Source organism: Aotus nancymaae, unplaced genomic scaffold, assembly GCF_030222135.1.
Source record: "Aotus nancymaae isolate 86718 unplaced genomic scaffold, 86718_ANA_hifiasm-v0.15.2.pri h1tg000089l, whole genome shotgun sequence".
NCBI classification, from domain to species: Eukaryota; Metazoa; Chordata; class Mammalia; order Primates; family Aotidae; genus Aotus; species Aotus nancymaae.
The window spans coordinates 2,986,600-3,089,209 of record NW_026988504.1 but is presented as its reverse complement, the minus strand read 5'-3'; the positions used below and the strand labels follow the sequence as shown (position 1 = coordinate 3,089,209).

At 54.3% G+C, this 102,610-nt stretch overlaps 3 protein-coding genes across 8 annotated transcripts; 2 read left to right on the top strand and 1 right to left on the bottom strand.

Annotated features, from left to right (window-relative positions):
• Window positions 1–23,728: 23,728 nt before the first annotated feature.
• On the top strand, window positions 23,729–65,088 carry CARD14 (caspase recruitment domain family member 14). The gene is made up of 22 exons (XM_021666346.2): window positions 23,729–23,763; window positions 28,226–28,467; window positions 34,495–34,725; window positions 36,027–36,164; window positions 37,307–37,632; window positions 42,035–42,202; window positions 43,684–43,803; window positions 44,683–44,808; window positions 45,229–45,378; window positions 48,428–48,544; window positions 49,882–50,024; window positions 50,228–50,322; window positions 52,549–52,612; window positions 52,842–53,034; window positions 56,433–56,559; window positions 56,861–57,101; window positions 58,781–58,844; window positions 59,534–59,648; window positions 60,534–60,704; window positions 61,346–61,467; window positions 62,781–62,896; window positions 64,111–65,088. Exons 3-22 carry the CDS (start codon window positions 34,515–34,517, stop codon window positions 64,316–64,318), a joined length of 3,015 nt encoding a protein of 1,004 aa, XP_021522021.2. The 5' UTR covers window positions 23,729–23,763; window positions 28,226–28,467; window positions 34,495–34,514; the 3' UTR covers window positions 64,319–65,088.
• Window positions 65,089–65,186: 98 nt separating this feature from the next.
• SGSH (N-sulfoglucosamine sulfohydrolase) lies at window positions 65,187–75,777 on the bottom strand. Of its 2 annotated transcripts, XM_012452760.3 has the most exons (8): window positions 75,690–75,777; window positions 72,645–72,805; window positions 70,945–71,050; window positions 70,531–70,681; window positions 70,092–70,248; window positions 69,729–69,810; window positions 67,789–67,992; window positions 65,187–66,664 (listed from the first exon to the last, which is right to left on the bottom strand). In XM_012452760.3, exons 1-8 carry the CDS (start codon window positions 75,775–75,777, stop codon window positions 66,105–66,107), a joined length of 1,509 nt encoding a protein of 502 aa, XP_012308183.2. In that variant the 3' UTR covers window positions 65,187–66,104. The 2 variants fall into 2 exon arrangements, with proteins under 2 accessions (XP_012308183.2, XP_012308181.2); XM_012452758.3 differs by lacking the exons at window positions 72,645–72,805; window positions 75,690–75,777 and having other exon boundaries at window positions 70,945–72,613.
• SLC26A11 (solute carrier family 26 member 11) lies at window positions 72,007–102,346 on the top strand. 5 transcript variants are annotated; one of them, XM_064369574.1, is made up of 17 exons: window positions 72,007–72,413; window positions 76,984–77,225; window positions 78,031–78,223; window positions 78,618–78,703; window positions 81,457–81,536; window positions 83,340–83,482; window positions 88,769–88,944; window positions 89,313–89,385; window positions 92,354–92,404; window positions 96,299–96,359; window positions 97,240–97,295; window positions 97,571–97,711; window positions 98,663–98,790; window positions 99,099–99,198; window positions 99,686–99,819; window positions 100,369–100,441; window positions 101,523–102,346. In XM_064369574.1, the coding sequence occupies exons 2-17, from the start codon at window positions 76,998–77,000 to the stop codon at window positions 101,612–101,614; spliced, it is 1,815 nt and encodes a 604-aa protein (XP_064225644.1). In that variant the 5' UTR covers window positions 72,007–72,413; window positions 76,984–76,997; the 3' UTR covers window positions 101,615–102,346. The 5 variants fall into 5 exon arrangements, with proteins under 5 accessions (XP_064225644.1, XP_064225643.1, XP_064225641.1 ...); XM_064369573.1 differs by lacking the exon at window positions 72,007–72,413 and adding an exon at window positions 75,964–75,985; XM_064369571.1 differs by lacking the exon at window positions 72,007–72,413 and adding an exon at window positions 75,966–75,989.
• Window positions 102,347–102,610: the final 264 nt, after the last annotated feature.

Sequence of the window (102,610 nt, the reverse complement as noted above, 5' to 3'; positions counted from 1 at the left end):
GCCCTTCCGCCTTGAGATTAAGCAGCCAGCAGTCTATGTGACCAGGAGGCCTCTTAGACGCCAAGGGGCCCTGGGATGATAGGGCGGGTAAATCCACTTTTCAGAGTAGGGATCCCCAAACCCAAGGCCACTGATGGTTTCAGCACCTGTTAGGAATCAGGCCACACAGCAGGAGGTGAGCAAGGGAGCAAAGCTGAGCCCCACCTCCTGTCAGCAGCAGCATTCCATTCTCACAGGAGCATGAATCCTATTGTGAACTGCGTGTGTGAGGAATCTGGGTTGTGTGCTCCTCATGAGAATCTAATGCCTGATGATGTAAGGTGGAACAGTTTCATCCCGAAACCACCACCCCACTCACCTCTGGAAAATGTTTTCCACCACCTATGGAAAAGTTACATCAGTAACCATATCAATAGTTAGACTTCGCGTCCTCACCCAGATCTCATCTTGAATTGTAATCTCTATAACCCCCACATGTCAAGGGAGAAACCAGCTAGAGTAATTGGATCATGGGGTCAGGGTCCCCCCGATGTTGTCTTGATAGTGAGTTCTCTCGAGATATGATGGTTTTTTAAGGGGCTCTTCCCCCTTTGCTTGGCACTCCTTCCTGCCACCGGTCAAAAAAGTGCCTTGCTTCCCCTTCACCTTCTGCCATCATTGTAAGTTTCCTGAGGCCTCCCAGCTATGCTGAACTGTCAATCCAACCTCTTCCCTTTATAAATCACCCAGTCTCAGGCAGTTCTTTATAGCAGCGTGAAAATGGGCTGATACAGCTGTCTTCCACAAAACCAGTCCCTGTTGCCAAAAAGGCTTTAGAAGATGCAGAGCGGGAAGGTGGTGAATAGATGGGAGAAGACTCGTTTCTGTCCTGTAGGAGAGAGAGCTATGGTTAATTGCAACAAGAGCTCCCCAGGAGAAGAGGCTTTTGCTGTGAAATATGGTGCGTGCTTTTACATGGCCTATGTAGTGCTCAGCAAACATCCTAGCATCAACGGGATACCAAGCTCCTTGTTCTGTCTTATCACTGGCAGTTAGGATCGAGTCAGCCGCATGTTGAGAACATGATTTATTAGTGTTGGCTCTGTGTAGCTCTGTTGTGCTGTGCATAACATCTTAAAAAATGAGAGCTGACAGCCCAGCTTAGCTTTTTGTCCACAAGTCCCCTGCTTAAACTTCCAGATAAATGTTTCCATTCCTATGGGAAACCTCCATTATCTCCGTAAGTAGAAAATGCAGACAGATATCTTGTCTTTTTTACTGATGGAGACACTAAGACCTAGTGTGATAAGTTCCTGGGCCCTTGGTGTCTAGGAGAAGAGGCTCCCAGTCACCGAGGTGGACAGGCCCCTGTGCCTGGTCTCAGCGCTCTCACTGTCTAACACCTCACTTCCCACATGGTTTACACGTTGGGGAGAAAGACTACTCACCCCATTAAATGTGGCTATGAGGGTCATGTCTGTTTCGGCCCTACTGTTGCCCTAACACTCAGTAGGTGTTCAATAAATACTTGTTGGCTTACTCAAGATGTGTGGATGTCTGGGGCAAGAGGGAGGGAGGGACACAATTCAGTCCCAGCCAGCCAGGAGCACTGTGAGCTCAGGAGGTTGCTGTGGGGGAGATGGTGAGATAGGAATTTGGCAGGACTCACTGATAAAACAGGATGCTGTAAAGAAGTGGACCAGACCCCACGGAAACCAGGATGGCAAGGAAAACAGCCCTCTAGTTGTCCTTGCTCATTATTTGTTAATTATAACTCATTAGCTGCTAAAAGACACAACACCAGCCCCACGACAGTCTACAAATGCCATGGCAACCTCTGAAAGTTATGCTGTGTGCCCTGCAAAAGGGAGGAACCCTCAGTTCTGGGAATTGCCCACCCCTTTCCCAGAAAACTGATGAACAATTCACCCCTTTTTAGCCTGTGATCAATAAATTACCATAAAAATAGCCAACCAGCTGCTCTCGGGCCGCTCTGCCCGTGGAGCACTCACGCTGTTATTCCTTTACTTCATAAACCTGCTTTCGCTTCCTTCCCGCGGGAAGCCAGGAAACCACATGGTCTCACAGGCTGAGTCACAATTTGGGGGTTTGCCCTGTGACAATGGGAGCAGCCCAGTGGTCTGCCCCTCTCCAGACCCGGCCTGTCCCTTTTCCTCTACGTTCATTGGCTCCTGGAGTCAGGTAGAAAAGGGCTGGGTGGCCCATCATGCCCAGGAGGCTTGGGGCAGTGCTGCTCGGCTGGGCTGGGTGCGGGTAACTCATCACTGCAGGAGTTGATGTCCTAGATAGAAGTGACTCGATCTGATCCAAGGGACCATCCCCTAAGAGTGACTTCCTGCCAGAAGTCTCCACCCATCCCTAGGTATTAAAGGGTGAGCACTATTCCTTTCTAGGCTCAGCCCTGCCTAATCCACCTGATCAGGGCCAGGCACATTGCCGAGCACTGCCTGGACTCAGCACACTGCTGTCTTGACTCTGAGACCCCGCACTGGCTGGACGGAGTCTAGCACATGAGCAGTGTTAACAGAAAAATCAAACTCTGTAAAATGTTTTCAAGAGGGTTGTTCTGAACTAATAGAAGTGACTGTGGCCTGGAAAAAGCCCAAAAAGTCTTGAGTGCAGTGGTGCAGTCTTGGCCCACTGCAACCTCTGCTTCCCACGTTCAAGCGATTCTCCTGCCTCAGCCTCCCAAGTAGCTGGGATTACAGGCATGCACCATGTCTGGCTAATTTTTTGTGTTTAGTAGAGACGGGGTTTCACCATGTTGATCACGCTGGTCTCAAACTCCTGACCTCAGGTGATCCACCTGCCTCAGCCTCCCAAAGTGCTGGGATTACAGACATGAGCCACCGCGCCCAGCCAGTAACAGTTTACTTCTATACATTTTAGGGAGACCAGAGTTACAGGCAAAGACATAAGTCAATACATGGAAGGTATACGTTGGTTCAGCCTGAAAGGCAGGATATCTCAGAACAGGGGCTTGCAATCATAGGTGGGTTTTAGGGGTTTAGTTGCCATTTGAAAGAGTTAAGCTATTATTTATATTACATTCTGGGGGAGTCAGAATAAAAAAAGAGGGAAGCTATTGTCTAAAGACCTGAAGTAAGTGGAGAGAAATGCTTGACTTGAGGCAGCTGTGGGGGCAAAGGCCCTTGTTATGGAAATGAAGCCTCATAGGTTTCCAGCAGCCCTCCAAGAAGATAGATGACTAATGTCTCTTTTCAGCCTGTAAAGGTGTCAAGCTGTCAGCAGATCTCTCCTAGATAAGGGCGAGTCCTGGAAAGGGAAGGCCTGGATGTGTTAATGGACATTCTCTACAGATGCAAATTTTCCCCACAAAAGGCAGCTTTCCAGGGCCCTTTCAAAATATGTCAGAGAATTATATTTCACGTAAAATATTTTGATTTCCATTCTTTCAGGTGTGCTCATCCGGAATCAAGTTGGAAAGGAAGCCCCATTGTACCAGGTTAATTTTAAAAAACCACTTGACAAGGGTTTATGGTCAGTAGGGTGTGAATCAGCCTTTGCCTGGCATGACCTTAGGTCCTGTTTTTAATTTGGTGTCTTATGGCCACAAAGAGCCTGTTTGATCCATCTTATTATCTCTGTTTTAACCTGAAAGAAAAGCTTCAGCCAAATAAAATTTAAAGGAGTATAATGAGCAACAGATGATTTGCAAATTGGGCAACTCCCAGAATCGGCAGATTCAGCGACTCCGGGGATGTCTCATGGTCAGAACAAATTAGAGACATTTTTTGAAAAAGTAAAGAGAAATGCAGAAATTCGAAGTGAAGTACAGAAATAGCTGTTAACTCAGTGAGTTACAGAAGCTTGTATACCATCTTGAAGTTACAGAAAGAAGTGGGGCTTGGAGCCTGGTAAAGCAGGTTATGGGAGGGGTGAGAAGAGGAATTCTGTTGAGATTCTGTTAAGGCGGAAGAAGCGATTCCTAGGGAGAATGACTGGATCAGGGACTAGAAATCCACTTGTAAGTAGTTCTCTTTGTTGTTTTTATCTCTTTGTTTGAGACAAGGACTTACTCTGTCACCCAAGCTGGAGTACAGTGTGCAGTGGCATGACCTTGGCTCACTGTAGCCTCAGCAGGCTCAAGTGATCTGGAGAGATGAGGTCTCAATATGTTGCCCAGGCTGGTCTCAAACTTCTGGGCTTGAATAATCCTCTCACTTCAGCCTCCCAAAGTTCTGGGGTTACAGGCATGAATCACTGCACCTAGCAGTAGCTCTCTATGGAATTCAAATGATCCCTGTAGACAGTCTTTATTCTTGCAGAAGAGTCTGTTCAGGTGTGCTTCCATCTTGGTCTTCTTTTCTGCAATAGTTAGTAACAGGGACAAGAGAATAAGCTGTTGTTCTCCTTGGTAGGTCTGGGCCTTAGTAAAGGAACTTCAACTTTTAAGTGAGAGAAGTTGGGGGGAATGCTCAGAGAGACAATGAGACATCTTCATTTCAGCATGTCAGGACACCAAAATGATGCAGAATTTTTTACTCCTTAGCTCAGCTCAGTCCTGTTCCTTGTCTCATGACCAGGAAGAAGTAGGCACATGGACATCAAAGAATGAGTGGAGTAGAATTTATTAAGCGATAAGGAAAGCTCTCAGCAAAAAGAGGGGCCCTGAAAGCAGGCTGAGGGTTGCCCTCTTCACCGTTGAGTACAAGGTCTTTTATAGAGAAGCCAGTGGGGCTGGGTTCCATATTTGTATAAAGCATGATGAATTCCTGGTGGCTCCACCCCCTCCCCCCAGAGCACATGCAGGCCCTTAGTCTGCTGCAGGCACGTTCAGGCAAGCCCCCTGTGCAAGTTCCCTTATCTGCACAAAATATATGGTAATACCTGACTCGTGGCGGGGTGGGGCCAGAGATTCTCCAGGGAGCCTTCCCTTACTCTCTGCCAAAAGCAAGTTGGGTAGCTCCTTTCGACATTTTAAGGTATCGGTTTCTGGGTTTCTGAGCCTCAACATTTTCCTGTCTGAAACTTTCCTAGAAGTTTCATACACTAAAAGCTGAGTTTCTGGCTGTGGAGAGGAAAATTGAGTTAAAATATGAGTGGAAAACTATTAGTAAATAGTAATAATAATATTTTTTTTTTTTTTTGAGACGGAGTTTCGCTCTTGTTAGCCAGGCTGGAGTGCAATGGCGCGATCTCGGCTCACTGCAGCCTCTGCCTCCTGGGTTCAAGCAACTCTCCTGCCTCAGTAGCTGAGACTACAAGCACACGCCACCATGCCCAGCTAATTTTTGTATTTTTAGTAGAGACGGGGTTTCACCTTGTTGACCAGGATGGTCTTGATCTCTTGACCTCATGATCCACCCGCCTCGGCCTCCCAAAGTGCTGGGATTATAGGCTTGAGCCACCGCGCCCGGCCAGTAATAATAATTTTAAAAAATAAAAAAGATGAGTGGGAAAGAATCCTGTTCCACCAGTCTTCCATTTCTGGAAATAGGCGATTCCCACTAAAGAATTACACCTCATTTTAGGAGATGGCATTACAGGTGAGCTGTGACATGATTTGGACATGTGTCTCTTCTAAATCTCGTGTTGACATGTGACATCCAGTGTTGGAGATCGGCTGAGTGGGAGTGTTTGGATCATTGAGGCGGATCCCTCATGAGTGTCTTGGTGCTGTCCTTGTCATCATGAGTGAGTTCTCACTCATCTGAAAGAGCCTGTGGCACCTCACCCCTCTCTCTTACTCCCTCTCTCTCCATGTAAAATGCCTGCTCCCCCTTCACTTTCTGCCACGAGTAAAAGCTTCCCAAGGTCTCACCAAAAACCAAGCAGATGCTGGTGCCTTGCTTGTACAGCCTGTTGTACTGTGAGCCAAATAAGCCTCTTTTCTTTATAAATTACCCATTCTTAGTCAGGCACGGTGTCTCACACCTGTAATCCCAGCATTCAGCCTGGTCCACCCACCTCAGCCTCCCAAAGTGCTGAGATTACAGGCATAAGCCACCACACCTGGCCTTATTTATTTTTGATGCAGGGTCTCACTGTGTTGCCCAGGCTGGAGTGCAGTGACATGATCGTAGCTCATAATGACCTTGAACTCTTGCTCTCAAGCAATTCTCCAACCTAAGTAGCTGGGACAAGAGAAGAAGCACATCACTATATGAGGCTTTTTGTTGTTGTTGTTCTTATTTCTTTTCGAGAGATGGAGTCTCACTATGTTGCACAGTCTGGTCTTGAATTCCTGACTTCAAGCAGTCCTCCTGCCTTGATCTCCCAAAGTACTGGGATTATAGGCTTGAGCCACCACAACTGGCCAAGGTCAGACTTTGTAAAAGCCTCTTGAGCCAAGCCAAGGATTTATCTGTGCCTACACATACCTCTGTGAATTGATGACTTCTTCTATAGGTCCCCAAATATTTTGAGATTCCTGGGCCTAATCAAAAAATGACATTCTTTACTTAACACACATCAGGAACCTTGCACTGGAGCCATTGAGTCAAGGTACCAGGCCAGTCTTTTCAACAGTCTTTTTTTTTTTTCAGCTCTATAAGTTAACTTCAATTCCTCAGAGCAGTCTAGTCATATCTAAACTATACCATTCTAGTCAAAGTCTTGATAAAATAATCAGTGTCTCCAACTGTGTCCTGTTATAAAAGACAACAGATTCTTACTGACCTTATGCAAATAATTATATTGCCATAAATTAGGAATACTCACAAATAGTTTTCAAACTTGGAGAAATCAAGTAGAAAGAAATATGCTTCAAATTTTGCTCACAAGAGTATACTTCACTCAGTTGTTAAAAGGTGTAAACAGGCCAGGGGTGGCTCATGCCTGCAATCCCAGCACTTTGGGAGGCTGAGGTGGGTGGATCACTTGAGGTCAGGAGTTCAAGACCAGCCTGATCAACATGGCAAAACCCCATATCTACAAAAAAATACAAAAATTAGCTGAGCATGGTGGCCCATGCCTGTAATCCCAGCTACTTGGGAAGATGAGGCAGGAGAATCACTTGAACCTGGGAGGTGGAGGTTGCAGTGAGCCGAGATCACACCACTGTACTGCAGCCTGGGTAACAGAGTGAGACTCCATCTCAAAAAAAAAAAAAAAAAAAAAAAAAATCCTAATAAATACAGCATGAGGCTACTGAAATCTGTCTCTTTCCCTCGCCTGCTTTTTGTTTTTTGATGTTTACTCAAAAGGTAAACAAACATCTTGTACTATCTCTTATTATTACATAAAAATGTTGTTCCAAAAAAGAAACCAAATTTTACATTTGCATTAGTGTTTTATTAATGACAGAGCTAATTTTAATAAAATTTTATAAACAAATCCATCCAGTCTTAACCAGGTTGACCACAAGATTTTTATAAATCTTTAATAACGTTTGACAATTTTCCATTTTCTCTTTTTCAACCTTCTGTATACATTTAGAAACATTCTATGTACAAAATTTAATTCCCTCAATGTAAAACTTAACTAGGCGAAATTAATCCCTTTAACAAAAACTATGATGGTATGACTTCCACTTTCCTTATGTGTATTACATATAAAAATGTTCTTCTTATATCTAGTAGTTTTTTAAATTATTTTTGAGAGGGAATCTTGCTCTGTTGCCCAGGCTGGAGTTTTAATTACATATATTAATTATGATGTGACCTCTTAGTAACACATATTTTTAGAGAAAAACCTGGAAGTTCAGAAAGTTTAATTTAATTTAAATTAATATAATTTTTTATTTTATTTTATTTTTTGAGACAAAATCTCGCTCTGTCACCCAGGCTGGAGTGCAGTGGCATGATCTCGGCTCACTGCAACCTCTGCCTCCCGGGTTCAAGTGATTCTCCTGCCTCATCTTCCCAAGTAGCTGAGATTACAGGTATGTGCCACCAGGCCTGGCTAATTTTTGTATTTTTAGTAGAGACGGGAGTTTCACCATGTTGGTAGGCTGGTTCTCAAACTCCTGACCTTTTGATCTGCCTGCTTTGGCCTCCCAAAGTGCTGGGATTACAGGAATGAGCCACCAGTCCAGGCCAGCAATTTTAATAATGTACCAGATGCAGAGCCCAGGACAAAGGACAGTGCCTGCAGCTATGCCTCCCCCAGGCTGAGGTGGAAGGATTGCTTGAGCCCAGGAAACAAAGGTTGCAGTGAACCAAGATCTCACCACTGCACTCTGGCCTGGGTGACAGAAAGACTGTTTTTTTTAAAAAAAAAGAAAGTAAGCAACAGTTTTATGACCTTAAAACATTTAGGTGACAGCTTCTGACCAATAGACCAGTAGCCTTAGACAAAAATGTCTAAGTTAAATTCTGAAGACATTTACTATCCTGTTTACCAATAATTTTAAAACTGTATTTACCAAAGATTACTAGAGTCACCTGAACTAGAAGTCAATTGAGCTAACATTTCCATTTTTCTGATAAAATATTTAAGTGCTTCTCTTTTTCTGAAGCCTACTAATTAGCACTCTTTCATGTGTCTTGGTAGGGAAACATGACATACACATGACATATAAACATGTAGACAAACACAAACAGAAGCAGATCTTATAGAACCATAAGATTCTTCATTTGTCATTTTTCAAATAGTTTCTCTCCCTCATTTTAGACTATCAATCTCTTGATTAACTGTTTCATGCCCTAAACAATTGTTAGGGAACTCTAAATGTGCATCTCCAAAAACGTGACTTTAGTTGAAACAAGGTAGAAAATTTATATCTCAAAGGCACAGAAGTTAGATCTAAGCAAAGTTAAGTCTTACTGTTGCCTAGCCTGGAGTGCAGTGGCACAATCTTGGCTCAGTGCAACCTCTGCCTCCTGGGTTCAAGTGATTCTCCTGCCTCGACCTCCCAAGTACCTGGGATTACAGGCAAATGCCACCATGCCTGGCTTTTTTTTTTTTTTTTTTTTTTTTTTCTTAAGCAGAGACAGAGTTTTGTCATGTGGCCAGGCTGGTCTCAAGCTCCTGACCTCTGGTGTTTTGCCCACCTCAGCCTCCCAAAGTGCTGGGATTACGGGCGTCAGCCACCATGCCCAGCCTAAGCAAAGGTAAGGTTTGTTATGTGAACTGTATGACTTAGTCTGTCCCATCCTAAAAGTTCATCCTGGTTTAGAGAGGAGAGGGAGGTGCCCTTCCAAATGAGGATTGCCTTTATAGTTGGAAACTTCTTTCACAAAGAGTTTCAAAATAACCAGCTAAATGTTAGAATGTTGCATTTTGCCTTTTAAACTTAGCCTGATTCTTAATTAGATGACTAGATACATTAGATTACCCTGAGGAGTAGAGCCCTTTAATGAAAAAGGGAAAGCAAGCATGGAGATTTTAGGGCCTAACCTTTAAATATGCGTAATGCAGGCACAGCTGGAAGGCAGAGCACAGATCCTCCAAATCTCCAAATCAAAGATCCCATTTTTACACCAAATGGTTAAAAAAAAAAAAAAAAAAATCCCATTTTTACACCAAACGGGTTACAGATAGAAGAGAGCTGCGTTGGATTGACCAGTGCAATGCTCCCACGGTGCATTTCATCTCATCAGGGACTGGATGGTGTGATGCCCCACGGTGCATTTCATCTGTCACGGGGCTGGATGGTGTGATGCCCCACGGTTCATTTGATCTCATCATGGGATTGGATGGTGTGATGCCCCACGGTGCATTTCATCTCATCACGGGACTGGACGGTGTGATGCCCCACGGTGCATTTCATCTCATCACGGGACTGGACGGTGTGATGCCCCACGGTGCATTTCATCTCATCACGGGACTGGACGGTGTGATGCCCCACGGTGCATTTCATCTCGTCACGGGACTGGACGGTGTGATGCCCCACGGTGCATTTCATCTCGTCACGGGACTGGACGGTGTGATGCCCCACGCTGCATTTCATCTCATCACGGGACTGGATGGTGTGATGCCCCACGGTGCATTTCATCTGTCACAGGGCTGGATGGTGTGATGCCTCACGGTGCATTTCATCGAGTCACGGGGCTAGATGATGTGATGCTCCACGGTGCATTTCATCTCATCACGGGACTGGACGGTGCGATGCCCCACGGTGCATTTCATCTCATCACGGGACTGGATGGTGTGATGCCCCACGGTGCATTTCATCTCATCACGGGACTGGATGGTGTGATGCCCCACGGTGCATTTCATCTGTCACGGGGCTGGATGGTGTGATGCACCACGGTGCATTTCATCTGTCACGGGGCTGGATGATGTGATGCCCCACGGTGCATTTCATCTGTCACGGGGCTGGATGGTGTGCTGCCTCACGGTGCATTTCATCGAGTCACGGGGCTAGATGATGTGATGCTCCACGGTGCATTTCATCTCATCAGGGACTGGATGGTGTGATGCCCCACGGTGCATTTCATCTAGTCACGGGGCTAGATGGTGTGATGCTCCATGGTGCATTTCATCTCATCACGGGACTGGACAGTGTGATGCCCCACGGTGCATTTCATCTCATCAGGAACTGGACGGTGCGATGCCCCACGGTGCATTTCATCTCATCACGGGACTGGACGGTGCGATGCCCCATGGTGCATTTCATCTTGTCACGGGACTGGATGGTGTGATGCCCCACGGTGCATTTCATCTCATCACGGGACTGGACGGTGCGATGCCCCATGGTGCATTTCATCTTGTCACGGGACTGGATGGTGTGATGCCCCACGGTGTATTTCATCTCATCAGGGACTGGATGGTGCGATGCCCCATGGTGCATTTCATCTTGTCACGGGACTGGATGGTGCGATGCCCCACGGTGCATTTCATCTCATCACGGGACTGGACGGTGCGATGCCCCATGGTGCATTTCATCTTGTCACGGGACTGGATGGTGCGATGCCCCACGGTGCATTTCATCTCATCAGGAACTGGACGGTGCGATGCCCCACGGTGCATTTCATCTGTCACGGGACTGGACGGTGCGATGCCCCACGGTGCATTTCATCTCGTCACGGGACTGGACGGTGCGATGCCCCACGGTGTATTTCATCTTGTCACGGGACTGGATGGTGTGATGCCCCACGGTGTATTTCATCTCATCAGGGACTGGATGGTGTGATGCCCCATGGTGCATTTCATCTAGTCACGGGGCTAGATGGTGTGATGCTCCACGGTGCATTTCATCTCATCAGGGACTGGATGGTGTGATGCCCCACGGTGTATTTCATCTCATCAGGGACTGGATGGTGTGATGCCCCATGGTGCATTTCATCTAGTCACGGGGCTAGATGGTGTGATGCTCCACGGTGCATTTCATCTCATCACAGGACTGGATGGTGTGATGCCCCACGGTGCATTTCATCTAGTCACGGGGCTAGATGGTGTGATGCTCCATGGTGCATTTCATCTCATCACGGGACTGGATGGTGTGATGCCCCACGGTGCATTTCATCTAGTCACGGGGCTAGATGGTGTGATGCCCCACGGTGCATTTCATCTAGTCACGGGGCTGGATGGTGTGATGCCCCACGGTGCATTTCATCTCATCACGGGACTGGACGGTGTGATGCCCCACGGTGCATTTCATCTCATCATGGGACTGGACGGTGTGATGCCCCACGGTGCATTTCATCTCTTCACGGGACTGGACAGTGCGATGCCTCATGGTGCATTTCATCTCATCATGGGACTGGACGGTGTGATGCCCCACAGTGCATTTCATTGCAAGGACATGGAGGCTGGGGCCAACCCAGTTCTCTACCTGAACAGTAGAGTAGGTTAGTTGCTGGCCACTTGCAGAGTCCAATTATTTAGAATGAGGTCTGGCACAAACAGGGTTATTTATTCCAAAGCTCGCTTGGGCAAGTGGCACAGGCATCTGTCTTGCCTTTAGCCGTGCCATTTTGCTTTTGGAGCAGAGAGTGGGGGAGGAAGTGAGCAAGGGTAGCGGTGGGTTCATGCCAGATCCAGTGCCTTATCTATCAGGTGGTCAAACTGGTGACCGCTGCACTTTTGTGAGCAGGCCATGGTCTCTCCAGGCCGCCTCCAGATAGGGGAGTTCTGTAGCGGGCATGCTTTGGTCTGTAAACCAACTGTCAACTCTCAAGGAATTAGATGTACTTGCCAAGGGCTCTTGAGGGGAGGTCTGGTGAAGGAGGGGAGACAAGGCTAGATGTGCATACCTAAAGGGCTAAGTAGGAAGTCAGGAACTGGGAAAAGAAGAGAGGAAAAAGAGCATTAAATCATCTTTTAGAAAAATGGGGGTACTTGGCTACAAAGCCAGTCATCCCAATCTGTGATCAGCCTATCGCCATGGGAGTCTCATCCCTTGGTGGGCTGTGTTTTCCTAGCCTCTAGGTAATGCAGGCACACCTCAAAATTGGGGCTTAGCCAGAGAGGTTCTTGGCTTTGCTCAGGAAATAATTTAAGACCAGGGCTAACCCATAGGCAGAGGCCAGAGTAGCAGTAAAGAGCAGAGGAGCCGTAGGAGGAAAGGTAGCCACAGCCACACGAGGGAGCACTGGCTAGCCACGTTTACACCCGGTCTTAATTATATGCTAATCATGGGGCGGGCTATTCTGAATTTTCTAGTAAAGAGGCGGGGGAGTTCCTGGAACCACACAGGGTAACCTGGGCCATTATCATGGCCTTTATAAGCTGTCATAGTGCTGATGGGAAGGTCTTTATGCTAATGAGCAGTGAGGCAACTGGAGGTCACTTGTTTTCTTGTGTTTGTTTCAGCTGTTTTTTTTTTTTCTTTTTTTTTTTTTTAACTTAATCCTGTTTGTTTTGTTTTGTTTGAGACAGGGTCTCACTCCATCGCCCAAGCTAGAGTGCAGTGGTGCAATCATGGCTCATTGCAGCCTTGTCCTCCTGGGCTCAAGCAATCCTCCTGCCTTATTCTCCTAAGTACCTGGGCCCACAGGCACATGCCACCATGCTTGGCTAATTTTTAAATTTTTTGTACAGATGGGGTCTCACTATGTTGCCCAGGCTTGTCTCAAGCTCCTGGGCTCAAGTTATCCTCCTGCTTTGGGCTCCCAAAATTCTGAGGTTATAGGCGTGAGCCACTGCACCCAGCTTGCATCCTATTTTGACCACAGGGCCATTACCGGTGCTCAGAAAACAAATCCGGCTGATTTCCCACCTTGGTGGCGCCCCAAACCATGCTTTTTGTCACCCCCGTAGTAATAACCATTTTCTGTAAGCAACTGCCATCAGCCACCTCTAAAACCATATCTGTTACCTAGCCATTGCACAAGCCACGGTCACGTTTTCTCACGATACAAGGTAATTTTTGGTATCCCCAAAAGCCATAGAGATCAGGTAATACAATGCAAAAGAGAGTGGAGCTTTACACCTGAGAAGACTCTGCCTGTGACGCCCGAAACTCCACAGGAAAGCAGAAGACCCCCAACAAACGATGAGTGGCATCTTTTTTTTTCTGAGTTCCTTAAGGGGTTCGGGTGGTTAGAAACCTCTAGACTTCTTTACATGGTACCGAATGTGGCAGCGGAAGGAGGAGTTGGGCGGAGTAAAAGTACATGGGAGAACAATTTTTTTTTAATGAAGTGAACAGAGGTGTCAGAGGCGTTGGAACCAGGGTGACTGCATCTTGAACAGGGGCTGGGTAAAATAAGGCTGAGACCCACTGGGCTGCATTCCCAGGAAGTTAGGCATTCTTAGTCACAGGATGAGATAGGAGGTCAGCATAAAACACGGGTCACAAAGACCTTGCTGATACTACAGGATGTGGTAACAAGGCCAGCCAAAACCCACCAAAACCAAGATGGTGATGGAAGTGACCTCTGCCTGTCCTCACTGCTCGTTATATGCTAATTATAATGTGTTAGCCTGCAAAGTGACACTCCCACCAGTGCCATGACAGTTTACAAATGCCACAGCAATGTCAGGAGTTACCCTGTGTGGTCTAAAAAGAGATGGAATCGGCTGAGCACAGTGGCTCACGCCTGTAATCCCAACACTGGGAGGCCAAAGCAGGTGAATCACTTGAGGCCAGGAGTTCAAGGCCAGCCTGGCCAACATGGTGAAACCCTGTCTCTACCAAAAATACAAAAATTAGCCAGGCATGGTGGCGGCGCCTGTAATCCCAGCTAGTCGGGAGTCTGGGGCATGAAATTTGCTTGAACCCAGGAGGCAGAGGTTGCAGTGAGCTGAGATTGCACCATTGTACTCTAGCCTGGGTTACAGAGCGAGGCGCTGTCTCCCCACCCCTCCACCCCCGCCAAAAAAAATCCTTTCAAATCTCTTGTTACCAAATTTTAGCTGAGCCAAACAGCTGATACTTATTTTTGTGCAAGACCCAGAACCATCCCAAAGACAGGTCAAAGAAAGTGAAGTTTTGCTAGCCACAAATGGAGTATAACTCACATTTCTGTTCAGCTATATTCTCTAGGGTCTCAGTTCTCAGCTGACCACCTGCACACAAGGGCCCAAAAGCCCTGCGCCCTAAAGACAGAAAAGGACAGGAAATCAAAAGCAGTTCATGGGAGGGATAAGGATCAATGAATGGAAACCTGTAGGGACTGATTCCCTGATCAGGAAGCAAACCCAAGCCACAGTGAGAACTTTAAATACCAGACTAGAAAATGGAGTAGCGTCCATTAATCCCACATAGAATCCAAAGTGTGCAGTTTGGTGGTTTTGTTTGTTGGTTTTGCTTGTTGTTGTTTTATTTTTTTATTTATTTATTTTTTTTTTGAGACGGAGTTTCGCTCTTGTTACCCAGGCTGGAGTGCAATGGCGCGATCTCGGCTCACCGCAACCTCCGCCTCCTGGGTTCAGGCAATTCTCCTGCCTCAGCCTCCTGAGTAGCTGGGATTACAGGCACGTGCCACCATGCCCAGCTAATTTTTTGTATTTTTAGTAGAGACGGGGTTTCACCATGTTGACCAGGATGGTCTCGATCTCTTGACCTCGTGATCCACCTGCCTCAGCCTTCCAAAGTGCTGGGATTACAGGTGTGAGCCACCACACCCAGCCTGTTGTTTTATTTTTGAGACGGAGTTTTGCCCTTGTCACCCAGGCTGGAGTGCTGTGGAGCGATCTTGGCTCACCACAACCTTCGCCTCCCATGTTCAAGCCATTTTCCTGCCTCAGCCTTCTGCGTAGCTTGGATTACAGACATGTGCCACCACACCTGGCTAATTTTGTATTTTTAGTAGAGATGGGGTTTCTCCGTGTTGGTCAGGCTGGTTTTGAACTCCCAACCTCAGGTAATCTGCCCGCCTCGGCCTCCCAAAGTGCTGAGATTACAGACATGAGCTCCCACACCCGGCTGTTGTTTTAATTTTTTTAAGAGACAGGGTCTCACTGAGAAGCCCAGGCTGGAGGGCAGTGGTGCAGTCATAGCTCACTGCAGCCTCAACCTCGTGGGCTCCAGCGAAACTCCTCATCTTGTCTTTAACCTCCAAACTGCTCTTAATCATTCCTGGGCTTATGTCAAGCTACCTTTTGGAGACATTTAGTTTATAGTTTAAATGATAGTAGCCCTTTTCCAAAACTAAACTGCCATTGTAAGGCTGATGAAAGACTGCCAAGTTAGGAGGATAAGAGGAGGCTGAATTCTGCTGACATGTAGACATAAACCTAAGACTGACCTTTTGAGATGTCTTTTCAGGGCTCTGCTTTTCTGACAGCTGATGGGGCCACCTGGACCTGCCAATGTGTCCTCTGGCCCCACCCAGAAGATGTCACCCGTGTCATTGCACCCCCAACCAATCAGCAGCACTCATTCCCGGGCCCCCCCCCAGACTATCTTTGAAAAATCCTAGCCTCTGAATTCTGGGGAGGCTGATTTGAATAATAATAAAACTCCAGTCTCCTGTTCAGCTAGCTCTGTGCGAATTAAACTCTTTCTCTACTGCAATTCCCCATTCTCGACAGATCGGCTCTATCTGGGAAATGGGAAAAGTGAACCCATGCGTGGTTACAGGAGCACCGTTCACAGGCGTCCAGTGGCCAAGAGCAATGAATCAGCTACGCATGGCGCTCGCGCAACAGAGTACGATACGGCCACATCTGGGGTGAGGCGCTGACACAGGCTGGGGCCTGGAGGAGCCTCAGAACGTCACGCGGACGGAGAGACACCAATGCAAGAGGCCACATATCGCACAACCCCGCGGGTGTGAAACGTGCACGACAGGCGAGTCCAGAGGCGGGAAGCAGACTGGTGGTTGCCTTGGACGAGTTGCTGCTTAATAGGTGTGTGGTTTTGGGGGGATGAAAGAATTTTGGGGGGCTAAAAATGCTTTGAAACTAGATACGGTGGTCGCACAACATTGTATCTTTATTAAATGCCACCGAATTGTTCTTTTTTTTTTTTTTATTTGACAGAGTCTCACTCTGTGGCCCAGGCTGGAGGGTAGTGGTGCAATCTCGGCTCGCTGCAACCTCTGCCTCCCGGGTTCAAGCAATTCTTGTGCCTCACCCTCCCCAGTAGTTGGGATTACAGGCGTGCACCACCACACCTGGCTAATTTTTTTTCTATTTTTACAAAAACAAAATAAAATAATTAGCCATGCATAGTGGCATGCACCTGTAATCCCAGTACTTTGAAAGGCTGAGACAGGAGGATCGCTTGAGGCCAGGTATTTGAGACCAGCCTGGGCAATGTGGCAAGAACTCATCTCTACAAAAAAAACATTTTTTTTAATTAGCTGAATATGACGGCACATGCCTGTAATCCCAACTACTTGGGAGGCTGAGGTGGGAGGATTACTTGAGCCTAGGAGTTTGAGGCTGAAGTGAGCTATGATCACACCACTGCACTCTAGCCTGGGCAACAGAGCAAGACCGTGTGTCTTTAAAAAATTTTTTTGTAAATGGTTAATTATATGTTGTGTCAATTTCACCTCAATATTTAAAATGGAAAAGAAAAAAAGTCAATAGATGTCACTTAGCTGGGTGACATCTTGTATTTGAGGTGTCTAGACATCCAAGCAGAGCTGTCAGGTAGGCAGTTATAAAACACAACAGGAGTGACCAGTTTTACCAGGTCTTTTGGAAATAACTGCTTCCTGCCCTTCCCCACCCAGCCCACTACAGGCACTGGTGTGGCCCAGAGGTGGGTGTGAGGTCTCTGCTGTCACTCATCCTCGTCCACAGCCAGCCACACTGCAGAGCCACCCAGCCTGAGACGCCTACTCTGGTCTCCAGCTAGGGTGTTCAGAATGTCTTGGAAGAAGTCCTGGAATCCTCCCAGCCCCTAGGCACAAAAGCGAAGACACACACGCTCCCTGCTTATGACACTGTGACTCCTTATTTATGTCTCCCATGGCAGGGAGTCAGGTAGAGGTCCTCTTCCTCAGTCAACCTAAACTCCTGATCTTGGGAGTTTTCTCTTGAGGGTCTGATTCTTATTCTTGTGGGGCCTTACAGCTCCATCTTCCTCTGGTGCCACCATCATGATTTCAAGGCAAAGCCTTTCCCCAACTCCCTAAATTATATAGCTTAATAAAGCGCCCAGAAGAGGCTGGACATGGTGGCTCACACCTGTAATCCCAGCACTTTGGGAGGCTGAGGTGGGGGGTTCACTTGAGATCAGGAGTTCAAGACCAGCCTGGCCAACATAGTCTCTACTAAAAATATAAAAATTATACGGGCATGATGGCAGGCACTTATAATCCCAGCTCCATGGGAGACTAAGGCAGGAGAATCGCTTGAACCTGGGAGGTGGAGGCTGCAGTGAGCTGAGGTCAAGCCACTGTATTCCAGCCTGGGTGACAGAGTCAGACTATGTCTCAAAAAAAAAGTGCCCAGAGGAGCTCTATGGCTGGCTCAGGTCTGGCATTTGTCCATTTCTTTATTGATCACTGCCACAGGGCATGGAGCCCCTGGGTGGTGTTGTCCTGGTGCCTGCTGGCCCCTGTCCCCCAGGCCCCCCTTCCAAGTGTTTCCAGGGATACCCTAACCTAACCTGGCCGGATTACTAGAGGTGCTGCCTTATTGGCCCTGGACGTGTGAACACAGCTACAATTCTGTGTGATACAGATGACCCGTCAGTGGGGTCGTCCTGAAGACGCCATAGTGACTAAGAGGTTTTTTTGTTTTGTTTTGTTTGAGACAGCGTCTCCCTCTGTTGCCCAGGCTGGAGTGCAGTGGTGCAACCACGGATTCCTGCAGCGTCTACCTCTTGGGCTCAAGCGATCCTCCCACCTCAGCCTCCTGAGTAGCTGGGACCACAGGCATGTTGCACCACACCTGGCTGTTTTTTTTTTAATTATGTTTTGTAGAGATACGGTCTTCCTATGTTGCTCAGGCTGGTCTCAAACTCCTGGCCTTAAGCAGTCGTCCCTCCTCGGCTTCTCAGTACATTGGGATTACAGGCGTGAGCCACTGCACCCAGCCTAAGATAACAGGTTTTTGCCCTCAGAAAACACAGGGTCCTTCAGGGTTATGGCTTCCTTGACTGTTTCTTTTTATTTTATTTTATTTTACGTTCCGGTATGCATGTGTAGCAAGTGCAGGTTTGTATGGAGGTTTGCTGCACCTATCACCTGTCAACCTAGGTTTTAAGCCCCGTGTGCATCAGCTATTTGTCCTGATGCTCTCCCTCTCTTCCCCCCACCGTGGGCCCCAATGTGTTATTCCCCTCTCTGTGTCGATGTGTTCTCATTGTTCAGCTCCCACTTGTGAGTGAGAACGTGTGATGTTTGGTTTTCTGTTCCTGTGTTAGTTTGCTGAGAATGATGGCTTCCAGCTTCATCCATGTCTCCGTAAAGGCTCTTCATTCCTTTTTATAGCTGCACCTTGACTATTTCTATGGCGATTGATGACTATTTCTGTTCTTTTTTTATTTGAGATGGGGTTTCGCTCTTGTTACCCAGGCTGGAGTGCCAATGGTGTGGTCTCGGCTCACCACAACCTCCGCCTCCTGGGTTCAAGCAATTCTCCTGCCTCAGCCTCCTGAGTAGCTCGGACTACAGGCATGTGCCACCATGCCCAGCTAATTTTTTTATATTTTTAGTAGAGACGGGGTTTCACCTTGTTGACCAGGATGGTCTTGATCTCTTGACCTCATGATCCACCCACCTCAGCCTCCCAAAGTGGTGGGATTATAGGCGTGAGCCACCGCGCCCAGCCGGCTATTTCTGTTCTTACTGAGGCTCCACCTGTCTCCAGTGCGCTCTTCTGGCCCCCTCTTTTACTGGGAATGGCAGCATTTCTTTGCATTTTCTGTAACTAACTAGCTCTTTCTCTGTGGCCGGCACAGTGTGATGAGTTGGCGAGCTTTCCCACCGTGGGGCAGGGCTCATCACGAGGCCTGCTGGAGGAAACTAAGAGAGCTGAGCCTTAGGGGCTTAAGCGACCTCCCCGAGGGAAAGCTGACACCCCATGGGGCTGTAACCCTGGTTGGAGAGTTCATGTCTGCGTCCGGCCTCGGACTGTGTTCTCACTTGTGCTGCCCAACTGACTGTGCTCTCAGCCACCTCATCACCAGGAGGAGATTTAAGATGGAGTTGTTGCTCGGTCACCATGAGATACATGACCTTGAAGGCTGACCTTTGCCATCAGCAGGATAATCCTGAAGGTTCTCAGGCCATGGAGCTGTGAATTTCCCTTCTTTCAGTGTCTGCATCATTGGGAACCAAGCACCCAACCAATGTTTATTCATTCACTCAACCAATATTTATGGAACATCATGGCCTTAGGGGTGGGGAACAAGAAAGACAAGAATTATTGTCCTGGGTAGGTTACTGAGGAGTTGGGAGGCTGGCAAGAAGCCTCATAACTAGAATACACACTAGGTCAAGGCAGTATTCCCACAGGGAAGATGGAACAGAGAATAGGAGGGAAGGCCAGGATGCAAGGTCTACAGACTTAAGTAAGATGATCTGGGAAGTAGCATTTGAGTGGAGTGTGGAAGGAGGGGAAGGAAAGAGTGTTCCAGGCAGCTGGAACAGCAGATGCAAAGGCCCTGAGGCAGACATGTACCTGGACGGTGAAGGCTTTTGGGCTGTGTGTCTGGAGTAGGTGAAAGAGAGAGAAGGTCAGCAAGGACTTGATAAGCAGAGCCTCGTAGTCACACTGAGGCCTCCAGGACCTGTACCCCAAAGGGAATGATGTGACCTGACTCATGCTCGAGCAGGACTTCTCTGCCTGCTGTGTTGAGCGCTGGTGACAGGGCATGGGAAGAAGTTAGGAGCCGCTGCAGAGGTCCCAGTGGGCCGTGATGAGGGCACCGCAATGCAGGGGTGAGAATCAATCAGATTCTAGACACATCTCAACATGGAGGACCAAGACTTTCATCTAAATGTAAACAATAGTTACGAGATGTTGACTTGAGATGGATCCATTGGGATGATTTAGATACTTCCCATAATCGATCATGAGAACCAAGAAGGGCCCTGGAACTCATCCTAGTCTTCCTAGGATTTTCCCAAGGGTAGAAATGACGAAGAACTGGGTGACCGTTCACAAAGGAGGGAGGAGTCCCCAGCTCCCAACCCTGAAGCCTTCCCCTCAGTCACTGCCTTCTGTGGGTCAACCAGATGCACGGACTGTTCTCAGCCGTCCCTGTGGTTCTTACATCAATGCCCAGCTGTTGGAATGATGGCTCATGGAAGCCCCATATAAGGCACTACTTCTGTGGGATGTGCCTGTCAAACCTGCTCGTCTGCTGCTGTTCAGTTCAGCCAGAGATTGGGCCACATTCAGTCATCACTTCCCTGGGAGGGGGAAGGCAAGTGCACGCACTCCATCCGGCAGAGAGCAGGTCAGCCCACGGAGGGGCTCAGCCTACGAGGGGCTCAGCCCACGGAAGGGCTCAGCCTACGGAGGGGCCCAGCCCACGGAGGGGCTCAGCTTACGGAGGGTTCAGCCCACGGAAGGGCTCAGCCTACGGAGGGGCTCAGCCTACGGAGGGTTCAGCCCACGGAGGGGCTCAGCCTACGGAGGGGCTCAGCCGACACAGGTTTGACGGGGCCTGAGAGCGGTCCCAGGGGAGTGGGAGGGGCCGGCTTCTTCCTCATCAGGAGTGGAGGTGCTGCCTTGTGTGTGGACTAGAAAGCAGAAAACGGCTTGTCTGTGGTTACTGGGTCAATCATTGGAACATTCTCTGAATGCTGAGTTCTGCCTTAAAACAGCACAGGTTGTGCTAGCTGAAGGGGATCCGCTGTTTTGTACTCTGATCTCCTCACTGTTGCCGCAGGGTCAAGGACGGGGGAAGGAAGTGTCTGAGTTCAGAACAGAGTGAGCAACACCAGCTGCCTGCTGCTGGCGGCAGGGGCACAGCCAGCCTATCATGGCATTGGGGGTCTGGGGTGAGCTGTGTCCCCTCCTCCTGCACTTGTGACCGTCTGCCCCCCATGGGGTGTGTACGTGTGTGTATGTGTGTGTGTACATGTGCCTTCTTCCGTACTTCACTGGCAAGGGAAGAGACTGACCCTTGGGTTAGAAGAAGGACGTTGACCTGGGAGGGGTCAAATAAAGAGAACCCATATCTTAGATGCTGGAGATTTTATGATCTTAGACTTTTCTAGAATTGCTGTAAAGTTAGATATGGAATTTAGAATTAGAGATCTCTGGGCTCCCCTTCCCCTTAAGTCTCTCTCTGTCATCCAGGCTGGAGTGCAGTGGCGCAATCTCAGCTCACTGCAACCTCTGCCTCCCAGGTTCAAGCAATTCTCCTACCTCAGTCTCCCGAGTAGCTGGGACTACAGGTGCATGCTGATTTTTTTAATTTTTAGTAAAGACAGGGTTTTGTCATGTTGGCCAGGCTGGTCTCAAACTCCTGACTTCTGGTGATCTGCCCACTTTGGACTCCCAAAGTGCAGGGATTACAGGCATGAGCCGCCACCTCACCTAAAAGGCATGAGCCACAGCGCCTGGTCTCTTTTCTTTCTTTCTTTCTTTTCTTTTTTTGAGACAGGGTCTTGCTCTGTCACCCAGGCTGGAGGGCAGTGGCACAGTCATAGCTCATTGCAGCCTCCAACTCTTCAGCTCAAGCAATCCTCCTGCCTTGGACTCCCAAAGTGCTGGATTACAGTCTTGAGCCACCGTGCCCAGCCCGAAGGTTTTTTTTTTTCCCCCTGTTAGTACTAATCTCTATTTACACTGGGACAAGTTACAAAGAAACTCCTACAATTGTTAACTGCCATTGGGGTCTACTGTAAGTTGCTTCACTGCAACTGCAGAAGGGACTAGTGACTTCTACTTAGCTCCACTCACTGATGCTCAAAGCCCAGTGAGGCTCTGGGGTGCTCCAGAGCCTGAGGGACCCCCGGCTGAGTCAGTTGGCCACGGTCTGGAGAGCCCTGCAGAGCCTCTGTCCTCAGGGGCTGGTGAGGCAGCCTTGGCTTGAGCTGCCCTGGCTTTCTGAGTTCACTCTGACGGGAGGACACAGCACCCTCAGACCCTCCACAGTGAGGCTCGGGCACGTCCGGGGCGCAGGGGAAGTCCCACTAGAGGACCCTCTCAGAGGTGGCTGTTGCCACCTGGACCCAACCCTGAGAAGGCACCCGAGGGACCTGTAGTCCTGGGCCAGCCACCAGTCCTGGTCCTCAGGGTATCCTCAGAGACCTGGCCATCCAGAACTCCCAGGGTTTCAGCTGCAAGCTGGAGATGTGGTAGAATACCAGAGGGCGTGCCAGGGTGCCATTTGTTAGAACAAACATTATGCTTCCATGAGCCCTCGTTTTGGGGTCATTGGCTCTTTGGCACCCACTTAATCACAGGGCCATTGCCCACAGAGGCCTTGGATGCCACCATTTAGGGACCCCTGTATTTTCCATCTGCTTTGGGACCTCTAGGCTCAGGATCAACGCCTATTGAAGCAGATGTTTCATGAGAGTTTTGGGGGCAAATACAGGGGTTTTAGGAAGATGCTCCAGTCTCTTCACGAAGTGGGAAGCTGAGAAATCCTGCCCTGAGGATGAGAAACAGTCACCTTCCCGACTGATGCAGCCTGGACCAGCCAAGTCTTCCTCCCCTTTCCCTCTTCTAGAACTTTCCCCACTTCAGCCAGTGTCTGTCATCCCCTGGGCTCCCACCCTCTCCTTGTGCTACATTCATCGAGGCTGAGGGGAGCAGGAGAGGAGACGTTTCTGCCGGTGTCCCTGCTCCCTGCTGTAGCTGGAGGAGCTCGCCTCAGCATGCCTTCGCCTCCCTCCCTGTGACGGTGTGCCCGTAAACCGAGTCCGTATGGAGAGAGAAAGGCGGCACCATTGATTAGGACAAGAGGCATACACAGGACTGTCCCAGACAATCTGGGACCCCAGCATTCTGGGACTGACACTTTAAGATGAGGCCCATTTCCTTCTATGTTTGATCAATTGGATTAATTTTATTGTTTTCGTTTTTCTTTTCTTTCTTTTTCTTTTTTTGGAAACGGAGTCTCACTCTGTCGCCCAAGCTGGAGTGCAGTGACGCGATCTTGGCTCACCACAACCTCTGCCTCCCGGGTTCAAGTAATTCTCCTACCTCAGCCTTCTGAGTAGCTGGGATTACAGGCATGCACCATCACACCTGGCCAATTTTTGTAGTTTTTTAGTAGAGATGGGGTTTCACCATGTTGGCCAGGCTGGTCTTAGTCTCCTGACCTCGTGATCCCCCCCCGCATCAGCCTCCCAAAGTGCTGGGATTACAGGCGTGAGCCACCGCGCCTGGCAGTTTTATTGTTTTCTAAAATAATGACTTTATGGTTTCTATTGAACCCATACTTGCTTATTCTAAACAGATTTTTTTTTTTTTTTGAGATGGAGTTTCACTGTGTCTCCTAGACTGGAGTGCAGTGGCACACTGTCTCAGCTCACGGCAACCTCCACTTCCCAGGTTCAAGCCATTCTCCTGCCTCAGCCTCCTGAGTAGCTGGATCTACAGGTGAGCGCCACCATAACTGGCTAATTTTTGTATTTTAGTACAAATGGGGTTTCACCATTTGGTCCAGACTGGTCTCGAACTCTGATCTCAAGTGACCCGCCTGCCTTGGTCTCTGAAAGTGCTGGGATTGCAGGCATGAGCCACTGTGCCCAGCCTAAACAGATTTCTTAACAATCTGCCACCATGGATAACAAGTGTTAGCATTGCTGAGGAGTGTTCCAGAATCCCCCTGCTCTCTGCCTCTCCCTCTCTCCCCCGCCCTTTTTCTCTCTCTCATGTACAGACACACACACACACACGCGTAATGACAGGACAGACCGATGGGCAGATTGAATGAATGGATGGGTGGGCACATGGATTGAGGGACTCCCAAAGATATACTAACATTGTTTTATAAAAATGGGATCATAGTCTACATGCTTTAAATGCAAACTTTTAATTTGACTTAAAGTTTAGCTCAGCTCAGATGTTGCTGTCAAAAGTTTTTTGTTGTTGTTATTTTTATTTTTTACCTACTGCTCCTTGAGGAGCTGGGCTAATTTATAGGCAGTGCATACAGATTCGGCAAAAATATTTTTTAATTGTTAGTAATGGAATGCTGAATGTAGTAGAACAGTCTCACAATGACAAGAACTATTCGTTCCTAAAAATCCAAAGATTCAGGTAAGAGATTACAAAAACCCTGATAAATTAGTGGTGTTATATAAAATCAACGTGTGCTGGGTCTGACCACTCACGCCTGTAGTTACTGCACTCAGGCGGACGGAGGCGAGAGGGGTGCTTGAGTCCAGGAGTTTGAAGCCAGCCTGGCCAACATAGGGAGACCCTATTCTCCACAGAACAGAAAATAAAAATAAAATCAGCATTTTATTTATTCATATACTTATTTATTTATGTGAGATGGAGTCTCACTCTGTCTCCCTGGCTGGAGTGCAGTGGCATGATCTCCGGTCACTGCAACCTCTGCCTCCTGGGTTCAAGTGATTCTCCTACCTCAGCCTCCCAAGTAGTTGGGATTACAGGCATGCACCACCATGTCTGGCTAATTTTGTATTTTTGGTAAAGACAGGGTTTTGCCATGTTGGCCAGGCTGGTCTGAAACTCCTGACCTCAGGTGATGCACTTGCCTCGGCCTCCCAAAGTGCTGGGATTACAGGCATGAACCATCTCACCTGGCCTTATTTTATTTTAGATAGCACAGGGTCGTGGAGGATAAAGTGATGCCTTCCCTCCCCCTTCCCCGCCCCAATTTCTAGTGCTTGCATTATTTCTTAGGGTGAAGAATCTTCTTATTTGGCTGGAAGACTCTGTTCCCACCATAGTTTCGTTCCAGATGTGTGACTAAAGAAATCCAGTGGTCAGCCCGCAGTGAGCAGGACAGCTGGGCCTGGGCTCTCTCTCGGCTCAGCCCAGCCCCTCCCCACCCCTGCTGAGGAGTCCCAGCGAAGTTGGGGGGAGCTCTGGGGCACTTCCTCTGACTTCCCTAGACTTGTTTCTCTTCAGCTGCCCAAACAGTAGAGGGATGGTCAGGCCCCCTCTTCCTGCGCTCTGTCCCTAAGGGCTGTGCTGGCACCTGTGCCTTCAGTGGCCCTTAGTACCACTCCTTTGGTTTTAGGGCTTGTCTGCCATTGTTCCCTTTTTTCCTCTTTTTTTTTTTTTTGAGACAGGGTCTCACTCTGTCACCCAGCAGGCTGGAGTGCAATGATGCAATCTCATTTCACTGCAACCTCTGCCTCCCGGGCTCAAATGATCCTCCCACCTTAGCCTCCCAAGTAGCTTGGGACCCAGGCTCACTATGCCCGGCTAATTTTTTATTTCTTATAGAGACAAGGTTTTGCCATGTTGCCCAGCCTGGTCTCGAACTCCTGGGCTCAAGCAATCTGCCTGCCTCAGTCTCCCAAAGTGCTGGGAATTATAGGCATGAGGCACCGCGCCCAGCCTGCCATTTTTCAGTTTGTGGCAGAAAAGTTGTTTTTCTTTCCTCATGTTGTGATTGCTATTTTATTCACTTATTTTTTTTTTAACTTTTAAAAAAACAACATGTGGTTCATTTCGCCAGGAGCTGTGGAGGGAGGTACAGGAGGCTGCAGTGATCCTGGGTTGGTTTGACCCGCAGACTTTGGGCTTGATGTGATGGGGCAATTGCGCCCATGTGGTTGTTATATCTAAGAAGGGGTGAGGGAAACCCCAGACGCCTCTGCAGGAGCCAGAGACATTCCTAGAGGGTCACAGGGGCAGCTGAGGTGAACAGGGATTCTGGAATGAGGAAGCCAGGGGGGTAGAGAGGAGGAGGCCGGCCTGGGAATGCCTGGAGCACACATTCCTGTTCGACACCACCTGGCAGAGAACAGGAGCTGGCAAGAGAGGAACCCACTTGTGGTGGGGGCGCCGGGTAGGCAGGGGTGGCTGGGATGGCGGCCCAGCCTAGGCTGAAAATGAGGAGAAAGGAAAGAGGATGCCAGTGTCCCATGCACCGTGGCCTGCCAGCCCTGGCCCTGGGGTGGCAGGGGCAGAACTGGTCACTGCAGGGACCTCCTCAGCCCACCCTCCTGCTTCCTGGCAGGGAGTGGGACCAGAGAGGGAAGCAGGAAGCAGGGTGCGGTCACCAGCAGCCCTGCGATCTTTTTTTTTTTAGAGATGGGATCCTCCTACCTTGGCCTTCCAAGTTACAGGTGTGAGTCACTGCACCAAGCCTGGATTTTTTTTTTTTTTTTAACAACTTGACTGAGGTATAACTCACAGCCAGCACAGTGGTTCACACCTGTAATCCTAGCACTTTTGGAGGCTGAGGTGGGAGGATCGCTTGAACCTAGGAGTTTGACACCAACCCAGGCAACATAGCGAGACCCTATCTCTACCAAAATAATAATAATAATAATAATAATAATAATAATAATAATAATGAGCCTGGCGCAGTGGCATGCACCCGTAGTCCCAGATACTCAGGAGATGGGTGGGCAATTTCCACATCCCCTTTGCTATGCGCACTTTCCTCTGGCTGCCATCATAAATGACCACAAACTGGGTGGCCTGAACCAACAGAAATGTATTTGCTCATGGTTCTGGAGGCCAGAGGTCCACACTGCAGGGTCAGCAGGGCCACACCCTCTGTGAAGGCGCCAGGGAGGGTCTGCTTCATGCCTTTGCCGAGTTTCTAGTGTTGCCGCCCACCCTTGGCGTGTCCAGTCTCTCCCTCCACGCAGGGTGATCACGGAGTGTCTAGGGCCCTTCTCCTCCTTCTTTTTTTTGAGACAGGGTCTTGCTCTGTCGTCCAGGCTGGAGTGCAGTGGCACTCTCTCAGCTCTGCAGCCTCTGGCTCCCAGGTTCAAGCCATCCTCCCACCTCAGCCTCCTGAGTAGCCGCGACTACAGGTGTACCCCGCCACACCTGACTAATGAAAACAAAAACAAAACAGCCTGGCCAACGTGGTGAAACCCTGTCTCTGCTAAAAATACAAAAATTAGCTGGGCAGCATGGTGGTGCGCACCTGTGATCCCAATGACTCAGGAGGCTGAGGCAAGAGAATCGCTCTAACCTGGGAGGCAGAGGTTACAGTGAGTGGAGATCCCACCATTGCACTCCAGCCTGGGCAATAAGAGCAAGACTCCATCTCAAAACAAACAAACAAACAAAAACTTTTTTTTTTTTTTTTTGAGACGGAGTTTCGCTCGTTACCCAGGCTGGAGTGCAATGGCGCGATCTCGGCTCACCGCAACCTCCGACTCCTGGGTTCAGGCAATTCTCCTGCCTCAGCCTCCTGAGTAGCTGGGATTACAGGCACGCGCCACCATGCCTAGCTAATTTTTTGTATTAGTAGAGACGGGGTTTCACCCTGTTGACCACAAAAACTTTTTAGCAGAGACAGAGTCCCACTGTGTTGCCCAGGCTGGTCTCAAACTCCTGAGCTCAAGCAATCTGCCCGCCTCAGCCTTTCAAAGTGCTGAAATTATAGGTGCAAGCCACCGCACCCAGCCCTTCTCTTGTTATAAGGGCGCCCTTCCCTGGATTAGGGCCCACCCTAATGACCTCAACTTGATCACAGTGGCAGAGACCTATTCCCAGATGAGGCCCTATTCACAGGTACTGGGGATCAAGATGTCAGCATTCTTTCGCAGGGGCCGCAGTCAGTGACACCCTGACTCACAAGCCTCAGTCACCTGTTTGTTCCCAGTGAGAAACAGGCTGAGATGAGGAGGAGGGAGGCAGAGCTGCCCTGGGGCCCGCTGCTGTTCTTCCCGCTGTTCTTCTTTCCGGGCAAGGAGACTCGGCAGAAGCCCCTGAGCGGGCCGTGGATAACCACTACGCCTGTCAGCTCTCCTTGGTAGTCTAGGGTTCAAAGCCCAGGTCCATTCCAGAAGTCTGCTCCTAGTGCTAAGAAAGCATCTATAGTTACTGGGAAAACCACAGGGGTCAAAGGTCCATCGAGTTCTTTCCCGGATCTGAGTTTGACTTCTTTTCCCAGCTGCTTGCAGTTGTCCTGGGTGAACTTTGAGTTTTGGAGCAGGTCACGTAGCTTGAAATCACCGTCAGTTCACCTGGCACTGCTTTGGCTTCAGGCTCTTCCGTCTGCCCAGCTCTCTCCCACGCAGCAGCACGCAGAGAAAGGAGGCAGCCGGCACCACGCACGGCTTTGGAGACACCGCAGGGACAGCCGACCCCAACCCGCTGCACAGAGCTCCTGTGAAAGCGAATCTGAGCCCCGCGGTGAGTACGCTCAGGGACCTGGCTCCTTGGATGACTTGTGGTGCAGCTACTGCACCCAGGACTCTCCCAACAATCACTTTCTATTTTTTATTGTTTTTTTAATTTTAAATTTTTTAAAAAATTTTTTATTTATTTTATTTATTTTTTATTTATTTATTTATTTATTTATTTATTTATTTTGAGACGGAGTTTCGTTCTTGTTACCCAGGCTGGAGTTCAATGGCGCGATCTCGGCTCACCGCAACCTCCGCCTCCTGGGTTCAGGCAATTCTCCTGCCTCAGCCTCCTGAGTAGCTGGGATTACAGGCATGGGCCACCATGCCCAGCTAATTTTTTTTTTTGTATTTTTAGTAGAGATGGGGTTTCACCATGTTGACCAGGATGGTCTCGATCTCTTGACCTCGTGATCCACCCGCCTCGGCCTCCTAAAGTGCTGGGATTACAGGCGTGAGCCACCGCGCCCGGCCAAAAAATTTTTATTTTTGAGACGGAGTCTCGCTCTGTCACCCAGGCTGGAGTGCAATGACACAATCTCAGCTTACTGCAACCTCTGCCTGCTGGGTTCAAGAAATTCTCCTGCCTCAGCTTCTCAAGTAGCTGGGATTACAGGCACCTGCCACCACATCTGGCTAATTTTTGCATTTTCAGTAGAGACAGGGCTTCGTCATGTTGGTCAGGCTGGTCTCAAACTCCTGATCTTGGGTAATCCACCCATGTCAGCCTCCCAAAGTGCTGGGATTACAGGTGTGAGCCACCATGGCGGCTTATTTTCCATTTTTTAGATGACAGATGTTGATTTGCTCTGGTTTTCAAGTATTTTTAGCATACAGACGCCTCCAAGAGGTGCCTTCTCCAGTGGTCCAGCCTCTCATCCCACATGAAAAGAATCAAGTGACAGGAGTTCATGGGGCTGTGAGGAAACGACCCCAGCTGTGCCCAAGAGAGTCACGACGGCGGCAGCTGCAGCTCTGTGAGCAGTGGAGAAAAACTGGGCACAACCTAATGTCCTCCCACAGGGGCACGGGAAGTCCACTGTGGATCTAGTGCACAGGTTCAAGGAGCTGCATGTGTCAGTATGAAGAACCGCAGACTCAGTGCAGCCCTGCACAGAACGATACAGCTTCTGTGAAGTTCCAGTTAACGCTGACAGTACTGTTGATGTAAAGGTGATGTCTGCGTGAAGTATCATGCGGAAGTACTCAATACTGTTCATACACACTTCCACTTGTAGGACATGATTTCTAAAATATCATTTTTAGGCTGGGCTGCCATCCCAGCACTTTCAGAGGCTAAGGTAGACAGATCACTGCAGCCCAGGAGTTCTTGACCAGCTTGGGCAACAGAGGGAGATTCCATCTCTACAAAAATTTGAAAATAAGCCAGGCATGGTGGTGCATGCCCGCAGTCTCAGTTACTTGAGAGACTGAGGTGGGAGGATTGCTTGGGCCTGGGAGCTCAAGGCTGCAATGAGCCATGATCACACCACTGCACTCCAGCCTGGGCAATAGAGCGAGACCCTGCCTCAAAAAAAAAAAAAAAAAAAAAAAAATCATTTTAAAATGATTTTTAAAATATCTGGCCTGAAAGGGAGGGAAAAGGGACTGAAGAGAACCAAGAGGCGCCATCTGCTCTCCTTTCCTTAAAAACAAACCGGAAGTGCAAAATGTCGAGATGGTTCAACTCGCACAGTGGGTGTGTGCATATTTGTTACGTCGTTTGCAGTACTTTTTTTTTTGAGGCGGAGTTTCGCTCTTGTTACCCAGGCTGGAGTGCAATGGTGCAATCTCAGCTCACCGCAACCTCCGCCTCCTGGATTCAAGCAATTCTGCCTCAGCCTCCTGAGTAGCTGGGATTACAGGCATGCACCACTATGCCCAGCTAATTTTTTGTATATTTAGTAGAGACGGGGTTTCACCATGTTGACCAGGATGGTCTCGATCTTTTGACCTCGTGATCCACCCGCCTCGGCCTCCCAAAGTGCTGGGATTACAGGCTTGAGCCACTGCGCCCGGCCTGCAGTACTTTTTTATATGCTGGAAACAGTGCACAGTTTTAAAACATTTTAAAATGATTTTGATGGATCCGTGGGCTAATGACTTTGTGTTGATGCCAGGAGGGGAGAGAGGGGCTCAGGCAGGGGCACGGCGGGAGACACAGCTCACCTCCAAAGCTAGGGTGTCCGGGCATGTTCTGGGACAGGAGGCTGGGCAGGTGACCGCTGAGGACCTCCAATAGCTCTTAGAGTCTGCACTGGGCAGCATGTCCCCTGAAGAGCAGGGCTCGAGTGGTGATGCGCTTCATGTGCTCTGTCCAGACAGACCTGGGCTTGGGACATCAGCCCTGGTGTCGGCCCCAGGTCAGCTGTAGCTCGGCCCTTTCGGGCACCTTCGTAACCCCACATACCCCCAGCCAAGCCATGCTGGCCGTTACTACCCTACGGTGTCTTCTGCAAGGTGCTTGCACCCAGTCTCATTCCCCAGCACATTCCCCTCACGTGGGGTCCTCTGTAGAGTCCTCTGTATCAGTGTCCTGGGCCGCTGCAAACAAGGCACCACCTGCTGGGCAGCTGAAAACAATGGGAATTTTTTTGTTTTGTTTTAGACAGAGTCTTGCTCTATTGCCCAGGCTGGAGTGCAGTGGCTCACTGCAACCTCCACCTGCCAGGTTTAAGCAATTCTCCTGCCTCAGCTTCCCAAGTAGCTGGGATTACAGGTGAGCACCGCCACACCTGGCTAATTTTTGTATTTTTAGTAGAGACGGGGTTTCACCATGCTGGCCAGACTCGTCTCAAGCTCCTGACCTCATGATCCACCCGCCTTGGCCTCCCAAAATGCTGCAATTACAGACGTGAACCACCGCGCCTGATCCTTTTTCTTTTTTTTTTTTAGACAGAGGCTTCCTCTGTCACTCAGGCTGATGTGCAGTAGCATGATCTCAGCTCTAGAGAAGCCGACAGTCTTGCTTCTAATGAAAGTTACCTTTCGTGAAGAACATATAAAGCAGCATTTGCAAAGTGCAGCACTCCGACTATTATTTATTTGTTTGTTGGGATAGGGTCTCCCTCTGTCACCCAGGCTGGAGTGCAGTGGCACAGTCTTGGTTCACTGCAACCTCTACCTCCTGGGCTCAAGTGATCCTCTTGCCTCAGCTTCCTGAGTAACTGGGATTTCTGGCTAATTTTTGTATTTTTAGTAGAGACAGGGTTTCAGGGTTTCATCATGTTAGCAAGGCTGGTCTCAAACTCCTACGCTCAAGTAATCCTTCCCTCTTGGCCTCCCAAAGTGCTGGGGTTACAGGTGTGAGCCACTATACCTAGTCTACTACCATTATTTTAGATGAATTTTCTAAAAAAAAAAAAAGTATTTACTTCAGTTTTTTAGGAAAAGCTGTAACTGACACAACAAGGTGTGAATTAGTGACTTAATTGTTTAGGGTTGGGGCCACGGGCACTCAATCTTACGCAGAGGGAGAAACCAGGATGGCAAGGGCTGTCAAGGTCATTCCAACACCACTGAAGCGAGGGGTGTCCTATAGAGTGGATAGGAGATTTTTCAGGCTTCCAGATCAGTTTGCAAACTGAGGACGACTTCCCCAAACCATTTGTGTAATAAGCATCCATTCTGTGCCTTGCCTCCTCTGCACAGCGGCCCTGTGCCCCTTCCCCTGCCGCCGCAGCCCAGATTCAGAGTCCTGAGCAGGTGCTCTCACCCGGGCATTACAGCTACCAGAAAGGACGGGAATGTCAGCCCACTTTGGCTTCTGACCAGAAAGCAGGGTCCACCAGGGGCGTTACCTCCATACTAAAAAATAACAGGCATCCACCACAGCAAGGAAGAGCAGCGTCCTTTGCCTGCACGCATCGTTGTTGCAAAACTGCTCCCTGACCCTCATTCCCACCTGCCTGTTTCCTGGCTCCCAAGTGGACCACGGGCACTGCCTCTGGCTGCTGGGTTGTTGGACCCAGTGTCCAAACCCTTGGGTTTATCTTAGAGCAGTTTCTCAACCTTTTATTCGTCATTACCCGCTGAGGAGCTTTTTAGACACCTTTTCCCTAATTGCCCTCTCATGAAATGTTAATATCATAGACATACCATCTGTCAGTGCTTTATACATAGCAGAGCAAGAATTTTCACCCCTTGGAGGCTGTTTCACCCCTGTTAAGAATGTAGGTTCTAGATGCATGAGAGAAGTGGTCTGGTTTTTGTTTATTTGTTTTTTTGAGACTGAGTGTCTCTCTGTCGCCCAGGCTGGAGTGCAGTGGTGTGATCACAGCTCATTGCAACCTCCACCTCCTGGGTTCAAGCAATTCTCCTGTCTCAGCCTCTCAAGTAGCTGGGACTACAGTCACACACCACCATGCCTGGCTGATTTTTGTATTTTTAATAGAGATGGGGTTTTACCATATTGGTCAGGCTGGTCTCGAACTCCTGACCTCACATGATCCACTCGCCTCGGCCTCCCAAATTGCTGGGATTATAGGCATGAGCCACCGTGCCCGGCCAGTGATCTGTTTTTCAATGTCACCTTCATTGGGTAAACCAATTCCTCAAGCCAGGAGCAGCTTCCTGTGTTGTAAAGGCAAATTGCAAATGAGTCTGCCCAAACCAGATGAAGCCCATTTCTTCTTGCCCTGCTCCAGGGAGAGGAATTGCTCTGACATTCGCCCTTAAGATGAAGATCCCCCTCCATCTCCCAACCTGCTAGCCATAGACACTGGGCTGGGGCAGGATGCAGGGTGTAGACGCTTCATCTTGGCTGGATTCATCATCTCCTTCTCCACCAACCACGTGGGGAGAGAGGGTTTGAATGGAAAATCCCCCCTGGCCCCAGAAGCCATTTGGTTAATTCTGTTGCTGGTAAAAGGGTGTTTTTGTTTTGTTTTGAGACAGAGTCCCACTCTATCTCCCAGGCTGGAGTGCAGTGGCACCATCTCGGCTCACTGCAGCCTCTTCCTTCGAGGTTCAAGCCATTCTCCTGTCTCACCCTACCAAGTTGCTGGGACTACAGGCACACGCCACCATGCTTGGCTAATTTTTTTGTATTTTTAGTAGAGATGGGATTTCACCATATTGCTCAGGCTGGTCTCCTGACCTCACGTGATCCCCCCGCCTTGGCCTCCCAAAGCACTGGGATTACAGGCATGAGCCACTGCACCTGGCAAAAGGGGTCTTGATCTAGACCCCAAGAGAGAATTCTTGGATCTCTCAGGGGGAGGAATTCAAGGAGAGTGGCAGAATGCAGTGAGAAGAGGGTTTATTGAAAGCCACTCAGTTATAGAGGAAGGCATCCTCAGAAAGCAAGAAGAGGAACGTGCCGGCTTTGTTTTAAACTCTTCTGATATAGGGATCTTATCCACGTAAAAGCTAAGTTATGTCTACGTGTGGGTGGACTGACAGCACGACAGCATTTAGTACTTTGTTGACTTAAAGTTATCCTTGACCGAGCACAGTGGCTCGCACCTGTAATCCCAACACCCAAGGCCAAGGTGGCCCATCACTCGAGCCCAGCGTTCAAAACCAGCCTGGGCAACAAAGCAAGACCCCATCTCTACAAAAAATGCAAAAATTAGCTGGGTATGGTGGCCCATACTTGTAGTCCCAGCTACTCAGGAGGCTGAGGCAGGAGGATCTCTTGAGCCCGGGGCAGTCAAGGCTTAGAGAGCTGTGATGGTGCCACGGCACTCCAGCCTGGGCAACAGAGCGAGACCCTGTCTCAAAAGAAAAAATAGAAAGTTACCTATTTCAGGGTGTAAGTACATCAAAGCATGAGTATAATCATCTTAAAGGCACATCGTGTCCTGTGATGTTGGGGTGTCTGGACATTTTGTTGTTGTGGGAGTTTGTCCTTGCAGGCGTTACCAAGCTTCTTCCTCTGCCTAAACATCTCAGGACCGTGGGTTCTGACCGGCAAAGAGTGTGTGTGCGCCTTGCTAATTTTGCGACGGAGTTGATTTTAAAATGGTGTCACCCTGGCTCTCCGGAGCTCCTACTTCCCTGACGATTCCATCCCGATGGCTGCCCCTCCTAGGGTTCTCCCCGAGCCCAGCCATGGGAGAACTGTGCCGCAAGGACTCCACGCTCACGGCGCTGGACGAGGAGACGCTGTGGGAGATGATGGAGAGCCACCGTCACAGGATCGTGCGCTGCGTCTGCCCCAGCCGCCTCACGCCCTACCTGCGCCAGGCCAAGGTGCTGTGCCAGCTGGACGAGGAGGAGGTGCTGCACAGTCCCCGGCTCACCAACAGTGCCATGCGGGCCGGTGAGCACAGCTCCCTCTTCCCGCCTCTTCCACCTCCCCGCGGGGCCCAGGGGTTCCTTGTTGCACCCTGCACGGCTCTGCTGTCTGCCCCTGTCTTCAAGGCGTCTCTTCTGGTCCTGTCTTATAAAAACACTTACTGGGCCAGGCGCGGTGGCTCAAGCCTGTAATCCCAGCACTTTGGGAGGCCGAGGCGGGTGGATCACGAGGTCAAGAGATCGAGACCATCCTGGTCAACATGGTGAAATGCCATCTCTACTAATACAAAAAAAAAATTAGCTGGGCACGGTGGCGCGTGCCTGTAATCCCAGCTACTCAGGAGGCTGAGGCAGGAGAATTGCCTGAACCCAGGAGGCGGAGGTTGCGGTGAGCCGAGATCGCGCCATCGCACTCCAGCCTGGATAACGAGTGAAACTCCGTCTCAAAAGAAGAAGAAGGAAAAAAAAACCACTTACTATTGCATTTAGGGTCCACCGGATAACCAGAATGATCTTATCTTGAGATCATTACATTGCATCTGCACAGGCCTTTTCCCAAACGACGTCACCTGGACAGTTCCCCAGGTGGACCTGCCTTTTAAGGGGAACCACCATTCAGATGTCTTTGGGGTCCATTCTGATGGTCCGACTAGCCATGTTTATTCGTTAAAAAATGAGGATGCTAATGGCTTTACCCTGTGAGGTTGTTAGGGGAAGCACATGAGTTAGTGTTTATAAGATACTCACTGCAAAGCTGGGGCCGTAGAAAACAGGCAGTGTGTGGCAGCTGTCAACATGATAATGTTCACACATGTTGGTGTGTAAGTCCCAAACACAGGAGGGATTAGTCCACGCTAGTCATTCTGGCTGAGAGAGACGGTGTCTGGGCCCTGGGTGTGGAAGGCCCCAAGGCTCCCTGCGACCTGTCCCCTGAGCCCTGGGGGCTGCTCTGCTTCTTTCTGTGCACAGCTCCGAGGCTGACAGCACTGTGGTGGGACTCTGCATCTGCACCAGCCACCAGCTTGCCAGGGAGGTGCTGCAAGCGGGGACCACCTTCCTCACCTCGTACCCTGCACTTGCCAGAGCACTTGGGTTGCAGGAGTTACTCAGTAAATGCCAGCTTTGCCCTTCTCAAGTCTGACTGAGGTCATGTGGGTAAAAGGAGCTGTGAGGCCACATCCCACCCCTCAGATCCCCGAAAACGGCTTTTACCTCCTGATTCTGAGAAGTGCAGGGGTTTCCCCAGACCCAGGCTCCACCCCCGTAGGGAAGCCAGCCAGGGAGCCCAGCCCCCTTGGTAGCTAACAGACGGTTCTGCCTCCCAAGGGCACTTGCTGGATTTGCTGAAGACTCGAGGGAAGAATGGGGCCATCGCCTTCCTGGAGAGCCTGAAGTTCCACAACCCTGACGTCTACACCCTGGTCACTGGGCTGCAGCCTGCTGTTGACTTCAGCAACTTTAGCGGTGAGAGCTCTGACTTTGTCGGGATCGCAGGTGCTTCCTAGGAACCCCGCTTACCTGCCACTTAGCCCTTCTCCCGCTTTCCTCCCGGCTGCAGTCCCTGTCCTGGCCCCAGCACTCTGAGGGTGAGGAGCCCCTCCGCTGTATTGAGGGTGGGATAAGGCGCCCCTGGGCCTGGACTCTAAATTGTCGTTCCTTAATTACCCAGCGCCAACAGGAGCCCCCCTGAGGGGTGGGGTGGGGAGAATCTGCCTTCCAGAGACAAGCAAAGGGCAAGGGAGTGTCTCCTGGAGTCTGCCTTTAACCTTGCAGCTTTGCTGGAGGGGCCAGGACAGCCCCGCCCCCGGGGTACAGCCCCGCCCCCGGGTTATAGCCCCGCCCCCAGGTTATAGCCCCGCAGAACCTTCTGGGCACTTGCTCACCTTTTCCTTAATGGAGTAATTCTAGGCTTCCTGGGAGGAGCTGTTGAAAGATTTAGGTATTCAAAGGAGCAGGACTCACATGACCCAAAACGGTAGAGAATAGACCATTTTCCCTGTGCTCCCACCCAGTATTTCTGTTCTTTAGAGTTGTATTATGTAAATCCATATTCTTTCTTAGGTTTTTCTTGGGATAACTTTAAAATGAGTTAGCAATGAGTGCATCTCAGCTACCAAGGAGAGTCATTAAATCTGAACAGTGGGGTCTCATGGGGAAGGTCAGAGTGGGTAACCCTTCTGCCAAAATCAGGAGTCATGCCGTTTACTTAACCAAAAGACCAAGTCTGCTGGAGGCCCAGGAGCTTTGAAGGAGGCCAGCAGGTTAAAGCAGGGGGCCTGCTGCGGGGTCTGGGCAAGGTGATGGGGGAATGGGGGCAGTGCCTCGGCCCACCTGCCCACCTGTGCATCTGCCCACCTGCCCACCTGCCACATGCTCACCTGCCCACCTGTGCACCTGCCCACCTGCCCACCTGCCACATGCTCACCTGCCCACCTGTGCACCTGCCCACCCGCCCACCTGCCACATGCTCACCTGCCACATGCCCACCTGCCCACCTGCCCACCTGCCACATGCTCACCTGCCCACCTGCCCACCTGCCACATGCCCACCTGCCCACCTGTGCACCTGCCCACCTGCCACATGCTCACCTGCCCACCTGCCCACAGGTCTCATGGAGACATCCAAGCTGACCGAGTGCCTGGCTGGGGCCATCGGCAGCCTGCAGGAGGAGCTGAACCAGGAGAAGGGGCAGAAGGAGGCGCTGCTGCGGCAGTGCCAGCAGCTGCAGGAGCGCCTGGGCCTTGCCGAGACCCGTGCCGAGGACCTGCACCAGTTGGAGGCTGACCACAGCCGCATGAAGCGTGAGGTTAGCGCCCACTTCCATGAGGTGCTGAGGCTGAAGGACGAGATGCTCAGCCTCTCGCTGCACTACAGCAACGCGCTGCAGGAGAAGGAGCTGGCCGCCTCCCGCTGCCGCAGCCTGCAGGAGGAGGTAGGGGAGACCCCACACTCCAGCGGGCCCCTGCTGCTGTCTGCCTGCCCCCAGGCCGTTGCACTAGCTGGTTCATCTGCCTGGAACTCCCTTCACCTCTTCCTTGTCTAACACTTCCCTTCCCCCAGAGCCTTGACTGAGACCCCCGGGGGGCTGATCCTTCCCCTCCCCAGGAGGCCGCCCCGGCCCCTCTGTGTAGCCTGCCTGGCGGGAGGCGTGCCGTGTCCAGTAGCTGCCCGTGGCCTGGCTGGCTTGTCTGTGAACTGCCCATCCTGCTGACTCCTGGGGAGGTCTGGATACTCTGGTCTCCGTATTTGTAGACCCACCTACGTCCCACTGCCCAGCTGTGGTCGTGACACAGGATATCGCTCTCTGTCCACCTCCTTTGTCCTTCTCAGCTGGTCCTGGACTCAGGTGGGGAGGGCAGGAGGGTTATCAGGCTAGGCTGCCAAAACCCAATGTGTTTCACTCATTTTTCGTTGGGGATGATGATCTGACTGATTTGTAAGGGTTCTCAAAATGTTGAGGATGTGCACTGCTTGTCATTTTGGCATTGCTTTTGACCTTGATTATTATTACTATTATTTTTAATGTTTTAGAGACAGTGTCCCACTCTGATACCAAGGCTGGAGGACAGTGGTGCAGTTATAGCTCACTACAGCCTCAAACTCCTGGGCTCAAGTGATCCACCTGCCTCAGCCTCCTGAGTAGCTGGGACTACAGACTGTGCGACCACACCCAGCTAATTGAAAAAAAAAGGTTTTTTTTTTAGGGATGGGAGTCTCACTATGTTGTCCAGGCTGGTCTCGAACTCTTGGGCTCAAGTGATCCTCCCACCTTGGCCTCCCAAAGTACTGGAATTACAGGCATGAGCCGCTGTGCTGACCAGTGTTTTGCCTTTAATAATGGTATTTGTTGTTTGTTTTTAATTTTTTACTTCTTATTTAGAAATTACTTCAAATTTATTTTTTAAATAACACAAAATTAGTACAAAGAGGCTGGTCGCTCATGCCAGTAATCCCAGCACTTTGGGAGGCCAAAGTGGGTGGATCACGAGGTCAGGAGTTCAAGACCAGCCTAGCCAATATGGTGAAACTCCGTCTCTACTAAAAATGTAAAATTAGCCAGATGTGGTGGTGCACATCTGTAGTCCCAGCTACTCGAGAGGCTGAACCTGGGAGGCGGAGGTTGCAGTGAGCTGAGATGGCGCCACTGCACTGCAGCGTGGGCGACAGAGCAAGACCCTGTCTCAGAAAGAAAGAAAGAAAATAGAGCAAAGAGGGCCGGGCGCAGTGGCTCACGCCTGTAATCCCAGCACTTTGGGAGGCCGAGGTGGGTGGATCACGAGGTCAAGAGATCGAGACCATCCTGGTCAACATGGTGAAACCCCGTCTCTACTACAAATACAAAAAATTAGCTGGGCATGGTGGCGCGTGCCTGTAATCCCAGCTACTCAGGAGGCTGAGGCAGGAGAATTGCCTGAACCCAGGAGGCAGAGGTTGTGATGAGCCGAGATTGCGCCATTGCACTCCAGCCTGGGTAACAAGAGCGAAACTCCGTCTCAAAAAAAAAAAGAAAGAAAGAAAAGAAAAGAAAATAGAGCAAGGCATGCTCACCCACCCTTGCTTTATTATTTGGACTTTTACCCTGTCGTGGCCCTTTACCCCCACCAAACCCTTCAGTGTCTGTTTCCTGAAAATAGGCACATCCCACCAGATAGCCACAGTGCAGTTCTCAGCTTCAGTCTTTTTCGTACATTTTCATCCAATCTGTCTGTGTTCAGTTTTATCATTTGTCCCAGTGAATCCTTCACAGGCTTCCCCCTAGCCCAGGGTGGGGCCTTGCGTTCCGCTGCTGCTCTCTGTCGCCCCCTTCAGTCGGGAGCATCCCACAGCCTCTCTTTGTCTATTACGAGGTGGATCTCTTTGAAGACCCCACCCCTTCCCTTTGATGATAGACTGTGTCTCATTTGGGGTTGGTCTTATGTTTCCCCACGAGGAGACAGAAGTTATGCTTCTTTGGCAAGGACCCTGCACAGAGGGTGCTGGCCCGACTCAGGGCCTCCTGCAAGGGCTCTCGAGGTCCCCTGGCCCCTCGCAGGGGAGGTCACCGTCCACCACTTGTCAAGGCTTCTCTACCTTAGAATCGCTGCTTCTTTCCTTCCCTGCAACTGATGAGCATCTTGGGTGTGGGGCGCAGACCAGCAAGCGCCTGCTCCTGGTAGACATTTCCTGGGACACAGCTGTGGCGACTCTGGCTGGAGCTGGCCTCCTGGCGGCTGTGAATGACGATCACGCCAGTGCCCGGCTTTGCTGCTGCCCGCGGCCTCTGCCTTCCCTTCTCCCATGGCTGAATCTGTTCTTGGTGCAGTTCGTAGGTTCCCACTCTGCAGGGGTCTGGCCTTTCACTGTCCTTAATGACTTTGGAGCTCAGATTGACCCAGATGTGACCAATGGAGCCCTTCAACCAGCTCCGTGTCCTGAGACAGGCCCCTTGTTTTTGGAGCACCAACTTCTTTTCTGGCCTCACAAGATATTCCAGGATCATCTTGTACCCGGCCTACCCCAAATCCAGGCTCAGCCCATTCTCTGGGGGCCCTGCTTCCTTTTATTTTATTTTTATTTTTATTTTTTGGTGTTTTTTTTTTGAGACAAAGTCTCACTCTGCCATCCAAGCTGGAGTATAGTGGCACCATCTCAGCTCACTGCGACCTCCGTCTTCCGGGTTCAAGCAGTTCTCCTGCCTCAGCCTCCTGAGTAGCTGGGACTACGGGCACACGCCACCACGCCCAGCTAATTTTTGTGTTTTTAGTAGAGACAGGTTTTGCCATGTTGGCCAGGCTGGTCTCAAACTCCTGAGCTCAGGTGGTCTGCCCGCCTCGGCCTCCCACAGTGTTGGAATTACAGGCGTGAGCCACCGTGCCCGGCCTCCTGCCTCCTTTTAGATAACAAGATCTGGGCGTAGGTGTGCCCATCACTACTGGGGTGTCTTTGCTTCTCACCCCTTTCAGAGGACAGAGCTAGGAAACACACATACACATATGTACATATACATACACACAAATACTCATATGCATGCAAGTATACATACAGTACATGTGCATACTTCAGAAATCATGAGTTCTCACACATACCTCTAATTCCAACCCATGCCCCACGGCTTTTTCTTGCCTTCTCCCGTTCCGTACACGTGTGCTCCTTCCCCAGTGGGAACCCTGCTCCCAGCGTCACCAGCACCTCAGGCCTGCAGAACATCTCCAGTCATTTCAGAATCACTCTGCCCACACCACTGCCATTGACAGGCACACTAAGACGATTCCGGATTCGGTTGTCATTCACCTCCTCCCACCGCCCAAGCTTGCTCGTGGCTGAGGGCTTGTAATCAAACACTGTGTCCATGACTCACTGAAGCTTCACTCTCTCTGTCCATGTCTCTGTCTGTCTCTCTTCATCGTGGTTATAGCATCTGTTGGAAATAGAATTCGGTTCATTTGTTCCGGTTCACTTTCAGTCCCACGTTTTCCTGTTCTCTTCCAGTTCTGACTTAATTTTACTTTTTGAATATGTAGACTGTGATAGGCCCAGCCCAGCTGGCCCATTGCAGGAACTGGGTGATTGCGAATTGAGAATGTGCTAACCCGGTGTCTGGAGGGAAAGGTCCAGGTAGAAAGGTTCTTATTGGCTGCAGCCCAGGGGTGAGCGCCGGCATCCAGCCCGCCATGCAGACTTCCCAGGTTTGCTTTATGGGGAAAGTGCCGTCTCCCCAGGGCTGCCACACCCAGGACGGGAAGAGTCCAGGCCCATTGCTCGAGCTCCAACTTTCTTTTGGGCTGTTGTCCAGAGGAAGGAGGCCAGCAGGACCTGGCTGGATAGTTTCTGGAAGGCCAGGGCCCTGCACACAGATTGCAAGTCAGCACAGGGACTTTGCTGTCCGAATAGCCCCTGTCCCGCGTTCCCAGGCACCTCCACCCTCGCCGGGCCTGACTTTCCTCTCTCTTACTTCTTACTGATTTCCATGAATCCACATTCCCTGTATTGATGTATTGGCAGAATATGGACAAGCAGGGAAGTCAGGGAGCGTGCTGGCCGTCACTACCGGCTGCTCAGCTGTGGAGACCCAGAAGCTGGTTATCAAGGCCCCTCAGTCTATTCCCAGGACTCTAACCCCGTACGTAGTTCAACCACTGTGCCGAGCTGAAAGGCCTCTGTCCTCCCAGCCCCAAGTGAATATTTGGGACCATTCATCAGGTAAACCCTTTCATGGGTTTTTCAGTCTCAGGGCGGGAAGCCCCCCGAGTGTGAAAAGCATCATCATTAGGAGGAAGGGTGAGAAACCCACCCGGCTCCTGGTCTGCGGGAGAAGCCGTTTTCACCGGCCTTCCTGTCGCCTTCTCCCTGCACAGCTCTATCTACTGAAGCAGGAGCTGCAGCGAGTCAACATGGTTTCCTCCTGCGAGCTGGAATTGCAGGAGCGGTCCCTGAGGATGGCCAGTGACCTGCAGTCCGGGGGCGAGGAGCTGAACCGACTGAAGGAGGAGAACGAGAAACTGCGCTCGCTGACTTTCAGCCTGGTAGGTCCCCCCTCAGCAGAGAGCAGCCTCCGCCTTGGGTGCTTGGTCCCCAGACTGTGGGGTTTCTGACAGGTGGTTTAATTAAGGGGAGGCTAAGGATGGGAGGTGAAATTTAGTGACTCATCTCACCCACTTTCCTTCCTGCTGTTCCCCAGACCCCAAAATGTTGGCAGAATTAATTAAAAGCTAGAACTCGGCGTGGTGGCTCAGGCCTGTAATCCCAGCACTTCGGGAGGCCAAAATAGGTGGATCGCTTAAGCTCAGGAGTTCAAGACCAGCCTGGGCAACATGGCGAGACCCCATCTCTACAAAAAATACAAAAAGTAGCCTGGCATGGTGGTACACACCTGTGGTCCCAGCTACTCAGGAGGCTGAGGTGGTAGGATCGTTTGACCCTGGTAATTTCAGGCTGCAGTGAGCTGTGATCACACTGCTGCACTCCAGCCTGGGTGACAGAGGGAGACGCTGTCTCAAAAAAATAAAAATAAAAAGGCAGGTGTGGTGGCTCACGCCTGTAATCCCAGCACTTTGGGATGCCAAGGCAGGCAGATCATGAGGTCAGGAATTCAAGACCAGCCTGGCCAACATTGTGAAACCCCGTCTCTACTAAAAATACAAAAAAGTAGCCAGGCGTGGTGACGGCCTGTGCCTTTAATCCCAGCTACTAGGGAGGCTGAGGCAGGAGAATCGCTTGCACCTGGGAGGCTGAGGTTGCAGTGAGCCAAGATTGTGCCACTGCACTCCAGCCTGGGCAACAAAAGCAAAACTCCGTCTCAAAAATAAATATATAAATAAATAAAAATCATAAAAGTGAAAGCTGCTGGCGGTGTATCACAGTGCCCCACCCGGCAGGTTTACTGCTGCCGTTGTGTTCCGGAGTGGACTGGGCCAATCGTAAACCACGGGAATCACGTTAAGCATCGGGCAAGAAACCTTTCTACCTGGAAAGATCGCGCCCTCTGGCCTTCACTCGCACTGGAGGGCGGGGCTTCTGAAGCAGGGCAGTGAGTGAGCCACGACGCTCGGCTTCTCCTCCTCGGCCCCTCTCAATAGATTAGTGTTTATTGAGATATTCCTTCCACAAGCATTCACTGGGCCCAGACACCGCCCAGCTTGCAGCCTGGATTGTGTCCCTGTTATGAGCTCCTTCCTGGGAAGTGAGTATCAGTGCGGAACGACCTGTCTGTTGGTTTCTAACTCTCTGTGAAATGCCGCAGCCCTGTTGAAGGCGAAGGCTGAGCTGGTAAGGGGAGGAACTGTTATCCTGAGAGCCGGCCTGTCCCCTTGGCTGTAGATGTGCAGCTTTCCCAGGCACAACTGGCGACTTTTCTGCGGCTTTTCTCCTGCCCAGTGTACAGCAGTAAGGCTGCATCCATCCACACACCTGGCCGTGAGGTTGCCGCCGTATTCTCGGGGTTCTGCCTGCCCAGGGCAGGCCTCTGGGGAAGCCAGCACCCCAGGCTGACCTCTGTCTGCCCCAGGCGGAGAAGGACATTCTGGAGCAGAGCCTGGACGAGGCGCGGGGGAGCCGCCAGGAGCTGGTGGAGCGCATCCACTCCCTGCGCGAGAGGGCTGTGGCCGCGGAGAGGCAGCGAGAGCAGGTGCAGTGTGGCCCCTTCGTCCCTTGCAAGCCTCCTGGCGCTTGTCCCAGGGGCGGGGGCAGGTCTGTGGGGAAGCCAGATTCCTTCATCCACACCGAGCTCACAGAATTTTGCTGAATGAATCTGTCGGCCCGCTCACCTGTTCCTTTGTCAGCACCACGCTGAGCACCGACTTGCAGCCCACAGCTAAGACCATGGTCAGGCAGACGAGGGGATTGCAGGGCCTGGGCCCCGCAGGAGAGCCAGGGACTTAGGTGAGGAGGGAACGGGGAGGAGAGGAGACGATGGAAAAGAAGAGGACAGGCAGGGGAAATTGTGTTTTTGGGACATTAAGAAAGCAGAACACAACTATGCATGCAACATACATGCATTGTTATAATGAGGAAATTCAAATATAATCAGCCTAAGCAACTTTCTGGATGCGCCTTGAAATCTAGCACTTAAGAGACGAGCAAGGCCAGGCACGGTGGCCCATGCCTGTATCAGCACTTTGGGAGGCCGAGGCAGGCAGATCCCTTGAGGTCAGGAGTTCGAGACCAGCCTGGCCAATATGGTGAAACCCTGTCTCTACCGAAAATACAAAAATTAGCCAGGCATGGTGGTATGTGCCTGTAATCCCAGCTACTAGGGAGGCTGAGGCATGAGAATCACTTGAACCCAGGAAGCGGAGGTTGCAGTGAGCCAAGATCATGCCATTGCACTCCAGCCTGGACGATGTCGCAGCAAGTCTCTGTCTCAAAAAAGAAAAAGAGACAAGTGAGAATTCACCTATTTCATCCCAGGAACCACCTCCCTCCTGCCCCTGGGCTCCCCCACCCACTCCTCAGCCCAGACCCTCAGAGCTGCTCAGCTCCACGGGCCACGTCTCCCTCTGTCCAGTACTGGGAAGAGAAGGAGCAGACCCTGCTGCAGTTCCAGAAGAGTAAGATGACCTGCCAGCTCTACAGGGAGAAGGTGAACGCGCTGCAGACCCAGGTGTCCGGGCTGCAAAAGGAGCGCGACCAGGTACCTGAGAGGCCGGGCCCGCCCCGCCACCCCACGCTTGCTTCCCCAGGTGAGGGCTGGCTCAGGGGGCAGTCTCTCGGCTCCCTATCCTGATGGCAGCTGGTCTCAGATTTCAGGGTCTCTTCCTCAGTCCACACGAAGTTTCTTCACTCCCCCACGCCTGTTGTCCACACACTCTCTCTGTCATCCTCCCTGCTCTTATTACTGTCACATGATACTGAGAACATGCACCCCAAATATTGGGTTTTATTAAAACTGCACACGTGAACATGAATTGAAATGAACTGTAAGTTTGCACAGCTCGGCGTGGGCCATTTCGTGCATGTCAGATGAGCGCAGGCTAGAAACAGGGCTCTCTCTAGCCGAGACTCCCTGGTGGGGATGGCGTGGCCTCCTCACTCCCATTGTCCTGGTCCACAGGCATACTCTGCGAGGGACAGTGCTCAGAGGGAGATTTCCCAGAGCCTGGCGGAGAAGGACTCCCTCCGCCGGCAGGTGTTTGAGCTGACGGACCAGGTCTGCGAGCTGCGCACACAGCTCCGCCAGCTGCGGGCAGAGCCTCCGGGTGCGGTGAGTGCTCCTGGCTGACCCCAGCTGGAGGCCAGGCAGGGGCTGTGGGGACAACGGGACAGAGCCGGGCCCCAGGAAAGCCCAGGCAGGCATTGGGAGGACAGGCAGCATCCCAGGCTGGGCCACACAGGGCCCCTGCAGAGACGGCCCAGTGTCACCAGGCTGACTGACACACTGGCTCCCACGCATGGATGGCACTGTGAAACCTTGAAGGTATCCAGTGGACAAATGGAGTCTACTTCTGTGTCTTCAATGATGAGAGCACCTGTGTCACAGAAGGGGGAGCTTAGCAGTAGGTTCTGGAGCCTGTCAAGTGTGACGGATGTAGAAGGCGGCATTTGAAGCCGTCCGCAGGCAGCCATTGGCAGTGTAGATGCTGCGCTCCCGAAATGCTTAAAAGCCCAACGTCCATCCAAGAGTGGAAAGACCTATGCGTCCCGGAGGGAGCCTGTTCCCAGACAGCCGGGATTTTTAGGACGCCTCTCGTATGGGCTGGCGGGCAGCTCCAGCTCCAGGCCCATGGGGAAGCACAGGCAGCCCCAGCCCTCCGCATGCACAGGCCACCCACTTCCTCCCTCACCCTGCAGTGCCCACCACTCCTCCTCCCCTACCCTGCAGTGCCCACCCACTTCCTCCCCCACCCTGCAGAGCCCACCCCCTTCCTCCCCCACCCTGCAGTGCCCACCCACTTCCTCCCCCACCCTGCAGAGCCCACCCCCTTCCTCACCCACCCTGCAGTGCCCACCCCCTCCTCCCCCACCCTGCAGAGCCCACCCCCTTCCTCACCCACCCTGCAGTGCCCACCGCCTCCTCCCCCACCCTGCAGAGCCCACCCACTTCCTCCCCCACCCTGCAGAGCCTACCCCCTTCCTCACCCACCCTGCAGAGCCCACCCATTTCCTCCCCCACCCTGCAGAGCCCACCCCCTTCCTCACCCACCCTGCAGTGCCCACCCCCTCCTCCCCCACCCTGCAGAGCCCACCCACTTCCTCCCCCACCCTGCAGAGCCCACCCCCTTCCTCACCCACCCTGCAGAGCCCACCCACTTCCTCCCCCACCCTGCAGAGCCCACCCCCTTCCTCCCCCACCCTGCAGTGCCCACCCCCTTCCTCACCCACCCTGCAGTGCCCACCCCACTTCCTCCTCCACCCTGCAGTGCCCACTCCCCTCCTCCCCCACCCTGCAGAGTCCACCCCCTTCCTCACCCACCCTGCAGTGCCCACCCCCTCCTCCCCCACCCTGCAGAGCCCACCCCCTTCCTCACCCACCCTGCAGTGCCCACCCCCTCCTCCCCCACCCTGCAGAGCCCACCCACTTCCTCCACCACCCTGCAGAGCCCACCCACTTCCTCCACCACCCTGCAGAGCCCACCCACTTCCTCCCCCACCCTGCAGAGCTCACCCACTTTCTCACCCACCCTGCAGAGCCCACCCACTTCCTCCCCCACCCTGCAGTGCCCACCCACTTCCTCCCCCACCCTGCAGAGCCCACCCCCTTTCTCACCCACCCTGCAGAGCCCACCCACTTCCTCTCCCACCCTGCAGAGCCCACCCCCTTCCTCCCCCACCCTGCAGTGCCCACCCCCTTCCTCACCCACCCTGCAGTGCCCACCCCCTCCTCCCCCACCCTGCAGAGCCCACCCACTTCCTCACCCACCCTGCAGTGCCCACCCCCTCCTCCCCCACCCTGCAGAGCCCACCCCCTTCCTCACCCACCCTGCAGTGCCCACCCCCTCCTCACCCACCCTGCAGAGCCCACCCCCTTCCTCACCCACCCTGCAGTGCCCACCCCCTCCTCCCCCACCCTGCAGAGCCCACCCACTTCCTCCCCCACCCTGCAGAGCCCACCCCCTTCATCACCCACCCTGCAGTGCCCACCCCCCTCCTCCCCCACCCTGCAGAGCCCACCCACTTCCTCCCCCACCCTGCAGTGCCCACCCACTTCCTCCCCCACCCTGCAGAGCCCACCCACTTCCTCCCCCACCCTGCAGTGCCCACCCCACTTCCTCCTCCACCCTGCAGTGCCCACTCCCCTCCTCCCCCACCCTGCAGAGTCCACCCCCTTCCTCCCCCACCCTTCAGTGCCCACCCACTTCCTCCCCCACCCTGCAGAGCCCACCCCCTTCCTCACCCACCCTGCAGTGCCCACCCCCTCCTCCCCCACCCTGCAGAGCCCACCCACTTCCTCCCCCACCCTGCAGAGCCCACCCCCCTCCTCCTCCACCCTGCAGAGCCCACCCCCCTCCTCCCCCACCCTGCAGAGCCCACCCACTTCCTCCTCCACCCTGCAGTGCCCACCCCCTCCTCCCCCACCCTGCAGAGCCCACCCCCTTCCTCCCCCACCCTGCAGTGCCCACCCCCTCCTCCCCCACCCTGCAGTGCCCACCCCCTCCTCCCCCACCCTGCAGAGCCCACCCCCTTCCTCCCCCACCCTGTAGTGCCCACTCCCCTCCTCCCCCACCCTGCAGTGCCCACTCCCCTTCCTCCCTCACCCTGCAGGGCCCACCCCCTTTCTCTCTCACCCTGCAGTGCCCACCCTCGCTTCTTCCCTCACCCTGGAGGGCCCACCCCGCTTCCTCCCTCACCCCCTGCACGGCCATCATCCCACATCGACAGTGAAAACACACGTGTTTATGCTGAGAAAAACCCTCCCAGGGCAGGCACCAACACGCAGGTCATGCTCATTCTGAGTGTGGGGAGATGGGTGGATTTTATTTTCTTCTCTAACTGGTCCTGCGTCCCTTCCTCCAACTTTCTGTGTGTGTGTGTGTGTGTGTATTATGTATTATTCGTACAACTAGTAAATCACACATATTCTAAAAGAAACGAAATGCTCTGTGTCCAACTGGTTTCTTTCGGTCCCGTTGATGGCCAGCACCTGTGATGCTGGCCCCAGGCTCGGAGGACGGGGATAGATTGTTTTCCCTGGAAGCTGATGAGAGGAAACTGCTGGGGGGCAGAAGAGGTGGTGCTGACCCGGCAGAAACTCCACGGGCCTCGAAGGGGAACCTCTCCTGAATTAACTGGCCTGTCTGGCCTGTCTTTGGCAGCCCAAGCAGGAAGCCAGGACCAGGGAGCCCTGTACGAGGGAGAAGCAGCGGCTGGTGCGGAGGCACGCCATCGGCCCCAGAGACGACAGCCACTGTAGCCTCGCCAGCTCCTCGGAGGTAGGGCTGCCCTCACTGCCTCGACCCTCTCGGCCAGCCCAGGGCCTCTGTCAGGATGAAAGTGGGCCTCCTTCCACCCCGTCCCCACAGGGAAGAGGTTGGTGCAATTAGGAGAGTTTTATTTTATTATTTTTATTTTTATTATTTATTTATTTATTTATTTTGAGACAGAGTCTTGCTCTGTCACCAGGCGCCAGACTGGAGTGCAGTGGCACGATCTCAGCTCACTGCAACCTCCACCTCCCTGCTTCAAGCGATTCTCCTGCCTCAGCCTCCAGAGTAGCTGGGACTACAGGCGCGCACCACCATGCCCAGCTAATTTTTGTATTTCAGTAGAGATGGGGTTTCACTGTGTTGGCCAGGATGGTCTTGATCTCTTGACCTCATGATCCACCCACCTCAGCCTCCCAAAGTGCTGGGATTACAGGTGTGAACCACTGCTCCCGGCCTATTTTATTTTTATTTATTTATTTATTTATTTATTTATTTTTTGAGTCAGAGTTTCGCTCTTGTTGCCCAGGCTGGAGTGCAATAGTGTGATCTCGGCTCACCGCGACCTTTGCCTCCTGGGTTCATGTGATTCTCTGGCCTCAGCCTCCAGAGTAGCTGGAATTACAGGCACCCACCACCACACCCGGCTAATTTTGTATTTTTAGTAGAGATGGAGTTTCCCCATGTTGGCCAGGCTGCTCTCGACCCCCCAAGGTGATCCACCCACCTTGGCCTCCCAAAGTGCTGGGATTATAGGCATGAGCCACCATGCCCAGCCCTTATTTTATGAGACAGAGTCTCCTCTGTCACCCAGGCTAGAGTGCAGTGGTACAATTTCAGCTCACTGCAACCTCCACCTCCCAGGTTCAAGAGATTCTCCTGCCTCAGCCACCCAAGTAGCTGGAATAACCGGTGCCCACCACCACGCCCAGCTACTTTTTGTGTTTTTATTAGAGACAGGGTTTCAACATGTTGGCCAGGCTGGTCTTGAACTTCTGACCTCAAATGATCTGCCGGCCTCAGCCTCCCAAAGTACTGGGATTATAGGCTTGAGCCACTGCACCTAGCCCAACAGCCAAGCCACATCACTTTACATGTAAAATGGGGCAGCAGTGCCACCTTACAGATTTATCGTGAGAACTAAGCCGAGCAGCTGTTAGAGTGCCTGGTATACAGCAGACGCTCAGTGCATGTGACTCCCGTGTTTGTCCTTCCTTCCCCTCCTGCTGCCTCCTCTCCACTCAGTTCTCACTGTGGCTCACTCTCTCTACACCATGGGGGAACAAGGGAGGAGTCTCGGGGTGTCCTCCTGCGTGCCCCGCTGACCTCTGCCCTCCCCTCTCCAGTCTCAGCTCTGGTCGGACCTGAGTGCCACGTCCAGCCGCGAGCTGGTGGACAGCTTCCGCTCAAGGAGCCCTGTGCCCCCCAGCCAGCAGTCCCTGTACAAGCGGTTGGCCGAGGACTTTGGGGAAGAACCCTGGTCTTTCAGGTAGAGCATGTGGTACTGGGGTCCTTCCTGGTGACTCACCAGAGAAACCAGCTTAGAACTCAGGGCATCTGAGTATTACAGGCAGCAGCTTCTGCCCTTGAAGCCCTGGAGCTGGCAGCTGCTGGGCAGCCAGTGCTTGGGGTGTGGGGACTCAGAGGGAGCAGGTGATGCAGTTTGAGCCTGCGGCTTCTCATACTTTGCAGCAGCTGCCTGGAGATTCCGGAAGCAGGCCTGGGAGCCCCGCCAGGAGCGAAGGCGGGTGACACAGACCTGGATTACGAGCTTTTAGATGGGGCAGGTAAGCGCGCCCAACCCTGAACCTCCACAGCAGTCCGCCTCCCCCTGGCAGAGCAGGGAGCTGACGAGACAGCCAGGGCTTCTCCCCAATGAAAGGGCAGATAGAAGCAGAGCTCAGGTCTGCCCTGGACCTTGACCTTGGCCTCAATCTTGCGCTTTGGGAAAGTCTTGCCTGCCAGGCAGCATTAGGCAGAGCCCGGCTGTGCTCTGTTTGCTGGCATCCTTGTGTTTTTCCCTAGAGTCAGGGGAGTTGTGTTTGACCCATGCCCTGCTCAGCACCCAGCACCCTGCCCTGATCTGTGGAGACGCTTGGGCTTCCCAGTGGTTTCAGGAGGCAGCAGGCAGGGTCGCTTCGTGGTGCCCGGCTGAGGCAAGGCACAGAGTGGCATCTCCCCAAGGGGAGCACCTCTCCTCTCAGGCGCTGGCCCTGAGGCCTCACACTTCTCCTGTGGCTCATTTGTGTGTGATTGAACCAGCCTTCTCTTTGTCCCAAGTCCATGGGCCCGTCACAGGTGGGTGCCTTAGCCTTTCCACCTTGGCACAGCTGGCACCAGCCGTGAGCACTGCACACAGTAGGTGCTTTGCTCCCCATCTGGAATTCACCCCGTGGCCACCAGTGCCCTGCGCTGCCCACCCCTCGCTGCCCCTCTGCCTTCTGTGGGTCGTGTGATCAGAAATCTTCCCCTCTGGGGACTCATACACATTTTTATTTATAACTGATAAATCGAGAGAGTCCACCCAAGGCATATCTAAATTAGGTGTGAGATGAGAAGGGAGGGCTTATTCCTCTTTATTTTTCCTCTGTGAGCATTCTGCATGATGCCCTGGTTGCATATATTTTTAGCAGAATTGACCTCAGATACATCGGGAGTACACACCTCGTTTCATTGGCTTTGAATGTGATCGCAATGGGATTCTGCCTGTGAGCCAGGCCTAGGGAACCCTTTGCACAGTAAAATGCGAGAGCTTGGGAGACCCTGGGAGCCTTTAGTCCCAGGATTGACAACTCAGAGACCTGCCCCCGCCCGCTGGGAAGTAGAGTGGTCTGGGGTAAGCAGCAGGCAGCCACTGGCCTGTGCAGTGACTGCTGCCACCCAGAAATGCAGATCAGCACAGAAATGCAGACCTGTGTAGAAATGCAGGCCAGCACAGACCCATGCAGAAATGCAGGCCAGTACAGAAGTGTAGGCCAGTGTAGAAATGCAGGTCAGTGTAGAAATGCAGGCCCATGCAGAAATGCAGGCCTATGCAGAAATGCAGGCCTATGCAGAAATGCATGCCAGCACAGAAATGCAGGCCAGTACCGAAATGCAGGCCCATGCAGAAATGCAGGCCCATACAGAAATGCAGGCCAGTACAGAAATGCAGGCCCATGCAGAAATGCAGGCCCATACAGAAATGCAGGCCAGTACAGAAATGCAGGCCCATACAGAAATGCAGGCCAGTACAGAAATGCAGGCCCATGCAGAAATGCAGGCCCATACAGAAATGCAGGCCAGTACAGAAATGCAGGCCCATGCAGAAATGCATGCCAGTACAGAAATGCAGGCCAGTACAGAAATGCAGGCCCATGCAGAAATACAGGTCAGTGCAGAAATGCAGGCCTGTGCAGAAATGCAGGCCCATACAGAAATGCAGGCCCGTGCAGAAATGCAGGTCAGTGCAGAAATGCAGGCCTGTGCAGAAATGCAGGCCCGTGCAGAAATGCAGGTCAGTGCAGAAATGCAGGCCTGTGCAGAAATACAGGTCAGTGCAGAAATGCAGGCGGTGTAGAAATGCAGGCCCATGTAGGAATGCAGGCCCATATAGACATGGAGCTCAATGCAGAAATACAGGCCCATGCAGAAATGCAGATCAGTGCAGAAAGGCAGCCCCAGGGTTACAGTAGATTTTTTTCAAGCGAAGCCAGAAATCCAGATTTAAGGTGAAATCTCCCTATCTTTTAAATGTTGGCAACTCATCCAAATATCAGAAAATAGCACGTGGTGTTCATACCCTCCTGATTACAGCCCCCACTAGTTACAGTGATTTTAGGAAAATGAAATCAGGGTCCCAAGCATTGAGGAAGGGGTGGAGGAAGAGAAAGCTCAGCCTCAGCAAAGACGATGGAACAGGTGGTGGGGTGGGGGCCTGAGGCTGAGGGAGAAGGGGCGAGGTCACAGCAGGTTACAGGAGGCCCCATCAGCAGTGGGGTGACCAAGATCTGTAAGCTCTTGCTTCCTCCCAGACCTTCCCCAGCTGGAAAGCAGCCTGCAGCCATTCTCCGCTGGAAGCCTGGATGTCTCGGAGAGGTAAGCAGCAGGTGGGAACCCTCTGAGGCTCGCTGGGAACCAGGGCCAGGGAGTGGCAGAGCAAAGGGTGATTGTCCTGTCGCCATTGGGAAGCGACAGCCTTTCCAAGCGCGTGGGGCCATGCAGCAGAATTCCAGAACACTGGGGCTAGTAGGAAGCAATGGGGAGGTGATCTTGCCGGCTCTCCTGCTCTGGGCAGCGCACAAGCTGGTCATCTCCCGGCCCGCAGCAGCGTGCTCATGAGGCGGAGGCTGGCCCGCAGGATCCTGAGCCAGGTCACGGTGCTGGCGTTCCAAGGGGATGCATTGCTGGAGCAGATCAGCGTCATCGGTGGGAACTTCACAGGCATCTTCATCCACCGGGTCACCCCGGGCTCGGCGGCAGACCAGATGGCTTTGCGCCCAGGCACCCAGATCGTGATGGTGAGCCATGCGAGGCCCCTCCTGCCTCCCCATGGGGTCAACAGCAGCAGGTGGGGTGACTCAGGCAGGCTTCAGATGCCCAGACGGTGCAGATCGACTCTGGACTGGGCCCATGCTCTTTACTGGGCTGCTGTAAAGCATTCTGCTCATTTATGGATGAGAGTCACGCTGTGGGGAACCCAGCGCATCACCCACAGTGGCTGCTGCCATGCAGCGCTTCTGACCAGGCAGGGGTCTTTGCATGAGGTCCCTTGACAGGGCTGTTCTGGGTGGTCACTTTGGGTGTGTGCAGTAAAAAACACGTGACATAAAGTTCACTATTTTAACCATTGGGGCATTTCTTGTATTTTTTCCTTTCTGTTTTTTTTTTTTTGTTGTTGTTGTTGTTGTTTTGTTGTTGTTGTTGTTCCTTTGTTTGCTTTTTTCAAACAGGATCTCACCCTGTCACCCAGGCTGGAGAGCAGCGGTTTGATCACGGCTCACTGCAGCCTCGACCTCCCCAGGCTCAGCTGTTCCTCCCACCTCAGCCTCTTAAGTAGCTGGGACCAGATCACAGGCGTGCGCTACCATGCCCAGCTAGTTTGGGGGCATTTTCTAAAACTGTTTTTTGTTGTTATAAAATGCACAAAACTGCTGAGAAGATAAATGGGCACAAATGTACAACCCGGCCGGGCGCGGTGGCTCACGCCTGTAACCCCGGCACTTTGGGAGGCCAAGGCAGGCAAATCACTTGAGGTCGGGAGTTCAAGACCAGCCTGGCCAACATGGCAAAACCCCGTCTCTACTAAAAATACAAAAATAAGCCAGGTGTGGTGGTGGGCACCTGTAATCCCAGCTGCTTGGGAGGCTGAGGCAGGAGAATCACTTGAGCCCAGGAAGTAGAGGTTGCGGTGAGCCTAAATCACACCATTGCACTCCAGCCTGGGTGACAGAGTGAGACTCCATCTCAAAAGGAAAAAAAAAAAAAGTACAGCCTAACTAATTATTAGTGATACATGGGCAGAGAGGGTGACTTTGATGTTGCCTAAAAGCAGATTAAACTTGAAGCCAAAAAAAAAGAAATACTTTGCTGGATGAGGTGGCTCACGCCTGTAATCCCAGCTCTTTGGGAGGCCGAGGTGGGCGGATCATGAAGTCAGGAGTTTGAGACTAGCCTGACCAACATGGTGAAACCCTGTCACTACTAAAAATATATAAGTTAGCTGGGCGTGGTGGCACATGCCTGTAATCCCACCTACTCAGGAGGCTGAGGCAGGAGAATCGCTTGAACCCAGGAGGCAGAGGTTGTAGTGAGCCGAGGCCACTGCACTGCAGCCTGGGTGACAGAGCAAGACTCTGTCTCAAAAAAAAGAAAAGAAAATACTCTGGGCACAGTGGTGCATGCCTGCAGTCCTAGCTACTCAGATGGCGGAGCCCAGGAGATGGAAGCTGCAGTGAGCTATGATTGCACCACCGCACTTGAGCCTGGGCAGCACAGCAAGATCCTGCCTCAAAAAAAAGAAAGAAAAGGAAAGAAAAAGGAAAGCCTGGTGCTTTCTTAATATGAAAAACCATTTAAACCAAGAAATGTGCAAAATGGGCTTCATCTTATCCCAGAGGCTCGCCCTGTGGCCCCCAGGAGGGGACTGGGGATGGGCTTCGCCTTATCCCAGAGGCTTGCCCTGTGGCCCCCCCGGAGGGGACTGGGGATGGCGGGTCTGGGGTGGGAAGGTGAGCACAGAGGAGGGGACAGGATGGGGCTGAGCCCCTTGTCTCCTCTGGGGCAGACGGGAGACCGTGACAGGAGTGTTCCACGCACCCCTCACTGCCCCCTTGGAACAGGCTGTCCAAATGCCGAGCTCCCCCAGGGCTCGAACAAGAGCACATGGAGCTCCTAATGCAAGTGTCCTCCTGTGGTCTCCCCTCCTTCTTTCCAGTTCTCTTTTTTTTTTTTTTTTTGAGACGGAGTCTCACTCTGTTGCCCAGGCTGGAGTGCAGTGGCACAATCTTAGCTCACTGCAACCTCCACCTCCTGGTTTCAGGCGATTCTCATGCCTCAGCCTCCCGAGTAGCTGGGATTACAGGTGCGCGCCACCACGCCCGGCTAATTTTTGTATTTTTAGTAGAGACGCGGTTTCACCACGTTGGCAGGGCTGGTCTCAAACTCCTGACCTCAAGTGATCTACCAGCCTCAGCCTCCCAAAGTGCTGGGATTACAGGTGTCAGCCACCATGCCCGGCCCTTCTTTGCATTTCTAACCATCCTCTTAAGCAGCAGTCCCCAAACTTTTTGGCACCAGGGACCGGCTTCATGGAAGACAACTTTTCCGCAGACCGGGGAGGGGCGATTGTTTGGGGATGGTTCAAACACATTCAATTTATCGTGCACTTTATTTCCATTATTATCACACTGTAATAGATGATGAAATAATTACATACTGCATCATAATTCAGACTCCGCGGGAGCCCTGAGCTTGTTTTCCTGCAGATGGTCTCATCTGGGGGTGACGGGAGACAGTGACAGATCATCAGCGTTAGATTCTCATAAGGAACACACAACCCAGATCCCTCACACGCGCTATTCACAGTAGGGTCCAGGCTCCTGTGGGATCTAATGCTGTGCTGATCAGACAGGAGGCGGAGCTGAGGCGGCAGTGCTCACTCGCCCACCCCTCCCCTCCTGCTGTGTGGCTGGGGTCCTAACAGACCACGGGCCAGTACTAGTCTGTGGCCCAGCGACTGGGGACCCCTGCTCTAAGGTTTCCCAGTTACCAGCTATGTGGTAGTTCAAGCAACAGAGCACATTTACGACGTTCAGGGAGATGGTCCCAGTATCCTAAGGGGACCGATTCCGTTCTAATGGTGTTAAAACACATCTTAATTTTTAATCGTAAAAAATATCTACTCTTCCAAGCTTAGAACAAGGTTGAGAAGAAATGAAGTGGACGGCAGAAGCCCTGCAGGGTGGGCCTTCACAGTGGGGCAGGCTGTGGGTGGGAGAGCCATGGCATTGGTGGGGTGAAGGCCAGGGATGCCACTCAGCAGCCTATAGGGCCCACGACAGCCTGCAGCAACACAGTACGACCCCAAGGCTGAGAAACCCCTATCTAGAATGCTCTTGAATGTTCTAGAACTGAGGTCCTTTCTTTTTTTTTCTTTCAAGAGAGGAAAGTGCTTATCACATAGAAACCCCAACCTCAGCAGCGGAAGGGTTGGGGAAGGGTTGGCAGTTGACTCTCTGGCCAGGAATGTGTGTAGCATGCGTCATGAGAGGCTGGAAGACCCCGCAGAGGCTCTGTGGTGCAGCTTTGTTTTAGTCAAGGCGTGCAGGCCTCATCTCAGCGCCCTGAGTGCCCTCCCTGTCCCGGCTGGATTCAGAGTCCTGGGGGAAAGAGACTGACCTTCTCGACTTGCCCTCAGGTTGATCACGAAGCCTCAGAGCCCTTGTTCAAGGCAGTCCTGGAGGACACAACCCTGGAGCAGGCCGTGGGGCTTCTCGGGAGGGTGGACGGCTTCTGCTGCCTGTCTGTGAAGGTCAACGTGGACGGTACACACGCCACCCCTCTCGAGTGCACAGCTGCCTGGCCAGTCTCCGTGACCCTTGGGTCCCTGGCTTCTCTGCATGCCCAGCACCCAGGGTCCAGGAGAGGATCAGCCAGGCTGTGCCCCAGGTCCCCGGGAGGCCCCCAAGCCAGCTGGAAACCTCCCACTCACTGACTCCAGAGCCAGAGTGGCGTCTGAGGCTGGGGCAGGGTCCTTCCTTCTTTCTGACTTTCATGTTCTGCAACCTTCCTCGAGGCGGGGCTTGCATCCGCAGCTCATTTGTGGCTCATGTTCCCTTTCATCAGGTTATAAGAGGCTGCTCCAGGACCTGGAGGCCAAAATGGTGACCTCAGGGGATTCATTCTACATCCGGGTCAACCTGGCCATGGAGGGGAGGGCCAAGGGGGAGCTGCAGGTGCATTGCAACGAGGTCCTGCACGTCACCGACACCATGTTCCAGGGCCGCAGCTGCTGGCACGCCCACCGCGTGAACCCCTACACCATGAAGGATGCCGTGGGCCACGGCACCATCCCCAACTACTCCCGGTGAGCAGCTTCCCAGAGCTTGGCATGTCCCCAGAGAAGCCCATGGGGAAACGGGGCCCAGCCTGCCTCGGCTTCCTCCTCCTGCCCGGGAGTAGAGGGTGGTCGTGGTGAGACCCCCCTACGGAGGGGAGCCTGCCAAGATCACTGCTGAAGATGGTGTTTTTTTGTGTGATGGATGCTTTATCTCTTGCAAATGAAATGTTCATTCTGGAACTTTCTAGTTCAGGGTTTCTCAGCTTTGGTACCATAAATGTTTGGGGCTGGATCCCTACCTGTAGTGGGGCCTTCCTACACAGGATGCCGGAAGCACTCCCACGCCCCATTTGTGACAACCAGAAATGTCTCCCTATGTTGCCAAGGGTCCCCTGGTCCTCCTAGGACTGTCTTGGTCTTAGCACCGAAAGCCCCACATGCAGCGAACTCCTCAGTCCTGGGCAAGCAGGGACAGCTGGTCACCCTCCCCGGGGAGTGACATTGCCTCCTGTCCTGCTCCATTGAAAACGATTACTCTAGGTCGGCCTATGGGAGGCTCCAAGGTTCAAGTGTGCAGAATGCCAAGTGCTAGAAAGCTCGAGTGTCAAGCTCAGCATCCCCAACCCTTATTGCAAACTCAAGTCCCTTGTGGATCAGAGCCAGCAGATCCTGGGAGAGGGCTGGCACTCTGCATTTCTTTTTTTTTTTTTTTTTTTTTTGAGAGAGTTTCGCTCTTGTTGCCCAGGCTGGAGTGCAATGGCGCGATCTCAGCTCATCGCAACCTCCGCCTCCTGGGTTCAGGCAATTCTCCTGCCTCAGCCTCCTGAGTAGCTGGGATTACAGGCACGCGCCACCACGCCCAGCTAATTTTTTGTATTAGTAGAGACGGGGTTTCACCATGTTGACCAGGATGGTCTCGATCTCTTGACCTCGTGATCCACCCGCCTCGGCCTCCCTAAGTGCTGGGATTACAGGTGTGAGCCACCGCGCCCGGCCGGCACTCTGCATTTCTAACAGCTTTCTCGGTGACTCCAGGCTGCAGGCCATGGACCCACTGTAAATAGTGAGGTTCTGGAGCGGGGCCCTGCACGCTGGCTGCTCATCAGCATCCCCTGGGTACCACCCCAGGATAAGTAAATCAGCATCTCCAAGGGTGGGCTCAGGGCCTGTAGTCTTTGGAAAGCTCTGGACACTGTGATGGCTGCCAGGGTGGAGCACTCCTGCCTGAAGCAAAGGGGTGGCTGGAGCTCTAGGTGGAGCGCCTCCTCTCCCACCCAGCCATCTCCCCCACACCCCCTGCCCCGCTCTCCCCTGCCCAGCTCTCCCCTGCCCTGCTCCCCCCTGCCCCGCTCTCCCATGCTCGGCTCTCCCCTGCTTGGCTCTCCCCTGCCGGGCTACCCACTGCCCGGCTCTCCCCTGCTCAGCTCCCCCCTGCCCCGCTTCCCCCTGCCCCACTTCCCCCTGCCCTGTTCTCCCCTGCCCCACTCCCCCCGCCCCGCTCCCCCCTGCCCTGCTCTCCCCTGCCCTGCTCCCCCCTGCCCCGCTTCCCCTGCCCTGCTCTCCCCTGCTCGGCTCTCCCCTGCCGGGCTACCCACTGCCCGGCTCTCCCCTGCCCCACTTCCCCTGCCCTTCTCCCCCTGCCCTTCTCCCCCTGCCCTGCTCCTGGCAGGAGGCAGCTGGGACAGAACCTCTCCTGGTCTTCGCAGGGCTCAGCAGCAGCTCATAGCCCTCATCCAGGACATGACTCAGCAGTGCACAGTCACCCGAAAGGTGAGGCTCCCGGGAGGGTCCTGGCCCCCTGGGGTGAGCTGGAAGAGGGAAACAGTGCTGGCAGGGAGGCAGGGGACACCGTGTGGAGAGTGCGGGATGCTAACTGGAGGAAGATGACTCCGCCTGTCTCTCCTCTGGGCCCTTCAAACCAGGACAGGGTCTGCAGCCCCCAGCCAGCCTATCTTGCACGGGTGTAGCACATCTCGTGGTGCTCTCAGAGCAGCCGTGTTTCTGCATCACTCCCAGGGCACCCTAGTGACCGTCATCTTCCCTGAATTCCCCCTCCTCTGCGCCAGGCGCCTTTGTGTTCTCCAGACGCGGGACACTTGGCAGGTTGCTAAGCACTATCCTGTCCGTGCGGTTGCTAAGAACCACAGGACGGGGCTCGGCCAGTTCCCCAGGATGATGCGGGACTGAGCACGGGGGAGACCTCTGTCCTTCCTCCTGCCTTGGCAGCCCACCCCTCAGTGCAGGGCCCTGCTTTGGGACTGTCAACCTGAGGACCCCTCGCGCCCCCCACCCTCTGGCACAGGCTCTGGGCATCCTGGCTGTTCAGTGGACACAGTCTGATGGTGCAGAGACCACACTGGATTTACTGGTGGGGTGGATGTCAGGACAGGGGGCTGTTGGGCCCCTGTTGATGGCTTCAACAGCTCCTCCTCCTCCTCCCTTCTCCGTCCCTCCTTCAGCCATCTTCCGGGGGACCGCAGAAGCTTGTCCGCGTCGTCAGTGTGGACAAAGCCAAGGCCAGCCCTCTGTGTTTGTCCTTTGACAGGGGCAAGTCGGACTCCAGCAGGATGGAGGGTGAGGCCTGGTGAGCTGGCACAGGGGCCGCTGGCTCCAAGTGGGCAAGGGGCTTTGGGAGCTGCTGCTATTTGGTCTGCTGGGGCAGGGGGAGGCCACTCATTCAGGCCAGGATCTGCTCTTTAAGAATCATGGTTGACATCCACAGGCATTTCTGGAGAGCAATTGAGCTACCCATCTTTAAAGTCCTGTAAGCCAGTGTTCCTACTTCTGTAATCTGTGGCAATAGAATAGTCCAAAAAAAAAACCAAAAAAAACCCAGTCCAGAAGCGTAATCCCAGCACTTTCGGAGGTCAAGGTGGGTGGATCGCTTGAGGTTGGGAGTTTGAGACCATCCTGGCCAACATGGTGAAACCCTGTCTCTACTAAAAATACAAAAATTAACTGGGTGTGGTGGTGCACACCTGTAATTCCAGCTACTCAGGAGGCTGAGGTAGGAGAATCACTTGAACCCAGGAGGCAGAGGTTGCAGTGAGCTGAGATCACCCTACTGCACTCCAGGCTGGGCGACAGAGTGAGACTCCATCTCAAAAAAAAAAAAGTTCAGGAGAGGAGTACAGGGGCCCAGGACAGAGGGAAGGCTGAACCCTGCGCCCTGGGAGGACGGCTGGGGAGAAGGGTGCTGCTCGCCCAGATTCTTTGGAAGGAAGAAAACCCTGGCTCCTGCCATCCTCCCTGGGGCCTAGAGGAAACTGGGATTAAGTTGCAGGCTGCAAAGTGGAGCCTGGAGAACCACAGAGCTGTGTAACGCACGTGCAAAGGAGCCGCTCTGCCGGGGCTGTGGAACTCAGACCGAGTCCTGTGACCGCTGAGCCTGCAACCCCGGTACTCTAGGTGCTGGGGCTGCGGCAGCCTCCCCCACCCTCCGGCTCCCCTCCTCCGCAGACTCCAGCACGTGCTTCTGGGCCGAGAGCTGCTTCACCCTGGTGCCCTACACCCTGCTGCACCCGCGTCGGCCCGCCGGGCCCCGGCCTGTGCTCTTCGTGCCCAGGGTGGTTGGGAAGATCCTGAGCGAGAAGCTGTGCCTCCTCCAAGGGTTTAAGAAGTGCCTGGCAGGTATACTGTTACCTGGAAACCCCTCCTCCCCCCCTCCCCCCTCCCCTCCTCCTCTCCTCCCCCTCCCCCCCTCCCCCCTCCCCTCCTCCCCCCTCCCCCCTCCCCTCCTCCCCTCCTCCCCCTCCCCCTCCCCTCCTCCCCTCCTCCCCCCTCCCCTCCTCCCCTCCTCCCCCCTCCCCTCCTCCCCTCCTCCCCCCTCCCCTCCTCCCCTCCTCCCCTCCTCCAGTCCCTTCCCTCACCCCTCCCTCCCTCCTCCTCCAGTCCCTTCCCTCACCCCTCCCTCCCTCCTCCTCTACCTCCATCTCCTTCCCTTCCCCACAGTGCACATTCCCCCCTCCCCTCCTCCCCTCCTCCCCTCCTCCAGTCCCTTCCCTCACCCCTCCCTCCCTCCTCCTCTACCTCCGTCTCCTTCCCTTCCCCACAGTGCACATTCCCACACTCACCTGCTCTGTCCAGATAGTTCAGGATGGAGGTGCAGGGCACAGAGCGGGGTGTGCAGAGCCAGGTGTGTAAAGTGGACGCCCTAGGAAAAGCTTTTCCCAGGGCTGGCGGGGGGCCCGGTGACGGGGGTGTTTACCGTGGGACTCCCTGGGACCCCCACACAGCTGGTGTATGAGGGCCCCGTCCCGTGTCATCTGCAGAGTACTTGAGCCAGGAGGAGTATGAGGCCCGGAGTCAGAGAGGGGACATCGTCCAGGAGGGAGAGGTGTCTGGGGGCCGCTGCTGGGTGACCCGCCATGCTGTGGAGTCCCTCATGGAAAAGGTGAAGGCAAGCAGGGGTGGGTAGGGAAGCTGTCCTGGGGAGGGTTTCAGGAATGCAGAGGAGGGGGATGAGATAAAGGTACAGGGACTGACCTGAGACCTGGTGACCTTGTCACTGACCTCTGGGCCCCAACACCCCAGCAGGAGCCCAAACCTCATCTCAGCCAGTCAAGATCAACGTGACCTTGGGTGAAGCCTCCCAGCTGCTTGAGCCTCAGTTTCCTCAGCTGTTGGGGGGCAGTGTTTCATAGGTATTTGTTTGAGAATGAATAGATCCCAGATAACAACACGCTCCATGTTTGACAGCGCAGACAAACGTGTGAAAAGCAGTTCTCCGTGGCCCACAGCTGTGTCTTCACAGGCATGGGAAGCAGGGCCTGGCATCTGGGTGTCTCCCTAGGGGCTGGCAGAGCTCCATGCCAAGTCCACCTCAGTCTCCAGAGCTCAGTTTCTAGATTTTCCCAGTGAAAAATCAAAGGGACGGAAACTCTTCAGACGGCACAGCAAGCAGCTTTATTTAGAAAGTGGCAAACTCAATCGGGCCCAGGGGCTCACACTTGTAACCCCAGCACTTTGTGAGGCTGAGGCGAGAGAATCATTTGAGCCCAGGAGTTTGAGACCAGCCTGAGCAACACAGTGAGACCCCCATCTCTAAATAGAAAAATTTTAACTAAAAAAAATTAAAAAATTAAAAGAGGGCCAGGTGTGGTGGCTCACGCCTCTAATCCCAGCACTTTGGGAGGCTGAGGCGGGTGGATCCCTAAGGTCAGGAGTTCAAGACCAGCCTAGCCAACATGGTGAAACCCTGTCTCTACTAAGAATACAAAAAATCAGCTGGGCTGTGGTGGCACACGCCTGTAATTCCAGCTACTCAGGAGGCTGAGGCAGGAGAATTGCTTGAACCCAGAAAGCAGAGGTTGCAGTGAGCCAAGATTGCGCCATTGCACTCCAGCTTGGGCAATAAGAGCAAAACTCCGTCTCGTAAATAAAGAAGCAAGCGGCCGGGCATGGTGGCTCATGCCTGTAATCCCCATACTTTGGGAGGCCTAGGCAGGAAGATTGCTTGAGCCCAAGAGTTTGAGACCAGCCTGAGCAACATAATGAGACACCGTCTCTATAAAAAAATTAAAAACTAAAAAAATAAAAAGAGAAGAAAGTGGCAAGCTCTCTTCCCCCATCTCCTCTGCAGAATCAGTGCTGCCCAGCTCCTGCCCTCAGCCTGCCCAGAGGGCCCTTCAGACCTGGGCACGGGCTCCCTTTCCTTCCTCCGAGGCCCCTGATCTCGACTCACTTCTCCCTCTCCCTCCCGCAAAGAACATCCATGCCCTCCTGGACGTCCGGCTGGACAGTGTCTGCGCCCTGCACAGAATGGACATCTTCCCTATCGTCATCCACGTCTCTGTCAATGAGAAGATGGCGAAGAAGCTCAAGTAGGTGCATGCTGGGGGCTGGGCAGCGGGCTCTGAAGTGGCTCCTGGGCTCCCCAGAAGCCCACAGCAGGTGCCTCCGGAGTGCACTCTGCGGCTTTCAGGAACCTGAGGCGCTGACAGGGCAGTTTCCACACAACTTTGGGACAAGGGCCCTGCTGATGGCTCATGACATTCCTCTGATTTTGGCCGGGCACAGTGGCTCATGCCTGTAATCCCAGCACTTTGGGAGGCTGAGGCAGGCAGATCACTTGAGGTCAGGAGTTCGAGACCAGCCTGGCCAACATGGAGAAACCCTGTCTCTACTAAAAATACAAAAATTAGCAGGGCATGGTGGCACACACCTGTAGTCCCAGCTACTTGGGAGGCTAAGGCAGGAGAACTGCTTAAACCTGGGAGGTGGAGGAGTTGCAGCGAGCCAGAGATCACACCATTGCACTCCACCCTGGGTGACAGAGCAAGACTCCATCTCAAAAACAAACAAACAAAAGAAAAACAAAAACAAAAACTAGCTGGGCGTGGTGGCAGGTGCTTGTAATCCCAGCTACTTGGGAGGCTGAGGCAGGAGGATCTCTTCAACCCGGGAGGCGGAGGTTGCGGTGAGCCGAGATCAAGCCACTGCACTCAAGTCTGGGCAACAGTGAGACTGTGTCAAAAAAGAAAAAAAACTACTCTGATCTCATGCTCACCAAACAAACTCGATTTCAAATCTGGCCTCTCAGGAATCTTGATACCAGGATGAGGGTGCCTTTTGCAGTGGGCAAAAATAGCCCAGTCACTGGCAAATGACATTTTATCACTGAAATTTAAAGTTGTAAATTAACACATTGGCACTCCCTCCCCAAGGGCAGCCTAGAGGACCACTGTGAGGCCTGGCCTCGGGCCTGGCCTCAGCTCCACCGACCCTCCGCGCTTACTGGGGTGCGGTCTCATTCTGTTTGACTAAGGACAAAAAAAAAAGGTAAAAAAAATTACTCGGTTTCCTGGGGACAGACCAGGATGTCTTGCTACCGTGCGCGTTCCGCTCTGGGAGCCAAGGCTGCGCTCCGGACGGCCTGCCCCAGCCCCGGGGCCCGGGCCCCGTCTTCTTTACAAGGTCCTCTCAAAGCGAGGCCACCTGTGTTCAGGGGCGTTTGGGTGCGTGTCAACACTACCCCAGCCGGCTGCTGGGCCCTTGCCCTCCCCTGAGCCCACCCCCCCGTCTCTGGCCTGTGCAGGAAGGGCCTACAGCGGCTGGGCACCTCGGAGGAGCAGGTCCTGGAGGCCGCCAGGCAGGAGGAGGGAGACCTGGACCGGGCGCCCTGTCTGTACAGCACCCTGGCTCCCGACAGCTGGAGCGACATGGACGGCCTGCTCAGCTGTGTCCGCCAGGCCGTAGCTGACGAGCAGAAGAAGGTGGTATGGGCGGAGCAGAGCCCCCAGTGACGCACCCGTACACCTTCCCGGGACTGCGGGGCCTCTGGGTGCCGATGAATGAGCCCAGGGCCTCTGGCAGAACTGTGGGCTCCTAGGCACATGAGGCCAGCTCTCCCCTCTGGCTGGGGACTACCCTTAAACCCTCACCGCGTGCAGGGCGCACACGGTGAAGCCACTTGTATCTGCTTACTTTTCTGTGGAAACCATCTTCACCCGTCACCAGGCTTGCCATGGTCTGAACTGGAGACCCTGAGAATGTTTCTGCAGTGGGAAAGGAGGGACGTCTTTCCACACCTTCCCTAGAACTAGAGGCTCCCCCTGTCTGTAAAACCACCTGTCTGTAGGCCTGATACAGATCCGTGGGCCTGCACTTCCTTCTACATTCTGATGTGTCAAAGGCTCGCTCCAAAACCACAGAGGCAGTGGGTGGGGAGTCAGGGGGGCCCCCAAGGTTGCTGCCAGCCTTGCCGGGGGCAGAGGCACAAGCCCACATATGCCGTGACCCTGGCCACCTTTTCTCAGCTTCTGAGGCTGCGATGCCTCCGAACTCCAGTTTACAGAGGCCAGTGTGTTTACTTGTAAATGATGTTTCTGGGTGATACAGACAGTACTTTCAGAGGGCCCATGCCCTGTGGCCTCCATGCCCGTTCAGTGGGGGCGTCCTGGAGGAGCCTGGCACCAACACCCCTGTACAGGGCCCGGCGGACTCTGCCTTCCCCCAACCTGACTTTGCACCCCCAGGGCTCAGGGGAGGACCCAGGTCCCCCAGCGCCTGGCCTTGCCCGACCTCCTGGGACTGTGGCAGAGTGAATGCCATTAGACAACAGTGTCCGAAAACCAGGAAGCTGTTCTAGAATTTGGTATTGTCATAAATGAGTTCAGAAAAAGAACTGTATATTTTACTAAAATAAAAAGCTTTTACAGTAGCTGGCCTGTGGCTTCCCCAGCCCACCCCAGTATGGAGTGATGGGAGAAAGGGTAATGGCAGCCCACCCACTCGAGGAAGCGCCCTCTCCTTTGAGGGGTGTCCAGGCCCAGCTTCTGCTCCCGAGGTGGGTGGGGGCAAGGCAGGAACGGCGCACTCTCCCAGCAATGCCGGTGTCACCCAAGAATTCACCCAAGCCAGAGGACAGGGGCATCGCCATACCTTCATCTTCAGACACTCTCAAAAGAGATAAGCTTCTGCCCAGAAACACTCATCACTCAGGGAGCCTGCTGCCAACCAGCTGAAACCTGCCTGGGGACCTGGTGCTTGACCAGAAGCAGCAGAAACCTGGCCAAGGGTCACTCAAAGGCTTCCGCTAGGCCAGAGGCTGGGAAGAGCCAGGCGCTGTGCTCACAGGCGAGTGTAGCCGGGACCCACTCTGCCCGCTGCTCATGCAGCACAGAAGCCCCCATCTGCTCTCTGGGAAGGGTTCAGAAGCATCTGTGGGTGCTGAAGTCTGAAGAGGCCTCAAGCCTCCCATTTGCAGGTCCCCAAACCAAGCCAGAAAACAGACCCCTTGTCATGGGCTGGGGATGCCGCCCTGTCCGCAGATCATGGCTAGAATTCTGTGCCGGGACGTGGTTCAGACACGAGACAGCCGTGTCCCCTGCCATGACAGCAGTGCCCCTGGCGGTGGAGGGGCTGGGCACACACTCTGGTCCCCCTCCAGGCATTGGTGGGAGTGACAGCCTGCAGGAAGGAAGGACCCACCCTGGACGGGAGTGTGGAGGGAAGGGCTGTCATCACTGCTCCCCAGGCTGGCCGCCACAGGGATGTGTGTGGGACGTGTGCACAGGCCTCCCGGGGTGGTCACAGCTCGTTGTGGAGAGGCTGGCACTGGGGAGAGAGCTTCTCCTCCAGGACACCGTCAGGGGCGCACACCCAGGGGTCGTGGGTCTCCCACTGCCACTTGGATAGCTGGGCCCGAAGCATCTCCAGAACCTGAGCAAAGCGTGGGTCGGTGGCCAGGTTCTGGGTCTCATGGGGGTCCTGGCTCTGGTCGTAGAGCTCCCAGCGTGCCCGGTAGTAGTAATGATGGAGGTCCTTGTACCAGCCCGTGGGCCGCCCAGCTGCGGTGCGGTTCAGAAGGTCCTGGAAGGTGGGTGAGACGTAGAAGTCCTGGTCGATGGGAAAGGGCATCTTGAAGTTGAGGTTGTGCACGAGGCGGAAGTTCTGGTGGTGCACGGAGCGCATGGGGTAGGACATGGTGACCTCGTGGTGGCTCTGGCTGCCGAAGACGGTGGCCCAGCAGGGCTCGGCCTCCAGCGCTGGCAGGAGGGACCGGCCAGTGAGCTGGATGGTCTTCGAGCCAAAGATGGCATAGCTGGGGTAGGGGATGGAGAACCAGTCCAGGATGGTGGGCGTGAGGTCTGGAAGGGAAGCGGCATCTCAGAGCTGCACAGCCCTCAGCACACAGGAGCTGCCCTTGAAGGGCCGAACCTGTGCCGCTCCGGGCGGGTACCTTCTCCAATCCAATCAGCAGCGGGACGTGCCTTGTCCAGCTGACACCTCTCACTGCCAGCCATCTCTCTGGGCCACGGTGCCTCGGATGGCATAGCAAGAGGCCCCGACTCGGTGACATTTAGGATCCTCCTAAAATCCTACAGACCAGAAAAGAAGTCTGCTCCCACCCTGTGGTGGGTGCGGCCTCAGTGCTCCTGGCTCATGCTTTGGGGCCAGAGAGAGTTGTGGGCCCCAAGAGTGATGTGGGCCCCAAGAGAGTTGTGGGCCCCAAGAGAGATGTGGGCCCCAAGAGAGGTATGGGCCCCAAGAGAGATATGGGCCCCAAGAGAGATGTGGGCCCGAGCTGGGAGGGAAAGGGAACCTGAGTGTGCTGCCGCCCCAGCGCACCCCTCCTGGAGGCTCTGCCAGGCAGTGTGCAGGACATGGCGGGCCTCTGCCCTGTGCCAAGGGGCTCACCCTGAGCCCTTCACAAAGTCTTCCTGCACCCCTATCTTTGTCTGCACGTTCATAACATGGGACTAGATGTCCCAGGGCTTTTTAAAAATGAGCAGGGTCATGAGGTGCTTTGGGACCCCCAGGAAGGCAGGATGGGGTGCAGAGATGCTCAAAAAGGGGTCCCCAGGCCCACAGTATCAGCATCACCTGGGAACATGTCAGACATGCAAATTCTTGAGCCCTACCAAAATCTACTGAATCAGACACTCTGGGGTTTCAGTCTGGATATTAATAAGCATCCCAGGTGATTCTGAAGCTCATCCAGGGTAGGCGGGGAAAAGCAGTGGTTTTGAAAGCAGTGGGATCCAGGCTGGAATCCTAGCTTAGTGCTTACCAGCTGTGCAGTCTTGAACAGCCTACTTCACCCCTCTGAGCCTCATTCTTTTCCTCTGTAGAGTGGGAGTAACGGTCCCTTCCTTGCTCAGACGATACGAGAGCCACGTGAGGTAATGGGTGTGGAGCAGCATCTGACGCATCGTGGCCCCGGCGCACGTCCACTCCCACCCCTTCCCTGACGGAGGCAGCAGAGGCATACCTAGGAGGCTGACGTAGGCCTCGCTGACCTGGCCCCAGCGTTTCGGGTGCTCCGGGGATGACAGCAGTAAGGGCTCGGCGGCGCCCGGCCAGTACAGGTTGGTCCTGCCACTGGGGAAGGGGATCCCGTTGTCGGATGTGAAGATCACCAGTGTGTCGTTCAGGACACCTGCCTCACGCAGCTCCTGGAGCACAAGTCCAACTCCTGCAGTGAGGGGCAGGAGAGCAGAGCTCAGCCGCAGACACCTGCGGAGGCAGGGGAGTGTGGGGACCCGCCCACTGCTTCATCTGGCCACTGGGCTCCGGTGCTTTCTGGATTTGAAAGCACTCCTGCCAGGCACGGTGGTTCACGCCTGTAATCCCAGCACTTCGGGAGGCCGAGGCGGGTGGATCACGAGGTCAAGAGATCGAGACCATCCTGGTCAACATGGTGAAACCCCATCTCTACTAAAAATACAAAAAATTAGCTGGGCATGGTGGCACGTGCCTGTAATACCAGCTACTCAGGAGGCTGAGGCAGGAGAATTGCCTGAACCCAGGAGGCGGAGGTTGCGGTGAGCCGAGATCGTGCCATTGCACTCCAGCCTGGGTGACAAGAGCGAAACTCCGTCTCAAAAAAAAAAAAAGAAAGCACTCCTGTTCTTCCCACCGGCCCTGGCTCTTGCGTGGCTCTGCCAAGCTCCCAGTCTCTGAGCAGGCCTCGAATGGGCCTCCCGGAACTCTAGCCTTCCCTTGGTACTTCAGCGTCATCCCCAGGCACCTGCTCCCTGCTGCCCACCAGCTTCTGGGTTCTCTGGAATCTCATGTCTGTCCCATGGAGCAAATAGGGCAGGGGCCAGAAGACAAGCTTTCCTCTATACCCACTGCTTCCCAGATCACCAAGAATTAGTGGCACCAACAGGGAAATGGCAGAGGTCCCAACCTCCAGTTGTGGGTTGAATGGTGACCCCCATCCCCAAAGGGGAGGGGGTCATGTGCACCGGAATCTGTGAAGGGGACCTTGTATCAGCATCACCTGGGAACATGGCAGAGGTCCCAACCTCCAGTTGTGGGTTGAATGGTGACCCCCATCCCCAAAGGGGAGGGGGTCATGTGCATCGGAATCTGTGAAGGGGACCTTGTTTGGAAAGGGGCACTTTGCAGATAAAGATCCTGGGACAAAATCATCCTGAAGTGCCCAGCCAGCCCCTAAATCCAATGACGGGGTCCTTATAAGAGGAGGAGACGCGGGCAGGAGAGGAGGCAGGAAAAAGGCGTGTGAAGGTTTAAGCAGAGATGGGGGCGATGCTGCCGCCAGCCCAGAACACTGAGCCCTGCCACAGCCCCCAGAGCTGCAGGAGGAAAGGCAGGGGTCTCCCCCAGACCTTCAGGGGAGCGTGGCCGTGCTGACACTTTGATTTCAAACTTGTGGCCTCCAGAACTATGAGAGGACAAACTTCGGTTGTTGTAAGCCATCCAGTTTGTGTACTTTTTAGTACAGCCACAAAAAACTCACATGCCCCAAGTTCTCCATCTGCATAAGCGAGGGAACTCCAGACCCCACATCCGACTCAGGTCCTGTTGCTGGAAGTATCTGGAGTCTTCACCCAACCAACCTCTGGGGCGCCCTAAGGTCCCAGCCCAGCAGCAGCTCCACGTCAGGGCAGCCCCGGGGTGGGTCCCCATGCCACCTGCAGACCCCTCCTCTCAATGTGGGCTCCACCTGCCGCTGCACAGGGCCTGCCACCCTGAGACCCTCACCCACACTCTGCTGTGACCTGACTGAGAGGGTGCTGGCCCAGGATGGGGGACCCAGGCTGTGGCACCCCCCCCGGGCACACAGGGCCTGCCACCCTGAGACCCTCACCCACACTCTGCTGTGACCTGACTGAGAGGGTGCTGGCCCAGGATGGGGGACCCAGGCTGTGGCCCCCCCCCGAGTGCCCGGTTCCGCAAGCCCACCTTGGTCCATGCGGCCGATGGTGGTGTACTGAGCAGCCAGGTCGGCTCGGGCTGCCGGGGTGTTGGGGACGAAGTAAGGCACCTGGGGCAGGTGGAAGGAGCCAGGCTTAGAACGGACTGACTGCAGAGCGGCACCCAGCCTTCTCCCCAGGCCTCCTGTGAATGGATTAGCCCAGAAGAGCCTCACTCTGGACCATCCCGTCTCTCTACGGTTCTCTCTGTGACCCGACGATGGGAACCTGAATCCAATTCGGTTAAAGCATCTTTCTTCCTCACCTAGGGCCAGAGCTGCAAGCTCACGGGAGGGCCGCATCCCTGACCCAGGGCTGAGGGGCGTCCTGAAACGAGGGAGGGGCCTCCTACCAGCACATCCTGTGGGTCATAGGCCTGCGGAGTCCAGTCTGGGATGCGACCCATGCCGCTTTCTCCATTGCCAAACTTCTCACAGAAGGCTCCGTACTGGGGCTGGGAGTGCCCACAGCGGTGGGGGTCGTGGAAGGCGACGTAGAGGAAGAAAGGCCTGCACGGGACAGGCTCATTGCCAAGGCTGCAGGGCCAGTGCTGCCTGACACAGGAAGCCCCTTGGCTCTGCCTCCTCCTCTGTATCTGGACGTCAACCTGTGACCCTCACTGCCTCAGTTTCCCCACGTCCCTTCTCCTCCTGACCAGACTAACTTGAGTACCCAGAACCTTCTCCCCTGCCCCCACTCCAGCCACATGGGGGCCCATGCATCCCACCTGAAGACTCGGCTGTGCTCTGGGGCCAGCCGCCAGGGGAAGGGGCAGGGGCCCCGCCTCGTACCGGTCGTCCTGAGTCTGCAGGAATTTCCGGACGAGCAGCTTAATTCTCGTGATGTTCCGCCCCACCTGGAGGACAGAGCTGTTCTCCTCGGTGTAAGCAAAGTCAAACGGGTACACGGTCTCCGGCCCAACATGCTTCTTCCCGATGATGCCTGGGTGGGAAGAGAGGCCTGTCTAGAGTCCCTTCAGCCTCCCAACCCCCCTGCTCCCTTCCTTGCCCCCTCAGACCTAAGCACACTGTGGGTTCTCGTGGACTCACAGCCTAGCCAGGACTCAAAACCAGGCCCAGGTCCTTTGGGACAAGAGCTAAGGGCAGGCCACAGGGGGTGCCTTGGGACAGGGCACTGAACCTCCTGGGCTCCGGCCGGGCCTCTGTGCCTCACCCTGCGCCCTGCCCTCAGCGCAGCGTTCTCACCTGTGCGCACGCCAGCCTGGCCGAGCAGCAGCGGCAGGCTCCGCACCCTGTCGAAGGAGTTGAAGTGGTGCACGTCCTGGTGCAGCCCGTACATCCCATTCTGATGCTGCCGGAAAGACGCATGAGGTCCGGGGCCCCACCAGCCGCACCTGTCCTCACACGGCCCTCCCATCACCAGGGGCTTTCTCAGGGCCCCCGATTTAGACTTCAAGTGGCCAGAACCTAGAGAGCCTGGCTCCACCTCCCACTCCCCGCCTGAGAGGCCCATGGGTCCCTCCCATGAAAGGAGGACTTCACAAGGAAGAAGGGGTCCTGGAGGGCGTGCACCGGCGTGAGGTGGCCTGGGTGTTCTTTTTGCACATCTGCACTTCTCAGCTCTTCTGTTACGACACATCACAGAGTGAAAAAGACAGAGCCAGGCCTTGTTTATGACCTAGTTATTTTATACTGTAAAACAAACTGCATTTTTTAAAAACTCAGACTGCCTAGGGCGGTATCAGGCAAGGAGGAGCCCCTCCTAGTCCTGTGGCCTACTGCCGGAAGTGGGCACACCTGTGTCCGGATGAGCCTCTCAGGAAGCATCTGCACCCATGCATGTCATCTCCACACCCTGGCCTTCCATTCAGCCTCAGCCTCAGATGGAGACAGCACTTCACTTACAATAAGCTAAGATCACAAGGTAAGATACCAAAAGTAAGTGCCCATTGGCCAGGTGCCATGGCTCACGCCTGTAATCCCAGCACTTTGGGAGGCTGAGGAGGGCTGATCAGTTGAGGTCAGGAGTTTGAGACCATCCTGGCCAACATGGAGAAACCCTGTCTCTACTAAAAATACAAAAATTAGCCAGGCATGGAGGTGTGCACCTTTAATCTCAGCTACTCAGGAGGCTGAGGCAGGAGAATCCCTGGAACCCAGGAGGCGGAGGCTGCAGCGAGCTGAGATCACACCGCCGCACTCAAGCCTGGAGACAGAGTGAGACTCCAACTCAAAAAAAAAAGACATAAAAGGACTAGTCCTGTGTGATTCCACTCCTATGTGCCCCTGGAACAGTCAGATTCATTGAGATGGAGGGAGAATGTTGGTCGGCAGGGGACGAGGAGGGAGAATGTAGAGCTGGTGTTTCGTGGGGACAGAGCTTGTGTTTGGGAAGATGGGAAACTTCTGGAGATGGATGGATGGGGTGATGGCTGCGAGGCACTGTGAATGTGCTTAATGCCACGGAACATGTACTGGAAAACGGCTAAGCTGGGAACGCTGATGTGTGTGCATTTTACCACCATGAAATAGGAGCGTGCGTGCCTAACGGCGGCAGGTCCCTGCACATAGCGCTCCTGGGACACTGTCACAATGGCGGTTCACACTGAGTAAGCACACCAGGCCTCACGCTAAGTGCTTACATACGCAGCATCAGCCTCGCCAGTCCCCATTATACCCGCCATCTTACAGATGAAGAAACTGAGGCACAGGAGGTAGGTCACTTGCTCAAGGCCACACAGAGCAGTGAAGATAGGGCTGGCAGGTGGGAGTCGGAGCCCCAGTCTGTACTCACGGCCAGCGGCTGTGCCTCCTCCTGGAGGTGGGAGGGAAGTGGGCAGTCCCCCCTCAGGGAGCCCAGGGATGGGAGACGTGGCAGAGGCCTGGGCCCCGGACGCAGCCTGTCTACTCCCGGCCCACCCCTCCTCCTGCCTCTTGCACCTCACCTGGGGCAGGCCGGTGAGGAGGCTGGCACGGCTGGGAGAGCAGCTGCTGACGGAGGTGAAGGCGTTGCGGAAGAGGAGGCTGCGGCGGGCCAAGGCGTCCAGGTGCGGGGTGGCAATGACGCTGTTGTTGTACGCACCACTCTCAAAGCCACCGTCATCCGCTGCGTAAAGTGGGAGACAGAGAGCACGTGGTGGGCTGGGGTCACGAGAAACAGCGCCGGGAGTGAGGGAGGCTGGGGCTGTGATGCCAGGGGGCAAGTTACCCAGGTGGGCATGGTACTGACGCAGCACAAACGCTATCGTGACAGAGCACTTCATTACCTAGGAGGCGTGACACCTGAGGGGGTACAGCAGGCAAGCATGATACCAGAGGGCATGTTAGCAGGCGGGCATGTTAGCAGGCGGGCACGTATAGGAAGGCTCCCTACCTACTGGGTATATTAGCAAGCAGGCATGGTACCCAGTAGACATGATACATGGTGGGTTGTTAGCAGGTGAGCAGGGTATGTAGGCTGGACTGATAGATGGTAGGCATAGCAGGTGAACATGGTACCCAGGCAGGCCTAATACCCGGTGGGTGTGTTAGCAGGTGGGCTGGTACCCAGCAGGCCTGATACCTGGGTGGGCATGAGAGCAGGCAGGCATGGTAACCAAGTGGTCATCATAGGCAGGCTTCATACCCCAACAAGCTTGATGATACCCCAAGCAGGCATGATACCCAGTGGGTATGTTGGCAGGTGGGCACAGCACACAGGCTAAACTGATAGCTGGTGGGTATAAGCAGGTGGGCATGGTACCCAGGCAGGCCTGGCACCTGGGTGGGTATGTTAGCAGGCAGGCATGGTACCCAAGTGGTCAAGATACTCATGCAGGCATGATACTCCAAGAAGCTTGATGATAGCCCAGCAGGCATGCTACCTGGGTGGGCATGTTACCCGGCTAGGCATTTAGGCAGACGGTGGCTGAATGAGTGGCCATAGCACACTGCTGGGCAATTCTGGGCTCTGCAGACACTGCCTGGGGCAGAGGGCAGGAGAGCCTTGCCCAGCACATGTCTAAGGATCTGTGTGTGTGCCCCACCACTGCTTCTCAGTGATGCCATCTCAAAGGCCAAGTAAACTTCAGATTGTATAGTTCAACCCTTTCACTCTACGCAAAACAGCTGAGGCCCAGAAAGGTGAAGTACAGGGCTCTGAGCTTCTACAACCACACCACACTTCTTCCCCTGCTCTGGGGTAGACGACACTGGGGGCACCCCAGGAGAGGCTGGTGGAAACTCCCAGGACCAACACCTTCCCCCAGCTCCCTCAGAGGCAATGCGGTCCATGGCAGAGGAGGCTGCACAGCTTCAAGCTGGGCTCCCATCCTCCACCCCACAGCACCCATGGGGTGTGAGCGCATGGCAGCCAGGTATGCCCGGAGCGAGAGCGGGCTGCTGTGCTCCCTACCTGCAGCCCAGAAGGAAAGCTGCCCTTCTCCAAACCCAGAGTGTCTTGGCACTTGGCTGTGGGCCTGCTATGAACGGAACTGTGTCCTCCCAGAATTCATGCGCTGAGGCCCTGATATCAACATGATTCTATCTGGAGACAGGGTCCTTAATTAAGGTTAAATGAGGTCATAAGGATAGGACCCCGATCTGACAGGACTGTTGCCTTACAAGAAAAGAGAGAGAGAGAGCCGGGTGCCATGTTTTGTGCCTGTAATCCCAGCACCTGGGAGGCCGAGGCAGGAAGATCGCTTCAGCCCAAGAGTTCGAGACCAGCCTGGGCAACACAGTGAGACTTTGTCTCTACAAAAATTAACTGGGCATGGTGGTGTGCACCTGTGGTCCCAGCTACTTGGGAGGCTGAGACAGGAAGATCACTTGAGCCTGGGAGGTTGAGGCTGCAGTGAGCTGAGATTGTGCTGCTGCACGCCAGCCTGGGTGACAAAGTGAGACTGTCTCACAAAAAGAAAGAAAAGAAAGAAAAAGGAAAAGAAAAGAAAGTGGAAAGAAAGAAAGAAAAAAGAAAAGAGAGGAAAGAAAGGAAGAGGAAGTGCGACCCCCTCCCGCTTGTCATGTGAGGAAACAGTGAAAGGATGACACCTGCAAGCCGAAAGTGGACCCTCAGTGGAACCCAACCAAGCTGGCCCCCGACCTTGGATTCTCAGCCTGCAGAATTGTGAGAAATACATTTCTGTTGTTTAAGCCAACCTATGGCAGTCCGCGCTAAGACCGGCCCTAGAGCAGGGGCTGCACGGCCGGGGCTCTGAGAGCCTCCAGTGGGAATCCCATCCGCAGATGAGGGTCCAGGAAGATTCTCCGCTGTGTTTCTGGGAGGTGAGGAGTCGGCAGGAGAGCTATTTATGTTACAGTGAGCCGAACCCCCGCCCAGAGACCACTAAGCTAATCAGAAAGAGGGCACCTGGCAGCGTGCCAGACCTCAGAAGGGGAAAGAATCACAGGCCTTGTCACTTGTCAAGGGCCAGGGCTTGATTACCCAAACCGGAAGTCTTGTGAGCAGCACAGTGCTTGCCCGAGAGGAACCTGGGGTTTCTGAAAGGGGCCGGGATTGGGGGAGACGGTGGTGGGGGGTGGTGGAGGGCTGTGCCCTCGGACAAGGGAAAAGGCAGCTGAACCACAGCCTCTAGGGTCGGAAAAGATTACACTAGGGAGGAGATGAGAGCCAGGAGGGCACCCTGTCTGCAGTCTCTGGGGACTTGAGCACCAGCTCCTCCTCGGGCATCCCCTCCCGAGAGGGATCTGGGATCCGTGGACCCCCTGGGCCCTGGCTGGGCAGGGTCAGAGGCGGGTGGGGACAGGCGGCAGGAGGTAAGGTAGCGGGGCTGGATGCTGGGGCTCACCCCTCCACCCCTCGCTGCCCTCTCTGGGGAGACACCCATTTGGAGTCTGAGGGCAGCGCAGAGGGGTGGGCGAGAGGGAATGGCAGGGGGATACAAGGGCAGGGCACAGCAGGGTCAACACTGGCCAAGGTAGGGAGGAGGCCAGTGGCCACTTCCGCGGGCCACGGCAGGTGGGCGTGGGAGGGCGGCGCCGGCACTCACCGAGAAGCAGCAGTGCGTTCCGGTGGCGCGCCCGGCAGAGCCCCAGGACCAGCAACAGCGCGCAGCAGGCGGGCCCGGGGCGGCGCATGGCGGCTGCGGTTCCGGCTTCGGCGCGGGCTCTGGTCTCCCGCTCGGCCCCGCCCCTGCCGCGCTCGGCCCCGCCCCCGGTCACGCCCCTGCCACGCTCGGCCCCGCCCCCAGTCACGTGCGCCCCAGACCCCGCCCCGGCCCGTTCCCGGTGACTCCTGCGGACCCGGCTGCGGCGACGCCAGGAGACCCCCGAGCTGCGGTACCGGGTGGGTGAGTCCGTGGCCCGCGAGGGCGGCGAGCGGGGACCAGGGGCGGGGGATGCGGACAGTGGCCGGGGTCGCCGGGGGCAGCCGACGCGGGGGCGGAGCCCGAAAGTGCGGGCGCCTCCCGCGGGGACCACCCCCTTGCCGCGTCCTCACCCGGGTCCCCGCGGCCCTCGGCTTTGCTCGGGGCCGAGGGACTGCGGACCGTCAGGTGGCGCGGGGTCCCCGCCGGAGGCCCCAGGATCCGGAGCCAGCGGCCTCGTGGGCGGGGCCGGGGGCTGGGGAGTGGATTTTGGCCGGAGCGGGGCGGCCGGGGGCCTCGGGGGGCGGGCCCTGGAGGATGCTGCGCACCTGAATTAACTGGGCGCCTTTGACGTCCTCCCAGAAAAAACTAGAACTCCAGGGCGTGAATGCCACAGGTGGGGGCCGAGCGAGGCGTGGTGTCAGGAGGGAGGACCCCCCCCACCAGCGCCGCAGTCCACCGTAGTGGGTGGAGCCCGCATTGGTGCGCAGTTGGAAAACCTGGGATCCCCTCCCGGCCGCCGCCGGCACCCCCGCCAGCCTAGTGTGCCCCCGCGGGCCCTGCTTCTCTCTGCGCTGCTGCCCGTTAAATTCCCTGGGGTGAGGGGGGAAAAAGGAAAAGGAAGCCAGTTCTCCGGGAGCGAGAAGTGTTGAGCCTAATTAGTCTTCAGGCTTCTCAGTAAGAAATCGCTGAGCAGTTTCTAATCGGGAGAGTTGGGAATGGAGGGACAGGGCACCCAGGATTTGCGCAGGGGGATTCAGGGAGAGTGGGTGATGAGGGCATGGGGTGGGCCCTCCGTCTTGGCCCAGTTCCGCTCTTGCACACGTTGTTGGCTTCCTCTCAGACCCGTCTGGCTCAGCGCCCCTGGGGAGGGGAGACCCATAGTGACCCCTCCTGGCCCCCGCCGGCTCTGACCAGTGTGGCTGGGTTCTTCGAAGGCCACGCTCTGACTGCTGGTCTATGCCACCTGCATCCCCAGCCCCACCGAAGAAGATGCCCTCTTCGGTGCTGGGTCAGGCCAGGTTCTCCAGCCCCGGGATGGCCCCGAACACCTGCTGCTGCTCCCCCGCGGCCGTGCAGAGGAGGCTGCCCATCCTGGCGTGGCTGCCCAACTACTCCCTTCAGTGGCTGAAGATGGATTTCATTGCTGGACTCTCTGTGGGCCTCACTGTCATTCCTCAGGCACTGGCCTATGCTGAAGTGGCTGGACTCCCGCCCCAGGTGAGGTGTCTGACCCTGCTGCCGGCCCCATCTCACAAGCAGTGTGGAGATACACAGTATCAGTCCCAGATACCATCAACCACCCCAGGTTTCCACCCCTGGGCCCCAAGGAACCTTTGGTTTACAGTGTATAACGCATGACTCTGTCTGGGCTGACCCAGGCTACTATGCCTGTTTGCCACACACAGACACTGAGCTGGTTGTGGAGGGACCACCGAGGTGACTCACGGAGGAGGCCTTAAGAATGCTTCCTCAGGCCTGGCACGGTGGCTCACACCTGTAATCTCAGCACTTTGGGAGGCCGAGGCGGTTGGATCACCTGAGGTCAGGAGTTCAAGACCAGCCTGGCCAATATGGTGAAAGCCCCTCTCCACTAAAAATTAGCCGGGCGTGGTGGTGGGCACCTGTAATCCCAGCTACTTGGGAGGCTGAGGCAGGAGAATCACTTGAACCCTGGAGGCGGAGGTCAGCCAAGATCACGCCATTGGACTCTATCCTGGGCAACAAGAGTGAAATTCTGCCTAAAAAAAAAAAAAAGAATGCACTTGGGCACAGCACACGGGCCTGCACCAACCCCTCTGTCTGGCTGTCTGCACCCTGAGGCCCCGGTTGGGTGCTGCTAAAAGAGTGGCCTCCTGATCACTGCAGGCCCCCTGCAGTGTAGGGTGGTGCATGTCTCGCCTGTGCGTGCTCCTGTGTCCAGGACACAGCTGACAGCCACACACCCCGTGCATGCACACACACACTGGGGACACGGTGGACTGGCCTCGGCCTCCTGGGTGCTCACTGCTGTCTCTCTCCACAGTATGGCCTCTACTCTGCCTTCATGGGCTGCTTCGTGTATTTCTTCCTGGGCACCTCCCGGGATGTGACCCTGGGCCCCACTGCCATCATGTCCCTCCTGGTCTCCTTCTACACCTTCCACGAGCCCGCCTATGCTGTGCTGCTGGCTTTCCTGTCCGGCTGCATCCAGCTGGTCATGGGGGTCCTACGTTTGGGTGAGGCTCGACCTTCTTGCCAAGGGGATGCCTTTGACCTCAGCATTTCCTTGTTTGCATTTCAAGGTCTATCCCCGTGTGTGTTGGGGGCGGGGTGTGAGTATGTGTGTATGCGTGTAGGTGGGTGGCTGGGTGGGGGTGGGGGCCTGGGCCCTTAGTCTGCTCTTTTCTGCTGAGAGGCCAGGACACTTGGAGAAGTGCTGTGGCCTCAGACCCTAGTCTCCCTTTTCTGCTCTCCAAAGACAGCCACGCAGGGTGTGTCACCCACCCGTTCTTAGCTGCAGCATTTGCTCCCCAATCGCACCCTTCCCACCCCTCCCAGCTCACACATACCCTCATCCTCTGGGACTGGGTGGAGCTGGGACCAGCTCGGTGTCCCCTCTTGACTGGCCAGGGTTCCTGCTGGACTTCATTTCCTGCCCCGTCATTAAAGGCTTCACCTCTGCTGCCACCATCACCATCGGCTTTGGACAGATCAAGGTAGGCCCAGTGCCCAGCCAGGGCACTGCTTTTTGGCCGCTGCTCACTGGCACAGGGATAGCTGGGAGCGGGACCAAGGCCCGGCCTGATCCCTGTGGTCAGTGGACGTCTTGCTGTTTCAGGTTGTCTTCCGTGGGTCAAGAGGCACGCGGTGCTCTCGTGGGTCCTCTCTTAATAAAACGACCCTCCTGGGAGGGCTGTTTCATGATGGCTGGATTTTACAGCGGGTAACTGGGGGGACCAGTAATTCCATCCCCCCGCTCTTGCCCAAGTTTCTGCGTGGTGTGCTTGGCGTGACTCTGTTCTCCCTGCACTGGGCACACCCAGCAGGCCCCACCGGTCACAAGCATGCTGCTGGAATTTCTACAAGCAAATGATTTCCCAATGCTAATTTAGCTAGGTGGTTTTGTTGTGTGCTTTTTTGTTTTCTGGTTTCTGTTTAATATTTTTTAAATACCATGCTTTTTATATTTACTTTTAAAACATCTATAAGATGTACTAAGATCAGTCATCAGCTGAGGATGTAATTTATTCTGTTATTTGCTGGGTTGTAAGTTCCTCAAGGGCAGGAATTGTTCTGCTCCCAGCCATGGCCACCCAGCACTGGGCAGGCGCAGTAGGGGGTGTTCAGTTGGGTGTGTGTGGAGTGAGGTGAGCCCAGTTCCGCCCATGGGGCCGTGTGGCCGTCGAGGCAGACTAGGGGCACACCCTGCCTCCTGACCCTGTGTCACTGCAGATCATCTTCCCAAAGCCAGGCGCTGCTCCAGGCCGGCCTGAGACAGTCTTCCTTGATGGAGGAACCATGAGAAGACCAAGGACAGGAGAGCATGCGTGTGTGAGAGTGTGTGCATGGGTGTGAATAAAGTAGCAGACACTTTTTGCACTCTTGCTATGTGCTAGGCACTGGGCAAGACACTCTCCATGTGTAATTCTCAGCACGCCCCTGGTAGGCAGGTTTATCGTTATTTCCATTTTAGAGAGGAAGGACCAACGTAGGTGTGGGTGAGTGCGATTTGTAAATTATCTGCACACATCTCCCAGGGTAAGCTTGGCAAATGCTGTTTCAGGGCATGCTTGCTTCTTTATTCCGGAAACGTCCCTCATTTTTGGTATCAAGAATGTTTTTCTTTTTTTGAGACAGAGCCTTGCTGTATCACCCAGGCTGGAGAGCAGTGGCGTGATCTCGGCTCATTGCAACCTCCACCTCCCTGGTTTAAGCAATTCCCCTGCCTGATCCTCCCAAGTAGCTGGGATTACAGGTGCCCGCCACCATGCCCAGCTAATTTTTTTTTTTTTTGCATTTTTAGTAGAATGGGATTTCACCATGTTGGTCAGGCTGGTCTTGAACTCCTGACTTCATGATCCACCCACCTCGGCCTCTCAGTCTCTGATAATGTTCTTTTATAGGATCACAGTGAAAGTGGAGAGTGCCACCCTTTTTTTTTTTTTTTTTTTTTGAGACGGAGTGTCCCTCTTGTTACCCAGGCTGGAGTACAATGGCACCATCTCCACTCACTGCAACCTCTGCCTCCCAGGTTCAAGCAATTCTCTTGCCTCAGCCTCTCCAGTAGCTGGGATTACAGGCATGTGCCACCACACCCAGCTAATTTTTTGTATTTTTAGTAGAGATGGGGTTTCACGATATTGTCCAGGCTGGTCTTGAACTTCTGACCTAGGGTGATCCACCCCCCTCAGCCTCTCAAAGTGCTGGAATTACAGGCATGAGCCACCCTGCCCAGCCGAGAGTACCTTCTTTATGCCCTCATACTTGTCAACCCTAGCCCCGCTCAGGGACTCTGCAGCCATCTAGGGGGAGGGGCGTCTTCCTGACTCATCCAGGACAGAAGCCCCTGCCCCAGCAGTCCCAGAGTCCACCCACCCAGATGTCCTAACCCCATCCACCCTGTGACCGCAGTTTTGGGGCAGGGTCCTTGAGCCTGTCACTCTGGAAGCCTGGGCCTCAACTTCCCCCTCTGACTCCTGCTGAGTCTCAGGCGACTTAAAGAACTAAAGCACAGCTGTGGTGGTGCCATAGATCCCAGCTACGTGGGAATCTGAGGTGGGAGGATCACTGGACCCCAGGAGTTGGAATCCAGCCTGGGCCACAGAGCAAGCCAGATCCCTCTCTAAAGAAAAGAAAAAAACAAAAACAAGAAACCTCAGCACAGGATAGAGCTCCTCCTTCTGCCCAGGAGCTCTGAGAGCTGGCGTCTCTGTGGGAGGCTCCTACTTGGCCGGGGATTCCGCAGCCCAGTTTCCTGAAGCCCCTCGGAGCTCTCCGGATCTGCGCGCACCGAGAAATGCTTTTTCCTTCCGGCAGCAGCAGGGCTGGAGGTTGGGGGGCATCTAGTGAGAGATGTGTCCTCAAGCCAATGGCAGCAAGGGTCTACATTACAGGGGGCCTGGCCACCAAGTGGCAGGCGTGGCCTCGAGCCAATGGGGGCAGGGTCAGGCCGCCCAGGGCTCCTGGCCTTAGAGCTGTAGAACGGGTCTCCCTGCTGTGGGATCACCTACGCTCTTTTTTATGAAAAACAAAAGTAATTTAGAGAAATATATCACTGACCCAGAAATTGTGAAGTACCCTTTCCCGTAAGGGTAACTTTGACTTCCTGGCCTGGGGGGCATTGGAAGTGGGCAGATGGCCCCTGAGCTTTTGAGATGGGCCGTGGGAATGAGGGTCTGAGATGGGGTTGGGGACAGATTGCCTGGGTCTGGGGACAGGGCCTCTGATCAGCATCTCTGTGTTTGAACAGAACCTGCTGGGGCTGCAGAACATCCCCAGGCAGTTCCTCCTGCAAGTGTACCACACGTTCCTGAGGATCGGGGAAACCAGGTACCCTGGGCTTCGTTCCTCCCTCCTATAAGGAAGCTCCTCCTTCCACACATGCTTTCCCGGCCCCCACCTCAACTTTTACCCCCGGTGGCTGCTCAAACAGGGGTCCCCAGAGCAGTCCCATCAGCAGCAACTGCGAGCTGGCAGGAAATGAGATTGTCAGCCCTTTCCAGACCTGCCCTATCAGAGCCAGCGTTCTGACAGGAGGCCTGTGGTCTGCGTGCAGGGGAGAGTTTGAGAAGCTCAGCTCTGGGGAGCCAAAGAGGGTGCTGTTCCTCTCCACAAAGCTTTCTTAGGCAGGAATGGGAAGAGACTGTGTAAAGAAAAAGGAGGCAATGTGTCTCCCCCGAGTTGTGATTTGTTAAGGAAGAGAACACAGGGCTTGGGAAAGCTAACACAGACAGAACGCAGGTGCCTCGGGGATAGCACATGGAACTGTGATGAGAGATGAGGAGACCCAAGCGCTTCCCACAGGTGGTTTAAAGAGCCACTGATGGCCAGGCGTGGTGGCTCATGCCTGTAATCCCAGCAGTTTGGGAAGCTGAGTTAGTTGGATCACCTTAGGTCAGGAGTTCAAGACCAGCCTGGTCAACATGGTGAAACCCGGTCTCTTAAATACAAAAATCAGCTGGGTATAGTGGTGTGTGCCTGTAGTCTCAGCTACTCAGGAGGCTGAGGCAGGAGACTCTTGAACCCGGGAGGTGGAGGTTGCAGTGAGCCGAGATCACACCACTGCACTCCAGCCTGGGTGATAGAGTGAGATTCTGACTCAAAAAAAAAGCCTCTGATGAGGAGTCCATCCAGCAAGAAGTTGGGACACCTCTTTGCCTCTCTGGCTGGACGGGGCTGGAGGAAGAAATGATTGGGGAGCTGTAGAGATGGCTGTGGGCCTGGAGGGAGTGGGGGCGATCCTGGGGTCCTGGACCATCTTCCAGCTGGAAACCAGTGGGTTCCTCGCCCTTCAGAGGCAGCAGTGGGCGGGGGTCAGCCACATGGGGGAGCAGTGGTTACGGATCCCGACCAGTCAGAGAACATCACAGACTGTTAGAGGTAAAGGGGCCTTACTGGCTGTTCAGTGCAAAGCCTTCTAGAATGTCTACAGTAGGGCGTCCAGTCTTTTGGCTTCCTTGGGCCACATAGGAAGAAGAATTGTCTTGGGCTATACATAAGAAACACTAATGATAGCTGATGAACTGGGAAAAAATCCATTTGAAAAACCCATAATGTTTTAAGGAAGTTTACAGGTTTGTGTTGGGCCGAATTCAAAGCCGTTGCAGGCTGCGTGTGGCCCACAGGCTGTGGGTTTGGCACACTTGTTCCAGAGCCAGCTGCAGAGCGCCGGCTGCTCAGTCCGGTCGCATTCCCCGTGGTCACTCACCAGATCCTTTGCACAGACTTGAGTCGCAAAGAGCTACAGGAGTGAAAATGTGAGTGGGTCGCCCTGCCGCCGCCGTGACCCGCACAGGCTTGGTACTTAACTGAATTTTAAATTGAGTTTTGAAGTAGAATAGGGATGCATATCGCTTAGGAGAAGACAGCTCAGCCTAGCCTGTGTTTGGTCTTGCAGAGTAGCTTGCTAAAGTTACTGAGCTTTAGTTAAGTGTGTGTGAAGCAGTGAGAATATTGAAAATGCTTTGTTTCCTTAAACCTTGATATTCAGCGTAGCCTGGGACCGGCAGCCTGGGCCTAGGGCCTCCCCCGGGAGCTTCTTGGCACCTCCCAGCAGAAGCAGCGGCAGGATGCTCGGGTCAGCAGAAGGCCTGGGCCGAGCTGGGTGGTAACCAGTCCTCTGCCTGTCCACAGGGTGGGTGACGCCGTCCTGGGGCTGGTCTGCATGGTGCTGCTGCTGGTGCTGAAGCTGATGCGGGACCACGTGCCTCCTGTCCACCCTGAGATGCCCCCCGGCGTGCGGCTCAGCCACGGGTTGGTCTGGGCTGCCACGACAGGTGAGGGGCCCCAGCTCACATCATGTACAACCTCGGCTGCATGTTGGGGCCACTTGGGGAGTCCTGAGTCCCACCCTGGGAGATTTAATGTCATTGGTCTGGGTATAACTTGGGCATTGGGACATTTAAAACTGCACACAAAACTCTGGGACTTTTATTTTTTATTAAATTTTTCTATTTTTTATGTTTATCTTTTAGTAGTATTTTTTTTTTTTTTGAGATGGAATCTCGCGCTATTGCCCAGGCTAGGGTGCAGTGGTGTGATCTCAGCTCGGTGCAACCTCCGCCTCTCGGGTTCCTGCAATTCTCCTGCCTCAGCCTCCCGAGTAGCTGGGATTACAGGCATGTGCCACCACGCCCGGCTTTTTGTATTTTTAGTAGATACAGGATTTCACCATGTTGACCACTCTGGTCTCAAACTCCTGACCTCAAGTGGCTCACCTCGGCCTCCCAAAGTGCTGGGATTACAGGCATGAGCCACCAAACTGCGACATTTAAAACTGCAAACCAAACTCGGTGTGGTTCTGATCCACAGCCAAAGCTGAGAGCTGGTCTGCTCCAGTAGTCCTCAGCCTGAAGCAATTTTGCCCCCTGGTGACATTTGGCAATGTTGGGAAACATTTTTGGTGGATACCACCGGGCGAGACAGTTGCTGGCAACTAGTTAGGAGAGGTCAGGGATGCCACCAGACACCTGATGGCACGCCGGCTTCCACAACTGACAGTGACCCGCCCAAAATGTCAGCAGTGCCGAGGTGAGAAGCTAGGTCTACTGGCAGGTCCTGGGGAGAGAAATTCCACTGCGACCAGCAGGCTCTGTTTGAATTGTGCAGCTTCCTGGGGCACCGCTTCAGCTTCAGGCCTGGAGGCTGCAGGCTGAGGGAGCCACAGATAACCAGGGGCCCTTTGAGGAGCGGGCAGGGGAGGACTGCATAGTGGGAGGAGCGGCAGGGCCATTAGCAGGTGAAGGAGCACCCTGGGGAGGTGGAAGCCTCTTCTCAGTGCATCTGAGATAGGCACGAGATAGGCACGGGTCCCCTGGCTGAGCTCCGGGCAGGGATGCCCGGAGAGGAAGGCACACCCAGCAAAGTCAGGAAGCGTAGGTGACTCCGAGCCTTCTCAGAGCTGAGGGGTAGGATCAAGCGCAGAATAGGCTGAGCTTGGCCCTGCTGTTTGGGGGCTGTATAGTCCAACAAGGAGGGACAGGGTGGCTGGCTTTAGCCCTTGAGTCACTTCCAGCTGCCTGGGCTGGTCTGTTCCCCCGGTCACTCCCTGGATCCTGTTCCATAGACTTGAGGCCGTGGTGAACACAGCCTGGTGGGGTGGCGAGAGCCCTGGGTTTAGAGTGGAAATGCCTGGCTTCTAGTCCCAGCCTGGCCTGTGTTTAGACTTGCAGAGTAGCTAGCCGACGTTCCTGCGCTTTAGTTCAGTTGTCCGTGAAATGGTGAAAACGCTTTGTTATCTATTTTTCTCTTTTGAGGAGATGGAGTCTCGCTCTGTCACCCAGCCTGGAGGGCAGTGGTGCGATCTCGGCTCACTGTAACCTCCACCTCCTGGGTTCAAGCGATTATCCCACCTCAGCATCCTGAGTAGCTGAGATTACAGGTGTGCGCCACCACACCCGGCTAACTTTTGTATTTTTAGTAGAGACAGGTTTTCGCCATGTTGGCCAGGCTAGTCTCGAACTCTTGACCTCAAGTGATCCCACCCTCCTCGGCCTCCCAAAGTGCTGAGATTTCAGGCTTGAGCCACCACACCCAGCCCTTGCTTTGTTATCTTAAACCTTGAGACTCAGAGTGTGGCCTGGGACCAGCAGCCTAGGCACTGGGCATCCCCCGGGAGCTTACTGGAAATGCAGGGTCTCAGGCCCCCCACAGATCTCTGCATCAGAATCTGTATTCTTCAGGGGATGTCCAGGGGACTCATGGGATCACCTTAGAACTCAAAGTTTGGAGACCAGGCATGGTGTCTCACACCTGTAATCCCAGCACTTTGGGAGGCCAAGGCAGGCTGATCACCTGAGGTCAGGAGTTTGAAACCAGCCTGGCCAACATGGCAAAACCACGTCTCTACTAAAAATAGAAAAATTAGCTGGGCGTGCTGGCGCCTGGCTGTGATCCCAGCTACTCGGGAGGCTGAAGCTGGAAAATCACTTGAACCCGAGAGGCATAAGTTGCAGTGAGCTGAGATCACGTCACTGCACTCCAGCCTGGCAACAGAGTGAGACTCCATCTCAAAAAAAAAAAAAAAGAAAAGAAAAAAGAAAAAGAAAGAAAAAGAAAAGTGAAAGTGTGAAATGCTCAGATACCCCAGGTTTCTCAGAGACTTTTGTATTTCTTTTCTTTTTTTTTTGAGATGGAGTTTTGCTCTTGTTACCCAGGCTGGAGTGCAATGGCGCGATCTCGGCTCACCGCAACCTCCGCCTCCCAGGTTCAGGCAATTCTCCTGCCTCAGCCCCCTGAGTAGCTGGGATTACAGGCACGTGCCACCGTGCCCAGCTAATTTTTTTGTATTTTTAGTAGAGACGGGGTTTCACCATGTTGACCAAGATGGTCTCGATCTCTTGACCTCATGATCCACCCGCCTCGGCCTCCCAAAGTGCTGGGATTACAGGCGTGAGCCACCGTGCCCGGCCGACTTTTGTATTTCTTTATGCAATGACCAGTCAGGTGCAGCCACAAGGGGAGACAGAAAAAGGCTCAGGAAAAAAAGAGAGTTTATTGTACTGACAGGTCCTAGAGACAGGAGGTGCAGCACGCCACGTAGGGCCACGTCAGAAGACACCAGGGTGGCCAGGAGGAGAAGTCAAAAGCTAGAGGATGGTCTAGGCCACAGCCTTTATTGAGGTTTTCATGACAGGCAAGGCGGGGAAGGGTGACCTAGGCAGTTTCATCAAATGTGGAAACTGTGCACCCTCCTTTTATGCTATCCACTCTTGAGATTCCACAGACGTTCTTTGCGGACTCCCACCGCTGTATTTACTGCACCCTGAAGCCGTTCCCACGGCTCACTGTCCTCTGGGATTTGCCGTCTCCTCCTTGCTGTGTTTCATTTTGTATCGTTTCTAGTGCTACATTTTATCCTTGTCTCTGAGATGCCTCAGCTGTTGTTCATTGTATCAACTGCTTGTTTCATTTCAGACACTGTGGTTTTCATTTCTAGAAATTCAATTTGAATCTTTGTTTCCTTTTTTTTAGACACAGTTTCTCTCTGTCGTCCAGGCTGGAGCACAATGGCACGATCTTGGCTCGCTGTAACCTCTGGCCTCCCGGGTTCCAGCGATTCTCCTGCCTCAGCCTCCCGAGTAGCTGGGATTACAGGTGTCCGCCACCACGCCCAGCTGATTTTTTGTATTTTTAGTAGAGATGGGGGTTTTGCCATGTTGGCGGAGATGGTCTCGAACTCCTGACCTTAGGTGATCCACCCACCTCAGCCTCCCAAAGTGCTGGGATTAAAGGCATAGCTACCCCACCCAGCCTCAATTTGAATGTTTGAAAATGTATCTTTTACATTGTTACTTAACAGTCTTAATGTTTCCTCTAGCTCTTTAAGTAAGTGGAATTTGGTTACAGTTATTCTTTTAATGTCCTGTTAATTAAATTGCGTTTGGTTACAGTTACTTTTTTTTTTTTTTTTTTGTGAGAAGGAGTCTCACTCTGTTACCCAGGCTGGAGTGCAATGGCTTGGCTCACTGCAACCTCCACCTCCTGAGTTCAAGCAATTCTCCTGCCTTAGCCTCCTGAGTAGCTGGGACTACAGGTGTGTGCCAGCACACCTGGCTAATTTTTGTATTTTTTTCTTTTTTTTTTTTTTGAGACGGAGTTTCGCTCTTGTTACCCAGTCTGAAGTGCAATGGCGCGATCTCGGCTCACTACAACCTCTGCCTCCTGGGTTCAAGCAATTCTCCTGCCTCAGCCTCCTGAGTAGCTGAGATTACAGGCATGCGCCACCATGCCCAGCTAATTTTTTGTATTTTTAGTAGAGACGGGGTTTCACCATGTTGACCAGGATGGTCTCGATCTCTTCACCTCGTGATCCACCCGCCTCGGCCTCCCAAAGTGCTGGGATTACAGGCGTGAGCCACCGCGCCCGGCCCTTGTATTTTTTTCTTTAGTAGAGATGGGGTTTCACTATGTTGTCCAGGCTGGTCTTGAACTTCTGACCTTGTGATCCACTTGCCTTGGCCTCCCAAAGCGCTGAGATTACTGGCATGAGCCACTGTGCCCCGCCTGGGTCTTACTTTTAAGCTTTGTTCGCTGGACCAGAGCAGTGTTCATTCTAGGGTGAGCCTCACCTGGCCCCCCAGCTGATTTTGTAAATAGTTTCATTGGAACAGCATTCCCATTCGTGTACGTTGTTTGTGTCCGCTTTTATGCAATGATAGGCTTGAGCAGTTGCACCAGAGACCTGATGGCCCACAAAGCAAAAAGGTTTTAGCATTTAGCCCTTTACAGAAAAAAATTTGCCAACCCCAGGCCTTGGGCTAATCTTCCCCACTGCTGAGGTAAAACCTCAGGAGCCCCTGATGCTCCATGAATGATGAGGGTTTTTCACTCTGGTGTGAGTCCTGGGATTGTAACCCTCTTCGTGTCTCTTCCTCACTGTGGGTTTGGGTCGTTTCCGTCCAGCTTTGCCTCACCCGGTTCTCTGCTGTACGCCGAGGGCACCACTGCAGATGTCTGCAGCTCCGTCCCCGGCCGCCCTGTCTGCTCCTGTGACCTGGCTGTCAGCTCCAGCCACAGGCCTCCTCCGACTCCCTTCCAGCATTGCCTCTGAACTCAGGGAGACCCCTGGGCTCTGCTAGGGGGGCCCCCTCCATACACAGAGAGACCATCGGAGAAGCCGCAGCCAGCCATCAGGGCAGTGACAGACGCACCTCCCTTGTTTACCCTGGCCGTCCCGCCTGCTGCCCGGCAGCTTGGAGGCCGCTGTTTGGGGCAGGGGATAAATCTATTTTTTCCTCCCCTGTGCTTTGAGGTGGACGTACCCCGGGCACCTGGTTTCAGAGAGTCTTTGATGCATTGTGCGATGTGCGGTGGCCTGGAGCTTGGCAGTGGGTACACGTGCACCTGTCCGTGGCCTGCGGCTCTGCTGAGCCACTTGCTGTGCTTGTGCTGCCACGTGGCACTTGTGTCTGGGCCGTATTTCCCAGAGTGCAGAGTGAGGACTGTGGCCCAGCGGGGGCATCTTCTGCCCCTGGGGCGTCTGCCCCAGTCACCTGGAGGCAGCTACACTACCCCACACTCGCCAGAGTAGGGTCCTGGATGCCCCTCTGCTTCTCTCCTAGCTCGCAACGCCCTGGTGGTCTCCTTCGCGGCCCTGGTTGCGTACTCCTTCGAGGTGACTGGATACCAGCCTTTCATCCTCACTGGGGAGACAGCTGAGGGGCTCCCTCCAGTCCGGACCCCGCCCTTCTCAGTGACCACAGCGAACGGGACCATCTCCTTCACCGAGATGGTACAGGTGGGCAGAGCCAGGAGCCAGGATGGCGTGGCCCCTACCCTGTTGCGTCTGCTGGGTGCCAGGGGGTCTGAGGTCAGTTATTAAAGAATCCCAGGTCAGATGCAAGCTCAGCGAGCTCAGGGATGTTACGTTGTGTTCCCGTCCGGGGCGCAGGGGCGCTTCTCCCGTTGTGGACTCCAGCCGAGGATGAATGTGCTGTGTTCCTCCCAGCACATTCAGACACATTCTGGTGCCTCTTCAGACAAGGAGGGGCATCCTGCAGCTGCCGAGCACTTGCCCCTGTTTCCTGTGGGTGAGGGTGGCCGTCGCTGCCTTCGTGGGTCACAGCCCTTAGGAAGGCCACTCACCATCCCTCTCTCCTCTCTCAGGACATGGGGGCTGGGCTGGCCGTGGTGCCCCTGATGGGCCTTCTGGAAAGCATTGCAGTGGCCAAAGCCTTCGGTAAGACTCCCGTCACCCACGCCCCAGGCCTCCCCGTGTGCTGGCTGGGCTAGGCCTGCCTGCTTTCTGGCTCGCCTTCATCTGTTCTAGTTTTAGAAACTTGAATTTGTATCCAAGTAATAACATGCTCATGATACACACGTACATATGATGTATATATGATAAAAATGGCTCTATAACAAGCCACCGTCCCCCCACCCCGCGGTGTGCGGTGAGTGTTTTAACAGCCCGCTCTTTGTGGAAATAAAAGGTTTTGGTTCGTGGCCCTTTCAGACGTCCGTGGTGTAAATGCTGCTGACTGAGTTTAAGTGACAGGGACATCACTGAACAGGGAGTTTGCACGTGGAGCTTGGATGAGACGTGCACGGCCACCCGTATTCTGTGGCGCCTCCACCACGTTGCTACCGTGGGTGCGAGTAACCTCATCAGCGAGTCAGATGCCAAATCACTTCAGAAATGGCGAGTTCCAGGTGTCGTCTTCGGGCCAGGCGTGATGGCTCAGGCTTGTAATCCCAACACTTTGGGAGGCCAAGGCTGGAGGGTCGCTTGAGCTCAAGAGTTTGAAGCCCACGTAGGCAAGATAATGAGACCTCGTTTTTATTAAAAATAACAATTAGCCAGGCATGGAGCACCCTTGCGGTCTCAGCTCCTTGGGAGGCTGAGGCAGGAGGATCAGCTGAGCCAGCAGGTCGAGGTGGCACTGAGCTGTGACAGTGCCTCTGCACTCCAGCCTGGGCGGCAGAGCAAAAGCCTGTATTATCTGTTTAATTGAAAGTTTTAACTTAATTGTAATAATGACTGTGTTTCTTAACAGGCTCACAAAACTCCTAAACACTGAACAACAGGCTTCATTCAGCTGGCTGGGCCCCTCGGCCGGCCCCTCCTCTCCCCCAGGGAGGCAGGGAAGCAGTAATCCCCTCAGTGTCTAGGCTGAGTCAACATCTCTAGATTCCCTTCTTGCAGGTTGTCTGTCACTCGCCCAATCCTGTCACTCGCCCCATCCTGTCACTCGCCCCCTCTCCTCTCCTCGTTCTAACTTGTCACCGTTATTGAGTCTTTGCGCTTGGCTCCTGTTGCTTCTAAAGGTTGAAGCTCAATTAACAGTGTCTGTTATTGCAAGTGCGTGAATTGTGTTACAGCCCAGTCCAGGCTGTGCCAGCATAAAGCTCCTTCTCCCAAGTCCCAGTGCACTGACCCTTTCCCCCTTCAAAGGAGATTCTCGTTTTGTTTTTTTTTTTTTTTTTTCCATAAGATGGGGTTTCACCATGTTGGCCAGGCTGGTCTTGAACTCCTGACCTCAGGTGATCCACCCACCTCAGCCTCCCAAAGTGTGAGGATTACAGGTGTGAGCCACCACGCCCAGCCCTAAAGGACATTCTCTCTCTCTCTCTTTTTTTTTTTTTTTGAGACAGGGTCTCACTCTGTGGCCCAGACTGGAGTGTAGTGGCACAATCTCTGCTCACTGCAACCTCCACTTCCCAGGTTTAAGCAATTCCCATGCCTCAGCCTCCAGAGTAGCTAGGACTACAGGTGCGCACCACCATGCCCAGCTAATTTTTGCATTTTTAGTCAAGGTGGGGTTTTACTATGTTGGCCAGGCTGGTCTCAAACTCCTGGGGTTCTCAAGTGATCTGCCCACCTTGGCCTCCCAATAATTTTTTAATTGTATATAGAGACATGGTCTCACTTTGTTGCCCAGGCTGACCTTAACTCCTGAGCTCAAGCAGTCCTCCTGCCTCGACCTCCGGAAGTGCTGGGATGACAGGCATCAACCACTGTGCCCAGCCAATTTTTACATTTTTAAATAGTTTGAAAAAGTCAAAAGAATAATAATATTTTGTGCTATGTGAAAAGTATATGAAATCCCGATCTCGTGTTTATAATTAAAGTTAGCTGGAGCGCGGCTGTGCCCGCCTGGGGATGTGCTGCCTGTGGCAGCTTTCACGGAACCACAGAGGCTTGCGTAGCTGCAGCAGCCACTGCGGGACCCACAAAGCTTAAAATACTGACAAGCTGGTCCTTTACAGGAAAGTGTGCCAAGCTCTGAGGTAGATCCGGGCTTTTGTGCTTCCCCTGGAATCTTCGCCTGCTCGCCTCTCTGAGGTGGCTCATCTTAGACTTTCCAGTCATCTCAACTGGTAATCAGAGAGGTTTCCAGTTTAAAATGTTTTTCTCAGCCAGGCACAGGGCTCCCGCCTGTAATTCCAGCACTTTGGGAGGCCAAGGAGGGCGGATCACTCCACCTCCAGGGTTCAAGAGGTTCTCCTGCCTCAGCCTCCCGAGTAGCTGGGACTATAGGTACGCGCCACCATGCCCGGCTAATTTTTGTGTTTTTTAGTAGAGACGAGGTTTCACCATGTTGGCCAGGCTGGTCTTGAACTCCTGACCTTGTGATCCACCCGCCTCGGCCTCCCAAAGTGCTGGGATTGCAGGCGTGAACCACCACACCTGGCCATTTACATGTTTTCTTGTTATTGTTATTGTTTGAAACAGGGTCTCACTGTGTTGCCCGGACTGGAGTGCAGTGGCATGATCTCAGCTCACTGCAGCTTCAACCTCCCAGGCTCAAACCATCCTCCTGCTTCAGCGTCCCGAGTATCTGGGACTATAGGCACATACCACCATGCCTGGCTAATTGTTGTATTTTTTGCAGAGATGGGGTTTTGCCATGTTGCCCAGGCTGGTCTTGAACTACTGGACTCAAGCAGTCCTCCTGCCTTGGCCTCCCAAAGTGCTGGGATTACAGCTATGAGTCGCCGTGCCCAGCCTGTTTACATGGTGCTATACCTATTCCCACTCTGATAGACTCAAGCACACGTTTACATGTGACTGTTTTAGATGTGTATTCACAGTTACATTTATAAAATTTATTGCCGTACGTAGAAGTTCATGATCTGTTTTACATTTTGTGACTGTTTTCCAGCGATGTTGAATATCAATGACGGTCTTTACTGTTCCTTCCCTTTAGCGTCTCAGAATAATTACCGCATCGATGCCAACCAGGAGCTGCTGGCCATCGGTAAGACCCCAGTCACAGGGACGACCCCAGCCACAGGGGAGACCCCAGCCACGGGGAAGACCCCAGCCACGGGGGAGACCCCAGCCACCGGGAAGACCCCAGCCACGGGGGAGACCCCAGCCACGGGGGAGACCCCAGCCACCGGGGAGACCCCAGCCACGGGGGAGACCCCAGCCACGGGGGAGACCCCAGCCTCGGGGGAGACCCCAGCCACGGTGGAGACCCCAGCCTCGGGGAAGACCCCAGCCACGGGGAAGACCCCAGCCACGGCAGAGACCCCAGCCTCGGGGAAGACCCCAGCCACGGGGAAGATCCCAGCCACAGGGAAGACCCCAGCCTCAGGGAAGACCCCAGTCACAGGGAAGACCCCAGCTGTGGGCCTCCGGGGCCCTGGGCCCACCACTCTGTCTCCTGCATCATAGGAGGACTGTGATGGTGGTGATGAATTGGGAGGGCAGAGGTGGCTCCAGATGGGCTCTTCTGGAATTTTTTTTTTTTTTTTTTTTTTTAAATGGAGTCTTGCTCTGTCACTCAGGCTGGAGTGCAGTGGCGCGATCTTGGCTCACTGCAACCTCCACCTCCTGCATTCAAGCGATTCTCCTACCTCAGCCTCCTGTGTAGCTGGGATTAAAGGCGTGCACCACCACACCTGGCTTATTTTTGTATTTTTAGTAGAGACGGGTTTCACCATGTTGGCCAGGCTGGTCTCGAACTCCCGACTTCTGGCAATCCACCCGCCTCAGCCTCCCAAAGTACTGGGATTACAGGAATGAGCCACCGTGCTGGCTCTTTTGGAATAGTAATAAGGATTCGTTCCCAGAGCTCCACACTGTTCAGTTGAATCCCTAAGAATACAGAGCTGACATCTGCTGTCTGTCCTACCACTTACTGAGCGCCTGCTGCATACTCGACCCTGACATCTGTAGCCTCGGTCTGCATCCAGGAACACCTGGAGTGTCCCACCTCGGGGAGGGTGGAAGCTCAGAGGAGTCTTCTGGTTGTGCCCGCACCCTCCCTTGCGACTCGCTCCAGGCAGGGGCAGGTGGATTCCTGAAGACTTGGGGGCCCCGAGTTGCCTGCCTGTGGATGGGGTCGTGCCCGCTTTCACGGTTGAGTTTCCTCTCATTATGTCTCTGTGGGCTGACCTGTTAGTGGTATATTTTGAGACCACAGTGTGAATCTTCAATTCGGTTATCATGACTGAGTCGTGGGTCCCAGGCCTTCCTGCCTTTCCTTCTCGCCCCTCGTGAGACTAGCGTGCAGGGTAACCCAGGGAGCACCGTGGGCTCCTAATTTCACAAGAGCCATGTAGCTTCTTCACAGCAAAGCGAGTGACCCAAGTTGGGTCACAGAAGGACGTTGCCCGGGCTCCTCTCTGAGCCGTGGAGAACGAGGCGTTGTCCAGCTGAGTGGTGGAGCATGGGCTTCCCAGGAAACATGCTCTCAGGCCAAGAAAATCCACAGTCTCCCCCGAGCCCTCACCAGTGAATCTCCCAAATGTGACACAGACCATCCCATTCCTGTTACTTTCCTTTTTTTTTTTTTCCTGAGACAGAGTGAAACTCTCACCCAGGCTGGAGTGCAGTGGCATGGTCTCAGCTCACTGCAACCTCCACCTCCCGGGTTCAAGCAATTCTCCTGCCTCAGCCTCCTGAGTAGCTGGGATTACAGGCACCTGCCCCCTCACCCAGCTAATTTTTGTATTTGTATTTTTTTAATTAATTTATTTTTGAGACGGAGTCTCACCCTCTTACCAGGCTGGAGTGCAGGTGCGCGATCTCGGCTCACTGCAACCTCTGCCTCTCAGGTTCAAGTGATTCTCCTGCCTCAGCCTCCCAAGTAGCTGGGATTACAGGTGAGCACCACCACACCTGGCTAATTTTTTGTTGCATTTTTAGTAGAGATGGGGTTTCACTGTGTTAGCCAGGATGGTCTCCATCTCCTGACCTTGTGATCTGCCCGCCTCGGTCTCCCAAAGTGCTAGGATTACAGGAGTCAGCCACCTCACCTGGCCCTTTTTGTATTTTTAGTGGAAACGGGATTTCACCACGTTGGCCAGGATGGTCTCGAACTCCTGATATTTGTTGATCTGCCCACCTTGGCCTCCCAAAGTGCTGGGATTACAGACCTGAGCCACAGCCCCTGGCCCTATTCCCATTACTTTAAAAATACCACAGAACTATTCTAAGGGCACACTGAGTTCCAGGAATGAGACCCACACAGAGTGAAGGTCACGGTTACCATGGCAGCCGTGGGACTCCTTGATCTCAGGCAGGCCAGGCTGATGTGGGCTGATGTGCACCCACGAAGGCCAAGCTGGGAGGGGTTGGCCCGTCAGCATCAGCTCACAGAGCCGGGTCCCCAACTCAAGCTGTTGCAGAGTGAGGGCGATCCCGTGCAGCCTGCAGTCACCACAGGCCTCTGCCGAGCTCTCCCACCCCTGCATTTCCGTGCCCTAGTCCCTGTCTCTCAGGGCCATGAGCCGGGCCATGGGACCCGGGCCGGTGCTGACTTGGCCCCAGCAAGAGCCGTCTTGAGAGCAGGCCCTGCCCCTGTGAGACCTGACACCCCCCCGTGGGTCTTAGAGAGCAGGAGGGACTCTGGCCTTGGTGGCACCCCAGGTGAGACAGATGCTGGTGGCAGCGCGGGGTCCGGCTGAGCAGTGATCCCCGTTCCCGGGCCCCAGTGATGCTGCGGCTCAGGCTTTGTCTGGCATAGGGGGTCAGCATCACCTGAGGAGACAGTGTACCTGCCACCGCCTCCAGCCTCACCGTGGCTGTCGTCTCGTGAGGAGTGCTGGGGTTGAAGGGAGCTGGGTGGAGAACGTGGTGGTCACTGGCCTCCCGAGCACCCAGGGTTTGTCTTACAGGCACCTCCTTCTCAGCTGTCACGCCCTCCTGGGTGGTGAGATGCTCCCCTCCGTTCTGCGTGGGGAAGGCGTTTCTTCGTCACACAGGAGAGGCTGGGTGACAAGTGTTTGAAAGCTGGGACCTGGCTGGGCACGGGGCTCACGCCTGTAATGCCAACACTTTGGGAGGCCGAGGCAGGCGGATCACCCAAGGTCAGGAGTTCGAGACCAGCCTGTCCAACATGGCAAAACCTCGTCTCTACTAAAAGTACAAAAATTAGCCAGGTGTGGTGGCTCACACCTTAGTCCCCGCACTTTGGGAGGCTGAGGTGGGTGGATCACCTGAGGTCAGGAATTTGAGACCAGCCTGGCTAACATGGCGAAACCCCATTTGTACTAAAAATACAAAAATTAGCCAGGCATGGTGCTGCACGCCTGTAGTCTCAGCTACTTGGGAGGCTGAGGCAGGAGAATCACTTGAACTGGGAGGCGGAAGCTGCAGTGAGTCGAGATCCTGCCACTGTACTCCAGCCTGGGCAACAGAGCCAGACTGTGTCGCAAAAAAGTGGCCAGGTGTGGTGGCTCATGTCTATAATTCCAACACTTTGGGAGGCCAAGGTGGGCGGACCACATGAAGTCGGGAGTTTGAGACCAGCCTGACCAACATGGAGAAAGCTTGTCTCTACTAAAATACACAATTAGCTGGGCGTGGTGGCTCATGCCTGTAATCCCAGCTACTCAGGAGGCTGAGGCAGGAGAATTGCTTGAATCCTGGTAGCAGAGGGCGTGGTGAGCTGAGATCATGCCATTGCACTCCAGCCTGGGCAACAAGAGTGAAACTCTGTCTCAAAAATGACTGTGTGTCTGTAAGAGTGTGGCCTGCTTTCTTCCTTCCCTGAAAAAGTGTGCAGGCTCAGGCCCCCAGGATGATTCTCCTGACCCTGCCTTCCTGCCCCGCTTCTGGGTTTCTGTCCCCCTCCCCATCTCCTTTCCCTCCGTCCTGTGTGTCTTCCCTCCCAGATCAGCCGGTCTTGCTTCCCCCACAGGCCTCACCAACGTGCTGGGCTCCCTCGTCTCCTCCTACCCGGTCACAGGCAGCTTCGGACGGTGAGTGACCCGTCCTCCTCCTCCGTTTGCCCACGTCGGACGCCTTTACGTTGATATCCTGACGAGTCTGCCTGCCCTGACCCCGGTGCCCTGTCAGCTGTGAACTCTCTGTGGAGAGGAAGGGCTGGGGTCACCCTGCTGTCCCCCAGGGTGTCCTCTGTTTCTTTACTCTCATAGACAGTCCTGCAGTTTAGTACTAGAAAGTCCACTGGGTGCGGTAGTACACCCTTGTATCCCATTTACCCTGGAGGCAGAGGCGGGAGAATGACTTGAGCCCAGCAGGCTGAGGCTGCAGTGAGTTGTGATTGTACCTCTGCACTCCAGCCTGGGCGACAGAGCAAGACCCTGTCTCTAAAACAGATACTGGAAAGTTCCCGGCACGCCAAAGCCCTCCTAGCTCTTGGTGCCAGAGTCAATTCCTAAAAGGATGTGGAGACAGGAAGGGCTAGCTCTGCCCTGAAGTCAGGCCTGAGGTTTATCCCAGACACCCTAGGGCCCTTCCTCAGTCACCAAGACAGCAGGGTGGGGGTGACCTGTGGCTTTAAGGAGGGAAGGAGGGATCGCCTGGCAGTGCCCGGTCGGTCCCCCAGCTGCTGACACTGACCCTGCTGGATACGGGGCCCCCACCTGGATGGGCCTGCAGGCCCCCGAAGGGACGCGTGCTTCTGGAACACGAGACTTGCGCCTTCCTGTAGTCAGGTGGCCTGTCTGACCACACCCTAAGTCTCTTGGCCTCAGCCCCCTTGCAGTCCCCCTGCCCTGCCACTTCCTAAGCCGTGCTTGGAGCTGACGTCCCCTCGGAAGGTCAGCCACAGGGGTGTGGACTGAGGTTCCCCCGTCCCGGCCCCTGCTGACTGACGGTCTCTGTGTTGCCTTCCAGGACAGCCGTGAATGCTCAGTCGGGGGTGTGCACCCCGGCGGGGGGGCTGGTGACGGGTGAGGCCCCCCTGTCTTCCCCTGGTGCCCTCAGCCCTGAGAGTGGGAGAAAGGGAGGAGGGGGCCCACAGAGATGTCCCTTTGGCTTATGGGCCATGTGCCCCGGGACTGCACAGGGACTTGGGGGGCCACATGGGTGGGGGGACCACAGGAGACTGAGCAGGGGCTGGGGGCCTTGGCACTCGTCGCCCTGTCCCCACTCCTGCCCCGGTGGGCTCCTCTGAACAGGAGGCTGCTGCGCTGCATGTCCCTGAGTCACCCGTGTCCCCCCGCAGGAGTGCTGGTGCTGTTGTCTCTGGACTACCTGACCTCACTCTTCTACTACATCCCCAAGTCTGCTCTGGCCGCCGTCATCATCATGGCCGTGGCCCCGCTGTTCGACACCAAGATCTTCGGGACGCTCTGGCGCATTAAGAGTATGTCCTTGTCCCTGCAGGGGAGAGCGCTGTGATGTGGTGTCCGTGAACACGGAGGGTGTCATTGGTGCTACCCCATTTTCCTGCAGCCGCAGCTCCGGGGCTAGGGCTGGGAAGTCAGGCTGGTCCCTGAACGGAGGACTGGATGGCCAGAAGATGGCCCCAGAGATGGCCCCAAGTCTCAGCAGGAAGAGCTGGAGCTGACAAATGGGGTCCTGAGGGGAGCACTGGCCCGGGGGAAGGTCCCCTCCTGATCCCTCTGCCCCATTCCTGCCCTCCCTGCTGCCCGCCTCTAGCCACCGCTCTGCCTGGCCCAGCTGGGGGAGGGACAGGAGACGTCCCCTGGTGACCTGCAGGGGCAGCGGAACAGCCTTGCACTGTGGCTCTAAATGGCTGTTCCTTTAAACACATTTTATTTTCTTTTGTTTGTGGAAGGAGGATGGAAAGGGTTCACATAGCTTATTTGGCATTTTCTGGGCAGCCCCAGCAAGTTGCCAGGTGAAAGGATGGATGGTTTTCTCGCATGCCCATTGCATGCCAGGGAAACAGAGGTTCAGCCAGGGTGGGATGGGCCTGACTCATGCGGTGGAATCCCCCAGGCCTGAGCCCTGAGCCCGTACACTCACTGTGTCTCCAGGGCACCCCAGGCTGGCTCTGTGCCCTGACAAGCCCCTGCTGCTGCCCTCCCAGAGGTTGGAGGCCGGGGACCAGCTGGGCATGTCTCACCTGTGCTCGGTTCAGATGGGGAGGCGGCCATTTCCTTCCTTCGGCTTGAAGCGTGGCCTGGTCAGCAGCTGTTGTCCCCAAGTCCTCAGGAGTCCCTTCGGGGGCTGCTCTGGGTCCATGAGACCTCTACTCATGTGGGGGGCAGAAAGCTGTCCCGCTGGTCAGCGGGGCCATGTTGGGGGTCGGGTGGCCGCTGGGCGCCCCTCAGCTACACCCTTGTCTTAGGGCTGGACCTGCTGCCCCTGTGCGTGACGTTCCTGCTGAGCTTCTGGGAGGTGCAGTACGGCATCCTGGCCGGGGCCCTGGTGTCCCTGCTCATGCTCCTGCACTCCGCAGCCAGACCCGAGACCAAGGTACCCGCCTGTGGCCTCGGGGGCATGCTGGGGGCAGGATTCCTGGGTGTGGTCTTATGTTTTGAGGGTCCGGGGTGATCGTGGTCATGGGTGCTGCTGAAGGGGACCGCTCGCTGGCAGGTGGACAACCACGTTGCTGTAAACCATGGCGTTCTACTGCATGGGGCTGTGGGGGTCTACCCTTAGCGCCCCGCTCCCAGTCCCCTCCAGTGTGCTGGGTTGGGTGGGGGGCTTCCCACTTGGGACAGGCCAAGCCTGGTGGAGGCCGCCGGGTCAGACCTGCCTCCAGGACTCACTCCTTCCCACAGGTGTCAGAGGGGCCGGTTCTGGTTCTGCAGCCGGCCAGCGGCCTGCACTTCCCCGCGGTGGAGGCTCTGCGGGAGGAGATCCTAAGCCGGGCCCTGGAAGGTGCGTGGGCGGGGGCCAAGGTGGCCCGAGGTCACCTGTCACTCCCCTGTTCTCTGTCCCCAACTCCCAGCTGTTCAGGACTCCAGGGCCCTGTCCCCAACGCTCTCCAGTCCACAAGGCTTCAGACATCTCCGAGTGGACAGGATTCCGCCCTGTGGGCCCTCAGCCAGTGACCGCTGCAGCAAGGGTGGCGGTTCCCCATGTGTCGCTCCTTCCCTGCCCCTAAGTCCCGTTCCTGTTTCTAGGGGGCTGATTTTAGGGGAGTCAGGGGTCTGTCAGTCCCAGGAGGGAAACAGCTGCAGCTGTCACCAAACAGTTGTGTCTCTGGTCCTGCCGTGTGAATCCCCCAGCTGGGCGACTCAGCCCCCGTGAGATGGAGCACCTGGCCTCTCTGGCCTCTGCTCCTGGCTGGAGCCTCCTTTGGTCTCTGCAGCGCGGCCTCGGGCTGCTCTGCGTGGCGTGACCCAACTCCGGCCTGTCTCCTCAGTGTCCCCGCCACGCTGCCTGGTCCTGGAGTGCACCCATGTCTGCAGCATCGACTACACCGTGGTGCTGGGGCTTGGTGAGCTCCTCGAGGACTTCCACAAGCAGGGCGTCGCCCTGGCCTTCGTGGGTCTGCAGGTGGGTGCGCCATGGGCTGCCTTGGGGTCATTCCTCTGCCCCCTCCTGTGGTGAATGTGACATCTCTGGGGTGATGCTGGATGGTCCCTCGGCCGGCGCTGGCTCTAACTCTGATTTAAAAGGTCCTGTCCCCATCTGACCTTCCTCATCCCTCCCTGTGGAATGGGGAGCGGTGGCCCCCAGCTCTCTGAGGAGTCACATTATGGCTTCATTTCCCCAGTGGTCACTGCCACGCTGTCCTCAATGCTGGGGACACACAAGTGAATGAGGATCAGTCCCTGCCCCTGCTTTCAGGGGAATTATATTTTAGGAAACAAAAACAGACAGGGAAGGCCAGGCACAGTGACTCACGCTGAGGCAGGTGGACCACCTGAGGTCAGGAGTTCGAGACCAGCCTGGCCAATGTGGTGAAACCCTGTGTCTACACCCTCGTGTGGAGGTGAAGCTATACCTTCCTGGGAGGCTCTGAGATTTCGTGTCCACCAGGCCGCCTGCCTGTGTGCTGCAGAGGAACATCCCTGCCCTGGCTAAAGTCTGTCTGTCCCTCAGGTCCCCGTTCTCCGTGTCCTGCTGTCTGCTGACCTGAAGGGGTTCCAGCACTTCTCCACCCTGGAAGAAGCAGGTGTGCGCAGTCAGACATCCTGCAGCTTTGGTGATTTTGCAAAAATCCTAAATGCTTATTGTAAAAAATACGGGAAACTGGCTGGGCGTGGTGTCTCACGCCTATAATCCCAGCTACCCAGGAGGCTGAGGCAGGAGAATCGCTCGAACCCAGGAGGCGGAGGTCGCAGTGAGCTGAGATAATCCCACTGCACTCCAGCCTGGGTCAGAGAGTGAGACTCTGTCTCAAAAAAAGAACAACAACAACAGAAAAAACAGAAAACCAGCTCCGCTCCAGTCCACTTTGGTGGGCACTGCAGACTCCTCCCCTAAACATGCGCGTGTACCTGTCTGTCACTGTGAGGATATGTGTTTGCAGTTTTACATAAGCGGGATCATTTTATACCTGGTGCTCTGCGATGCACATTTTTCATGCAGAAGGTTGGAAGCATGTTCTTCCAGCCGGGAGTCCACAGCCCAAGGGATCGGGACACAGCAGGGCCAGGTCAGGAGATCCAGAAGCCCTGGGCGAGGAGGGCCAGGAGGGACGGGAGCAGGGTGGGCACTGGTCCCTGAGACGGCGATGGGAGGGAGTCTGAGCAGCAGCAGGTGTCAAGAAGAAGATGGGGCGGAGAAGCAGAGCGCCCACCCCAGGCCACACAGCAAGGTCCAGAGGGTCCTAGGCCCCAGTGCTGGGCCTCTTTCTCTTCCGATGACGTCACAGCTGATGCAGGGTCAGCTTCGTGAGAGTGACAGGTGGCGGATGTTGTAGTGGCTTCGTCGGCTCAATGTGATGTCAGGGAGATTCCCCCACGTTGTTGCAGAAGCAGCTCAGATGCAGTGCACTGGGGATGGATAAGCCAGCTGTGGCCTGGCTGTGCGGTGGGAGGGGACCCTGAGCAGTAAGAAAGGGCCATGAGTCACCTGGAAAATATGCTTACAGAGACTCAGGAGAGACCCCCCAGAGAGCGATGCTGGCCTGAGTGGCACACAGCTCCCTCCCTTCTGTGCACCTTCCAGGACCCTGAAAACCCCTTCCGTCAACTGACCCATCCTCTCTTCTGAGCTGTTAGTACCTGAAAAACGTCTTGTATTTTCTGCAGAGAAATACCTGAGACAGGAGCCGGGGACCCAGCCCTACAACACCAGAGAAGACTCCGCTCCAGAACACAAGATCGCCCTGCTGCAGGCGTAGTGGGGCCGCCGTGGGCCTCCACGGTTTGCAGGGTGTTCTGGAAGGTTCTTGTCACTGTGATTGGATGCTGGATGCCACCTGATAGACATGGTGGCCTGGCTGAGAAACTGCTGAGGAGGAGAAGGAAGCCAGGCCTGGAGATCCATGGGGGACCCACCGGCTTCCTGTGGGTTGACTGGAAAATGACCTCGCCGCTGTTCCCTGGCATGACCGTCTTTGCAAGAGTGGTTTGGAGAGTCTTCTAGAATGACCGACAGAGTGAAGAAGCAGGGGGCCAGGGGTTTCCGGCCTGGGCTGGGAGAGGTTTCGGGGCGGGGCAGGCAGGAGTCTGGGAGGCGGGAGGGACAGGACAGCACAGATGCTCCTCATGGCGACGGCATCTGTGCTCTCCGAGAGAAAACCAAGGTGTGCCCGAGGACGTAAAGTAAAGAATTCAGTGTTTTCTAGATGGAAAAAGTGATGGCTTCGGTGATTTTGTAAAAATCATAAATGCTTATTGTAAAAAGTGTGGGAAATCCCCGCACGCCCTCCCCCACCCCGTCCACTTGGGGGGTCACTCCAGACCCCTTCCCGACACGTGCGTCTGTGCCTCTCCGTCAGCATGTGGGTGTGTGCTCACGGGTTTACATCAATGGGATCATTTCATACTTGGTGCTCTGGAACCCACATTTTTCATGCTGTCATTTGCAGTGAATTATTTATTGTGATAATAAACAGCATTAGAATACCTGAGTTTTTAGTGTCCGCATGGTATATTGGTCTATCTGTGCACCATCATTGACTTAATGGGCCCTCTGTTCAGTGTGTGCGTGGGTTAGGGACGGGATCGTGTCCCCTCAAGATGTGTAGTGGAGGCTCTAACCCTCTATGTGACTGTGTTTGGATGCAGGGGGGTTGGGGGTAACCAGGGTTTACTGAAGGTCATAAAGGTGGGCCCTGTACCAATGGCTTTAGTGTCCTTGTGAGAAGAGACGCCGGAGAGCTCTGCCCCCTTAC

What these genes read in the sequence shown, in the direction of transcription:
- CARD14 (XM_021666346.2), top strand. Translation starts at nt 34,515, where the DNA reads ATGGGAGAACTGTGCCGCAAGGACTCCACGCTCACGGCGCTGGACGAG. An exon ending in CGGAGAGGCAGCGAGAGCAG is followed by an intron (nt 43,804 to 44,682) that starts GTGCAGTGTGGC and finishes CCCTCTGTCCAG; the next exon opens with TACTGGGAAGAGAAGGAGCA. An exon ending in AGTGCACAGTCACCCGAAAG is followed by an intron (nt 58,845 to 59,533) that starts GTGAGGCTCCCG and finishes TCCCTCCTTCAG; the next exon opens with CCATCTTCCGGGGGACCGCA.
- SGSH (XM_012452758.3), bottom strand. Translation starts at nt 71,338, where the DNA reads ATGTGTCGTAACAGAAGAGCTGAGAAGTGCAGATGTGCAAAAAGAACA. An exon ending in CTGCAGACTCAGGACGACCG is followed by an intron (nt 70,249 to 70,530) that starts GTACGAGGCGGG and finishes TGTCCCGTGCAG; the next exon opens with GCCTTTCTTCCTCTACGTCG. An exon ending in CATCGGCCGCATGGACCAAG is followed by an intron (nt 67,993 to 69,728) that starts GTGGGCTTGCGG and finishes CCCTCACTGCAG; the next exon opens with GAGTTGGACTTGTGCTCCAG.
- SLC26A11 (XM_064369574.1), top strand. Translation starts at nt 76,998, where the DNA reads ATGCCCTCTTCGGTGCTGGGTCAGGCCAGGTTCTCCAGCCCCGGGATG. An exon ending in TGCAGTGGCCAAAGCCTTCG is followed by an intron (nt 89,386 to 92,353) that starts GTAAGACTCCCG and finishes CCTTCCCTTTAG; the next exon opens with CGTCTCAGAATAATTACCGC. An exon ending in GTCACAGGCAGCTTCGGACG is followed by an intron (nt 96,360 to 97,239) that starts GTGAGTGACCCG and finishes GTTGCCTTCCAG; the next exon opens with GACAGCCGTGAATGCTCAGT.